General features: G+C 32.8%; 3 protein-coding genes across 6 annotated transcripts; all 3 read left to right on the top strand.

The window, feature by feature from the left end:
* Nucleotides 1-36,641: 36,641 nt before the first annotated feature.
* LOC139896952 (F-box/FBD/LRR-repeat protein At1g13570-like) lies at nucleotides 36,642-39,139 on the top strand. The gene is made up of 4 exons (XM_071879586.1): nucleotides 36,642-36,797; nucleotides 37,900-38,499; nucleotides 38,580-38,638; nucleotides 38,721-39,139. Exons 2-4 carry the CDS (start codon nucleotides 37,915-37,917, stop codon nucleotides 38,761-38,763), a joined length of 687 nt encoding a protein of 228 aa, XP_071735687.1. The 5' UTR covers nucleotides 36,642-36,797; nucleotides 37,900-37,914; the 3' UTR covers nucleotides 38,764-39,139.
* Nucleotides 39,140-44,842: 5,703 nt separating this feature from the next.
* Nucleotides 44,843-99,452, top strand: LOC139900547 (uncharacterized). Its single transcript, XM_071883313.1, has 2 exons — nucleotides 44,843-44,909; nucleotides 99,055-99,452. Exons 1-2 carry the CDS (start codon nucleotides 44,843-44,845, stop codon nucleotides 99,450-99,452), a joined length of 465 nt encoding a protein of 154 aa, XP_071739414.1.
* Nucleotides 99,453-100,229: 777 nt separating this feature from the next.
* On the top strand, nucleotides 100,230-102,749 carry LOC139896951 (F-box/FBD/LRR-repeat protein At1g13570-like). Of its 4 annotated transcripts, none has more exons than XM_071879584.1 (5): nucleotides 100,230-100,331; nucleotides 100,873-101,469; nucleotides 101,545-101,652; nucleotides 101,735-101,887; nucleotides 101,996-102,749. In XM_071879584.1, the coding sequence occupies exons 2-5, from the start codon at nucleotides 100,888-100,890 to the stop codon at nucleotides 102,281-102,283; spliced, it is 1,131 nt and encodes a 376-aa protein (XP_071735685.1). In that variant the 5' UTR covers nucleotides 100,230-100,331; nucleotides 100,873-100,887; the 3' UTR covers nucleotides 102,284-102,749. The 4 variants fall into 4 exon arrangements, with proteins under 4 accessions (XP_071735685.1, XP_071735683.1, XP_071735686.1 ...); XM_071879582.1 differs by having other exon boundaries at nucleotides 101,966-102,745; XM_071879585.1 differs by having other exon boundaries at nucleotides 100,263-100,331; nucleotides 100,911-101,469; nucleotides 101,966-102,744.
* The last annotated feature ends 41,430 nt before the right edge of the window (nucleotides 102,750-144,179 follow it).

Below are 144,179 nucleotides of genomic sequence, written 5' to 3'. Positions count from 1 at the left end.
ATGGGCTAAACTTTTTGAATTTTTTTTGAAATATTAACTTCTTAAGGAATCCATATTCACTTTAAACAGAGTTGTAATGAATATTTGGCGAGCAAAACAAAATCTGCTAAAATTAACGTTGTATGGACGAAATTTATATTGTAAAAACTATATTAACCATATCCTTGCTAACTTTTCCTATATCCTATATATATATTTGGACATGTTATCATTAGTATAACAAAATATTATAATCTTAGTTAATTCCGAGATTGTATATATATATATATATATATATATATATATATATATATATATATATATATAATAATCTTGGTACATTTCATGACAATAAGTATACAATACGTTTTGATAAATCCTAAGACAATAAGTATACAATACGTTTTGATAAATTCTAAGACAATACGTATACAATACGTCTCTGGGTTGATATAAAGACAATACGTATACAATATGTCATGGGTAATTCTAAGATTATATATATACCGATTATTGGACTGTTGGACTTTTCGGACTATTTTGGACTACTAACAATGGATTACTAACATAAAATGTTAAAAAATTTTATATAAGTATTCTATGAACTTGCTTTATTTTATTCATATGTCGTATTATTATCTGAATCGTTATTATTGTTATAGGTTCGTGAATCCAAGGACGACGGTCATATTTTTAATAAGTTGAAAACTTATTATTAATATACTTTTACTACTGTGAGTATATAGTCCCATTTTTAAACTCTACAAATATTTTGGGATGAGAATACATGCATTTTATATTTTACGCCATAGACACAAGTACTTAAAATATATTCTACGTTGAGTTGTACCACTTTACGTATCTTCCCAAATAGCTTGGTAACTAATATTTACATGTTGTAAGAACATGTATACGCGAATCCTATTGATAGATCTATCAGGTTTGACAACCCCAACCGGGCTAGTCGCTCTAGTATCGTAAACGGTTGCATAGTACTTCGTTTTTACTACACTTGGTACAGTGTAGGGAGATTTCATAATAAAGGAAATATGCCACATTAATGGTTAAGTATGGTTACCGAAGCGCTCAAAAACTTATAGAATACTTTTATACACTTGCGAGTGTACATATATTTATAACTATGAAATCTTGTGGTCTATATTTATATCGATGATAAACCTATATATCTCACCAACCTTTGTGTTGACTGTTTACGCATGTTTATTCTCAGGTCCTTAAGAAAGTCTTCCGCTGTTGCATTATCTGAGCAAGCTGTGTGATGATGTAGCGTGAGGGTACGAAATAGTATTATTTTTACTAGGAAATACTACAAAATATTACACAAGTTTTAATTAATTTACGGATGGGATATACCTAAACCTTGCTACAACACTATAGGCAGTGTACCTAATCGTAGAGTAGTGTAGTTTTTAGTAAGTCCGGTTCGTTCCACAGGGAGCTGGTGATACTTACTATATTTTTAACTATATTTATACAATATATATAATTATATAAGTAGTAATATTATTATAAAAGGGGGGTTTTACCGTTTAATGACCGGTTTGTCGATTCTATATTTTAAGCGTAAAGATAAATGACGATAATTAAAGTGCGTAAAATAATGACAATAAATAAAATGAAAGTAAATAAAATTGCGAGTAATAAAATGACAGTAAATAAAGATACGATGAGAAATATAATAAAAGAATTATGCTTATTTAAACTTCCGTAATCATGATGTTTGACGTGTTGATTTTAATTAATTGTTACTCGGGTTAATTGTCCTTTGTCATGGTTTATTTGATACCTATCTGGTTTTTATCCATAATAGTCCATCGGTCATAAATATAAAGTGCGAGTGTCCTCGTCAAATTACCCTTATACCCGAAGTCAAATATTCCAACTAATTAAGGATTTAAACTGTGACGCAGTTATCACTTCTGTCAACAATTACACCAGTTATCACTGTATGTAATCTACCCCTGTTTTGATTAGATATGAATATTAATTTACCCACTTGATCAGTTTGAATAATCAATTACCCAACCCAAATAATTAGTTAAATGATTATAATAGATTCCATATGAACGTCACTAAATAGGACAACCATAATCATTATTAATTATTAGGATAATTAATTTGAAGATAGGTTCGACAGACTCCAATGAGTTGTCACTCAATTAGACAATACCCCCCATCTATTAATAGTCAATAGTCCAATTTCCACAAGTGTCGGTCTTTTGCCCAAACCTTAATTATGGTACAAAGCCCAATTACCCAATTTTAGTAATTAGCCCAACATCACGATTACTTCGGCTCAAATAAGCATAATAATAACTTAGTTACGAGACATTAATATAAAAAGGTTGAACATAACTTACAATGATTAAAAATAGCGTAGCGTTACACGGACAGAATTTCGACTTACATACTCAAACGATCTCTATCATAAATCTTATTATTATCATAATTTAAACTTAAAATTAAGATTATTGTTATATCTTATTACATTAACATTATGATAGAGAATTATAGATATTGATATTAGATATAGAAAAGGGATTTAGGATAGAAAAGGGTGTATTTTTTTTCTATCGAATACACTGCCTTTTATAGGCGAATTCTGAATTTGATTTTTCACTTACGACCCCTGAACTATGCTCAATTAACAACTTTTTATTATTTAATATTATTCTTATTATGAATTATTTAAATATTATATTTTATTCTTGTGCATAGTTGACTTGTAATTTTTACACCGTTGCGTCGAGCGTTGAAAGTTGACTTAGGTCCCAGTTCCGGATTTTCGAACGTCCTTTCGTACAATTTTATATTGTGTACTTTGCGTTTTGTAACTTGTACTCTTGTCATTTTTAGACGTTCTTCATCAATAATTTGAACCTTTTTGATTGTATCTTGTACTTTTGAGCTTTTTGGACCTTTGCGTCTTCAAATCTTCGTTTTCGCCTTTTGTCTTCGCACTTATTTAAAATAAACGAATATTACTCGAAAATGGAACAATTGCAACTAAAATCTTGTCTTTCTTGGGGGATTTTTCTATGAAATATATGTTCCTTTTTAGCCTTATCAATATCCCCACACTTGAGCGTTGCTTGTCCTCAAGCAATACAGTCTTGAAATAATATAATACATCACACGAATCACTTCTTTATTCTTCACACTTTGTACATCAGTGATTTTGATAGAGCGGTATAAACAATGATATTAACAATAGAACCATGGTTAAAGGTGGGTGTGTCATCCACAGTTGCCTTGGGTTTAGGTCAACGACACTTGCAATCAAATAGCCGATTTACTTTCGGTTTCCAAAGCAAAATGCACATTTGAAAGGCGGTTTACAGTCCCACATGACTATAAAAATGTAGATCCTTTAGGAAATTGGATCTTTATGAAAACATTTGATCTTTTAAAAATTCAAGCTAGATTTTACCCTAGACAAGTTTTCTGATTTGACCCACCATCGGTGTTGCAAAATATATTTGTGGATCAATATTTTGGCTAAAAACATTTAGGTTCGTGTAATCCACTGCTATCCCGGTATCGGAAAGCACACATCCAGTTTACTTGTTCCGTATATTACCGTTCGGTAAACTACCGTCCGGTTGTAAAGGAAAGCGATGAACAAGAAACTGTTAGGGCAATGTCCCGTGACATGCAGATGATTTTGGTCTTATTAACGTGTCGGATGCTAGAACTATCCTTGGTAGGAGCAATAGTAAAGATCATCCTATAATTTTTTCGGTCTGGCACAAGGTCCTGTCTCCGACCATGCTATGCAACCACCGTTCTTACGGTTGACACCCGATTTGGTTCAGGTGACCTAATGAATTCCAGGTGAATTCCTAGGATTTTACGTTCAATGGTAATGAACGCATTGAAAATGGGTTTTCAGAAAACAAATTGGTTTGTATTTTTGATCAAAATATTTTCTCGTTCAAGCTCGAGTTTAGATATCATTGAATTCCATGAGTTTGAATTCTCAATCTTTAAGGTCAATCTCAAGGATTGAGTAATATCAGTCTTAAAAGCTGATTTTTAATCTTTTAAGGAGATTATCCTTTCTGGGGATCTGATTCATTAGTCTTATCAAGCTAATTTGCACGGTGCCTCCCCATTGTACGAGATAAATCCTTCTCATGGTTAGGATAAATCTGACCACTTGGCGACCCTGTTTGATGCTGAGGTCCGTGGATTTCCTGCTGATTTTAGAGATGACTTTTCTAGATTTTTCGTCAACCTACAGCTGGTCTGGACGACAACTTCATGACCTAAATCAAGAAGCGCGTGTCTTTTTCGGAAGACTTTACTTCCTTTTAATGATGGAATTGATTCATCGTGTAGATCCATCTCTTCTTTTAAATATATTACAGTAAATTGGGTAAAACTGATTAGTATCGTCCAAAGCAAAAGTACCTGCAATATCTTTACAGAACATGTGATAGATAGTTTTCAATTGAATAACTTGGTACATTCTCCCCACACTTAATTTCTTTCTTTGCCTTTTTATTTTCTTCTATTCCATTTTAAATGAATTCAAGCATTTTAGGTTGTTTCTCAATTTATGTCCTTTCCGAGGTAACGATAATTTCGGTATTATCACCTAGTTTTCACCGTTCATAAATATGTATAAACATGATTTTGACTTCATTTAATTGAAAATTTTTCAAATTTTCACAAAATTTGGCAAATAAACTAAGTGTAAACCCGAGAGAATTTATAACCCTTCCCCACACTTGAGATCATGCAATGCCCTCATTTGCATGAAATCGGACTATAATTATAAATTCATGAGGGTGATTAGTGTAGAAAAGTGATTAAAAATACCCAGTTTGTAAGCATATTATTTTACATCACATTTGATATTTTGCGCCTTGTCATCAAAATTAGTAGCTTTTTATTGAACTTAATGACAGTCTTTGAAAGTGCGCTGTTTTACCCTGTTGTGTACATAAGATAAAATACAAACATATATATATATATATATATATATATATATATATATATATATATATATATATATATATATATATATATATACCCCACTTTTCAAAAATTTATAAAGTATAATATTTTTGGCATACTTTAAATCAATAAAATTAAAAATAATGATAACAAAATTTGTCGCCCCGCCCTCGGGTAAAGCAATTTCGGCTCAACGACCTAGTCTTTAACTCACGACGAATTTTAGAAATCATTTTTTAAACTTAATGAATTAAAGTAAATTTTGTTTTTAAAAAACTTAAATTAAAATGCATATTAATTTCATAAAAAAACCTACAAAACAAAAATTCAGAATGGAGGGAGAAAACTAGTTCTTTAGTGTCTGCTAGCGGAAAAGACCAATCGGGTTCCATTCTCGGAACTACACGAGAACAGAACAACTAACTCTAGATAGCATTTTCTTTTTAGAACATTTGAATCTCCCCACACTTAGGTAGCCGTGGTGTCAAAATTGTGATTAACTTCATCGTTAATTTCTCTTGGTCCATAATCAACTTGCATATCCGTGACTTTTTCTTTAAGCCATTGGTCGGATTCCTGTGTAATATCCACAATTTCAACTAGTTTCTCCTTTTCTTTAGGTGATAGATTGGATACTAACCGGTTACATAACTTAAAGTTCCCCTTGGTTCTAGCATCGCGAATCCGTTTAATAAGTTTCTTCATTGAACTATTAATAACGGGATCATTTAATTTCGTATCAACAATGGGGTTCTTTGTTATCATGTCATCATTAGGTGTTACTTCATTTTCCCCACACTTAGGCGTTTCATTATTGCTAAGTATTACCGTTGGAGTTGGTAAAAGCACATGGTTCTTACCAATCGTTTTTTCTGGTTCAACGGTCTTGGTTGGTGGAGATTTAGACTTTCGAATCATAAAGGTGATAGATTTGTCACCACTTTTAAGTGTCATTCTTCCATTTCCTACATCAAATAACGCCCCGGTGGACGCAAAGAATGGTCGACCTAAAATTAGAGGAATGTTTGGGTCCTCTTCTATGTCAATGACAATGAATTCGACTAGAAAGGTTAAATTACCTACTTGAATGGGTAGGTTGTCAGCAATTCCAACTGGGTGCTTAATGGTTTGATCAAAGAGTCGAACACTCATATCCGTTGGACTTAACTCACCTACCCCTAATCTCTTATATAATGAAAGAGACATAACACTCACACTTGCACCTAAATCTGCTAGTGCATCATACATGACACAATCACTAAGTAGACAAGGAACAATAAATTCACCCGGATCACCTACTCTTGGTGGAGGTTTTGGTGGAACTGTCTTCACCGGGTTTACTTCTACGGTTTTTGTTTCTTGCACTTTCTTATACTTCTTCTTCTTCTTCTTTCCAATAGTATCACCAACTTTATTACCTATTACTTGCTCATACTCAACTCCTTTTCTTGGAAACGGGATGGGTGGTTTATATGGTGCCACCACTGGCTTTACATACTCTGGTGGTGGTGGTGTAACTTCTTCATTGTTACTCTCATCTAAAACCTTCCCATCTTCTGGTGCTGGTTTTTCAGAATTCGTTGAAACCATATTAACATTCTCATTCCGAGGATTTACTTCAGTATTACTCGGTAGCTTTCCTTGTTCCCTCTCACTCATCATGCTAGCAAGAGTACCTACGTGTTTTTCTAGATCAAAATGGAAGCTTGTTGAGTTCTTAAAGACTGATCAAATCTCTCGTTCGTTTGGGTTTGAGTTTCAATAAATTGTGTTTGAGATTCAACTAGCTTGAATACCACGTCTTCCATATTTGACTTTTTCTCTTCGGTTTGTTGTTGTGGTTTATATAAGCCAGGTCTTTGTTGATTGAAAGTGTTGTTTTGAGTTGGTTGGTTATTCGGACCTTGTTGGTTATACCAGTTATTTTCGGGTCCTTTTGGATTGTAAAGAATGTTTTGATTTCGATTGAAGTTTAGCTTTGGCGGTTGATAATTATTTTGATAATTATTTCCAGGCCTTTGGTTCATATAGGAAACATTCTCTCGTTGTTTCATGGTTGGTTCAACATTACAATCTTTCATTAAGTGTGGTCCACCGCATAGCTCACAACTGATTCGTATTGCGTGAATATCTTTATTCATCTTTTCCATTCGTCTTTCGAAAGCATCTATTTTTGCGGAAACGGAATCAAAGTCATGGCTAGAATCGGCTCTAGCCACTTTAGATGAACGAAAAATATCTTTTTCTTGGTGCCACTCATGAGAGTGGGAGGCTGTATTATCAATAATTTTGTAAGCTTCAGTTGCGGTTTTCTTCATGATGGAACCACCAGCTGTTATGTCGATGTCTTTTCTTGTAGCGATGTCTAAGCCTTTATAGAAGATTTGCACTATTTGAAAAGTATCTAGACCGTGTTGAGGACATCCTCTCAACATCCTTCCGAATCTTGTCCACGCCTCATATAATGTTTCATTTGGCTTTTGCGCGAATGTAACAATTTCTCCTTGAAGTCTCACGGCTTTGGATGCCGGAAAGAATTGTTTAAGAAATTTTTCTACTAAAACATCCCATGTATCAATCGCCCCTTCAGGTAACGATTCTAACCAATCTTTGGCTTCTCCCTTTAAAGTCCAGGGAAACAACATGAGATAGATCTGCTCATCTTCCACTTCTCGGATTTTGAATAGTGTACAAATTCTTTTAAACGTACGAAGGTGTTCGTTAGGATCTTCATTCGGTGCACCACTGAATTGGCATTGGTTAGTTACCATGTGTAGAATTTGTCCTTTGATTTCATAATCTGGCGCATTAACTTCTGGCTTAATAATGGCGTGACCTTGGCCCGTGCGTGTGGCTCTCATTCGATCTTCCATACTTAGAGGTTCCGTTACTTCCATAATTGAATTTGTTGAATACGAATCACTAGAGGATTCGTATTTAATGGTTTGTGGCTCAGGAGGAATAATTAGTGGTTCAAGATCTTGGAATTGTCCTTGAATATGCTCCGGGTTCTTAATTGTGAAGTCGGGTTCAAAAGATGGATTATCGGAAATTTGAGTTGGAGTTCTTGTTCGACTAGATGACGATTCTAAAGAAAAATCAACGGCGACAATATTTGCTAGATGTCTTGATCGAGTTACAGGTGGTGAACGTATGAAAGGTGGTGAACGTCTTGCTCGGTGCATTCACTGAATATCCTATTAGTTTTAAAAAGGAAAGAAAAATTATAATAAGTTATCCAATCAATAGACTTTTCTGATTTTGCCCACGTTTCGAATAGCCAAAAGATGCAGCAGAGGGGCAGGATTCGTTTGGTCTCAATATAATTGAGGACTGTTTGGCTCCAATAACCCGGTCCACGTACAAATCCAACTATTACTACGAACCAGAAAATTTTGATGTCTATCAATTTAACCACTTAAAATAAATTTTCGTAATTTTAAAAAATTTAGAGAAGAAGTAGAAAAAATTCTAAGTCCTAAAAACTTGAATGGCGAGAAATAAGAAAGAAATAGATTGCGCGTCGAAAAAGGTCGAAAAATAAAAAGGTCGAAAAATAGGCGTCGAAAAATAAAAATAAGAAAGTAGTGCGAAATACGGCGTCGTAAAATTCTAAAGTAAAAATAACTATGGCAAAACTAAACTTAATACTAAAAATTGTAACTATAGTCTAAAAATATAAAGGTAATAAAACTTAAAAAAAAAATTATAATTTATTATATTTTTAAAAAAAAAAAAAATTTTTTAAAATTTTTTTTTAAAACTTTTTTTTTTTTTAAAAACGAATTTTTTTTTTCTTAAAAAAAAAACGTTTTTTTTTTACAATTTTTTTTTTTTTTTTAAATTTTTTTTTTTTTTTTTTTTAAAACGAATTTTTTTTTTCTTAAAAAAAAAAACGTTTTTTTTACAATTTTTTTTTTTTTTTAAAAAAAACGAATTTTTTTTTTACAAATTAATACTTTTTTTATAATTATTATTTTTTTTTCAAAACTTTTTTTTTTAATTCATTTACTATTCATGAATAGTAAATGAAAAGAAATTAATTAATTTACTATTCACATGAAAGCGACATAATAGAAATTATTAATTACAAGTTACATAATATACCCCTGAAGTATTTAATAAATACGACTTTTTAAAACTTTTACGATTCAAAATATATTCTAAAATATTATTATATTATTATATTCTATTTCAATATTATTATATTATTATATTCTATTTCAATATTATTATATAATTATATTTTATTTCAATATTATTATATTATTATATTTATTAAATTATTATTATAATTAAAAATATAGCGTTTTAGCGCTCTCCGGCAGCGGCGCCAAAAACTTGATGATGTAGCGTGAGGGTACGAAATAGTATTATTTTTACTAGGAAATACTACAAAATATTACACAAGTTTTAATTAATTTACGGATGGGATATACCTAAACCTTGCTACAACACTATAGGCAGTGTACCTAATCGTAGAGTAGTGTAGTTTTTAGTAAGTCCGGTTCGTTCCACAGGGAGCTGGTGATACTTACTATATTTTTAACTATATTTATACAATATATATAATTATATAAGTAGTAATATTATTATAAAAGGGGGGTTTTACCGTTTAATGACCGGTTTGTCGATTCTATATTTTAAGCGTAAAGATAAATGACGATAATTAAAGTGCGTAAAATAATGACAATAAATAAAATGAAAGTAAATAAAATTGCGAGTAATAAAATGACAGTAAATAAAGATACGATGAGAAATATAATAAAAGAATTATGCTTATTTAAACTTCCGTAATCATGATGTTTGACGTGTTGATTTTAATTAATTGTTACTCGGGTTAATTGTCCTTTGTCATGGTTTATTTGATACCTATCTGGTTTTTATCCATAATAGTCCATCGGTCATAAATATAAAGTGCGAGTGTCCTCGTCAAATTACCCTTATACCCGAAGTCAAATATTCCAACTAATTAAGGATTTAAACTGTGACGCAGTTATCACTTCTGTCAACAATTACACCAGTTATCACTGTATGTAATCTACCCCTATTTTGATTAGATATGAATATTAATTTACCCACTTGATCAGTTTGAATAATCAATTACCCAACCCGAATAATTAATTAAATGATTATAATAGATTCCATATGAACGTCACTAAATAGGACAACCATAATCATTATTAATTATTAGGATAATTAATTTGAAGATAGGTTCGACAGACTCCAATGAGTTGTCACTCAATTAGACAATACCCCCCATCTATTAATAGTCAATAGTCCAATTTCCACAAGTGTCGGTCTTTTGTCCAAACCTTAATTATGGTACAAAGCCCAATTACCCAATTTTAGTAATTAGCCCAACATCACGATTACTTCGGCTCAAATAAGCATAATAATAACTTAGTTACGAGACATTAATATAAAAAGGTTGAACATAACTTACAATGATTAAAAATAGCGTAGCGTTACACGGACAGAATTTCGACTTACATACTCAAACGATCTCTATCATAAATCTTATTATTATCATAATTTAAACTTAAAATTAAGATTATTGTTATATCTTATTACATTAACATTATGATAGAGAATTATAGATATTGATATTAGATATAGAAAAGGGATTTAGGATAGAAAAGGGTGTATTTTTTTTCTATCGAATACACTGCCTTTTATAGGCGAATTCTGAATTTGATTTTTCACTTACGACCCCTGAACTATGCTCAATTAACAACTTTTTATTATTTAATATTATTCTTATTATGAATTATTTAAATATTATATTTTATTCTTGTGCATAGTTGACTTGTAATTTTTACACCGTTGCGTCGAGCGTTGAAAGTTGACTTAGGTCCCAGTTCCGAATTTTCGAACGTCCTTTCGTACAATTTTATATTGTGTACTTTGCGTTTTGTAACTTGTACTCTTGTCATTTTTAGACGTTCTTCATCAATAATTTGAACCTTTTTGATTGTATCTTGTACTTTTGAGCTTTTTGGACCTTTGCGTCTTCAAATCTTCGTTTTCGCCTTTTGTCTTCGCACTTATTTAAAATAAACGAATATTACTCGAAAATGGAACAATTGCAACTAAAATCTTGTCTTTCTTGGGGGATTTTGCTATGAAATATATGTTCCTTTTTAGCCTTATCACTGTGCATGGAGTCTCATACTTTTATTTAAATAAAGTGTTTCATTCAATAAAACCTTTGTCATGTATTATATTCGACTGTTACGTCACGTGTGTAGTATTTGGAAACCGATGTATTTTGGGGATTATTTCTTAAATAATCACCCACTTATTTAAAACATGCATTATGTATAATAATGATGTGCTTTTTATGAAACGAATGCAATATTTTCTAAAATGTATCATATAGAGGTCAAATACCTCGCTATGGGACCAATGAGAACGTACTGCATTTATAGTAATATGGACAGGTCGTTTCAGTTGGCATCAGAGCAGGGGTCTTAGCGAACCAGGTCTTGCATTAGTGTGTCTAACTGATAGATGTTCGGATGCATTAGTGAGTCTGGACTTCGACATTGTCTGCATGTCAAAAGTTTTGCTTATCATTTCTTGTCAGAAATTACCTGCTTATCATCTTAAGTCTAGGCGCGTCTTATTACATTTATTGCATAGATAGTGTATAGACAAATTTCATATCTTAAGCATATCTATTACAGTAAACTCTGCTTTACACCTTCCGTAAAATCCTCCGTAACTTATGGAATTCTGGTATTATAAATACATATGTAAATTATGTATTAAGGAATACCAAACTAGTCCTATAATTTATTTCATTTCAAAAATCTTTTCCCTACTCTGTATGAGATGGATCCTTTAACTGGTTCAAGTTCATCGGATTCCGACAGCTATTCCGATATGGATATCCACTTGAGCTCCGAAAGCAGTATAACCAGAATGGATCGAACGATTAGCCATCATCTATTCTGGATGGATTGGGGATGGGTTCGTAGCCGACTCATTCAATGGAGACGAGAAGAAGGTGATCCTTTCCACCCACCAAATTTCCCTCTCGGCGAAGAACCTGAAGCACTTACCGGCGAACCAGTCCGAAACACCATTTTCACCCTCATTTCCAGAGTATCCCGCCACGATTATATATTATCTAAAATTCTAGATCTTATTCAATCGCTCATTCCAACCGCCAATCATCCCAGTATACTAGAAGAAGTCAACGAGCTTCGCGCTAGAGTGGTGGCTTTGGAGAATATAATGCAGAACCTACAAGCATCAGAAGCCCCACAAGCACCAACTGCACCACCCGCGTCCACACCAACAGTACCATTACTACCACCAACAACATCCGCATCGCAAGCCCCAACATCACAATCTGTCCCACGAGCATCAACGTCATACACCCTGTAGATATCAAGTAATACCAACAACATCAAACGATGAGGTATTGATTCATAACTTCATCGGGGAAATATTCTACGGTGATTATGTAATCTCTAAAGTTTTAGAGATTATTTATTCTAATCATAACCGTAAATCAAGATGAGTGGATGGATAGAGATGATAGAGGGGAGAATAGAAACCCTGACAAGAATGGTGCGTACGTTACAAAATACACTTGTTATACAAGCAGCACCATCAGTACCGACATCATCACCAGTACCAGCATCACCTACAACATCACAAGCTCCGCCAGTTTCAAAATCACCAACATCAATCACCGAGGAAATATCAATAAAAATGAATAATGAAGTGTTGATTCATAATTTCATTTACGTTGAAGAAATACTTCGCAAAAATTATGTAATCTAAAGTTTTAGGGGTTATTCATTCTAGCTCCAGCAAAAATCAAATGAGTTTAATAGTATATTAACTCATTAAATCTATATTACATCTGCATAAAATATAAAAACATATATTTTCATAAAGACTGTAATAAAAATTCTCTTGTACAAAATATTACTTGTGAAACTTTAACGGACAGGTAATACCCGTGAATTATACAAATTCACAATTAATATGTTATACTGTACATTCTTCAATTCTGATTCAATAATCATTAACCATACTCACTACTTTCACAACAATATACATTCTTTCATAGAAACCAGAACAACCATTCTCATTCAAATTCAATTACATATTCTGGTTTTGACAGATCAGAATCCAAGTCAAAATTAAGCAGATAACATCACTCTTAGATTCCTATATCCTTCAAAATTATACTTTAAATTCAAACTATACTAGAACATCACTTTCATTCACAAAACTCATAAAGATATTCGTATCATTCATGATTCACGACGAATTCATTATACGGATATTGACGATGACAACCTGCGTCTAAGCCCTTCAAAATTCTTGAAAACACCTCAACTAAGGAACAATCGAGAGAATGAACCAATCACACGATACATACGAAGAATATATGCCTATAGATATGCATCTGGATGACACTTGAACCTAAGCAAAGGTTCAACACGTATCTGTGTCAGATCCTTTAGCATTATTATTACCCAAAATAACTTTACAATCCCTTTTCAAAATAGTGAATTTTGTCACAGCTCCAACAAGACAACTTCGACTTTTCATCCGGAGTAGCCTTATTATAACCTTGATATATACGTTGTCTTTTCGCCATCGTTACCGGGGAACCTTTTATATTCCACCACATTAGTAGTAAGCTTACCAGCAACTTTATTGCTCTTTGACTTAAATCTCTCTGAAAGATCACTATAAAACCTTTTCATGTACCCATCTACATCTTGTAACAATAATTGCCGTACCAAACCCCAGGAAGCATCAATAATTATTCTGTTGTTGTTGCTGTCTTTGCAGTTACTGTCTTTGTCTTTCTTGCTTGTTGCTGTTGGTATGAAGCAATGATTAGAACATGCAGGGGTTGTCTTGTCTTCTTGTCTTACTGTCTTCCTGTCTTTGCTCGGTTTGTCTTGTCTTCCTACCTTCCTGTCTTACTGCCTTCCTGTCTTGTTCGGGTTTGTCTTCCTGTCTTGGCCGGCTTTGTCTTCCTGTCTTACTGCACATATAACGTTATCTCCTGAAATTATAATTCTGAAATCTGGAATAGCACTTTAGCCTACGAATCAGTATTATGAAGTTTTGAAAAAGCTGAAAGAAGCAGCAGAAACTGTAGACAACCGTAACAGTCAAAAGTTTGATGATAAAGAGTAGTGTATTGGCAAAGCTCAGAAAAAGAGAAGGTTTGGAACTGGAAAACGGATTTAGCAAAGTATGAAGGAAGCTGTGGACAAGTCACAAAGACTAAATCTTCCTACAAAGGATCCAAATGATTCAGTGCCTGCCGAAGTCATTAACGAATACCTTACTCCTGACTCTAAACCCTTGCGAACAATATTCTTCATCATCCTCTGATGACAAATAAATGTGATGTAACAACAGACGAAATGAACAAATGATATGCACCATTTATCATCCAGCAAACAAACGCCAATATGTTTGGAAACTTTGGTAAAATTTAATCATTTCTACGCTAATCACCCTCAATAATTTAAATTGTACTGATTTCTTGCAAATGAGGGCATTGCAAGATCTTAAGTGTGGGAAGGGGTTAAATTCTTTCGGATTTTTAAAATTTTTATCTTTATACACTTGGTTACCATTAAAAATACTAGTAACGTAGTAGTTGTGTTAGAATCTAGTGCTCTCTGATAATAAAGAACAACCCTAGTCTTATATACTGACTACCCAATTCTAGTAAAATTTTTCAAAATTTTCAATTAAATGAACTCAAATTCATGTTTATACATATTTATGAACGATAAAGCTAGGTGTTAACACCGAAATTATTGTTACCTCAGAAAGGACATAAATTGAGAAACAAACCAAAATGTTAAAATTCATTTAAAATGGAATAGAGGGCAATAAAAAGGAAAATAAAAGCCAAGTGTGGGAAAAATTACCAAGTTATCTTAAACATATGTCACATATTTCTGTAACAAATAACTGAAAATACTTTTGCTTTGGACTAAACTAAACTATTTTACCCGATGAAAGAAAAGAAGAGATGGATCTACACGATGAATCAATTCCATCATTAAAAGGAAGTAAAGTCTTCTGAAAAAGACACGCACTTCTTGATTTAGGTCAAGAAGTTGTCGTCCAGACCAGCTGTAGGTTGACGAAAAATCTAGAAAAGTCATCACTAAAATCTGCAGAAAATCCACGGACCTCAGCATCAAACAGGGTCGCCAAGTGGTCAGATTTATCCTAACCATGAGAAGGATTTATCTCATAAAATGGGGGGCACCGTGCAAATTAGCTGGATAAGACTAATGAATCAGATCCCCAGAAAGGATAATCTCCTTAAAGATTAAAAATCAGCTTTTAAGCCTGATATTACTCAATCCTAGAGATTGACCTTAAAGATTGAGAATTCAAACTCATGGAATTCAATGATATCTAAACTCGAGCTTGAACGAGAAAATATTTTGATCAAAATTACAAACCGAGTTGTTTTCTGAAAACCCTATTTTCAATGCGTTCATTACCATTGAACGTAAAATCCTAGGAATTCACCTGGAATTCATTAGGTCACCTGAACCAAATCGGGTTTCAACCGTAAGAACGGTGGTTGCATAGTGGTCAAAGACAGGACCTTGTGCCAGACCGAAAAATTATAAGGGTGAGCTTTACTATTGCTCCTACCAAGGATAGTAATTGCGTCCGACACGTTATAGACCATAATTAAAAGCATGTCAGGGGACATTGCCTTAACAGTTGCTTGTTCAACGCTTTCCTTTACAAACGGACGGTAGTTTATCGAAAGGTAATATACGGGACAAGTAAACTGAACGTGTTGCTTTCCTAATACAAGGTTAGCAAGTGGGTGACACAAAATCACAAGTTTTGAGCTAAAATTTTCAAATCTGAAACCCATCAAGCCCACAAAAATATTTTGCAAACACCGGTGAAGGGTTAATCCGGAAAACTTATCTAGGGTAAAAACTAGATTTAATTTTCAAAAGATCAAATGTTTTCATAAAGATCCAATTTCCTTAATGGATCTAAATTTTTATAGTCATGTGGGACTGTAAACCTTATCGTTACTACCATTGTTTATACCGCCGTATAGAAATCACTGATGTACAAAGTGTGAAGAATAAAGAAGTGATTCTAGTATTTCAAGACGATATTGCTTGAGGACAATCAATGCTCAAGTGTGGGAATATTTGATAATGCTAAAAACGAACATATATTTCATAGCATTATTCCTCAAGAAAGACAAGCTTTTAGTTGCAATTGTTCTATTTACAAGTGATATTCGTTTAAATAATAAAAGGTGAAGACAAAAGACAGATTCGATGAATTGAAGACGCAAACGACCAAAAAGCTCAAAAGTACAAAATACAATCCAAGAGGTTCCAATTATTGATAAGAAACGTCTCGAAATTACAAGAGTACAAGATTCAAAACGCAAAGTACAAGATATTAAATTGTACGCAAGGACGTTCGAAAATCCGGAACTGGGACCAGAGTCAACTCTCAACGCTCGACGCAATGGACTAAAAATTACAAGTCAACTATGCTCATAAATATAATATAATATTTAAATAATTCTTATAATTATTTAATATATTATATTTATTTATAAAACCGTCGGCAGAAGAAAACAACCAAATATGAGCCTCCCCAGCTGGCCATGCGATCGCATGGCCTGGAAGGCATAAATCCATGCGATCGCATGAGCCCCAGTTCCAGCCCACATGCCTATAAAAATCGAGCTTTGGTGCACCACAAAATCGATCTATCTTTCTCTTCTCCATTCATACGTAATATTTATATTTATAATTTATATTTTAATTTTAATTATAATTATAATTCTAATAATAAGGGTATGTTAGCGAATGTTGTAAGGGTGTAAGTCGAAATTCTGTCCGTGTAACGCTACGCTATTTTTAATCATTGTAAGTTATGTTCAACCTTTTTAATTTAATGTCTCGTAGCTAAGTTATTATTATGCTTATTTAATCCGAAGTAATCATGATGTTGGGCTAATTACTAAAAATGGGTAATTGGGCTTTGTACCATAATTGGGGTTTGGACAAAAGAACGACACTTGTGGAAATTAGACTATGGGCTATTAATGGGCTTTATATTTGTTTAATTAAATGATAGTTTGTTAATGTTAATATAAAGATTTACAATTGGGAGTCCCTATAAATTACCATATACACTCGATCGGACACGACGGGCGGGGTATTTATATGTACGAATAATCGTTCATTTAACCGGACACGGGAATGGATTAATAGCCACTAGAATAATTAAAACAGGGGTGAAATTATGTACAAGGACACTTGGTATAATTGATAACAAAATATTAAAACCTTGGGTTACACTCAGTCGACATCCTGGTGTAATTATTAAACAAAGTATTAAAATCTTGTTACAGTTTAAGTCCCCAATTAGTTGGAATATTTAACTTCGGGTATAAGGATAATTTGACGAGGATACTCGCACTTTATATTTATGACTGATGGACTGTTATGGACAAAAACCAGACAGACATATTAAATAATCCAGGACAAAGGACAATTAACCCATGGGCATAAAACTAAAATCAACACGTCAAACATCATGATTACGGAAGTTTAAATAAGCATAATTCTTTTATTTCATATTTAATTTCCTTTATTTTATATTTAATTGCACTTCTAATTATCGCATTTTTATTGTTATTGTATTTAATTGCACTTTTAATTATCGTACTTTTTAATTATCGAAAGTTTATTTTATCGCATTTTTATTATTCGCAATTTCATTATCGTTATTTACTTTATGCTTTAATTTAAGTCTTGTATTTATTTTTAATATTTTACATTTGGTTTTAACTGCGACTAAAGTTTTAAAATCGAAAAACCGGTCATTAAACGGTAAAAAACCCCCTTTATAATAATAATATTACTTATATATATATTTGTATTTTTATAAAAGTAAACTAATATAGCGTTAAGCTTTGTTTAAAGATTTCCCTGTGGAACGAACCGGACTTACTAAAAACTACACTACTGTACGATTAGGTACACTGCCTATAAGTGTTGTAGCAAGGTTTAAGTATATCCATTCAATAAATAAATAAATATCTTGTGTAAAATTGTATCGTATTTAATAGTATTTACTGCTAAAATTAATAGCTATTTTATATACACCTCGCGAAACATCAAGTTATTTTTGGCGCCGCTGCCGGGGAAACGCTTAAAAGCTGGAAGCGCAACGCTAATATAAAAAAATAAAAAAAAATAAAAAAGATTTTTAGTTTACTTTTATTAAAATTCGTTTTTATAAAAATACGTTTTAAATATTAGAAAATATAAAAAGAAAAACAAAAATATAAATATTTTTTTTAGAGTTTGGTAAATATTTAAGTTTTATAAAGTTTCTTTATTTCTATTTTTTTTATTTTGTAAAAATATAAGTTTTATTTAATTAATAAATATATTTTATATTTTACAGCAAAAACAGAAGAAAAAAAAATTAATAATTCGGCCTGTACTGTAGCAGCCCACTCTGTGGCCCGAAACCCTAGCCCATGCGATCGCATGGCTGGGCAACTTAGGACTCATGCGATCACATGAGCCCATCTGACACGCCAGACTGCAGCCTGCATTAATTACGGATCATAATTATTATTATTATATTTAAACCCTAATTAGGGTTATATATTATATATATTAATTTAGTTTTTATTATTAATTTGTATTTTTTAGTTTAATTAGTTTATTTAAATTGTAAAATTAATAGTGTTAATAAATAAATAATATAAAAATAATATTTTTATAAAAATTGTACTTTTTACAACTTTTTATATATTTTTATATTTTTTCCCTTTTTAATCGTTTTAGCGTAACTTTTATATTTTTCGCTCATATTTAGTTTTAATTCATAGTTTTTGCCATAGTTATTTTTACTTCTAGATTTTTAGGCTTTGCCGTAGAATTCCTTAAGTGCTTTTTCTTTAGACTAAGATTTAAGTGCTTTAGAATTTTGCGACGCAGTTTTTAAGTTTTAGTTTCTTTTTAAGTTATTTCCATTTGGGATTTAGTTTTTCCTATAAGCTTTAATATTTTTAGACGACTTTTACCTATGTATCAATTATCATTCCAATTAGTAATCTCAATTTGCGATTATAATTTTAAGTTAGTTGTAGTAATAAGGTTAGGATAGTCAAGTATTTTTAAGTTTTATAAGTTTCTTTTATTTTTCCGTCACCTTTTATTTTTCAACCATTTTTCTTTTTCGACCTTTTTCGACGAACTTCTTTTTCTTTCTTATTTCTCGCCATTCTAGTTTTTAGGAGATAGATTTTTATTCTACTTCTTATCTAAATTTCTTAAAATTACGAAAATTTATTTTAAGTGGTTAAATTGATAGACATCAAAATTTTCTGGTTCGTAGTAATAGTTGGATTTGTACGTGGACCGGGTTATTGGAGCCAAACAGTCCTCAATTATATTAAGACCAAACGAATCCTGCCCCTCTGCTGCATGTTTTGGCTATTCGAAACGTGGGCAAAATCAGAAAAGTCTATTGATTGGATAACTTATTATAATTTTTCTTTCCTTTTTAAAACTAATAGGATATTCAGTGAATGCACCGAGCAAGACGTTCACCACCTTTTGTACGTTCACCACCTGTAACTAGATCAAGACATTTAGCAAATATTACCGCCGTTGATTTTTCTTTAGAATCGTCATCCAGTCAACCAAGTACTTCAGTTCAAATTTCCGATAATCCATTTTTTGAACCCGACCTCACAATTGAGAATCCGGAGAATATTCAGGAACGATTCATAGATCCTGAACCACTAAACTTTCCTCCGGAACCACCAATTATTCAAACAGAGATTGTTGAGGAACGAACCATTAAATCAGAATCCTCTAGTGATTCCGATTCAACAAATTCAATTATGGAGAATCTGGAACCTTTAAGTATGGAAGACCGAATGAGAGCTAAACGCACTGGCCAAGGTCACGCAATTACTCATCCAGACATTAATGCGCCAGATTATGAAATCAAAGGACAAATTCTACACATGGTGACTAATCAATGCCAATTTAGTGGTGCGACGAAGGAAGATCCAAATGAACATTTACGTACCTTTAATAGGATCTGCACACTATTTAAAATCCGAGAAGTGGAGGATGAACAGATATATCTCATGTTATTTCCCTGGACTTTAAAGGGAGAAGCCAAAGATTGGTTGGAATCGTTACCTGAAGGGGCGATCGATACATGGGATGTTTTAGTTGAAAAATTTCTTAAACAATTCTTTCCTGCATCTAAAGCCGTAAGACTTCAAGCAGAAATTGTTACGTTCACACAGAAACCAAATGAAACTCTATATGAGGCGTGGACTAGATATGGAAAGTTATTAAGAGGATGTCCGCAACATGGTTTAGACACCTGTCAAATAGTACAAATATTCTACCAAGGATGCGACATCACTACAAGAAAAGACATAGATATAGCAGCTGGTGGTTCTATTATGAAGAAAACCGAAACTGATGCTTACAAAATTATTGATAACACTGCTTCCCACTCACATGAGTGGCACCAAGAAAAAGATATCGTTAGATCATCTAAAGCAGCTAGAGCCGATTCTAGCCATGACTTAGATTCCATTTCCGCAAAGATAGATGCTGTCGAGAGACGAATGGAAAAGATGACTAAGGATATATACTCAATACGAATTAGTTGTGAGCAGTGTGGAGGACCACATTTGACAAAAGATTGTCTCAGTATTGAATTAACAATGGAACAAAGAGAGAATATTTCATACATAAACCAAAGGTCTGGAAATAATTATCAGAATAATTATCAACCGCCAAGACCGATTTACAATCAAAACCAGAATTATAACAGAAATATTCCATACAACAACCAACAAGGTCCTAGCAATCAACAAGTATCCAATAATACTTACAACCAGCAAAGACCTAATTTTCAAAACAAACCACCACAACAAACCGATGATAAAAAGCCGAATTTAGAAGATATGATGACGAAGCTAGTTGAAACTCAAACACAGTTTTTCACATCCCAGAAACAAACTAATGAACAAAATGCTCAAGCATTTAGAAATCAACAAGCTTCTATTCAAAATCTGGAACAAGAAGTAAGTAACCTAGCAAGGTTAATAGGTGAAAGAAAACCGGGAAGTCTACCTAGTGATACAAATGCTAACCCCCGAAATGAAACAGCTAAAGCCATTACCACAAGAAGTGGTACAACACTTAAACCACCGGAAATACCTGTAACTTCTGATGAAGCTATTCCTACTCCACAAATACCACAACCTGATCAAGATAAGGAAAAAGAACCGGTAGTTGAAAAGGTTAATGAAGATAACACAGTTAAGGCTAAACCTTATGTTAAACCATACCAACCACCACTTCCTTACCCGAGTAAAATGAAGAAAGAGAAACTTGAAGCCGAGCAATCCAAATTCTTGGATATGTTTAAACAGATAAATGTAAATCTTCCTTTCATTGATGTGATTTCAGGAATGCCTAGATATGCTAAATTCTTGAAAGATCTAATCTCAAATAGAAAGAAAATGGAAGAACTCTCGGCTGTTACTATGAATGCTAATTGTTCAGCAGTACTGTTGAATAAGATACCAGAAAAACTATCCGATCCAGGAAGTTTCACAATTCCATGTTTTCTGGGTAGTCTTAGTTCAATAGAAGCATTGGCAGACTTAGGTGCTAGTATAAATCTAATGCCGTATTCACTATACGCTAAACTAGACCTTGGAGAATTGAAACCAACCAGAATAAGCATACAACTAGCCGATAGATCAATAAAATATCCTAGAGGGATAATGGAGAACATGCTAGTTAAAGTTGGTACTCTAGTATTTCCAGTAGATTTTGTTGTTCTGGATATGGAAGAAGATTCTCAAGTTCCTCTCATATTAGGAAGACCATTCTTAAACACGGCTAAAGCAATGATAGACGTGTTCGGTAAGAAATTGACCCTAAGTATAGAGGATGAGAGTGTTACCTTTTCAGTTGATAGAGCAATGCAACAACCACAATCTGCAGATGATACATGTTATTATATTCAAACTATAGATGCACATGCAGAATTATTAGAAGAATTTCCAGAATTACAAGGAACAGGAGAATGTTCTTTAGGAGAAGGTAATGAACCAATTGATGAAGTTGAAATGTTAGCTACACTTATAGCTAATGGATATGAACCAATAACAGAAGAAATTCAAATGCTAAAAGAAGAAGACAGATATCAATACAAATCATCGATAGAAGAACCTCCCAAATTAGAGTTAAAGCCACTTCCAAACCATTTGGAATACGCTTATTTACATGGTGAATCTGAATTACTTGTAATAATATCGTCTTCTCTTACTGAAAATGAAAAATCACAGCTCATTTCTGTGTTGAAAGCTCATAAACCAGCCATTGCATGGAAGATTCATGATATTAAAGGAATAAGTCCTTCGTATTGCACACATAAAATTCTTATGGAAGAAGGTCATAAAACGTATGTGCAACGCCAATGAAGACTAAATCCTAATATGCAAGATGTAGTTAAGAAAGAGATTATTAAACTGCTAGATGCAGGTCTAATTTATCCAATTTCTGATAGTCCATGGGTAAGCCCAGTTCAATGCGTACCTAAGAAGGGTGGCATGACTGTCATTACAAATGAGAAAAATGAGCTTATTCCTACTAGGACTGTAACAGGATGGCGTGTATGTATTGATTATAGAAAATTAAATGACGCCACCAGAAAATATCACTTTCCCTTACCTTTCATTGATCAAATGTTGGAAAGATTAGCCGGAAATAGTTACTATTGTTTTCTAGATGGATTTTCCGGATATTTTCAAATTCCAATAGCACCCGAAGACCAAGAGAAAACCACATTCACGTGCCCTTATGGTACTTTTGCTTACAAATGCATGCCATTTGGACTTTGTAACGCCCCTGCAACCTTTCAAAGGTGCATGATGGCAATTTTTCACGACATGATAGAAGAATGCATGGAAGTTTTCATGGATGACTTTTCAGTCTTCGGTGATACATTTGAATCATATCTAGTTAATCTTGAACGAATGCTTATTAGATGCGAACAATCAAATCTAGTACTTAATTGGGAGAAATGCCATTTTATGGTTAAAGAAGGCATCGTTCTTGGACATAAAATTTCAAAAGAAGGAATTGAAGTGGATAGAGCTAAAGTAGATGTAATTGCTAAACTTCCACATCCCACCAATGTTAGAGTAGTTAGGAGTTTTCTAGGGCATGTCGGTTTTTACCGACGTTTCATAAAAGATTTTTCTAAAATTGCCACTCCTATGAATAAACTCCTAGAAAAGGATGCTTCATTCATCTTTTTAGATGAGTGTATCAAATCTTTTAATATTCTTAAAGAGAAACTCACTAATGCGCCGATCATGATAACACCAAATTGAAATCTACCATTTGAACTAATGTGCGATGCAAGTGATTTTGCAATGGGAGCCGTTTTAGGACAAAGGATTGAAAAACGATTTCAACCTATATATTATGCTAGTAAGACGTTACAAGGAGCACAAATGAACTATACAACTACTGAAAAAGCTGGAATAGCACTTTAGCCTACGAATCAGTATTATGAAGTTTTGAAAAAGCTGAAAGAAGCAGCAGAAACTGTAGACAACCGTAACAGTCAAAAGTTTGATGATAAAGAGTAGTGTATTGGCAAAGCTCAGAAAAAGAGAAGGTTTGGAACTGGAAAACGGATTTAGCAAAGTATGAAGGAAGCTGTGGACAAGTCACAAAGACTAAATCTTCCTACAAAGGATCCAAATGATTCAGTGCCTGCCGAAGTCATTAACGAATACCTTACTCCTGACTCTAAACCCTTGCGAACAATATTCTTCATCATCCTCTGATGACAAATAAATGTGATGTAACAACAGACGAAATGAACAAATGATATGCACCATTTATCATTCAGCAAACAAACACCAATATGTTTGGAAACTTTGGTAAAATTTAATCATTTCTACGCTAATCACCCTCAATAATTTAAATTGTACTGATTTCTTGCAAATGAGGGCATTGCAAGATCTTAAGTGTGGGAAGGGGTTAAATTCTTTCGGATTTTTAAAATTTTTATCTTTATACACTTGGTTACCATTAAAAATACTAGTAACATAGTAGTTGTGTTAGAATCTAGTGCTCTCTGATAATAAAGAACAGCCCTAGTCTTATATACTGACTACCCAATTCTAGTAAAATTTTTCAAAATTTTCAATTAAATGAACTCAAATTCATGTTTATACATATTTATGAACGATAAAGCTAGGTGTTAACACCGAAATTATTGTTACCTCAGAAAGGACATAAATTGAGAAACAAACCAAAATGTTAAAATTCATTTAAAATGGAATAGAGGGCAATAAAAAGGAAAATAAAAGCCAAGTGTGGGAAAAATTACCAAGTTATCTTAAACATATGTCACATATTTCTGTAACAAATAACTGAAAATACTTTTGCTTTGGACTAAACTAAACTATTTTACCCGATGAAAGAAAAGAAGAGATGGATCTACACGATGAATCAATTCCATCATTAAAAGGAAGTAAAGTCTTCTGAAAAAGACACGCACTTCTTGATTTAGGTCAAGAAGTTGTCGTCCAGACCAGCTGTAGGTTGACGAAAAATCTAGAAAAGTTATCACTAAAATCTGCAGAAAATCCACGGACCTCAGCATCAAACAGGGTCGCCAAGTGGTCAGATTTATCCTAACCATGAGAAGGATTTATCTCGTAAAATGGGGGGGCACCGTGCAAATTAGCTGGATAAGACTAATGAATCAGATCCCCAGAAAGGATAATCTCCTTAAAGATTAAAAATCAGCTTTTAAGCCTGATATTACTCAATCCTAGAGATTGACCTTAAAGATTGAGAATTCAAACTCATGGAATTCAATGATATCTAAACTCGAGCTTAAACGAGAAAATATTTTGATCAAAATTACAAACCGATTTGTTTTCTGAAAACCCTATTTTCAATGCGTTCATTACCATTGAACGTAAAATCCTAGGAATTCACCTGGAATTCATTAGGTCACCTGAACCAAATCGGGTGTCAACCGTAAGAACGGTGGTTGCATAGTGGTCAAAGACAGGACCTTGTGCCAGACCGAAAAATTATAAGGGTGAGCTTTACTATTGCTCCTACCAAGGATAGTAATTGCGTCTGACACGTTATAGACCATAATTAAAAGCATGTCAGGGGACATTGCCTTAACAGTTGCTTGTTCAACGCTTTCCTTTACAACTGGACGGTAGTTTATCGAAAGGTAATATACGGGACAAGTAAACTGAACGTGTTGCTTTCCTAATACAAGGTTAGCAAGTGGGTGACACAAAATCGCAAGTTTTGAGCTAAAATTTTCAAATCTGAAACCCATCAAGCCCACAAAAATATTTTGCAAACACCGGTGAAGGGTTAATCCGGAAAACTTATCTAGGGTAAAAACTAGATTTAATTTTAAAAAGATCAAATGTTTTCATAAAGATCCAATTTCCTTAATGGATCTAAATTTTTATAGTCATGTGGGACTGTAAACCTTATCGTTACTACCATTGTTTATACCGCCGTATAGAAATCACTGATGTACAAAGTGTGAAGAATAAAGAAGTGATTCTAGTATTTCAAGACGATATTGCTTGAGGACAATCAACGCTCAAGTGTGGGAATATTTGATAATGCTAAAAACGAACATATATTTCATAGCATTATTCCTCAAGAAAGACAAGCTTTTAGTTGCAATTGTTCTATTTACAAGTGATATTCGTTTAAATAATAAAAGGTGAAGACAAAAGACAGATTCGACGAATTGAAGACGCAAACGACCAAAAAGCTCAAAAGTACAAAATACAATCCAAGAGGTTCCAATTATTGATAAGAAACGTCTCGAAATTACAAGAGTACAAGATTCAAAACGCAAAGTACAAGATATTAAATTGTACGCAAGGACGTTCGAAAATCCGGAACCGGGACCAGAGTCAACTGTCAACGCTCGACGCAACGGACTAAAAATTACAAGTCAACTATGCACATAAATATAATATAATATTTAAATAATTCTTATAATTATTTAATATATTATATTTATTTATAAAACCGTCGGCAGAAGAAAACAACCAAATATGAGCCTCCCCAGCTGGCCATGCGATCGCATGGCCTGGAAGGCATAAATCCATGCGATCGCAAGAGCCCCAGTTCCAGCCCACATGCCTATAAAAATCGAGCTTTGGTGCACCACAAAATCGATCTATCTTTCTCTTCTCCATTCATACGTAATATTTATATTTATAATTTATATTTTAATTTTAATTATAATTATAATTCTAATAATAAGGGTATGTTAGCGAATGTTGTAAGGGTGTAAGTCGAAATTCTGTCCGTGTAACGCTACGCTATTTTTAATCATTGTAAGTTAGGTTCAACCTTTTTAATTTAATGTCTCGTAGCTAAGTTATTATTATGCTTATTTAATCCGAAGTAATCATGATGTTAGGCTAATTACTAAAATTGGGTAATTGAGCTTTGTACCATAATTGGGGTTTGGACAAAAGAACGACACTTGTGGAAATTAGACTATGGGCTATTAATGGGCTTTATATTTGTTTAATTAAATGATAGTTTGTTAATGTTAATATAAAGATTTACAATTGGGCGTCCCTATAAATTACCATATACACTCGATCGGACACGATGGGCGGGGTATTTATATGTACGAATAATCGTTCATTTAACCGGACACGGGAATGGATTAATAGCCACTAGAATAATTAAAACAGGGGTGAAATTATGTACAAAGACACTTGGTATAATTGATAACAAAATATTAAAACCTTGGGTTACACTCAGTCGACATCCTGGTGTAATTATTAAACAAAGTATTAAAATCTTGTTACAGTTTAAGTCCCCAATTAGTTGGAATATTTAACTTCGGGTATAAGGATAATTTGACGAGGATACTCGCACTTTATATTTATGACTGATGGACTGTTATGGACAAAAACCAGACGGACATATTAAATAATCCAGGACAAAGGACAATTAACCCATGGGCATAAAACTAAAATCAACACGTCAAACATCATGATTACGGAAGTTTAAATAAGCATAATTCTTTTATTTCATATTTAATTTCCTTTATTTTATATTTAATTGCACTTCTAATTATCGCATTATTATTGTTATTGTATTTAATTGCACTTTTAATTATCGTACTTTTTAATTATCGCAAGTTTATTTTATCGCATTTTTATTATTCGCAATTTCATTATCGTTATTTACTTTACGCTTTAATTTAAGTCTTGTATTTATTTTTAATATTTTACATTTGGTTTTAACTGCGACTAAAGTTTTAAAATCGACAAACCGGTCATTAAACGGTAAAAACCCCCCTTTATAATAATAATATTACTTATATATATATTTGTATTTTTATAAAAGTAAACTAATATAGCGTTAAGCTTTGTTTAAAGATTTCCCTGTGGAACGAACCGGACTTACTAAAAACTACACTACTGTATGATTAGGTACACTGCCTATAAGTATTGTAGCAAGGTTTAAGTATATCCATTCAATAAATAAATAAATATCTTGTGTAAAATTGTATCGTATTTAATAGTATTTACTGCTAAAATTAATAGCTATTTTATATACACCTCGCGAAACATCAATTTTCTTCTAAAATTCCTTGAATTCCAAAAATCAACCGTGGCTACGTCACCGGATAAGACGAACATGTATTTACTCATTTTCATTCTTTTGCGATAGCTTCACTCATACTATTCACTAAATCAAATTGATTTATCTATATTACCCAATGATGATAAAACTCTAATTTTCAGCTCTTATGCGTCATGAAAACATACTTATTACCAGCCATGATGATCCCAATCAAATTTCGGGATGAAATTTCTTTAACGGGTAGGTACTGTGACGACCCAGAAATTTCTGACCAAAATGTAAACTTAATCTTTATATGATAACATTATTCCGACATGATAAGCGATAAATTTTGACAAGTTTTAAAACTTTTGAAATAAGTTTCATACAAACAATTGACCAACTATTTGTTCGACGATTCACGAACGTCATAACTTGATTTAATTGTTTAATTATTGTGTATATATATGAATTTATATATATTTAAATTGAAAATATGATAATTAAATATCTCATTAAGTATATTAACAAATATTATATATATATATTTTTATACTACTAATTTAAAGAGTTTTTTGAACAATATATATGTTACTATTTAAATGACGTAATTAACTTATGTTGAAATGTATTTACATATAATGTATTACGAGTGTAAATACATCCTTACAAGTATTGAATACACTTTATAATATACCAATGCATATGAAGGATAGCTATACTCATATTTCCGTTCAATTTCCTCAAGAATTCTACTCGCATTCATACGGTATTTTTACTCGTATTATACACAGCTTCTAGAAGTACTTACAATTGGTATATACCAATAGAAATTTTCAATAATGGAATAATATGTCATGCATTACCTAATGGTTTTTAACTTATACTAGATATTTTTTACAAAATGACAAATTACAACTAGTATATAAAGACACCATATTTGATCAAATTTTTACCATTTCATTTTCTAATTTTTACTTCATGTTTACTTACACACACATACTCTTTCTATTTCTAGTATCCCTTTCTTTATTCTTCATCTATTTCTAGCAAGTTCAAGCTTCAAAATCAAGGTATTAACCTTACCTAAATTCTTGTTCACTTCATATGTTTATAGCTATCTATATAAGAATTTATAAACTAGAACATAGTTTAGTTGATTCTAAACTTATTTGAAAAACTAATCTAATCTTTCTAACATAACTCTAATAACACTTCTTTAAATGTATTATGATGTTATATTAAGTTAATATAAGAACTTATAATTTGTACATATGAAGAACACCTTGAAACTTAACATATATCGTTTAATCTCCATTCGGTAAAAAGCGGGCTGTTTTGGGTTGGGAATTTAAAACATATCTTAGACTTTGAGTTCGAGGCTAAGACTTTAGAAATATGTTAATATATGTAAATAAGACTTCCAGTATTTTTTCATGATTTTAGACAAAGTGGAAGTATTTTATCAAAAATCATATATTGGGTGGGTGCCGGGATTCTTCCAAATCTGTCCACCGGCATAAAAAGAGGGTAAAACTCTGAATATTAATACATGGGCTGAACTTTTTGAATTGTTTTTGAAATATTAACTTCTTAAGGAATCCATAGCAATTTTATTCACTTTAAACGGAGTTGTAATGAATATTTGACGAGCAAAACAAAATCTGCTAAAATTAACGTTGTATGGACGAAATTTATATTGTAAAAACTATATTAACCATATCCTTGCTAACTTTTCCTATATCCTATATATATATATTTGGACATGTTATCATTAGTATAACAAAATATTATAATCTTAGTTAATTCCGAGATTGTATATATATATATATATATATATATATATATATATATATATATATATATATATATAATAATCTTGGTACATTCCATGACAATAAGTATACAATACGTTTTGATAAATCCTAAGACAATAAGTATACAATACGTTTTGATAAATTCTAAGACAATACGTCTCTGGGTTGATGCAAAGACAATACGTATACAATACGTCATGGGTAATTCTAAGATTATATATATACCGATTATTGGACTGTTGGACTTTTCGGACTATCTTGGACTACTAACAATGGACTACTAACATAAAATGTTAAAAATTATTATATAATTATTCTATGAACTTACTTTATTTTATTCATATGTCGTATTATTATCTGAATCGTTATTATTGTTATAGGTTCGTGAATTCAAGGACGACGGTCATATTTTTAATAAGTTGAAAACTTATTATTAATATACTTTTACTAATGTGAGTATATAGTCCCATTTTTAAACTCTACAAATATTTTGGGATGAGAATACATGCATTTTATGTTTTACGCCATAGACACAAGTACTTAAAATATATTCTACGTTGAGTTGTACCACTTTGCATATCTTCCCTAATAGCTTGGTAACTAATATTTACATGTTGTAAGAACATGTATACGCGAATCCTATTGATAGATCTATCGGGTTTGACAACCCCAACCGGGCTAGTCGCTCTAGTATCGTAAACGGTTGCATAGTACTTCGTTTTTACTACACTTGGTATAGTGTAGGGAGATTTCATAATAAAGGGAATATGCCACATTAATGGTTAAGTATGGTTACCGAAGCGCTCAACAACTTATAGAATACTTTTATACACTTCCGAGTGTACATATATTTATAACTATGAAATCTTGTGGTCTATATTTATATCGATGATAAACCTATATATCTCACCAACCTTTGTGTTGACTGTTTACGCATGTTTATTCTCAGGTCCTTAAGAAAGTCTTTCGCTATTGCATTATCTGAGCAAGCTGTGCATGGAGTCTCATACTTTTATTTAAATAAAGTGTTGCATTCAATAAAACTTTTGTCATGTATTATATTCGACTGTTACGTCACGTGTGTAGTATTTGGAAACCAATGTATTTTGGGGATTATTTCTTAAATAATCGCCCACTTGTTTAAAACACGCATTATGTATAATAATGATGTGCTTTTTATGAAACGAATGCAATATTTTCTAAAAAATATCATATAGATGTCAAATACCTCGCTATGGGACCAATGAGAATGTACTGCGTTTATAGTAATATGGACGGGTCGTTTCAGTTAAGAAATCGAACTTTTTGAAAAATCAACCCAAGAACAGGGCAGTACCTGTTGTTCATCGCCTTTTCTGATTAATTCGATTGATTTAGGAGTGGTTAATGAGTTCTGTGATTTGTAAGTGATATTGTGAAGTAGTGTGGCATCAATTATCAACTGATATGAATTAACTTATAGCAAATTGGTCGACAATGTAATTGACAGAAAAATAAAAAAAATTCATATGAAACAATGGCTAACAAATTCTTGGATGTTAGTGTGATTTAACTAATCGTGATTGGTACTGGATTAGAGATAGAATTCAATCTAGATACAGTAAGATAGTTACATTAAACGGATTCTGATTCCAAAAATTTGGTACGTACGATATTATATATTATTAATTAATAATTATAATTATATTAATAATAAATTTAAAATTCTAATAATATTAGTAATAATAATAATATTATTGTTATCAAATAATACTAAAAATGATATTGATAATATTATTAATGATAATACTAATAATAGTAATAATAGTGTTAATAATGATCATAATATAATAAATCAAATGTATATAAGGTATTTATATATTTATATATATATATCTGTATATCTGTTTATTTGATTATATCTGTATTTTTTTATATATAGTTATATATCGACTATATCTATATCTGTATTTAAATATGTAAAGAAAATATAATAATATTAATTATACAACCTTAATATTTAATATTTATTTTAATAATAATAATGGAACTAATAATAATAAATAAATTAATAATAATGATAATATCAATATATCTAATAAACATATCAATAATAATAATAAATAATAATGGTACTAATAATCATAAAAACGATAATTTTAATATGTTTATTAATAATAATTAATAAAAAATGATAACAATAATATTATTAATAATGCTAATAATAATACCACTTATAATAATATTAATATTATTAATGATAATAATAATGAAGGTAATGATCATAATACTAATATAACATTTATACTTTATCTTATAATTACATATAATATATTAATCTTACCTCTCATTAATTATGTAATATTTATTTTATATAATAACATATTTGAATATTTAACATTTATATATTTTATGTATATTACAATATACATATAATATTAATTATGTATAGAAGTCATATATATATTCGATATTCATAAACACGTTTTAAATACATATTGAGAGTTATTTATATATTTAATTCTAATAATTAATATCATATTGTTTATTTTCAAATTATGTTATTTAAACAAAAACATTTTAATAATCCCATTCTATTGAATTGAAAAACATTTTCCGCACGTTTGAAAATAGATCAATCGAATATTATGAAATTTAGTTCTCCACTAATTTTGTCTAGCTCTCGTTAATTGATACTTTGTTCTCACTAGAAGATCACTTTATCATTTCTTCCGAATATTGTTAAAAAGAATAGATTTCTTAAATCACAGTGGACCTCACAACAGAGACCCGTAATCATATCACAATGTATCTGATAATTCAATCATTTGATATTATCTTTTAATTCCATCGATAAATATATGAAAACAAATATGTTCACGTAAAGTATTATACATTTAATACTTTGTTAACGTTTTTAATTAATATAACTATATATTATATACATAACTATATACACATAAATGTTCGTGAATCGTTGAGCACAGTCAAAGGGTAATTGATTACATGAATACAGATTTCAAAACTTTCAAGACTCAACATTACAGATTTTGCTTATCTTGTCGGAAACATATAAAGATTAAAGTTTAAATTTGATCGAAAATTTTCGGGTCATCACAGAAAATCTCCTGAAAAAAATTTAAACTATATGGTTGTAAAACCGTAGCTACGCCACTAGTTGCCAATGAAAAGATGAGAAAAAAGATGGATCGGAGAAAGCGGACGCTTCAAGATTCAGAAGTCTCATTGGAAGTCTACTATATCTAACAGCAACAAGACCAAACATCATGTACGCAACGAGTCTGCTATCCGGGTACATGCAAAACCCTACTCAAATACATTACGGAGCTTCTAAAAGAATACTAAGATACTTGCAAGGTACCATAGACTATGGAATATGGTACAAGCCCACTATAGACTCGAAGCTTCATGGATACACAGATAGTGATTGGGTTGGATCGGTGGATGACATGAAAAGTACATCAGGATACACATTCACACTTGGATCTGGTGTCTTCTCATGGGCTACAAAGAAACAAGAAGCGGTGGCACAATCGTCAGCTGAAGTCGAGTACGTCGTTGTCGCTAACTCAGCTAATCAAGCGATTTGGCTAAGAAGAATTCTAGAAGACATGGGCGAAAAATAAGACGGCGCTACAAAAATATTCTGCGACAACAAGTCTGCAATTGTAATGGCAAAGAATTCGGTGTTCCATGGTAGAACAAAATATATTGACATTAAATATCACTTTCTACGAGAAGTCTCAGCCAAGAAAGACATTGAATTAAAATATTGCAAAACTGAAGAGCAGATCGCATACATTTTTACAAAAGCACTATCTAGATCAAAGTTCGAGTTTCTACGCAATATGCTTGGAGTAACCTCAAAAAACATTAAGGAGGAGTGTTAAAATATTACTAATGTTTTTCAAGAAATAATCTAGATTAGTCTAAAATTAATTAGTAAATAATAGATATTTATGTACTTTGTACTAGAAGTGAGTAGAAGGCTTGAAGATATTTTAGCTAGTCAAAAAATATAGAGAATGCTAGCAGCATTACAACCGACATATGTACAGGGGTGTTCAAAACCGAATATCCAAAAATTCGGATATCCGAAAATCGGATATCCGAAAATTCGGATAGTGAATTTAGTCATCCGAAATCCGAATCCAAAATTTCGGATATCCGAAATTTCGAATTCGGATATCGGATTATCCGATATCCGAAATTTCAAATAACTCAATTCTAAATCATATTGTGTATCGATTATTAACAACCACAATAATGCAATATTTACATAAGGGATTAGCATTAGCATACAGTTAATTTAAAAGGAATACTTATACCAGCTTCTCGTTGAATGAAAATTGTGAAACATAAATATAAAACAAGATGAAGAAAATGAAGCACCAGATCTAGTAGTAGGTGCTAAAAGAGACAACAATAATATCCTCTGATGTGATTCATGTTTAATTAAATCGTTATAAGAGGCAACAATAATAGTAGGTGCCTTTTGGTGTTTATTATCTCTTGTATTTTTGTACGTTGTTTGCTACTGTATGTAATTTAGGGGTGTTCATATGAAGACTGGAGATGAGATGAGATGAGATGGTGAAGTGATGAGATGTTGAGATGAAGATGAGATGAAATATAAAGAAGATGGCAGAACTTATCTTTAGATCTGGGTTTCTTCATTCTTTGTGTTTTTGTATCGTAACACTCATCAGCTCAACCCACCCTAACTCTTTGAGTTTTATAAAATATTAATAATTTATAAATGTATATTTTCGGATATTCGGATATTCGAATATCCGAAAATTTTGAAAAGTGCTATCCGAAATCCGAATCCGAAAAATTAAATATCCGATTTTCGGATATCCGAAAATCCGGATATCCGATTTTTCGGATATTTTCGGATAATTCGAATTACGAATTCGGATTCGGATATTATGAACACCCCTACATATGTACCCTATAAATAGGCAAGTATGATGCCAACATGGATGTACAACAAAATCCCAAAAGCAATAAAATGCATTTCATTTGAACACAAGTCTTTCTTCCTTATTTCCCATATCAACAAAAACATCCCCTCATATATTAACACCCATCATTATTTTAAACATCTAAACTAAAACTAATCATCACATTTTATTAATTTAAATAAATAAAAATTCTAACATAGCTTTACTTAAATTAGCAAAAAAAGTATAATTAATATATGTTTTCTCATTTTATTATACCATAAACATGGGTATATGATTGAATGAGTAACATATACTCTGTAGTTTTTTGTTGGGATCGGACCCGCACACATATCACTTTCGAGATCGATCCCAATCACATTAAGAACCACGCAACCATGTATAAGTCAATAATAAACGACAAAACATAAAAAGTAATACTCACACAACATTTTACGTGAAAAACCTCTCAAGGGAGAGTAAAAATCACGGGACCAGCGGCCACTTAAATTTCACTATATACGAACAATATTACAAGAATGAACGCTCCTTACAACACTCTTGAATACTATCACGTATCTCTCAACACATCTCACAATGGTAGATTACAATAACGGAATTCGCTACCATCGTTATTGAATCACCGAGACCACCTTATGAGACGGAGTATAACGACTCTCATAAGCTCTCTATTTTTCTTCCTACCTCCTCCACTTTTCTTCTTACACAATGACTACATATTTATAGTCAAACATTCTCACCAAAATTCCCTCCACAAAACTCCCTCTAAAATAATTCCCACATAAACTCCCACCAAAAACTTCCCACAAAAAACTCCTACAATATTTAAATAATTTAATTCAATAAATAACATATCCTCCCTTGAACCAATTCTTTAAATTTCGATCTCGAACATGGATTTTTAATCTTCATGTTGTTGCCGCCGACTTTATCTCAACCGGGAAACGCCGCCAAACAATCTCATTGTTAGGAAAACTTTCGACACAATGAACTCTCCATGATCACATCTCCACCGAGCCTCTTTATCTTGAACATCTCTTCAATAACTTCTTCATTTCGTAAGATTTCAGCAGCAACTTCTGACACATGTATCTCCCAATCTACTCTTCTGATCACCACAAAATCGGTCACAATATAAATCGAAGTGTTTTGAACTCGCTGTCCAAAAATCACGACGATACAACGGTTAACGAATCTGCAGCACCCTTTTCTTCTCAACTGTGCTGAAATCGACGAACTTTCTGCAGCTGACTTCAGAACCATATATCTATCGAACGGCGACTCTAATCAAAGATCCCAACGGTCAGATCGTGTATCTACCTCTTATGAACATACAGTCCAAAATTTACACCGATCCAACGGTTAACGAACCCATACCGTCAATTCTCTTGTCTCTGCGCAGAATATGACAAACCGAGCGTTTTTTTCTTCACAAATTGACTTCTTCCTGGTTATGCGATTCTTCTCCACGAACCCCGAACTCCGCTTTGATACCAGTTTGTTGGGATCGGACCCGCACACATATCACTTTCGAGATCGATCCCGATCACATTAAGAACCACACAACCATGTATAAGTCAATAATAAACGACAAAACATAAAAAGTAATACTCACACAACATTTTACGTGGAAAACCTCTCAAGGGAGAGTAAAAACTACGGGACCAGCGGCCACTTAAATTTCACTATATACGAACAATATTACAAGAATGAACGGTCCTTACAACACTCTTGAATACAACCACGTATCTCTCAACTCATCTCTTACAATAACGGAATTTGCTCCCATCGTTATTTAATCACCGAGACCACTTTACGGGACGGAGTAGAACGACTCTCATAAGCTTTCTATTTTTCTTCCTACCTCCTTCACTTTTCTTCTTATACAATGACTACATATTTATAGTCAAACATTTCCATCAAAATTCCCTCCATAAAACTCCCTCTAAAATAATTCTCACCAAAAACTCCCACCGAAAAACTTTCTACAAAAAACTCTTACAATATTTAAATAATTTAATTCAATAAATAACATTTTTTAAGGGGACAATTATTTAGCGACAATCATTTCGCGCGCAATAACGCGAGGAAAAACCTTATGACTGTTTTTGTATATCTACACAAAATGGTGGTAACGTTTTACTAAAATTAAATTGAACCTTATGACTGTTTTTGTATATCTACACGTTTTACAAAAATTTGCCCTAATTTAACTGGTTTATCACTTCCGCGTTTGGTTGCGCACTCTTCGCACTTTCAGTCCCAAATTGTAGCTGGATGATGATGATAATGGAGCCCTAAATCCATCAAAAAGCGCAGAGGTAATTCATAGTCTCTTCTTTCTTGTAGAAAAGCGAACATGTATTATTCTATTCCTTAGCTCAACAACTCATTGTACTGCCGATTAAATATAATTTTTGTTCAAGTTCTATTTATTTTTCCATTTATAAATTCGATTGAGTAGCAGCACAGCTACACATCACTTTAATCTGAATTGAAAATTATTTTTACTCGAAACTCCTAATTTTCTAGCCCTAGATCTGATAAAAATAATATTTTTGATCCATCTTGAAAGAACAGTGCGTTTGATTTCAGGAAATTACTTTGATTTCTCACTTTTATACTTCCGAAAGTTAAAAGAAATGTCCTTTTATTTATCTTTAAAACTACCGAAAGTCTGATAATGCGTCCCTGTTTATGTGAATATATAGTTTGTAAAAGTTCAGTTATAATTTATAAAGTAAGGTTTTTGTTTCTATAAATGTTTTTTTTTTTTTTTTTCTTTTCTTAAAAAATATATCTGTCACTGATCTTCTGGATAATACTTTATCTTTTATATAACCATACAGGTGAAATGACCCGTGAAACCACGAGTTTGTTTAAACGAAACAGTTTAATGATATGTTTTAGGTATTAAGTTAACGTAAATGCTAAAGTCATTTAGTTTAATGACCCGTGGAACCATGGAGTCCGACTAAGAAACTCGTCCGCTGAACATTTCATCAAACACCTAAAGTGCATATCAAACAATTCACATCCAATCATAAGAGATAATATTAGTTGTCATTTATTTTAAAAGTGTAAATCAAAATATAAATTTAGAATTGGTTTCCTTCTGCCTAACTTTTATACGTTCTCGTACTCAATTCAAAATAATTAATTAAAACAATTCAAAATTATTTAATTTTAATAATTAAAATAATTATTAATAAGATTTAATAATAATAATTAATTAATAAGATTTAATTTTAATTCAAAATTATTTAGATTAATGACATCACCCACCATGCTTAGATTTTTTTCTTTTTCTTTTTGATTTTTTCTTAATAAATGAATTAGCCTAATAATGACATCATCATTATAGGATTTTAATATTAACTATAGATAGATTCCCTTGTCAATACTTTCGGTTTTATATTGCAGACTTGTGGACCGTATATGATGAAAACTCAACGTCTAAGTTTAGATATAATCAGCTCCCTTCCTCAAAACATAATCGAAACAATTTTAACTCTTATGCCAATCCGAGATGCATTAAGAACGAGCATCTTGTCAAAGAAATGGAGGTATTCTTGGATGACCATGCCCAAACTTGTATTTGATAACAACTTGGTTCGAGCGATATCTGGTACTGGAATTTTGTTGAAATATAAACTAGTCAATGCGATCTTCCATGTTTTGTTACTACACAGTGGTCCGACGATACTAAAGTTCGAGCTTTCTGTCAACAAATTGGGCATGGAAACCGAGTTTGACCAGATCATACTTTTTCTTTCAAGGAGAATTAATGTGAAATGTTTGATCATTGAAAATAATTCAGACCCCTGCTACAAATTACCTACATCGTTCTTTTTGATAAAAGGGTTAGAATCTTTAGAGCTATTCTGTTGTGATTTTGAACCTCCATTGACATTTAATGGATTTAATAAGTTGAGGGACGTGTACTTTGAAGACGTTCGGGTTACTGCTGAAGTGCTTCAAAATTTCCTCTCGAGTTGCCCACTACTTGAAGAAGTCTTTTTGGTAACGTGCATATAACCTTTTATGAAGCTTCTTCACTTGAAGAAATCATTTTAAATGTATGTTTATGTTTATTGATGCAGATTGCTGATGAAAAAGAATATGTCGATGAAAAATTCATTAATTTTGAAACGTTTTTCAGGTATATAATTGTATTGCTTAAGATAATCTAATCTTCCTGTAGATACAGTTTTAATGACCTTTAACCACGTTCTCTGAATTAGATGTATGATAATGAGAAGTTTGTTGATCTCCAATACGACTTGAGTTTGACCTTGGATCATCTTACATATTTTGGAATAATAAGTTTTAGTAACAATGTGTTTGAGAGAGAATGTGTGAAACTCATCATGGCTAAGTCGCCTGTACTAACGTTAGCACGAATTGAGCTTGAAGACAAAGTTTCTGTTGATGAAGAATTGAAGATTCTTAGAGATATGATTTACCGGCCATTTTCCCGTGCATCGCCTTCAGCAAAATTACTTATTGAACGCCCAAAAACCTCTTCATAAAGGCTAAGATTTTGGTGATGTTAGGTAATTGTCTTTGTTAGTATTAAGGATTGTCAAAGCAAAGTGTTGTGCTTTTATGTGTACTATTTTTGTGGAGTACATGTTTAGATTATGTTATTATGTTGCATGAAGTGCTACCTTCTTTTTTGTAATGCTTGTTTTAGAAGTAATTATTGTGTGCGGAACCCAGTTAAGTTAATTATTTTGTACGTACTGTTTGATCTTGTTATGGGTGCTTATGTATGTTGATTCTAAGATAGGCCTAGAAGGAACCTCGAATCATCCAAGTTCATTACTTGGAGTACGTACAAAAGGCTCACATTTAGTTAGCAGTAGCTCGGTCGTTTTGTTTAGTGTCTTCGAGCCTTGCCGGTTTGCTTGTATCCTTGTTAGTCTCTTTCATCTTCCGATGAAAAGGTTTTGTTATATAGTTTACCTACAAAAGGCTCACGTTTAGTTATTAGACTTTCGTTACCTTTTTTGAACTAGAAGATTCTATAAACCCTTCAGTAAATGAGGTGTGTTTTGCTATTCAGCTAGGTTTACCCGAAATAAATATAGTACTCGCCCTTGTGACCTAGTGGTACACTCAACACCTTGTTTGTTGGATGGGAGTGGGAGGTCTGAAATTCGAGGAAAAAATCTGCTATTCAGCATAGATCTAATGTTAACTCAAGGAAAAAATTTGCTGTGGAAAGAGTAGATGCAATTGAGAAACTTATAGAAGATAACCATGTTACTGACAATGAATTAATTGAACGCACTAATTTGTTGCAGGCGCTAGAAACGATTCAAAAAGCGGAAGACGATGACATTGCCCAAAAATCAAAGGTTAAATGTGGAACGACCCGACTTTTTCGACTTTTTATCTTACTTATTATTTTCACGAAACTGCGTATTTGTGCGTACTGATTTAGATTATATTCTGGGATCATTAATTATGTTAATTACTTTCGTTAATGCCTTACAACGTGTTATTAAGTGCTTAATCACTTAACATGATCCTTGAATGCATTTACGACCGTTAGTGTCACTTATCGTTTAAAACGAGCTACGTACTTGGTACACGTTAAACTTGTGTCATAATTGGAACATTACGACTACGTAAGCATAGTTGTTATTATTTATGACAATTACTTGGCTTGATGGTTCCTTAATTACGCTTAAGTGTTACTAATGCTTACTAGTTGCCTAAATGGACTTAACACCTTAATGAACTTCTATGGCCCAACCTACTCAACTTAGTGGACTACTTAATGGATTAATTAGCCCATATAATTAATAATTAGCTCATGTAATTAATAAGACAAGATTACATGCATGCTTGTGTACAATACTTGCACCATGTTGCATGCCACCCAACAAACCAACACAACTTGTACCACTACCATGGACCACACCATGCCACCACCACATGAGGCCAAATTGGTCCCCCCCACCCTTGCCTCCCCAACCGTCGGCCACCATCACCACCTCACCACCACTTTATTTTTTTTTAAGCTCATTTCATTAGCTCATTTCATTTCATTCAAACACACACACTTCTCTCTACTTTCTCACTCTAATGTTTTCTCTCTAAATTACTTGAAGAACTTGTAAGTTCTTGATTTCTTTTTCTTTCTTTTCTTACTTTAATTCATGAATCATCACCATCATGAACAAAGATTCAAGTTTTGTAACTTGAATCTTCATAATTCTTGTAAGATTCAACTTTATTTTGAAGAATCTTCAAGAACATGAAGGATTTAAGCCTTTTAGCTTTGAATCTTCATAATCTTGTTAGATCTAAGTTACTAACTTAAGATCTCTTTCATTGTGTTAAAAGATCAAAACTCATGTTTATGATCTTCATGAAATTTGTAGATCCAACACTTTACTTTATGGATCTTCAAGAAAGTTTGAAATACAAGCTTACTAGCTTGATGTTTGTAAAAAAAAGTTAGTTAAGATCAAAGTTTACCAACTTATGATCTTCTTTAATTTGTTGCACTTTAGATTTGTGACTTGTGTTTTCTTGAAACAAAAGATACAAGCTTACTAGCTTGAGATCTCATAAGTGTTGTTAGGAATCCAAGCTCTCTAGCTTAGGGTTTCATTTTTGTGTTTGATCTAAGTTGTGTAACTTATGGTCTTCTACTTTGTTTAAACAAAAGTTCATTAGCTTGTGTTCATATTACTTTACAAGATCTAAGTTTCATAACTTATGGTTGTGTAAAAGTTGAAAGTCTAAGTGTTATGACTTAGGGTTTCACTAAGAACATGAGATCTAGACATTGTAGTCTAAGGTCTTTAATATTTAGCTAAGATCTAAGTTCTATAGCTTAAGGTCTTGCTTATTTAGTTTGATTCAAAGTTTATAGCTTAATAGAACTTGTACTTGTGTTGAAACTAAGAAATTGATGTAACTTTGGTTCATCATCTTGCTCAAACTCTTAGATGAGTTGTATATTGTTTCTTAGTCTTGACTTGTGTGTTGATGGTTAAACCTTGGTTAAAGTAATGCTAAAACATCAAGAGTTGTACACTTGAAGCTTACACGCATCAAGGATGAGAACCGTGATGAGCATCAAACACCAAGAATCCCACCGGAGCACTTGTTTTCTGTTTTTCAAGGTCTGATCAGGCCCCTGGGCTCCTGGAAAAGTTGATTTCCAGATAGTAGTAGATGACTTTTCGTTTAAGACTCTCCTAAATCCGATATACGGCTTAGGATTTATAGCCTCCCGAAAGTCACTACGCCCTTGAAATGACGTGCTGAAAAATTCTGACCTACTCGCGCTTGGATCGTCGCCACGGCCAAACGACATCGAATTCGGATCTGAAAATCGGACAGCGGTAAAAGGACTCACATACGGAGCCTTGGCCACTGACCGCGCGTCATTTCAGTTTGTATAGAGGTCGTAGCAGCTGAACGAAGTCAACCTTTGTTTTGATCTCTACTCTTGATTGAAAACTTACTTTACTTTTTACGTACGATGATGATGATGATACTTAAGATTTGACTTACGTACTTTTAAACCCTTTGGGGCGATTTACTGACTTAGTAACTTTTGACTTAGGTTGACGACCTTTTGGACCAACTTACTTGCTTACTTATCCCGTATCGACATTTACTGCACTATCACTTTGAGTTATAGCTCCCTTTTTACTTCAACTATTTTTGGGACTGAGAATACATGCGCTTTTTATGTTTTACTTACTAGGCACGATTACTTAAACTTTATATATGTGTGGGTTATATAACGGCATAAACTTTCCCCTTAGCTCGGTAACGTTTAGTCATTGGTTTTTGAACCGGTGAACGCGAATCTTAGATATGGATCCATAGGGTTTGACATCCCCACTCCGGCTAGTCGCGCTAGCATTTAACGGGTGTTTAATACTTCGTAAACTTACGCACTCGCCAAGTGTACTTTTAGGGGGTGATATTTATGTTAAGTTAGTTACCAAGTGCCCACGGTTAAGCATATACTTTTCATACTGCTTTGAATACGAAATCTCGTGGCCTACATTACGTTATTGTTACAATTAAACTATAGCTCACCAACATTCATGTTGACTTTTTAAGCATGTTATTTCTCAAGTGCTTAGACGTTTGTTGCTTCCGCTGTATTAGACTCTTGGTGTTAGATTTCCGCTGCATTGCCTAGAGATGTCTCAATTATGGAACTTTTTACTTTGCATTCAAAACTTATGTTACATTTGAACAATGGCTTGTAATGACCTTTGTGTCACATACTTGTGTTAATGCTTTCTATTCGTAGAAGCACGCTATCTTTCGTAAAACGTTATCTTTTCATGAATGCAAACTTGTTTCCAAACAGTATATAGTGTTGTAACCTTGTAATGGACATGTTGTTGATGATCCGTATACATTGATTTTGTACGGGGTGTCACAAAATGGGACGCCGAAGGAGATGAGAACTCTAAGTTCTTTCATTGTCTATTAAAACAAAGAAGAAACTCCCCAATGGTTATAGGTCTTTCGATTAATGGGGAATGGGTGACTAACCCGAGACTTATTGAGGAGGAGTTTTTTGGTTTCTACCAAAATAAATTTTCTTGGGACTCGCATGTTTTTGTTTTACAGGTTATTAACCCTGATGACGTACTTCAGGAGGAGGAGAAAAATTTGATTTCTACCATTGTTATGGAAAAGGAGATCCGCGAGGCGGTGTGGGACTGCGGGAATAATAAAGCTCCCGGTCCAGACGGGTTCAATTTTGCATTCTTAAAAAATTCTGGGATATCTTTAAAGTTGATATGGTTCGTACGGTTTCTCAAGCTCTTTCGACAGGTAGAATGCCTTAGAGCGCGGGATCGGCTTTTATAACATTAATTTCGAAAGTTTTTTCTCCTTCATGTATCTTTGATTTTCAGCCAATATCGTTAATTGGAGTCATTTATAAGATTATCACCAAGACTTTGTCAAATCGTTTGGCGAAAGTTATTGATAATATTATTTGTAAAGAACAATCGGCTTTCATTAGTGGGAGACAATTTCTTGACGGCCCTTTAATTTTAAATGAGACGATGGATTGGTATAAGAGAAATAAACGAAAATTGTTGATATTCAAGTTGGATTTTGAGAAGGCTTATGATACCGTCAATTGGGATTATCTAGATTATATGTTGGACAGAATGGGGTTTGGGCATGTACGGAGAGGGTGGAATCGAATGATTCTGAATTCGTCTAGCACCTCGCTTTTAGTTAACGGGAGTCCAACTAATGAGTTTTCTATCAGACGTGGACTTCGTCAGAGAGACCAGTTGAGTCGTTTTCTATTTCTGATCGTTATGGAAGGTCTAAATTCGCTCATTAAAGAAGGTGTGCAACATGGTTTGATCAGCGCTGCTAAGTTCGATGGCCAAGGTGTCAAAGTGTCACACCTTTTCTATGCAGATGATGTTGTGTTTGTTTCGGAGTGGTGTCAACAAAGTTTGGACGGCATCATAGATATTCTAAATCGATTTTTTTGGTGTTCGGGCCTCAAGATTAATATATCTAAATCCCACATCTATGGAGTTGGGGTTTCACAAGCTGAAGTGGAAAATCTTCTAAATCATGTTGGCTGTTCTATTGGCGCGCTCCCTTTCACTTATTTAGGTCTTCCGGTTGGAGTTAAAATGAATCGAATTTCTAGTTGGAAGCCGCTTTGTGATAGATTCCACAAAAGATTATCCGAGTGGAAGTTCAATCTTCTTTCTATCGAGGGGCGTCTTACTTTAGTCAAGTCCGTTCTCGGTAGCCTGGGTATATATTACCTTTCGATTTATAAATGTCCCGAAACGGTGTTGAACGATTTGGAAGGTATTCGTGCAGTAGTTCAGAGGGCATTAAAAAGATTCATTGGGTTAGATGGGATCAAGTGTTGGCGCCTTTAGATTATGGTGGTCTTGGCATCGACAGTTTACGCACTATTAATCAAGCTTTAATCATTAAATGGGTGTGGTGTTTCGTTACTCAACCCAAATCTAAATGGGTCGAATTAATCAGGATGATGTACGGTCCAAAAGGTGGTTTAGATGGGAACAAATTCCGCGGGTCCAGCGTATGGGGATCCATTGTTAATCTTTTTTCTACATCAAAGAATGAAGGCGTTCTTCCAAGTGATGTCTTACGAGTTAAGTTGGGTAACGGTCGAAATACTCGATTTTGGTTAGACAATTGGAAAGGCAATGGTTCTTTGAAGGAGAAGTTTAATCGATTATTTCACTTAGAAACGAACAAAGAATGTTTCATTGCAGATCGTTTAGTTAATGGGGTGTGGAATTGGGAATAGATTTGGACTCATATTGGATCTAGAAACCTGAGCAGCCTTTCGACTTTAGCAATGGAACTAAGTGGCACCATTTGTAATGAAAATGATGATGCATGGGAATGGACAGTTGGCGACCAAGGTATTTTCAAAGTGAACAATACTTGCTCATATATTGACAAATTGTATGTTCATGATGCCGAGGTTAGAACAAGATGGTGCAAACTTGTGCCTCGAAAAGCTAATATTTTTGTGTGGAGAGTTATGCTCGATCGGTTGCTGATGCTCATTTCACAAACATATATTTATCTTCAAATTTTATACTTAAACATGGACTCAACTATGTGACAAGCATACGAGAAGCAATTACTCGGTAGTTGCAATTAGTAAGTTTTCCGTTTAAGGTTCGTCCCAAGAGAGCGATGAATGTTAGTTGAATCAATGAAAACTCATAATCATCCTAAGGTTTGTTTAATTGGGGGTTTGAATTTTAGATATTAAGAAAACTATTGTAATTTAAACAAAGAACTAAGAGTGATTAAGTAAATATCAATATTAAAGGCACGTACACTTGCTTAATCCACTTGAAGCATTCGGGTTGTTCTTTTGTTCACTTAAGGTCTAATTATGCTCAAACTTTGGACTAGTATCCCTACTAGATGTTATTGTGATCAAATCAATACTTGCAAATTCCCATAAGCTTATATCAATTGATCTTATTTGAATCATGCAATTATCACAAGTACTTAGCCTAGGTTAAAGTCCCCTAAAACCCTTTGGTAATCGAAATCCTTAAGAAAACCAAACTTCACTATGTTGACTAAGGACCAATTGAAAATCAATTCAAATCAAGACCCCAATCCCTTGAAAGCCCAAATTTGATTGTCTAGATCACCTAAGTGTTGAAGTACAAATTGCTTCATTAATCAAATTCCTTTGAAAGCTACACAACTCATATAATCAAAGTAAAGTCCAAAACAATCATAGCAAAGGATCTTTTGACTAATTCTAATGACAAATCACAATCATCAAGCTAATAGATTCATCTAAACATAATCATCAACATCAAAATGAACAACTCTTAGCTATCAAGATTCATAAACAAGTGTACATAATAAAATATAGCCAATCATGGCTAGAACTAGATAAATCAAGGTTGTAAAAGTCGCGAGTCGGGGACGCATCGGTCGAGACCTAAAAAGGACGCGTCGGCCGAGTCGGGGGACGCGTCGGGGACGCATCGGTCATTGACCAACGTTGACTTTATTAATAATTTCTTAAATATATATTTATATATATGTAAACTAGTTGATTATGTACCATAAATTTCTTAAATAAGAACTTGAATTTAAAAACAATCAAACTTCAAACTCAATTAATGTTATCGAGTACATAATCAGTAAGAACATAGAGAAAAGAGCGGTCAAAAATATGAAAACAAACCCTAAATTTAAAATATATCAATCTTGACGAAAATTTGACTGACTTTGACCGTCTTTGACAGACTTTGACCGAACTTTTAGCTCTGACCGTCATTTGAGTCGTTTTCAGAAAAACGGGACGGAGAACCCAAAAAAATGACGCATCGACCGACGCGTCGGTCAAGTCGGACGACTTTTACAATACTGAGATAAATACAAGCAAATAAAGTAAATCTAAACATGATTAAGCAATAAACAAGAGTAGATTGTACCAAACTTAAGAAATTACAAAAGTGCTAAATGAAGAAGATGAAGATGATGAAGAATAAGCCCTAGATCTTGATCCAATCTTCAAATCCTTGATGTAAAATGGAATGGATGATGAAAACTTGATGAAAACCTTAATAAAATAGCAATGAAACCCTAATTTTGATCAGCCACCACGAATTACTATTCAACTGAGTTATGATATATGTGAAAACCTCCATCTCTTTCTATTTATACTCTTCAAAAACTGCCCAGAATTTGTAGTGACCCGAACTTTTCCATGTTTATATATATTAAATGAAATTGATATTTACATGATTAAGTGTTTCCAACATGTTAAGCAATCAAACTTGTTAAGACTTGATTAATTGAAATAGGTTTCATATAGACAATTGACCACCCAAGTTGACCGGTGATTCACGAACGTTAAAACTTGTAAAAACTATATGATGTCATATATATGGATATATATATACATATATATATATATATATATATATATATATATATATATATATATATATATATATATATATATATATATATATATATATATATATATATATATATATATATATATATATATATAGTTAACATGATATTATGATAAGTAAACATATCATTAAGTATATTAACAATGAACTACATATGTAAAAACAAGACTACTAACTTAAGGTTTTCGAAACGAGGCATATATGTAACGATTATCGTTGTAACGACATTTAATGTATATATATCATATTAAGATATATTAATACATCATGATATCATGATAATGTAATGATTTAACATCTCATTAGATATAATAAACAATGGGTTAACAACATTTAACAAGATCGTTAACTTAAAGGTTTCAAAACAACACTTACATGTAACGACTAACGACGACTTAATGACTCAGTTAAAATGTATATACATGTAGTGTTTTAATATGTATTCATACACTTTTGAAAGACTTCAAGACACTTATCAAAGTATTTCTACTTAACAAAAATGCTTATAATTACATCCTCATTCATTTTCATCAACAATTCTACTCGTATGCACTCGTATTTGTACTCGTACAATACACAACTTGTAAATGTATTTACTATTGATATATACACTCCAATGATCAGCTATTAGCAGCCCATGTGAGTCACCTTACCATGTGGGAACCATCATTTAGCATCTAGCATGAAATATCTCACAAAATTACAAACTAATGGAGCCTATATGGAAGCCCTATATTCACGTGAATGAGAGGACTCACAAACACATTCATTTTTCAATTTTCTTGAATCAAATTACTCTCTCTCAAGTGTTATTCCATTGTTCTAAGTGTTCTTCATCATCTTCATCAAAATCTAGCTCAATCTAGTTCATAAATCCATACATAAACCAAGTTATAAAACAACTATTCAAGAACACACCAACAACACTTCCAAGTTTGCTAACTTACTTCCAATCTTGCAAATCCACTTTGAGTGATCATCCAACCTCAAGAAATCTTTCTTATTTATAGTAAGATATCTTTATAATATAAGGTAATACTCATATTCAAACTTTGATTCAATTTCTATAACTTTAAAAATCTTATTTCAAGTGGAAATCTTACTTGAACTTGTTTTCGTGTCATGATTTTGCTTCAAGAACTTTTAAGCCATCCAAGGATCCTTTGAAGCTAGATCTATTTTTCTCATTTCCAGTAGGTTTATCCACAAAACCTGAGGTAGTAATAATGTTCATAACATCATTCGATTCATATATATAAAACTACTTTATTCGAAGGTTTAAACTTGAAATCATTAGAACATAGTTTAGTTAATTCTAAACTTGTTCGCAAACAAAAGTTAATCCTTCTAACTTGACTTTTAAAATCAACTATACACATGTTCTATATCTATATGATATGCTAACTTAATGATTTAAAACCTGAAAACACGAAAAACACCGTAAAACCGGATATACGCCGTCGTAGTAACACCGCGGGCTGTTTTGGGTTAGTTAATTAAAAACTATGATAAACTTTGATTTAAAAGCTATTATTCTGGGAAAATGATTTTTCTTATGTACATGAAACTATATCCAAAAATCATGGTTAAACTCAAAGTGGAAGTATGTTTTCCAAAATGGTCATCTAGACGTCGTTCTTTCGACTGAAATGACTATCTTTACAAAAATGACTTGTAGCTTGTATTTCTGACTATAAACTTATACTTTTTCTGTTTAGATTCATAAACTTAAGTTAAATATGAAATCATAGCAACTTGAATCACTCAAAACGGATTTAAAACGAAGAAGTTATGGGTAAAACAAGATTGGATAATTTTGCTTCTTGTATCCACGTGAAAATTGGTAACAAATCTATATTAATCATATCCTAGCTAACTTATATTGTATTATACATGTATTCTAATATATTATGTAATCTTGGGATACCATAGACACGTATGCAAATGTTTTGACATATCATATCGACCCATCTATATATATTATTTGGAACAACCATAGACACTCTATATGCAGTAATGTTTGAGTTAGCTATACAGGATTGACGTTGATTCCAAAAATATATATACTTTGAGTTGTGATCTAGCCTGAGACGTGTATACACTGGGTCGTGGATTGATTCAAGATAATATATATCGATTTATTTCTGTACATCTAACTGTAGACAACTAGTTGTAGGTTACTAATGAGGACAGCTGACTTAATAAACTTATAACACTAAAACATATTAAAAATGTTGTAAATATATTTTGAACATACTTTGATATATATGTACATATTTGTTATAGGTTCGTGAATCGACCAGTGGCCAAGTCTTACTTCCCGACGAAGTAAAAATATGTGAAAGTGAGTTATAGTCCCACTTTTAAAATCTAATATTTTGGGATGAGAATACATGCAATTTTATAAATGTTTTACGAAATAGACACAAGTAAATGAAACTACATTATATGGGTGAATGATCGAAGCCGAATATGCCCCTTTTTAGCTTGGTAGCATAAGAATTTGGGAACAGACCCCCAAATTGACGCGAATCCTAAAGATAGATCTATCGAGCCCAACAAGCCCCATTCTGGAATTTGGAATGCTTTAGTACTTCGAAATTATCATGTCTGATGGGTGTCCTGGAATGATGGGGATATTCTATATGCATCTTATTAATGTCGGTTATCAGGTGTTCACCATATGAATGATTTTTATCTCTATGTATGGGATGTATATTGAAATATGAAATCTTGTGGTCTATTATTATGATTTGATAATATATAGGTTAAACCTATAACTCACCAACATTTTTGTTAACGTTTTAAGCATGTTTATTCTCGGGTGATTATTAAGAGCTTCCGCTGTTGCATACTAAAATAAGGACAAGATTTGGAGTCCATGCTTGTATGATATTGTGTAAAAACTGCATTCAAGAAACTAATTTTTGATGTAATATATTTTTATTGTAAACCATTATGTAATGGTCGTGTGTAAACGGTATATTTTAGATTATCATTATTTGATAATCTACGTAATGTTTTTTAAACCTTTATCGATAAAATAAAGGTTATGATTGTTTTAAAAATGAATGCAGTCTTTGAAAAACGTCTCATATAGAGGTCAAAACCACGCGATGTTTATAATCAATATGAACGGGACATTTTAGTTGGTATCCGAGCATTGGTTTTAGAGAACCAGAAATTTGCATTAGTGTGTCTTATCGAGTTTGTTAGGATACATTAGTGAGTCTGGACTTCGACCGTGTTTTCTTTAAAAACGATTGCTTAACACTTTTGTTGGAAATTATATATTATTAACATGTAAATATTGTGTGATATATTAACCTCTTAATGTGTTTGATATTGTGTGATAGATGTCTACCACTAGTACAAATCCCATCGACTCACCTAAGAATAATGAAGTGTCGAATATAATTTGGGAAGATTCACAAATTCCCGAAGAAGAACTGGAAGAGGAGGAACCGAATGAGGAGGAACCGGATGAGGAGGAACCGGATGAGGAAGAGGTTCCGGAGGAAGAAATATTGATACCTGTAGTTAATCATTTAAATAAAAGAAAATCCTCAACCAACGGACCAAAGTTAAAAATGGTCAATGGTGTTTCTGCCGAAGAAGCAAAATATTGGGAAGATTACCAATTTTCCGATGAATCGGATCCCGATGAGGATTCCGATGATGTTTTAGAAATTAGCTCGACCCAATTTAATATAGCAAAAGAAAGTAATAAGGGAAAAGGTGTAAAAATAGAGAAACCTGATTCCAACCCCGATGAACTTTATATGTATTGGCAACATATGTATCTCCCAAATTGTAACAATAACCCGGGAACCTCTAAACCACCAGGTTTTTCTAAACCATTGTGGAAAACGACAGCTCGTATTAGAGGAGCACCATATATCCCTAGAAAATTAGGAAAATGAACCAAGTCCGAAGAAGAAGAAACCAGTGATTCAGATTAGAGGGTTGTAATCATGTTGTGTATTGTAGTGTACTTGTACTTTTATGTTCTATGTAAAAATTGCTTGTATTGTTTGTTAATTATCTTTTACGAATCTAATCCTTGTCTATTTTACAGTATAAAAACATAAAATTGACGTTAAGGATAGACAACCAAAAATTTTAGAAGACCTACCAGGAGATATGTGATGTTAAAGCAGAGGGGTACGAAATAGTTATATTTTTATTACGAAATACTATTAAATACGATACAATTTTACACAAGTTATTTATTTATTATTAGAGTGGATATACCTAAACCTTGCTACTACACTATAAGCAGTGTACCTAATCGTACAGTAGTGTAGTTTTTAGTAAGTCCGGTTCGTCCACAGGGAACTAGCCAAGTTTAACGCTATATTTTTAAAACTATATTTGTGTGTGTGTGTGTGTGTGTGTGTGTGTATATATATATATATATATATATATATATATATATATATATATATATATATATATATATATGTAGTATTATTATTATTATTAATTATAAAAGGGGGGGTTTTTACCGTTTAATGACCGGTTTGTCGATTTTAAAACTTAAGTTACAATTAAAACCTAATGTAAAATATTAAAAATAAATATAACTTAATTTAAAGCATAAAGTAAATAACGATAATAAAATTGCGATAATTAAAAGTGCAATAAATAAAATGACAGTAATTAAAAGTTGCGATAATTAAAAAGTACATTAATTAAAAGTGCGATAAATAAAATGACAGTAAATAAAAGTGCGATAAGATATAAAATAAAGAATTATGCTTAATTAAACTTCCGTAATCATGATGTTTGACGTGTTGATTTTAATTTATTACCAATGGTTAATTGTCCTTTGTCATGGATTATTCGATATGTCCATCTGGTTTTTGTCCATAACAGTCCATCAGTCATAAATATAAAGTGCGAGTGTTCTCGTCAAATTATCCTTATACCCGAAGTCAAATATTCCAACTAATTGGGAACTTAAACTGTAGCAAGGTCTTAATACTTTGTTTAATAATTACACCAGGATATCGACTGCATGTAACCCAAGGTTTTAATACTTTGTTAACAATTACGCCAAGTGTCCTTGTACATAATTCACCCCTGTTTTAATGAGTCCATTGACTATTAATCCATTCCCGTGTCTGGTTAATTGAACGATTATTAGTATTTATAAATATCCCGCCCATCGTATCCGATCGAGTGTATATGGTTATTTATAGATACGTCAAATTGTAAATCTCTATATTAAATTAACGAACTATTATTCAGTTAAACAAATATAAAGCCCATTAATAGTCCATAGTCCAATTATCACAAGTGTCGGTCTTTTGTCCAAACCCCAATTATGGTACAAAGCCCAATTACCTCGTCTTTAATATTTAGTCCAACATCACGATTACTTCGATTTAAATAAGCATAATAATAACTTAGCTACGAGACATTAATTAAAAAAGGTTGAACATAACTTACAATGATTAATAATAGCGTAGCATTACACGGACAGAATTTTGACTTACAAACATAAAACATTCGCCACTATAACCTTATTATTATTAATCTTAAATTAAAATTAAAATTAAAATATAAATATATATATATATATATCAGAGAGTGAGAGATTGAAATTTTTGTGTATATTTTTCGTCGAGCAAACTGGCTATTTATAGGTCCTGACCCAACTTTCTGGCTCATGCGATCGCATGAGATTACTTCTTCCAGGCCATGCGATCGCATGGCCCCCTGGGACAGCTCACAAACTTTTATTTTCTTATTTGCCGACGGTTTTTAATATATAATATAATATATATATAATTTTAAGAATTAATTATATATTATATTATATTCATGTGCATAGTTGACTTGTAATTTTTAGTCCGTTGCGTCGCACGTTGAGAGTTGACTCTGGTCTCGGTTCTGGATTTTTGAACGTCCTTGCGTACAATTTAATATCTTGTACTTTGCGTTTTGCGGCTTGTACTCTTGTAACTTTTAGACGTTTCTCATCTATAAATTGAACCTCGTGGATTGTACTTTGTACTTTTTAGCGTTTTGGTCATTTGCGTCTTCAAATCATCGAATCTGTCTTTTGTCTTCACCTTTTATTATTTAAACGAATATCACTTGTAAATAGAACAATTGCAACCAAAAGCTTGTCTTTCTTGAAGGATAATGCTATGAAATATATGTTCGTTTTTAGCATTATCAAATATTCTCACACTTGAGCGTTGCTTATCCTCAAGAAATATAGAACTTGAATAAAACTTTACTAGAATCACTTCTTTATTCTTCACACTTTGTACATCAGTGATTTCTATACGGCGGTATGAACAATGATAGTAACATTGTGGTTTACAGTCCCACATGACTATGAAAATTTAGATCCTTTAGGAAATTGGATCTTTATGAAAACATTTGATCTTTTGAAAATTCAATCTAGCTTTTACCCTAGATAAGTTTTCCGGAATAACCCTTCACCGGTGTTTGCAAAATGTTTTTGTGCGTTTTATGGGTTTCAGATTTGAAAATTTTAGCTCAAAACTTTTTGTTTTGTATCACCCACTTGCTAACCTTGTATTGGGAAAGCAACACGTCCAGTATACTTGCTCCGTATATTACCTTTCGGTAAACTACCATCTGGTTTGTAAAAGAAAGCGTTGAACAAGCAACTGTTAAGGCAATGTCCCGTGACATGCTTTTGAGTATGGTCTATGTCATGTCGGATGCAATTACTATCCTTTGTAGGAGCAATAGTAAAGATCACCCTATAGTTTTTCGGTCTGGCACAAGGTCCTGTCTTCGACCATGCTATTCTACCACCATTTTTACGGTTGACACCCGATTTAGTTCAAGTGACCTAATGAATTACGGTGAATTCCTAGGATTTTACGTTCAATGGTAATGAACGCATTGAAAATAGGGTTTTCAGAAAACAAATCGGTTTGTAATTTGATCAAAATATTTTCTCGTTCAAGCTCGAGTTTAGATATCATTGAATTCCATGAGTTTGTAATTTTCAATCTTTAAAAGTCAATCTCAAGGATTGAGTAATATCAGGCTTAAAAGCTGATTTTTGATCTTTAAGGAGATTATCCTTTATGGAGATCTGATTCATTAGTCTTATAAGCTAATTTGCACGGTGCCCCCATTGTATGAGACAGATCCTCTCATGGTTAGGATAAGTCTGACCACTTGGCGACCATGTTTGATGCTGAGGTCCGTGGATTTCCAGCTGATTTTCGAGAAAACTTTTCAAGGTTTTTCGTAGACTCTACAACTGGTCTGGACGACAACTTCCTGACCTAAATCAAGAAGCGCGTGTCTTTTTCTCGGAAGACTTTACTTCCTTTTAAATTCTATTTATATTACAATAAACTGGGTAAAACTGATTAATATCGTCCAAAACAAAAGCATCTTCAATTAATTGTACAAAAATATGTAACATATGTTCTAAATAACTTGGTAAATTTTTCCCACACTTGGCTTTTATTTTCCTTTCTTTGCCTTTTTATTTTCCTCTATTCCATTTTAAATGAATTCAAGCGTTTTGAGTTGTTTCTCAATTTATGTCCTTTCCGAGGTAACAATAATTTCGGTGTTAACACCTAGTTTTATCGTTCATAAATATGCATCAACATGATTTTGAGTTAATTTAGTTGAAAATTTTGAAATTTTTTTACTAGAATTGGGTAGTCAGTATATAAGACTAGGACTGTTCTTTATTATCACAGAGCACTAGATACTAGTATTTTTAATGGTAACCAAGTGTTTTAAATTTAAAATTTCAAAAATCCGAAAGAATTTAACCCTTTCCCACACTTAAGATCTTGCAATGCCCTCATTTGCAAGAAATCAGTAAAAATTTAAATTATTGAGGGTGATTAGCGTAGAAAAATGATTAAATTTTACCTAAGTTTCCAAACATATTGTTGTTTATGTTGAATGATAAATGGGGCACATCATTTGTTCATTCCGTCTGTTGTTTCATCACACTTGTTTTTCGTGTTGTCGTCAAAATTAATAGCTTTTGCTGAACTTAATGCCACTCTTTGAAAGTTCGCTGTTTTACCCTGTTGCGTACAATTGACAATATACATACATACAAATAATAACATGCATGGTAATTTGAAATGTGACTTAACATCTCACTTTCAAATTATAAATACGAAATATTAGTAACAAAATAAGAAAAATGTTAAAAATTACATAAAAGTATCACAATATTATATGTTTTAAACATAAGTAAATAAAAATAATAAAAGATAAAAATCACCAACGGGAACTGTATCAATCTGGATAGGGGTTCCAGTTCATGTCGTCGGTCGGGTTCCACGGTTGGTTATAGGTGTACCGATAGGCTTGGTTGGGGTCGTAGAGAGTAAATGGTGCTCGCATATCGGGCTGGTGTGGCGGATAGTAAGCAGGTCGGGTCGGTACGTAGTTATTTGGTACCTGAGGTGATAGCTGGCTCATGATCTGATGCTGATGATAGTACCATCTATCATGCTGTCATTGCCTGGAATGCTCGTACACATTCTCGGCGTGCCACTGCTCGTACTGACTATGTCTAGCCTCGTTTGTCATTTCTACCTCATCTATACGCTGGTAAACGTCAGTAACAGTGTAGTGACCCGAACTTTTCCGAACCTTTCTATGATTATATGTTTAATGAAAACTATATTTACATGATTAAATGTTTCCAACATGTTAAGCAATCAAACTTGTTAAGACTTGGTTAATTGAAACGGAAATTTTGTAAACGTCTGATTACCCAGTTTGACCAATGATTCACGAACGCTATAAGTTGTATATGACATGATGATACATAAATGAATAATTATATGTTTAACATGATATAATAATCATCAAGTATCTCATTAAAAATAGTAACAATAAGTTATATACTTAAAAAGGAGACTATTGACGTATGAAACTCGAAACGATACATATAACGATTATCGTTATAACCACGTCTTACTAAATATATATGAAGCATATTAATACATTGTTATATTATATATAACATGATAATATGATAATTAAATATATCATTAAGTGTATTAACAATGAACTACATAAGTAAAAACAAGACTACTAACTTAAGGATTTCGAAACGAGACATATATGTAACGATTATCGTTGTAACGATATTTAAATGTATATATCATATTAAGATATATTAATATATCATAATATCATGATAATATAATAATTTAAAATCTCATTTGATATTATAAACTATGGGTTAACAACATTTAATAAGATCGTTAACCTAAAGGTCTCAAAACAACACTTACATGTAACGACTAACGATGACTTAACGACTCAGTTAAAATGTATATACATGTAGTGTTTTAATATGTATTCATACACTTTTTAAAGACTTCAAGACACTTATCAAAATACTTCTACTTAACAAAAATGCTTACAATTACATCCTCGTTCAGTTTCATCAACAATTCTACTCGTATGCACCCGTATTCGTACTCGTACAATACACAGCTTTTAGATGTATGTACTATTGGTATATACACTCCAATGATCAGCCCTTAGCAGCCCATGTGAGTCACCTAACACATGTGGGAACCATCATTTGGCAACTAGCATGAAATATCTCATAAAATTACAAAAATATGAGTAATCATTCATGACTTATTTACATGAAAACAAAATTACATATCCTTTATATCTAATCCATACACCAACGACCAAAAACACCTACAAACACTTTCATTCTTCAATTTTCTTCATCTAATTGATCTCTCTCAAGTTCTAACTTCAAGTTCTAAGTGTTCTTCATAAATTCTACAAGTTCTAGTTACATAAAATCAAGAATACTTCTAAGTTTGCTAGCTTACTTCCAATCTTGTAAGGTGATCATCCAACCTCAAGAAATCTTTGTTTCTTACAGTAGCATATCATTCTAATACAAGGTAATAATCATATTCAAACTTTGGTTCAATTTCTATAACTATAACAATCTTATTTCAAGTGATGATCTTACTTGAACTTGTTTTCGTGTCATGATTCTGCTTCAAGAACTTCGAGCCATCCAAGGATCCGCTGAAGCTAGATCCATTTTTTTCTTTTCCAGTAGGTTTATCCAAGGAACTTAAGGTAGTAATGATGTTCATAACATCATTCGATTTATACATAAAAAGCTATCATATTCGAAGTGGTAAACTTGTAATCACTAGAACATAGTTTAGTTAATTCTAAACTTGTTCGCAAATAAAGTTAATCCTTCTAACTACACTTTTAAAATCAACTATACACATGATATATATCTATATGATATGCTAACTTAATGATTTAAAACCCGGAAACACGATAAACACCATAAAACCAAATTTACGCCGTCGTAGTTACAACCGGGGGCTGTTTTGGTTTGGATAATTAAAAACTATGAAAAACTTTGATTTAAAAGCTATACTTCTAGGAAAATAATTTTTCTTATGAACATGAAACCATATCCAAAAATCATGGTTAAACTCAAAGTGAAAGTATATTTTTCAAAACAGTCATCAAGATGTCGTTCTTTCGACGGAAATGACTACCTCTTTCAAAAACGACTTGTAACTTGTATTTCTGACTATAAACCTATACCTTTTCTGTTTAGTTTCATAAAGTCAAGTTCAATACGAAACCGTGGCCGCTTAAATAACTTAAAACGGATTAGAAACGAAGAAATGGCGAGCAAAACAAAATTGGTAAAAACTACTCATTTTAGCTACGTGAAAATTGGTAACAAATCTATTTCAACCATAACTTAATCAACTTGTATTGTATATTATGTAATCTTGAGATGCCATAGACACGTATACAATGTTTCGATCTATCATGTCATCACATCTATATATATTTCGGAACAACCATAGACACTCTATATGTGAATGTTGGAGTTACCTATACAGGGTTGAGGTTGATTCCAAAATATATATAGTTTGAGTTGTGATCAATACTGAGATATGCATATTGATTTATTTTCTGTACATCTAACTGTGGACAACTAGTTGTAGGTTACTAACGAGGACAGCTGACTTAATAAACTTAAAACATCAAAATGTATTAAAAGTGTTGTAAATATATTTTGAACATACTTTGATATATATGTACATATTTGTTATAGGTTCGTGAATCGACCAGTGGCCAAGTCTTACTTCCCGACGAAGTAAAAAATCTGTGAAAGTGAGTTATAGTCTCACTTTTAAAATCTAATATTTTTGGGATGAGAATACATGCAGGTTTTATAAATGATTTACAAAATAGACACAAGTACGTGAAACTACATTCTATGGTTGAATTATCGAAATCGAATATGCCCCTTTTTATTAAGTCTGGTAATCTAAGAATTAGGGAACAGACACCCTAATTGACGTGAATCCTAAAGATAGATCTATTGGGCCTAACAAACCCCATCCAAAATACCGGATGCTTTAGTACTTCGAAATTTATATCATATTCGAAGGGTGTCCCGGAATGATGGGAATATTCTTATATATGCATCTTGTTAATGTCGGTTACCAGGTATTCACCATATGAATGATTTTTATCTCTATGTATGGGATGTGTATTGAAATATGAAATCTTGTGGTCTATTATTATGATTTGATAATATATAGGTTAAACCTATAACTCACCAACATTTTTGTTGAAGTTTTAAGCATGTTTATTCTCAGGTGATTATTAAGAGCTTCCGCTGTCGCATACTTAAATAAGGACGAGATTTGGAGTCCATGCTTATATGATATTGTGTAAAAACTGCATTCAAGAAACTTATTTCGTTGTAACATATTTGTATTGTAAACCATTATGTAATGGTCGTGTGTAAACAGGATATTTTAGATTATCATTATTTGATAATCTACGTAAAGCTTTTTAAACCTTTATTGATGAAATAAAGGTTATGGTTTGTTTAAAAATGAATGCAGTCTTTGAAAAACGTCTCATATAGAGGTCAAAACCTCGCAACGAAATCAATTAATATGGAACGTTTTTAATCAATAAGAACGGGACATTTCAGTTGGTATCCGAGCGTTGGTCTTAGAGAACCAGAATTTTGCATTAGTGTGTCTTATCGAGTTTGTTAGGATGCATTAGTGAGTCTGGACTTCGACCGTGTTTACTTGAAAAATGATTGCTTAACAAATTTTGTTGGAAACTATATATTTTTAACATGTGAATATTATGTGATATATTAATCTCTTAACGTGTTTGATATTATGTGATAGATGTCTACCTCTAGAACAAGTCCCATTGACTCACCTAATAATAATGAAGAGTCAAATGTAAATTGGAATGATTCGTGGACTGATTCACAAGTTCCCGAAGAGGAACCGGAAGAAGAGTCGAAACCGGAAGAAGAATCGGAACCAGAAGAAGAAATAGAATCAGTGGAGGAAATAATAAAACGGTTAAGTAGAAGAAAATCCTCAACCAACCGACCAAAGTTAATTATGGTCAATGGTGTTTCCGCCAAGGAAGCAAAGTATTGGGAGGATTACCAATTCTCCGATGAATCGGATCCCGACAAGGATTCCGATGATGTTATAGAAATTACCCCAACACAATTTAATAAGGCAAAAGAGAACAATAAGGGAAAGGGCATAAAAATAGAGAAATTTGATTCCAAACCTGATGAACTTTATATGTATCGTCAACACCCGTATTTCTTAAGTTGTGACAATAACCCGGGAACCTCTAAACCACCAGGTTTTTCTAAACCAATGTGGAAAACGACGGGTCGTATTAGGGGAACATCATATATCCCTAGAAACTTGGCAAAACGAACCAAAATCGAAGAAGAAGAAACGAGCGAGTCGGAATAAGATAGTTGTATTCGTGTGGTGTAATATATGTAATATAGTGTGCTTATGCTTTATGATATATGTAAAAATTTCTTGTATTAATAAGTAATTTTTTTTTATAAATCTAACTCTTGTCTATTTTACAGTATAAAAACACAAAATGGATAGACAACCCAATATTTTAAGAGACCTACCCGGAGACATGATTGATGAAATCTTGTCTAGAGTCGGTCAGAATTCCTCGGTCACATAGTGAACAAAGAAGGTATCCAGGTGGACCCGGCAAAGATCGAAATCGTTGAAAAGTGGGAAATCCTAAAAACTCCGAAGCATATACGTCAATTTTTAGGATTGGCTGGTTACTACAGAAGATTCATCCAAGATTTCTCCAAAATAGCAAAACCCTTGACTGCATTAACGCATAAAGGGAAGAAATTTTAATGGAAGGATGAACAAGAGAAGGCGTTTCAGTTATTGAAGAAAAAGCTAACTACGGCACCTATATTATCATTGTCTGAAGGGAATGATGATTTTGTGATTTATTGTGACGCATCAAAGCAAGGTCTCGGTTGTGTATTAATGCAACGAACGAAGGTGATTGCTTATGCGTCTAGACAATTGAAGATTCACGAGCAAAATTAGACGACTCACGATTTGGAATTGGTGCTGTTGTTTTTGCATTAAAGACTTAGAGGCATTATTTATATGGGGTCAAAAGTATTATATATACTGACCACAAAAGTGTCCAACATATATTTAATCAGAAGCAACTGAATATGAGGCAGCGTAGGTGGATTGAATTGTTGAATGATTACGACTTTGAGATTCGTTACCACCCGGGGAAGGCAAATGTGGTAGCCGACGCCTTGAGCAGGAAGGACAGAGAACCCATTCGAGTAAAATCTATGAATATAATGATTCACAATAACCTTACTACTCAAATAAAGGAGGCACAACAAGGAGTTTTAAAAGAGGGAAATTTAAAGGAGGAAATACCCAAAGGATCGGAGAAGCATCTTAATATTCGAGAAGTCGGAACCCGGTATAGGGACCCCCTTGATCCCTGTTCCCTACACACCATCAGTGGACCTCCTTGATCCCTATCTACGCCTAAATACTCTCCAATGAGAGTAACAAAAATACCCCCTCCTATTATTCCCACGTCCTGTATTCCTTCCACCATTTTGGACAGATAAAAACCAACACAGTAGGGAATATTAACAAAGCTTCTAGTGTTTCGAATACATTTAAGGTAAAATAAATCGTGTAGAGTCATTTTCTCCTTGTTGTTACCTCTTTGTGTAATCGAATGAGCTAAAAATATATCTATAATACGAAGCTCTGCTTTGTTAATATCTAAATAGGAGTGTCTTCCTCCCCGCGTAAAAATATTATAATTTGACATACGCCTCCAGACGGAGTCCGCGTCAAAATTCCTATCTACCCTTTCACCATGATAAATCAAATTTATACAATCAGGTAGTAGTAATTCAGAAGGAGTGTAAATCTATAAAGCCCTGACCATGTCCATCATGGACATCCTATACATCCTATGGCCAAGTAAAAATCTAAGAAAATTTCTATCGTCTAACCTAACTACATCCGTATCAAGTGATATAGTACTCATAAGCTCAACACACCATTCCTTATATACAGGCCTACGAATGGTGAATAAACGTTCCCAATCGGGAAAAGAAGAGTTCCCATGCCTTTGGATCAGATGCTGCCTAACTGAGTTAGCTAGCTGGACCCTTTCCAAAGGCTCCTAATCAATTACCCTCGGTACTTCCACATTTTTCGTTACCAGTTTATATTTGTTACTTTGGTACGTCGGGTAATCTCTCCAACTTCAATCAAATCTCAAATTGGGATGCAAAAGCTCTTCATGAATCGTTGGGTGTTCTATTATTGGATGAATCGAAAATTGTACGTAGGCATTAGCATATTCTTATTGCGGATCATAATATGGTATGTGTTGATCATTATGATATTGTTGTTCTTGTTGTTGTTCCTGTTCAGGTTCTGGTTCATATTGTGGCTCATATTGCATTTCTGGCTGTGGTTCGTTTTCAGGTTGTCTGGATGATGATGCACCGCCAGATTCGGTATATTTCTGCAAAACACATTAAACACAAAATTTGTGCATCCAAATATGCATTAGTGTTAGCAAAATAACAAATTAAAATAATTACAATAACATGTTTAATCCATATTAAACTTATACTCATTTTCATATTTTTATCAATTCTACACATTTTCAAATAAGCATATATGAAAATGTTTACAAAGTTCATAAGCATTCAACTCAAATAACATGTTAAAATAACCATTACTAGCAATTAAACAAGTTTCAAATGGCATTTACATCAATTTAATCAAGTTCATGAATTTTAGACTTAAAAAGTCCACTTTAATTCTCAAAAATCATGTTTAAGATCAAAGTTTGGATCATTTAGCTACCTAAACATGCTACACTACTTAATTTAGCAATAATTCATGACAAAAATCGGTCATAACTTGTTTATATCAAAAAGTCCCAAATTGCTCAAGAACACAAACCCTAGATTTCTAAAAATTTTGAAGTTTTTGGCTTCAAATTATGTTAAATAGCATCAATCTAGGTTATACATTTATAATATACTAAAAATTTAACTCTAATTACACTAGAAATTAACAAAATTAAATTAGGTAAAATTTAGCTCAAGAACACTAAAATTTGAATTTAAAGAGTTTTAGGGGTAAAATCTTTACCTTCTTGCTTCCCCATCTGAAGAAAGGCATAATTATAGCGGATTATTGTGAGAAATTTGGTGAATTTTGGTGAAAAATTGATGATTTTAGGGGTGATTTTGGAGTGTGTTCGTGTATGTGTATGTGTGTGAAGTGAGAGGCAGAACTGCTCGTGGCCTTTATGTTTCTGACCAGTTTTATGGTTCCATGCGATCGCATGGCTGGACAGTTCAAACCCCATGCGATCGCATGGGCTTATTTATTTTTTTCTTTTTTTTTTATAAAAACCTTTAACTAATAAAACATAAATTAATAATTTTTAAAAATTTGTTTCTTTTAAGAATGAGGGCGTTTCGGATAGTTTTCCTAGTCCGTCTGTCGACAAAATTTTAAAATTTGTCACTTTTTAAGCGTCGTTTTAAAAGCAAAGATTTTTTGGTTTTTTTTTTTGAACATACTTTAAATCAATAAGATTAAAAATAATGATAATAAAAGTTCTCGTCCCGCTCTCGAGTACAACAATTTCGGTTCAACGACCTAGTCTTCAACTCACGACGAATTTTAAATATCAAATTTTTAATTTAATGAAATAAAGTAAATTTTTGTTTTAAAATTCACACCAAACTTAAATTTAAAATGCATAAAATTAAAAATTCATATAAATATCATTAATATTTTTATACATTAATTTTACAAACTTATATTAAAAATATTAATTTTTAAAATATTTAAAAACTTAAATATATTGATTTTAAAAATTTACATTAATAATTTAATATTTATATATTAATTTTAAAAAACAAGGTAAAAATTAAAATGAAAAAATCTTTTTGGTCTTTTATTCCACTTTAATCAATCAAATATTATCAAAGATATACGCCCCTCTTTTGGGTAAAGTAATTTCGGCTATTTTACCTAGTTTTACTCTTGACGAATTTTTGAAATATTTTGGGTTGATTGATTAAAGATATTTATACCTTATGAATAAACGGTAAATTTTGCAGTGATGTAATAAATTTTTGTATGATATCAATAATTTCGGTTTCGCATACCTAATTTTATTGAATACCAATTTAGTACTTTATAGCGAACGATTCAGCGTTTATTATCAAAAGGTTAAAAGCAATAAAAATAAAAATAAATAAAAACTGTACATACTTACCTGTGAGATAAAATTCTCAGAGACCTGCTTTAGCTGACTCATAGGTGAGTCGTGTGATTTGATTTTCCATAGCTACATAAGCGTAACCTCGATTCTTCAATAACTTTTCTTCTAAACATATGAACGGTCCTTCTCTGCATAGAGTAACAAATTTGGTATTTGAATATGTTTGATTGTTTGAACATTTACCTTCGTGTGACCATTTTCCGCATTTATGACATCTTTCAAGGTGTCGTGCTCTTCTTTTTATTGCAGATTTTGATTTTCCTTTACCAAAATGTATCTTATGATAATCTTTCCTGAGTTCTTTCCTCACTTCGTCCATTTTGCTTCTTATGAATGATACCAGTTCACTTGGAAAGATGTTATTATTACGTTTAGTAATCATAGCGTGTAGTAGTAGACCATGGTTCAGATCACAGGAATTCTTTATCTCGTAAAATCTAAAAAAAATAAAAATTCAGAATGGAGGGAGAAGACTAGTTCTTTAGGGTCTGCTAGGGAAAGACCATTCGGATTCCATTCTCGAGAACTACACGAAAACAGAAAATCTAACTCTAACATAAATATATATTATCCTTAAAAAGACTTGATTCTCCCCACACTTAGTTAGCTGTGGTGTTGAAATTGTGATTAACTTCATTGTCAACTTCCATTGGACCATGTATGTAATGTTTAACTCTGTGACCATTAACTTTAAATTCAATCCCATTTAAATTTATTAACTCTATTATTCCATATGGGAAAACTCTTTTGACTATGAATGGTCCAGACCATTTTGATTTCAATTTTCCTGGAAATAGCTTGAATCGTGAATTGAAAAGAAGAACTCTGTCTCCTTCTTTAAATTCTTTTGAACTTCTGATTCTTTTATCATGCCATTTCTTCGTTCTTTCTTTATAGATTAACGAATTTTCATATGCTTCATGTCTCAATTCTTCTAATTCATTTAATTAACTTAACCGTAGATGTCCGGCTTCATGTAAATCAAGATTACATGTCTTCAAAGCCCAAAATGCTTTGTACTCAATTTCTACTGGAAGGTGACATGCTTTTCCATAAATGAATCTAAAAGGTGTGGTACCAATTGGAGTTTTGTAGGCTGTTCTAAAAGCCCAGAGTGCATCCTTCAATTTCATGAACCATTCCTTTGGATTTGATCCTACGGTTTTCACTAGAATACGTTTTAATGCTCGGTTGGTATTTTCAACTTGTCCACTTGTTTGTGGATGATAAGCGGTTGAAATTTTATGAGTTACACCATATCTTTTGAGAACTTTCTCAAGTTGATTATTACAAAAATGAGTACCCCGATCACTTATTAAAGCTTTCGGTGTTCCGAACCTAGCAAAAAGACATTTTAAGAAGTTGACTACAACTCCTGCATCGTTAGTTAGGAGAGCTTGTGCTTCCGCCCATTTAGATACATAATTAATGGCAACGAGAATGTAGAGATTATTATGAGATTTTGGAAATGGACCCATAAAGTCAATACCACAAACATCAAATACTTCACATACTTGAATGACATTTTGTGGCATTTCATCACGTTGACTTATTTTTCCGGCCCTTTGACAAGCATCACAGGATTTACAAATAAGGTGTGCGTCTTTGAAAATTGTAGGCCAATAGAATCCAGCGTCGTAGGCTTTTCTTGCTGTGCGTTGAGGCCCATAATGCCCTCCTGTTGGTCCTGTGTGACAGTGATTTAAGATTTGACTGGTTTCATCCCCGAATACACATCGGCGTATTATTCCATCGGGACAACTTTTAAACAAATGTGGATCTTCCCAGAAATAGTGTTTTATATCACTAAAGAATTTCTTTCGCTTTTTGGTACGACAACCCTTTTTCAAGGAATCCACATACTAAGTAGTTTGCATAGTCTGCAAATCTTGGAATTTTATTATAATCAATCTTCAAAAGATATTCATCAGGAAAGTTATCTTGTATGGCCGATTCATTTAGAACTTCTAATTCAGGATTTTCAAGACGAGAAAGATGATCAGCGGCGACATTTTCTGCTCCCTTTTTGTTTCGGATTTCAATATCGAACTCTTGTAAGAGTAAGATCCAATGGATTAATCGTGGTTTGGCATCTTGTTTCAAAAATAGGTATCTAAGAGCAGAATGGTCGGTATAGACCACCGTTTTAGCTAGAATGAGATATGAACGAAATTTGTCAAAAGCAAAGACAATAGAAAGGAGTTATTTTTCAGTAGTTGTGTAATTCGTTTGTGCTCCTTGTAACGTCTTACTTGCGTAATAAATAGGTTGAAATTGTTTTTCAATCCTTTGTCCTAAAACGGCTCCCATTGTAAAATCACTTGCATCGCACATAAGTTCAAATGGTAGATTCCAATTTGGAGTTATCATGATCGGTGCATTAATGAGTTTTTCTTTAAGAATATTAAAAGATTTGATGCATTCATCCGAAAAGATGAATGGAGCATCCTTTTCTAGGAGTTTATTCATAGGAGTGACAAATTTAGAAAAATCTTTTATGAAACGTCGGTAAAAACCGGCATGCCCTAGAAAACTCCTAACTCCTCTAACATTGGTGGGATGTGGAAGTTTAGCAATTATATCTACTTTAGCTCTATCCACTTCAATTCCTTCCTTTGAAATTTTATGACCAAGAACGATGCCTTCTCTAACCATGAAATGGCATTTCTTCCAATTAAGAACTAGATTTGATTGCTCACATCTAATAAGCATTCGTTCAAGATTAACTAGACATGATTCAAATGTATCACCGAAGACTGAAAAGTCATCCATGAAAACTTTCATGCATTCTTCTATCATGTCGTGAAAAATTGCCATCATGCACCTTTAAAAGGTTGCAGGGGCGTTGCAAAGTCCAAATGGCATGCGTTTGTAAGCAAAAGTATCATAAGGGCACGTGAACGTGGTTTTCTCTTGATCCTCGGGTGCTATTGGAATTTGAAAGTATCCGGAAAAACCGTCAAGAAAATAATAGTAACTATTCCCGGCTAATCTTTCCAACATTTGATCAATGAAAGGTAAGGGAAAGTGATCTTTTCTGGTGGCATCATTTAATTTTCTATAATCAATACAAACACGCCATCCTGTTACAGTCCTAGTAGGAATAAGCTCATTTTTTTCATTTGTGATGACAGTCATGCCACCCTTCTTAGGTACGCATTGAACTGGGCTTATCCATGAACTATCAGAGATTGGATAAATTAAACCTGCATCTAGCAGTTTAATAATTTCTTTGTTAACAACATCTTGCATATTAGGATTTAGTCTTCGTTGGCGTTGCACATATGTTTTATGACCTTCTTTCATAGGGATTTTATGTGTGCAATACGAAGGACTTATGCCTTTAATATCATGAATCTTCCATGCAATAGCTGGTTTATGAGCTTTTAGCACAGAAATGAGTTGAGATTTTTCATTTTCCATAAGAGAAGACGATATTATTACAGGTAATTCAGATTCACCATGTAAATAAGGGTATTCCAAATGGTTTGGAAGTGGCTTTAACTCTAATGTCGGTGGTTCTTCTATCGATGATTTGTATCGATATCTGTATTCTTCTTTTAGCATTTGAATTTCTTCTGTTGTTGGTTCATATCCATTAGCCATGAGTGCGGCTAACATTTCAGCTTCATCAATTGGTTCAGTTCCTTCTCCTAAAGAACATTCTCCTGTTCCTTGTAATTCTGGAAATTCTTTTAACAATTCTGCATGTGAATCTATAGTTTGCATATAATAACATGTATCATCTGCAGATTGCGGTTGTTGCATGGCTCTATCCACAGAAAAGGTAACACTCTCGTCCTCTATACTTAGGGTCAGTTTCTTATCGAACACGTCTATTATTGGTTTAGCCGTGTTTAAGAATGGTCTTCCTAATATGAGAGGAACTTGAGAATCTTCTTCCATGTCCAGAATAACAAAATCTACTGGAAATACTAAAGTACCAACTTTAACTAGCATGTTTTCCATTATTCCTCTAGGATATTTTACTGATCGATCGGCTAGTTGTATGCTTATTCGTGTTGGTTTTAATTCTCCGAGGTCTAGTTTAGCGTATAGTGAATACGGCATTAAATTTGTACTAGCACCTAAATCTGTCAATGCTTCTATTGAACTAAGACTACCTAGAAAACATGGAATTGTGAAACTTCGTAGATCTGAGAGTTTTTCTGGTATCTTTCAACAATACTGCAGAACAATTAGCATTTATAGTAACAGCCGAAAGTTCTTCCATTTTCTTTCTATTTGTGATTAGATCTTTCAAGAATTTAGCATATCTTGGCATTCCTGAAATCACATCAATGAAAGGAAGATTGACATTTATTTGTTTAAACATATCCAAGAATTTGGATTGCTCGACTTCAAGTCTTTCTTTTCTCATTTTACTCGGGTAAGGAAGTGGTGGTTGGTATGGTTTAACATAAGGCTTTGCCTTAACTGTGTTATCTTCATTAACCTTTTCAACTACCGGTTCTGTTTCCTTATCTTGCTCAGGATGTGGTGCCTGTGGAGTAGGAATACAGTCATCAGAAATTACAGGTATTTCAGGTGGTTTAAGTGTAATACCACTTCTTGTGGTAATGGCTTTAGCTGTTTCATTCCGAGGGTTAGCATTTGTATTGCTAGGTAGACTCCCTGGTTTTCTTTCAGCTATTAACCTTGCTAGGTTACTCACTTCTTATTCCAGATTTTGAATAGAAGCTTGTTGATTTCTAAATGCTTGAGCATTTTGTTCATTGGTTTGTTTCTGAGATGTGAAAAACTGCGTTTGAGATTCAACTAGTTTCGACATCATGTCTTCTAAATTTGGCTTTTTATCATCTGTTTGTGGTGGTTTATTTTGAAAAATAGGTCTTTGCTGATTGTAAGTATTATTGGATACTTGTTGATTGCTAGGACCTTATTGGTTGTTGTATGGAACATTTCGGTTATAATTCTGATTTTGATTGTAGTTTGGTCTTGGCGGTTGATAATTATTCTGATAATTATTTCCAGGCCTTTGGTTCATATATGAAACATTCTCTCTTTGTTCCATTGTTTATTCAATACTGAGATAATCTTTTGTCAAATGTGGTCCTCCACACTGCTCACAACTAATTCATATTGAGTGAATATCTTTGGTCATCTTTTCCATTCGTCTCTCGACAGCATCTATCTTTGCGGAAATGGAATCAAAGTCATGGCTAGAATCGGCTCTAGCTGCTTTAGATGATCTAACGATGTCTTTTTCTTGGTGCCACTCATGTGAGTGCGAAGCAGTGTTATCAATAATTTTGTAAGCTTCAGTTGCGGTTTTCTTCATAATGGAACCACCAGCTGCTATATCGATGTCTTTGCGTGTAGTGATGTCGCATCCTTGGTAGAATATTTGTACTATTTGATAATTGTCTAAACCATGTTGCGGACATCCTCTTAACAACTTTCCAAATCTTGTCCACGCCTCATATAGAGTTACATTTGGCTTTTGCGTGAACGTAACAATTTCTCCTTGAAGTCTCACGGCTTTAGATGCCGGAAAGAATTGTTTAAGAAATTTTTCAACTAAAACATCCCATTTATCAATTGCCCCTTCAGGTAACGATTCTAACCAATCTTTGGCTTCTCCCTTTAAAGTCCAGGAAAATAACATGAGATAGATCTGTTCATCCTCCACTTCTCGGATTTTAAATAGAGTACAAATCCTATTAAAGGTACGAAGATGTTCGTTTGGATCTTCCTTCGGCGCACCACTAAATTGGCATTGATTAGTTACCATGTGTAGGATTTGTCCTTTGATTTCATAATCTGGAGTATTAATGTCTGGTTGAGTAATTGCGTGACCTTGGCCAGTGCGTTTAGCTCTCATTCGGTCTTCCATACTTAGAGGTTCCAGATTTTCCTTGATTGAGTTTGTTGAATCTGAATCGCTAGAGGATTCTGATTTAATGGTTTCTTCCTCGACAATCTCTGGATGAGTTATTTGTAGTTCAGGATCTCTGAATTGTCCCTGAATATCCTCCGGATTCTCAATTGTGAGGTCGGGTTCAAAAAATGGATTATCGGAAATTTGAATTGGAGTACTTGGTCGACTGGATGACGATTCTAAAGAAAAATCAACGGCGACAATATTGGCTAGATGTCTTGATCTGGTTACAGGTGGTGAACGTATGAAAGGTGGTGAACGTTTTGCTCGGTGCATTCACTGAATATCCTATTAGTTAAAAAAGATAAAAATTATATAAGTTATCAAATTAATAGACTTTTCTGATTTTGCGCACGTTTCGAATAGCCAATAGATGCAGCAGGTAGCCAGGACCCTTTAAATCGGAAGCCCACAACTCGCCACTAACAAATCCAACTATTACTACGAACCAGAAAATTTTGGATGTCTATCAATTTAACCACTTAAAATAATTTTTCGTCAAAGTTTAAATAAAATAAAGAAAATTCGATGTCCTAAAAACTAGAGCGTCGAGAAATAAGAAAGAAAAAGAGCGCGTCTAAAAACGTCGAAAAATAAAAGGTCGAAAAACAAATATCGAAAAACAAACAGTCGAAAAATAAAAATAAGAAAATAAAGCGTCGAAACTTAGAATTCTAAAAACTAAAAATTAAAACTTACGTCTAAAGGTATTAAAGCTTAAAAGGAATTCTATATCTAAAACGGCAATAACTTAAAAAGTACTAAAATCTTAAAACGGCGTCGCAAAATTATAAAGCACCTAAATCTTAGTCTAAAGAAAAAGTACTTAAGGGATTTTACGGCAAAGTTTTAAAATTTAGAAATAAAAATAATTACGGCAAAAATACTAAACTTAAAACTAATTACGAACGATAGATATATAAATTACAAATTAAACTAATAAAAAAATACAAAGTATAAAAATAAAACTTAAATTATAAAAATACAATTTTTATAAAAATATTATTTTTATATTATTTATTTTATAAAAGTATTAATTTTTATATATTAATAAAACTAATTAAACTTAAAAATACAAATTAAATAAAACTAAAACTAATTAATAAATAACTAAACCCTAATTAGGGTTTAATAATAATAATAATTAATAATAATAACCTACTGCGTAATTATGATTTAAGGATTCAGACCTGTCCAGTCAACCCATGCGGTCGCATGGGTTTGCTGCCTTGTGCTCATGCGATCGCATGGCTTCGAATACAGGCTGAATGTTTGGGCCGCTACAGTACTTGGCCCGATTTCTATTTTATTAATTTTTTTTTAATTTATAATTTTTTTTTTAAGTTTACAAAATAATAATATAAGTTATAATTTTAAGAACTAAACAAAAAAAAATATTTTTATACTTTTTTTATATAAAAGATATTTTTTATTTATAACACTTAAATATTTATATATATTTTTTTATATTTTTGTATTTCAATATTTATATGAAAAATATTTTTACAAAAATAACTTAAATTTTTTTTATATAGCGTTTCGCTTTCGGGTCCCCGGCAGCGGCGCCAAAAATACTTGATGTTAAAGTAGAGGGGTACGAAATAGTTATATTTTTATTGCGAAATACTATTAAATACGATACAATTTTACACAAGTTATTTATTTATTATTAGAGTGGATATACCTAAACCTTGCTACAACACTATAGGCAGTGTACCTAATCGTACAGTAGTGTAGTTTTTAATAAGTCCGGTTCGTCCACAGGGAACTAGACAAGTTTAAAGCTATATTTTTAAAACTATATTTGTGTATATATATATATATGTATATATGTATATATATATATATATATATATATATATATATATATATATATATATATATATATATATATATATATATATATATATATATAAGTAGTATTATTATTATTATTATAAAAGGGGAGTTTTTACCGTTTAATGACGGGTTTGTCGATTTTAAAACTTAAGTTACAATTAAAACCTAATGTAAAATATTAAAAATAAATATAACTTAATTTAAAGCGTAAAGTAAATAACGATAATAAAATTGCGATAATTAAAAGTGCGATAAATAAAATGACAGTAATTAAAAGTTGCAATAATTAAAAAGTACATTAATTAAAAGTGCAATAAATAAAATGACAGTAAATAAAAGTGCGATAAGATATAAAATAAAGGAATTATGCTTATTTAAACTTCCGTAATCATTATGTTTGACGTGTTGATTTTAATTTATTACCAATGGTTAATTGTCCTTTGTCATGGATTATTCGATATGTCCATCTGGTTTTTGTCCATAACAGTCCATCAGTCATAAATATAAAGTGCGAGTGTCCTCGTCAAATTATCCTTATACCCGAAGTCAAATATTCAAACTAATTGGGGACTTAAACTGTAACAAGGTCTTAATACTTTGTTTAATAATTACACCAGGATATCGACTACGTGTAACCCAAGGTTTTAATACTTTGTTAACAATTACGCCAAGTGTCCTTGTACATAATTCACCCCTGTTTTAATGAGTCCATTGCCTATTAATCCATTCCCGTGTCCGGTTAATTGAACGATTATTAGTATTTATAAATATCCCGCCCATCGTATCCGATCGAGTGTATATGGTTATTTATAGATACATCAAATTGTAAATCTCTATATTAAATTAACGAACTATCATTCAGTTAAACAAATATAAAGCCCATTAATAGTCCATAGTCCAATTTTCACAAGTGTCGGTCTTTTGTCCAAACCCCAATTATGGTACAAAGCCAGTTACCCCGTCTTTAATATTTAGTCCAACATCACAATTACTTCGATTTAAATAAGCATAATAATAACTTAGCTACGAGACATTAATTTAAAAAGGTTGAACATAACTTACAATGATTAATAATAGCGTAGCGTTACACGGACAGAATTTTGACTTACAAACTTAAAACATTCGCCACTATAACCTTATTATTATTAATCTTAAATTAAAATTAATATATATATATATATATATATATATATATATATATATATATATATATATATATATATATATATATATGAGAGTGAGAGATTGAATTTTTGTGTATATTTTTCGTCGAGCACACTGGCTATTTATAGGACCTGACCCAACTTTCTGGCTCATGCGATCGCATGAGATTGCTTCTTCCAGGCCATGCGATCGCATGGCCCCCTGGGACAGCTCACAAACTTTTGTTTTCTTGTTTGCCGACGGTTTTTAATATATAATATAATATATAATTTTAAGAATTAATTATATATTATATTATATTCATATGCAAAGTTGACTTGTAATTTTTAGTCCGTTGCGTCACGCGTTGAGAGTTGACTCTGGTCCCGGTTCTGGATTTTTGAACGTCCTTGCGTACAATTTAATATCTTGTACTTTGCGTTTTGCGGCTTGTACTCTTGTAACTTTTAGACGTTTCTCATCTATAAATTGAACCTCGTGGATTGTACTTTGTACTTTTTAGCATTTTGGTCATTTGCGTCTTCAAATCTTCGAATATGTCTTTTGTCTTCACCTTTTATTATTTAAACGAATATCACTTGTAAATAGAACAATTGCAACCAAAAGCTTGTCTTTCTTGAAGGATAATGCTATGAAATATATGTTTGTTTTTAGCATTATCAATATGATTGATGAAATCTTGTCTACAGTCGGGCAGAATTCATCAGCACAATTAGTTACGGCAAAATTAGTTTGTCAAACGTTTGAAAGACATTCTAGGCATGCCTTAGTATATAAAAGGCTTTCCTTTGAAATATGGGGTATATCACATTGGGGAAACTTTAAGTTACGTCAAGTTTTCTTTAAGGCATTTAGTGCGGGAAACCCAAATGCAATTTTACGCTACGGGTTACGAACCTATTTTGACTCAACATATCCCAACATAGGACTCCGTTCTTTAGAAAGAGCTTCTAACATGCAACATAAAGAAGCATGTTATGTTTACGGGTTAATAATGTTCGCTTCTCATCAAATTGAGAAAAAGAACATTGGGTTGCAACTTTTAAATAAAACATTCTCACAAGTGACGAACTCAGTAGTTGGGGTAAGAAACAAGGTTTTTAGATTGCTACGAGGCTGTTGGGCATTACGAAACCCTCGTCCTTTTGACGACATTACAACATGCTGCCTAGCCAATGGTCATAACGGTTACTTTCCACAAGACCAAGGATGGGAAGTCGTCTTAGTAAAACCAGAATGCATGACTTGTTTCTGGACTTATGAATTACGTGTCTTTATTTCTTTTACTGAACAACTTGCGTATTAACTAGAATTTCCTTTATAGCTGCCGAGTAGCGAAGTTATTATGTGTTATATTTCACCCTATAAGTATAATAGTGGTATTGTAAGTTTGTAAAATTTTGTATAAAGTTTGAACGCGAAATATTATTGTAATATTTTTCATATAGAAGCGTAGTAGTTAAGTTGTATAGTAGCTAGTAAGTATGAACTTAACGGGTAGGTAATACCCGAATTAAAACTATAAATTGCTAATACGAAGAAAAAGCTTTTATAAATAAGTTCATATAATGCTACGAAATACTATTGACTACTCTTAAATTCTATATGATTAACTCAATTCTTTTGGCTATTTTTGAAGGAAATGGCACCGACGACTCGTCAGAACTTGAACATGAGTGAGGAAGATTTCCGTGTTTTCCTTGCTACGAACATAGCCGCAGTACAGGCTGCAATGCAAAATAACAATAACTCTGGATCTAGCAGTGGAACTAATTCCACAAGAAATCGTGTAGGATGCTCCTACAAAGAATTCACTGCCTGCAAACCTTTGGAATTTGATGGAACCGAAGGACCAATTGGATTGAAACGGTGGACCGAGAAAGTCAAATCGGTGTTTGCCATAAGTAAGTGTACTAAAGAGGACAAAGTTAAGTACGCTACGCATACCTTCACAGGTACTGCATTAACGTGGTGGAACACCTATCTTGAACAGGTAGGACAAAATGCTGCTTACGCACTACCGTGGTCGGCATTCAAGCAATTGATGAACGAGCAGTACCGTCCTAGAAACAAAGTCAATAAGCTCAAGGTAGAACTTAGGGAGTCACGAACACAAGGGTTCGACATTACCACATATGAATGACAATTCACAGAGTTGTGCCTATTGTGTCCGGGTGCGTTCGAAGATGAAGAAGAGAAGATTGACTCGTTTGTAAAAGGGTTACCAGTAAGGATTCAAGAAGATGTGAGTTCACACAAGCCCGCTTCCATACAAAAGGCAAGTCGAATGGCTCATAAACTCATAAATCAGATTGAGGGAAGAATTAAAGAGCAGGCGGCCGAAGAAGCCAACACGAAACAACTCAAGAGAAAGTGGGAAGAAACCAGTGACAAGGGTCACCAATACAACAACAACAACAATCACAACCATAATCACAATAACAATCATAACAACCACAACAACAATCGCAACAATAACCGCAATCCTAACAATAACTACAACAAACGTCCCAACAACAACAACAACAACTACAACAATCGTTTCAACAACAATAAAAATCCCAACAATAATCTCAATAACAACAATGGCAACAAAAACCAAAAATGCCAAAGGTGTGAAGAGTACCACCAGAATGAGTTCTGCACGACATTTTGCACCAAGTGTAAAAGAACTGGCCATGGTGCGAAAAAGTGTGAGGTCTACGAACCAAAGTTTAACAGAACTAAAGGAACAAATAGTGGCGAAACAAGTAATGCCGCCTTTGTTTGTTATGAATGTGGAAAACTGGGTCACATTAGTAGTAATTGCCCGAATCAAGGGAATACTAATGGGCAGGGCCGCGGAAGAGTTTTCAATATTAATACGGCAGAAGCGCAGGAAGACCCGGAGCTTGTTACGGGTACGTTTCTTATTGACAATAAATCTGCTTATGTTTTATTTGATTCGGGTACGGATAGAAGCTATATGAGTAGAGATTTTTGTGCTAAATTAAGTTGCCCATTGATGCCTTTGGATAGTAAATTTTTACTCGAATTAGCAAACGGTAAATTAATTTCAGCAGATAATATATGTCGGGATAGAGAAATTAAACAAGGGGATGAAACATTTAAAATTGATTTAATACCAGTCGAGTTAGGGAGTTTTGATGTAATAATTGGCATGGACTGGTTGAAAAAGGTGAGAGCAGAGGTCGTTTGTTGCAAAAATGCGATTCGCATTATGCGTGAAAAAGGAAAACCTTTAATGGTGTACGGAGAAAAGAACAACGCGAATTTAAATCTTATTAGTAACATGAAGGCGCAAAAACTAATAAGAAAAGGTTATTACATCATTCAAGCACACATCAAGGAAGTTAAACCTGAAGAAAAGAACATCAGTGATGTTCCCGTCGCAAATGAATTTCCTGATGTATTTCCGAAAGAACTACCGGGATTACCCCCACATCGATCCGTTGAATTTCAAATAGACCTTGTACCATGAGCTGCACCAATAGCTCGTGCTCCATACAGACTCGCACCCAGCGAAATAAAAGAATTACAAAGTCAGTTACAGGAACTTTTAGAGCGTGGTTTCATTCGACCAAGCACATCACCGTGGGGAGCTCCTGTCTTGTTTGTCAAGAAGAAGGATGGTACATTTAGGTTATGTATCGACTACCGAGAGTTGAACAAACTTACCATCAAGAACCGCTACACACTACCGAGAATTGACGACTTATTTGATCAACTACAAGGCTCGTCAGTTTATTCGAAGATTGATTTACGTTCTGGGTATCATCACATGTGGGTAAAGGAGGATGATATTCCAAAGACTGCTTTTAGGACGCGTTACAGTCATTACGAGTTTATGGTTATGCCGTTTGGGTTGACTAAAGCACCAGCTGTGTTCATGGACCTCATGAACTGAGTGTGTGGACCATACCTTGATAAGTTTGTCATTGTTTTCATCGATGACATACTTATTTACTCAAAGAATGATCAAGAGCACGAAGAACATTTGAGAAAAGTGCTAGAGTTGTTAAAGAAAGAAAAACTGTACGCTAAGTTTTCAAAGTGTGCATTTTGGTTAGAAGAAGTTCAATTCCTCGGTCATATAGTGAACAAAGAAGGTATTCAGGTGGATCCAGAAAAGATTGAAACAGTTGAAAAGTGGGAAACCCCGAAAACTCCGAAACATATACGCCAATTTTTAGGACTAGCTGGTTACTACAGAAGATTCATCCAAGTTTTTTTTAAAATAACAAAACCCTTGACTGCATTAATGCATAAAGGGAAGAAATTTGAATGGAAAGATGAACAAGAGAAAGCGTTTCAATTGTTAAAGAAAAAGTTAACTACGGCACCTATATTATCATTACCTGAAGGGAATGATGATTTTGTGATATATTGTGACGCCTCAAAGCAAGGTCTCGGTTGTGTATTAATGCAACGAATGAAAGTAATTGCTTATGCATCTAGACAATTGAAGATTCACTAGCAGAATTATACGACGCATGATTTGAAATTAGGCGCTGTTATTTTTGCATTAAAGATTTGGAGGCACGACTTATATGGGGTCAAAAGTATTATATATACCAACCACAAAAGTCTTCAACACATATTTAATCAGAAACAACTGAACATGAGACAGCGTAGGTGGATTGAATTGTTGAATGATTACGACTTAGAGATTCGTTACCACCTGGGGAAGGCAAAGGTGGTAGCCGACGCCTTGAGCAGAAAGGACAAAGAACCCATTCGAGTAAAAGCTATGAATATAATGATTCACACTAACCTTACTACTCAAATAAAGGAGGCGCAACAAGGAGTTTTAAAAGAGGGAAACTTAGGGGATGAAATACCCAAAGGATCGGAGAAGCATCTTAATATTCGGGAAGACGGAACCCGATATAGGGCTGAAAGAATTTGGGTACCAAAATTTGGAGATATGAGAGAAATGGTATTTAGAGAAGCTCATAAAACCAGATACTTAATACATCCTGGAACGGGAAAGATGTACAAGGATCTTAAGAAACATTTTTGGTGGCCGGGTATGAAAGCCGATGTTGCTAAAAACGTAGGAGAATGTTTGACGTGTTCTAAGGTCAAAGCTGAGCATCAGAAACCATCAGGTCTACTTCAACAACCCGAAATCCCGGAATAGAAATGGGAAAACATTACCATGGATTTCATTACTAAATTGCCAAGGACTACAAGTGGTTTTGATACTATTTGGGTAATAGTTGATCGTCTCACCAAATCAGCACACTTCCTGCCAATAAGAGAAGATGACAAGATGGAGAAGTTAGCACGAATGTATTTGAAGGAAGTCGTCTCCAGATATGGAATACCAATCTCTATTATCTCTGATAGGGATGGCAGATTTATTTCAAGATTTTGGCAGACATTACAGCAAGCATTAGGAACTCGTCTAGACATGAGTACTGCCTATTATCCACAAAATGATGGGCAAAGCGAAAGGATGATACAAACACTTGAAGACATGCTACGAGCATGTGTTATTGATTTTGGAAACAGTTGGGATCGACACCTTCCTTTAGCAGAATTTTCCTACAACAACAGCTACCATCCAAGCATTGAGATGGCACCGTATGAAGCACTTTATGGTAGAAAGTGCAGGTCTCCGATTTGTTGGAGTGAAGTGGGGGATAGACAGATTATGGGTCAGAAGATAATACAAGAAACTACCGAGAAGATCATCCAAATTCAACAACGGTTGAAAACCGCCCAAAGTCGACAAAAGAGCTACGCTGACATTAAAAGAAAAGATATAGAATTTGAAATTGAAATTGGAGAGATGGTCATGCTTAAAGTTTCACCTTGGAAAGGCGTTGTTCGATTTGGTAAACGGGGGAAATTAAATTCAAGGTATATTGGACCATTCAAGATTATTGATCGTGTCGGACTAGTTGCTTACCGACTTGAATTGAAATGTCCCGTTCTTATTGATTAAAAACGTTCCATATTAATTGATTTCGTTGCGAGGTTTTGACCTCTATATGAGACGTTTTTCAAAGACTGCATTCATTTTTAAAACAAACCATAACCTTTATTTCATAGATAAAGGTTTTAAAAAGCTTTACGTAGATTATCAAATAATGATAATCTAAAATATCCTGTTTACACACGACCATTACATAATAGTTTACAATACAAATATGTTACAACAAAATAAGTTTCTTGAATGCAGTTTTTACACAATATCATACAAGCATGGACTCCAAATCTCGTCCTTATTTAAGTATGCGATAGCGGAAGCTCTTAATAATCACCTGAGAATAAACATGCTTAAAACGTCAACAAAAATGTTGGTGAGTTATAGGTTTAACCTATATATATCAAATCATAATAATAGACCACAAGATTTCATATTTCAATGCACATCCCATACATAGAGATAAAAATCATTCATATGGTGAACACCTGGTAACCGACATTAACAAGATGCATATATAAGAATATCCCCATCATTCCGGGACACCCTTCGGATATGATATAAATTTCGAAGTACTAAAGCATCTGGTACTTTGGATGGGGTTTGTTAGGCCCAATAGATCTATCTTTAGGATTCGCGTCAATTAGGGTGTCTGTTCCCTAATTCTTAGATTACCAGACTTAATAAAAAGGAGCATATTCGATTTCGATAATTCAACCATAGAATGTAGTTTCACGTACTTGTGTCTATTTTGTAAATCATTTATAAAACCTGCATTTATTCTCATCCCAAAAATATTAGATTTTAAAAGTGGGACTATAACTCACTTTCACAGATTTTTACTTCGTCGGGAAGTAAGACTTGGCCGCTGGTTGATTCACGAACCTATAACAATATATACATATATATCAAAGTATGTTCAAAATATATTTACAACACTTTTAATATATTTTGATGTTTTAAGTTTATTAAGTCAGCTGTCCTCGTTAGTAACCTACAACTAGTTGTCCACAGTTAGATGTATAGAAATAAATCGATAAATATTATCTTGAATCAATCCACGACTCAGTGTATACGTATCTCAGTATTGATCACAACTCAAACTATATATATTTTGGAATCAACCTCAACCCTGTATAGCTAACTCCAACATTCACATATAGAGTGTCTATAGTTGTTCCGAAATATATATAGATGTGTCGACATGATAGGTCGAAACATTGTATACGTGTCTATGGTATCTCAAGATTACATAATATACAATACAAGTTGATTAAGTTATGGTTGGAATAGATTTGTTACCAATTTTCACGTAGCTAAAATGAGAAAAATTATCCAATCTTGTTTTACCCATAACTTCTTCATTTTAAATCCGTTTTGAGTGAATCAAATTGTTATGGTTTCATATTGAACTCTATTTTATGAATCTAAACAGAAAAAGTATAGGTTTATAGTCAGAAAAATAAGTTACAAGTCGTTTTTGTAAAGGTAGTCATTTCAGTCGAAAGAACGACGTCTAGATGACCATTTTAGAAAACATACTTCCACTTTGAGTTTAACCATAATTTTTGGATATAGTTTCATGTTCATAATAAAAATTATTTTCTCAGAATAACAACTTTTAAATCAAAGTTTATCATAGTTTTTAATTAACTAACCCAAAACAGCCCGCGGTGTTACTACGACGGCGTAAATTCGGTTTTACGGTGTTTTTCGTGTTTCCAGGTTTTAAATCATTAAGTTAGCATATCATATAGATATAGAACATGTGTTTAGTTGATTTTAAAAGTCAAGTTAGAAGGATTAACTTTTGTTTGCGAACAAGTTTAGAATTAACTAAACTATGTTCTAGTGATTACAAGTTTAAACCTTCGAATAAGATAGCTTTATATGTATGAATCGAATGATGTTATGAACATCATTACTACCTTAAGTTCCTTGGATAAACCTACTGGAAAAGAGAAAAATAGATCTAGCTTCAACGGATCCTTGGATGGCTCGAAGTTCTTGAAGCAGAATCATGACACGAAAACAAGTTCAAGTAAGATCATCACTTGAAATAAGATTGTTATAGTTATAGAAATTTAACCAAAGTTTGAATATGATTATTACCTTGTATTAGAATGATAACCTACTGTAAGAAACAAAGATTTCTTGAGGTTGGATGATCACCTTACAAGATTGGAAGTGAGCTAGCAAACTTGAAAGTATTCTTGATTTTATGTAACTAGAACTTGTAGAATATATGAAGAACACTTAGAACTTGAAGATAGAACTTGAGAGAGATCAATTAGATGAAGAAAATTGAAGAATGAAAGTGTTTGTAGGTGTTTTTGGTCGTTGGTGTATGGATTAGATATAAAGGATATGTAATTTTGTTTTCATGTAAATAAGTCATGAATGATTACTCATATTTTTGTAATTTTATGAGATATTTCATGCTAGTTGCCAAATGATGGTTCCCACATGTGTTAGGTGACTCACATGGGCTGCTAAGAGCTGATCATTGGAGTGTATATACCAATAGTACATACATCTAAAAGCTGTGTATTGTACGAGTACGAATACGGGTGCATACGAGTAGAATTGTTGATGAAACTGAACGAGGATGTAATTGTAAGCATTTTTGTTAAGTAGAAGTATTTTGATAAGTGTATTTAAGTCTTTCAAAAGTGTATGAATACATATTAAAACACTACATGTATATACATTTTAACTGAGTCGTTAAGTCATCGTTAGTCGTTACTTGTAAGTGTTGTTTTGAAACCTTTAGGTTGACGACCTTGTTAAATGTTGTTAACCCAATGTTTATAATATCAAATGAGATTTTAAATTATTATATTATCATGATATTATCATGTATGAATATCTCTTAATATGATATATATACATTAAATGTCTTTACAACGATAATCGTTACATATATGTCTCGTTTAAAAATCATTAAGTTAGTAGTCTTGTTTTTACATATGTAGTTCATTGTTAATATACTTAATGATATGTTTACTTATCATAGTATCATGTTAACTATATATATATCCATATATATGTCATCATATAGTTTTTACAAGTTTTAACGTTCGTGAATCACCGGTCAACTTGGGTGGTCAATTGTCTATATGAAACATATTTCAATTAATCAGGTCTTAACAAGTTTGATTGCTTAACATGTTGGAAATATTTAATCATGTAAATATCAATCTCAATTAATATATATAAACATGGAAAAGTTCGGGTCACTACAGTACCTACCCGTTAAATAAATTTCGTCCCGAAATTTTAAGCTGTTGAAGGTGTTGACGAATCTTCTGGAAATAGATGCGGGTATTTCTTCTTCATCTGATCTTCATGCTCCCAGGTGAACTCGGGTCCTCTACAAGCATTCCATCGAACCTTAACAATTGGTATCTTGTTTTGCTTAAGTCTTTTAACCTCACGATCCATTATTTCGACGGGTTCTTCGATGAATTGGAGTTTTTCGTTGATTTGGATTTCATCTAACGGAATAGTGAGATCTTCTTTAGCAAAACATTTCTTCAAATTTGAGACGTGGAAAGTGTTATATACAGCCGCGAGTTGTTGAGGTAACTCAAGTCGGTAAGCTACTGGTCTGACACGATCAATAATCTTGAATGGTCCAATATATCTTGGATTTAATTTCCCTCGTTTACCAAATCGAACAACGCCTTTCCAAGGTGCAACTTTAAGCATGACCATCTCTCCAATTTCAAATTCTATATCTTTTCTTTTAATGTCAGCGTAGCTCTTTTTTCGACTTTGGGCAGTTTTCAACCGTTGTTGAATTTGGATGATCTTCTCGGTAGTTTCTTGTATAATCTCCGGACTCGTAATCTGTCTATCCCCCACTTCACTCCAACAAATCGGAGACCTGCACTTTCTACCATAAAGTGCTTCAAACGGCGCCATCTCAATGCTTGAATGGTAGCTGATGTTGTAGGAAAATTTTGCTAACGGTAGATGTCGATCCCAACTGTTTCCGAAATCAATAACACATGCTCGTAGCATGTCTTCAAGCGTTTGTATCGTCCTTTCGCTCTACCCATCAGTTTGTGGATGATAGGCAGTACTCATGTCTAGACGAGTTCCTAATGCTTGCTGTAATGTCTGCCAGAATCTTGAAATAAATCTGCCATCCCTATCAGAGATAATAGAGATTGGTATTCCATGTCTGGAGACGACTTCCTTCAAATACAGTCGTGCTAACTTCTCCATCTTGTCATCTTCTCTTATTGGCAGGAAGTGTGCTGATTTGGTGAGACGATCAACTATTACCCAAATAGTATCAAAACCACTTGCAGTCCTTGGCAATTTAGTGATGAAATCCATGGTAATGTTTTCCCATTTCCATTCCAGAATTTCGGGTTGTTGAAGTAGACTTGATGGTTTCTGATGCTCAGCTTTGACCTTAGAACACGTCAAACATTCTCCTATGTATTTAGCAACATCGGCTTTCATACCCGGCCACCAAAAATGTTTCTTGAGATCCTTGTACATCTTCTCCGTTCCAGGATGTATTGAGTATCTGGTTTTATGAGCTTCTCTAAGTACCATTTCTCTCATATCTCCAAATTTTGGTACCCAAATCCTTTCAGCCCTATACCGGGTTCCGTCTTCCCGAATATTAAGATGCTTCTCCGATCCTTTGGGTATTTCATCCTTTAAATTTCCCTCTTTTAAAACTCCTTGTTGCGCCTCCTTTATTTGAGTAGTAAGGTTATTATGAATCATTATATTCATAGATTTTACTCGAATGGGTTCTCTGTCCTTCCTGCTCAAGGCATCGGCTACCACATTTGCCTTCCCCGGGTGGTAATGAATCTCAAAGTCGTAATCATTCAACAATTCAATCCACCTACGCTGCCTCATATTCAGTTGTTTCTGATTAAATATGTGTTGAAGACTTTTGTGGTCGGTATATATAATACTTTTGACCCCATATAAGTAGTGCCTCCAAGTCTTTAATGCAAAAACAACCGCGCCTAATTCCAAATCATGCGTCGTATAATTTTGTTCGTGAATCTTCAATTGTCTAGACGCATAAGCAATCACCTTCGTTCATTGCATTAATACACAACCGAGACCTTGCTTTGATGCGTCACAATAAATCACAAAATCATCATTCCCTTCAGGCAATGACAATATAGATGCCGTAGTTAGCTTTTTCTTCAATAACTGAAACGCTTTCTCTTGTTCATCATTCCATTCAAATTTCTTCCCTTTATGCGTTAATGCAGTCAAGGGTTTTGCTATTCTGGAAAAGTCTTGGATGAACCTTCTGTAGTAACCAGCTAGTCCTAAAAACTGGCGTATGTGTTTCGGAGTTCTTGGGGTTTCCCACTTTTCAACAGTTTCTATCTTTGCCGGATCCACCTTAATACCTTCTTTGTTCACTATGTGACCGAGGAATTGAACTTCTTCCAACCAAAATGCACACTTTGAAAACTTAGCATACAATTCTTCCTTCCTCAATAATTCTAACACCTTTCTCAAATGTTCACCGTGTTCTTGGTCATTCTTTGAGTAAATAAGTATGTCATCAATGAAAACAATGACAAACTTGTCAAGGTATGGTCCACACACTCAGTTCATAAGGTCCATGAACACAGCTGGTGCATTAGTTAAACCAAACGGCATGACCATAAACTCGTAATGACCGTAACGTGTTCTGAAAGCAGTCTTTGGAATATCATCTTCTTTCACCCGTATTTGATGATACCCGGAACGTAAGTCAATCTTTGAATAAATAGACAAGCCTTGTAGTTGATCAAATAAGTCTTCGATTCTCGGTAGTGGGTAGCGGTTCTTGATGGTAAGTTTGTTCAACTCTCGGTAGTCGATACACAACCTGAATGTACCATCTTTCTTCTTGACAAACAAAACAGGAGCTCCCCACGGTGATGTGCTTGGTCGAATGAAACCACGCTCTAAAATTTCTTGTAATTAGCTTTGTAATTCTTTCATCTGGCTGGGTGCGAGTCTGTAAGGAGCACGAGCTATTGGTGCAGCTCCTGGTACAAGATCTATTTGAAATTCAACGGATCGATGTGGGGGTAATCCCGGTAATTCTTTCGGAAATACATCGGGAAATTCTTTTGCAATGGGAACATCATTGATGCTCTTTTCTTCAATTTGTACTTTCTCGACGTGTGCTAGAACAGCATAGCAACCTTTTCTTATTAGTTTTTGTGCCTTCAAATTACTAATAAGATGTAGCTTCGTGTTGCCCTTTTCTCCGTACACCATTAAGGGTTTTCCTTTTTCTCGTATAATGCGAATTGCATTTTTGTAACAAACGATCTCTGCTTTCACTTCATTCAACCAGTCCATACCGATTATTACATCAAAACTCCCTAACTCTACTGGTATCAAATCAATCTTAAATGTTTCGCTAACCAGTTTAATTTCTCGATTCCGACATATATTATCTGCTGAAATTAATTTACCATTTGCTAATTCGAGTAAAAATTTACTATCCAAAGGTGTCAATGGACAACTTAATTTAGCATAAAAATCTCTACTCATACAGCTTCTATCCGCACCCGAATCAAATAAAACGTAAGCAGATTTATTGTCAATAAGAAACGTACCCGTAACAAGCTCCGGGTCTTCCTGTGCCTCTGCCGCATTAATATTGAAAACTCTTCCGCGGCCTTGTCCATTCGTGTTCTCCTGGTTCGGGCAATTTCTAATAATGTGGCCCGGTTTTCCACATTTATAACAAACTACATTGGCATAACTTGCTCCGACACTACTTGCTCCGCCATTACTCATTCCGACACCATTTGTTCCTTTCGTTCTATTAACCCCTGGTCCGTAGACCTCACACTTCGCCGTGCTATGACCATTTCTTTTACACTTGTTGCAAAATTTGGTGCAGAACCCCGAGTGATACTTTTCACACCTTTGGCATAGCTGCTTCTGATTGTTGTTGTTGCGGTTATTATTGTTGTTGGGATGATTGTTGTAGTTGTTGTTGTTGTTGTTGTTGTTGTTGGGCCGTTTGTTGTAGTTGCGATTGTTGGGATAATTGTTGCGATTATTGTTGTAATTGCTGTTGTTGTTGTATTGGTGATTCTTATCACCGTTTTCCTCCCACTTTCTTTTGACTTGCTTCACATTGGCCTCTTCAGCAGTCTGTTCTTTAATTCTTTCTTCAATCTGGTTCGCTAGTTTGTGAGCCATTCTACATGCCTGTTGTATGGAGGCGGGCTCGTGTGAACTTATATCTTCTAGGATTCTTTCCGGTAATCCTTTCACAAACGCGTCGATCTTCTCTTCCTCATCTTCGAATGCTCCCGGACACAATAGGCACAATTCTGTGAATCGTATTTCGTACGTGGTAATATCAAATCCTTGGGTTCGTAACCCTCTAAGTTCTGTCTTGAGCTTATTGACCTCGGTTCTGGGACGGTACTTCTCGTTCATCAAGTGCTTGAATGCTGACCACGGTAGTGCGTACGCATCGTCTTGTCCCACTTGCTCTAGATAGGTATTCCACCATGTTAACGCAGAACCTGTGAAGGTATGCGTAGCGTACTTCACTTTGTCCTCTTCAGTACACTTACTTATGGCAAACACCGATTCGACCTTCTCGGTCCACCGTTTCAATCCGATCGGTCCTTCGGTTCCATCAAATTCCAAAGGTTTGCATGCAGTGAATTCTTTGTAGGTGCATCCTACACGATTTCCTGTACTGCTAGATCCAAGGTTATTGTTGGTATGTAGCGCAGCCTGTACTGCGGCTATGTTTGAAGCTAGAAAAGTACGGAATTCCTCTTCATTCATATTCACGGTGTGTCGAGTAGTCGGTGCCATTTCCTTCAAAATAGTCAAATGGAACAAGTTAATCATACAGAATATTAAGAGTAGTTAATAGTATTTCGTAGCATAATATGAACTCATTTATAAAAGCTTTTTCTTCATATTAGCGTTTTATAAGTTTAAATTCGGGTAGTACCTACCCGTTAAGTTCATACTTAGTAGCTAATATACAATTTAACTACTACAATTCTATATGAAAAACTGATTATAATAATATTTCACGTTCAAACTTTTACACAATATTTTACAAACTTACAATACCGCTTATTTTACATATAGCATGAAATATAGCACACAATAAATTTGATACAAGATGGTTGTGAAGATAATTCTAGCTAGTACACAAGTCGTTCAGCAAAGGCAATAAAGACACGTAATTCATACGTCCAGAAACAAGTCATGCATTCTGGTTTTACTAGGATTACTTCCCATCCTTGGTCTTGTGGAACATAACCATTATGGCCGTTGATAAGACAGCGTGTTGTAACGTCGTCAAAGGGACGAGGGTTACGTAATGTCCAACAGTCCCGTAATAATCTAAAAACCTCATTTCTTACCCCAATTACTGACTCCGTCACTTGTGGGAACGTTTTATTTAATAGTTGTAGCCCGATGTTCTTGTTCTCACTTTGGTGAGAAGCGAACATTACTAATCCGTAAGCATAACATGCTTCTTTATGTTGCATGTTAGCCGCTTTTTCTAAATCACGAAGTCCAATATTCGGATATATTGAGTCAAAATAATTTCTTAACCCATTGCGTAAAATAGCATTTGGGTTCGCCGCAATATATGCGTCAAAGTAAACACATCGTAACTTATGGATTTCCCAATATGATATCCCCCATCTTTCGAACGAAAGCCTTTTATAAACCAAGGCATTCTTGGAACGTTCGAATGTCTTACAAACTGATCTCGCATTAAATAGTTGTGCCGAAGAATTCTGACCGACTCTAGACAAGATTTCATCAATCATGTATCCGGATAGGTCTCTTAAAATATTGGGTTGTCTATCCATTTTGTGTTTTTATACTGTAAAATAGACAAGAGTTAGATTCATAAAAAAAAATACTTATTAATACAAGCAATTTTTACATATATCATAAAGCATAAGGACACTATATTACATATATTACACCACACGAATACAACTATCTTATTCCGACTCGCTTGTTTCTTCTTTTTCGGTTTTGGTTTGTTTTGCCAAGTTTCTAGGGATATATGATGTTCCCCTAATACGAGCCGTCGTTTTCCACATTGGTTTAGAAAAACCTGGTGGTTTAGAGGTTCCCGGGTCATTGTTACAACTTAAGGACTTCGGGGGTTGACGATACATATAAAGTTCATCGGGGTTGGAATTAGATTTCTCTATTTTTATGCCCTTTCCCTTATTATTTTATTTTGCCTTTTTAAATTCAGTTGGGGTAATTTCTATAACATCATCGGAATTCTCGTCGGAATCCGATTCATCAGAGAATTGGTAATCCTCCCAATATTTTGCTTCCTTGGCGGAAACACCATTGACCATAATTAACCTTGGTCGGTTGGTTGAGGATTTTCTTTTACTTAACCGTTTTATTATTTCCCCCACCGGTTCTATTTCTTCATCCGGTTCCGATTCTTCTTCTGGTTTCGATTCTTCTTCCGGTTCCGACTCTTCTTCCGGTTCCTCTTCGGGAACTTGTGAATCAGTCCACGAATCATTCCAATTTACAGTTGACTCTTCATTATTATTAGGTGAGTCAATGAGACTTGTTCTAGAGGTAGACATCTATCACATAATATCAAACGCGTTAAGAGATTAATATATCACATAATATTCACATGTTAAAAATATATAGTTTCCAACAAAATTTGTTAAGCAATCATTTTTCAAGTAAACACGGTCGAAGTCCAGACTCACTAATGCATCCTAACAAACTCGATAAGACACACTAATGCAAAATTCTGGTTCTCTAAGACCAACGCTCGGATACCAACTGAAATGTCCCGTTCTTATTGATTAAAAACGTTCCATATTAATTGATTTCGTTGTGAGGTTTTGACCTCTATATGAGACGTTTTTCAAAGACTGCATTCATTTTTAAAACAAACCATAACCTCTATTTCATAGATAAAGGTTTTAAAAAGCTTTACGTAGATTATCAAATAATGATAATCTAAAATATCCTGTTTACACACGACCATTACATAATAGTTTACAATACAAATATGTTACAACAAAATAAGTTTCTTGAATGCAGTTTTTACACAATATCATACAAGCATGGACTCCAAATCTCATCCTTATTTAAGTATGCGATAGCGGAAGCTCTTAATAATCACCTGAGAATAAACATGCTTAAAACGTCAACAAAAATGTTGGTGAGTTATAGGTTTAACCTATATATATCAAATCATAATAATAGACCACAAGATTTCATATTTCAATGCACATCCCATACATAGAGATAAAAATCATTCATATGGTGAACACCTGGTAACTGACATTAACAAGATGCATATATAAGAATATCCCCATCATTCCGGGACACCCTTCGGATATGATATAAATTTCGAAGTACTAAAGCATCCGGTACTTTGGATGGGGTTTGTTAGGCCCAATAGATCTATCTTTAGGATTCGCGTCAATTAGGGTGTCTGTTCCCTAATTCTTAGATTACCAGACTTAATAAAAAGGGGCATATTCAATTTCGATAATTCAACCATAGAATGTAGTTTCACGTACTTGTGTCTATTTTGTAAATCATTTATAAAACCTGCATGTATTCTCATCCTAAAAATATTAGATTTTAAAAGTGGGACTATAACTCACTTTCACAGATTTTTACTTCGTCGGGAAGTAAGACTTGGCCACTGGTTGATTCACGAACCTATAACAATATATACATATATATCAAAGTATGTTCAAAATATATTTACAACACTTTTAATATATTTTGATGTTTTAAGTTTATTAAGTCAGCTGTCCTCGTTAGTAACCTACAACTAGTTGTCCACAGTTAGATGTATAGAAATAAATTGATAAATATTATCTTGAATCAATCCACGACTCAGTGTATACGTATCTCAGTATTGATCACAACTCAAACTATATATATTTTGGAATCAACCTCAACCCTGTATAGCTAACTCCAACATTCACATATAGAGTGTCTATGGTTGTTCCGAAATATATATAGATGTGTCGACATGATAGGTCGAAACATTGTATACGTGTCTATGGTATCTCAAGATTACATAATATACAATACAAGTTGATTAAGTTATGGTTGGAATAGATTTGTTACCAATTTTCACGTAGCTAAAATGAGAAAAATTATCCAATCTTGTTTTACCCATAACTTCTTCATTTTAAATCCGTTTTGAGTGAATCAAATTGCTATGGTTTCATATTGAACTCTATTTTATGAATATAAACAGAAAAAGTATAGGTTTAGAGTCCGAAAAATAAGTTACGAGTCGTTTTTGTAAAGGTAGTCATTTCAGTCGAAAGAACGACGTCTAGATGACCATTTTAGAAAACATACTTCCACTTTGAGTTTAACCATAATTTTTGGATATAGTTACATGTTCATAATAAAAATCATTTTCTCAGAATAACAACTTTTAAATCAAAGTTTATCATAGTTTTTAATTAACTAACCCAAAACAGCCCGCGGTGTTACTACGACGGCGTAAATCCGGTTTTACGGTATTTTTCGTGTTTCCAGGTTTTAAATCATTAAGTTAGCATATCATATAGATATATAACATGTGTTTAGTTGATTTTAAAAGTCAAGTTAGAAGGATTAACTTTTGTTTGCGAACAAGTTTAGAATTAACTAAACTATGTTCTAGTGATTACAAGTTTAAACCTTCGAATAAGATAGCTTTATATGTATGAATCGAATGATGTTATGAACATCATTACTACCTTAAGTTCCTTGGATAAACCTACTGGAAAAGAGAAAAATAGATCTAGCTTCAACGGATCCTTGGATGGCTCGAAGTTCTTGAAGCAGAATCATGACACGAAAACAAGTTCAAGTAAGATCATCACTTGAAATAAGATTGTTATAGTTATAGAAATTGAACCAAAGTTTGAATATGATTATTACCTTGTATTAGAATGATAACCTACTGTAAGAAACAAAGATTTCTTGAGGTTGGATGATCACCTTACAAGATTAGAAGTGAGTTAGCAAACTTGAAAGTATTCTTGATTTTATGTAACTAGAACTTGTAGAATATATGAAGAACACTTAGAACTTGAAGATAGAACTTGAGAGAGATCAATTAGATGAAGAAAATTGAAGAATGAAAGTTTTTGTAGGTGTTTTTGGTCGTTGGTGTATGGATTAGATATAAAGGATATGTAATTTTATTTTCATGTAAATAAGTCATGAATGATTACTCATATTTTTGTAATTTTATGAGATATTTCATGCTAGTTGCCAAATGATGGTTCCCACATGTGTTAGGTGACTCACATGGGCTGCTAAGAGCTGATCATTGGAGTGTATATACCAATAGTACATACATCTAAAAGCTGTGTATTGTACGAGTACGAATACGGGTGCATACGAGTAGAATTGTTGATGAAACTGAACGAGGATGTAATTGTAAGCATTTTTGTTAAGTAGAAGTATTTTGATAAGTGTATTGAAGTCTTTCAAAAGTGTATAAATACATATTAAAACACTACATGTATATACATTTTAACTGAGTCGTTAAGTCATCGTTAGTCGTTACATGTAAGTGTTGTTTTGAAACCTTTAGGTTAACGATCTTGTTAAATGTTGTTAACCCAATGTTTATAATATCAAATGAGATTTTAAATTATTATATTATCATGATATTATCATGTATGAATATCTCTTAATATGATATATATATACATTAAATGTCTTTACAACGATAATCGTTACATATATGTCTCGTTTAAAAATCATTAAGTTAGTAGTCTTGTTTTTACATATGTAGTTCATTGTTAATATACTTAATGATATGTTTACTTATCATAGTATCATGTTAACTATATATATATCCATATATATGTCATCATATAGTTTTTACAAGTTTTAACGTTCGTGAATCACCGGTCAACTTGGGTGGTCAATTGTCTATATGAAACATATTTCAATTAATCAGGTCTTAACAAGTTTGATTGCTTAACATGTTGGAAATATTTAATCATGTAAATATCAATCTCAATTAATATATATAAACATGGAAAAGTTCGGGTCACTACATGAATTACCTCAACAACTCGCGGCTGTACATAACACTTTCCATGTCACAAATTTGAAGAAATATTTTGCTAAAGAAGATCTCACTATTCCATTAGACGAAATCCAAATCAACGAAAAACTTCAATTCATCGAAGAACCCGTCGAAATAATGGATCGTGAGGTTAAAAGACTTAAGCAAAACAAGATACCAATTGTTAAAGTTCGATGGAATTCTCGTAGAGGACCTGAGTTTACATGGGAATGAGAAAATCAGATGAAGAAGAAATACCCGCACTTATTTCCAGAAGATACGTCAACACCTCCAACTGCTTAAAATTTGGGGACGAAATTTATTTAACGGGTAGGTACTGTAGTGACCCGAACTTTTCCATATTTATATATATTAAATGAAATTGATATTTACATGATTAAGTGTTTCAACATGTTAAGCAATCAAACTTGTTAAGACTTGATTAATTGAAATAGGTTTCATATAGACAATTGACCACCCAAGTTGACCGGTGATTCACGAACGTTAAAACTTGTAAAAACTATATGATGTCATATATATGGATATATATATAGTTAACATGATATTATGATAAGTAAACATATCATTAAGTATAGTAACAATGAACTATATATGTAAAAACAAGACTACTTACTTAAGGTTTTCGAAACGAGGGATATATGTAACGATTATCGTTGTAATGACATTTAATGTATATATATCATATTAAGATATATTAATACATCATGACATCATGATAATGTAATAATTTAACATCTAATTAGATATAATAAACAATGGGTTAACAACATTTAACAAGATCGTTAACTTAAAGGTTTCAAAACAACACTTACATGTAACGACTAACGATGACTTAACGACTCAGTTAAAATGTATATACATGTAGTATTTTAATATGTATTCATACACTTTTGAAAGACTTCAAGACACTTATCAAAGTATTTCTACTTAACAAAAATTCTTACAATTATATCCTCATTCATTTTCATCAACAATTCTACTCGTATGCACTCGTATTTGTACTCGTACAATACACAGCTTCTAAATGTATTTACTATTGGTATATACACTCCAATGATCAGCTCTTAGCAGCCTATGCGAGTCACCTAACCATTTTGGAACCATATTTAACATCTAGCATGAAATATCTCACAAAATTACAAACTAATGGAGCCTATATGGAAGCCCTATATTCACGTGAATGAGAGGACTCACAAACACATTCATTTTTTAATTTTCTTGAATCAAATTACTCTCTCTCAAGTGTTCTTCCATTGTTCTAAGTGTTCTTCATCATCTTCATCAAAATCTAGCTCAATCTAGTACATAAATCCATACATAAACCAAGTTATAAAACAACTACTCAAGAACACACCAACAACACTTCCAAGTTTGCTAGCTTACTTCCAATCTTTCAAATCCACTTTGAGTGGTCATCTAACCTCAAGAAATCTTTCTTATTTACAGTAAGATATCTTTCTAATATAAGGTAATACTCATATTCAAACTTTGATTCAATTTCTATAACTTTAACAATCTTATTTCAAGTGGAAATCTTATTTGAACTTGTTTTCGTGTCATGATTTTGCTTCAAGAACTTTCAAGCCATCCAAGGATCCTTTAAAGCTAGATCTATTTTTCTCATTTTTAGTAGGTTTATCCACAAAAACTGAGGTAGTAATTATGTTCATAACATCATTCGATTCATATATATATATAAAACTACCTTATTCGAAGGTTTAAACTTGAAATCACTAGAACATAGTTTAGTTAATTTTAAACTTGTTCGCAAACAAAAGTTAATCCTTCTAACTTGACTTTTAAAATCAACTATACACATGTTCTATATCTATATGATATGCTAACTTAATGATTTAAAACCTGAAAACACGAAAAACACCGTAAAACCGGATATACGCCGTCGTAGTAACACCGCGGGCTGTTTTGGGTTAGTTAATTAAAAACTATGATAAACTTTGATTTAAAAGCTATTATTATGTGAAAATGATTTTTCTTATGAACATGAAACTATATCCAAAAATCATGGTTAAACTCAAAGTTGAAGTATGTTTTCCAAAATGGTCATCTAGACGTCGTTCTTTCGACTGAAATGACTACCTTTACAAAAACGACTTGTAGCTTATATTTCTGACTATAAACTTATACTTTTTCTGTTTAGATTCATAAACTTAAGTTAAATATGAAACCATAGCAACTTAAATCACTCAAAACGGATTTAAAACGAATAAGTTATGGGTAAAACAAGATTGGATAATTTTGCTTGTTGTAGCCACGTGAAAATTGGTAACAAATCTATATTAATCATATCCTAGCTAACTTATATTGTATTATACATGTATTCTAATATATTATGTAATCTTGGGATACCATAGACACGTATGCAAATGTTTTGACATATCATATCGACCCATCTATATATATTATTTGGAACAACCATAGACACTCTATATGCAGTAATGTTTGAGTTAGCTATACAGGGTTGAGGTTGATTCCAAAAATATATATACTTTGAGTTGTGATCTAGCCCGAGACGTGTATACACTGGGTCGTGGATTGATTCAAGATAATATATATCGATTTATTTCTGTACATCTAACTGTGGACAACTAGTTGTAGGTTACTAACGAGGACAGCTGACTTAATAAACTTATAACATTAAAACATACTCCCTCCGTCCCAAATATATTGTCCATTATTCTATTTTGGGATGTCCCAAATTAATTGTCCAAATTCTTTTTCAACCAATCAAAAGAGGTTATTCTGGAGAGAGAAGATATATTATTGGTGGAGAATGAAGTTAGTGGAATTTTCTAAAACTGCGTGTTTTTTATCTGAGGACAATAGATTTGGGACGGAGGGAGTATTAAAAATGTTGTAAATATATTTTGAACATACTTTGATATATATGTACATATTTGTTATAGGTTCGTGAATCGACCAGTGGCCAAGTCTTACTTCCCGATGAAGTAAAAATATGTGAAAGTGAGTTATAGTCCTACTTTTAAAATCTAATATTTTGGGATGAGAAAACATGCAATTTTATAAATGTTTTACGAAATAGACACAAGTAAATGAAACTACATTATATGGGTGAATGATCGAAGCCGAATATGCCCCTTTTTATCTTGGTAGCCTAAGAATTTGGGAACAGACCCCCAAATTGACGCGAATCCTAAAGATAGATCTATCGGGCCCAACAAGCCCCATTCTAGAATTTGGAATGCTTTAGTACTTTGAAATTATCATGTCCGATGGGCGTCCCGGAATGTGTGACAACCCGGAAATTTTTGACCAAAAAATAAACTTAATCTTTATATGTTTCCGACACGATAAGCAAAATCTGTAATATTGATTCTAAAAAATTTTGAACTAATGTTATATATTCAGTTAACCTTTGACTATTGACCGACGATTCACGAACATCTATTTGTAAATAGATATATATATATATATATATATATATATATATATATATATATATATATATATATATATATATATATATATATATATATATATATATATATATATATATATATATAAATTTTGAACTAATGTTATATATTCAGTTAACCTTTGACTATTGACCGACGATTCACGAACATCTATTTGTATATATATATATATATATATATTGGAATATTAATTATTCATAAATTACTTGCAATGTGAATTTAAAAACTGATTTATGTATATTAAATAAAGATATATACATATATATAATTTCAAGTTATTTAGTAAACGATAGTAACATTCGTTTATTTATTCGATTGATATTTAGATAAGTTAACTAAAGCGTTTAAGATGAACCAGTAAAACACTAATTTGCTACAGTATTTTCGAAGTGCTACAGTACCCGAAAAGCTACAATGTTTTCGAAAATCACTATTTGCTACAGTAAAACACTATTTCAAAATAAAAATGTATATATGTATATGTATATACTACGAGACGATAATTTATAGAAGCAAATAACCAAAACACTTAATTGATTAAAGCTACACTTCGAGTGACATAGTTTATCAATGATTAAGTTTAATTTTTGATAAAGGTACACGTCGCGTAACGAAAAGTACTAGTTTTCTAAGCGTACGAAAATGCGTTCGAGAAACCGGAACCGGGACATAAGTCGAGTGACAATGTACGAGTCATTGGAACAAAAATTACAAGTCAACTATGCACATGAATTTAATATAATATATAATTAATTATATAAATTAAATATATTATATTTATATTATAAAAATATGTCGACAAACTATAAAACAAAAATGGATGTGAGCTGTCAGCAAGAGCCATGCAATCGCATAGCTATAAGCTTGTGAACCCATGTGATCGCATGGGGGCAGGATTCAGCAAACATGTATAAAAGCTCGATCGTTTCGCAGTTTGAAGAACACACACATATTCACATCTATCTATCTCCGTATTATTATATTTATTATTTATATTAGAATTATTATTTATATATTATTATTATTAAGATTAATATTATTAATATTAATTTTTTTATTATTATTAATAGAATTATTATTATTAAGTATTTTACATAAAATACTACGACGAAGTCATGAGCGTGTTATTTTCAAAACAAGCTTTTCGAACGGGTTAAAGCTAAGAAAATTACGGGTTATAGCTATGGAGGTTATGGGTATTACTTGGGGGTTATGACCATGAGTCAAAGGTCAAACCTAGTGTTTATCATCTCTGTTGCATCTACGTACTTTTCTGCAATATTGAATCACAATATTGATATGTAAGCATTTATATTTTATCTTTTATATATTAATAGTGTATCCATGTCTAGTGCTCGAGTATATATGTTTATACATGCTTGTATGCTTTAATTTTGTCGTTAGATAGTTTATGATGAATCACGAATTAAATACATGTGTTATTGATAAAAGGTATATGATATGCATGTCGTTGGAAAGCTGTCAAAAAATTAATAACTTTTCATTTAGAAATCGTGTGTTTTCAAGGAACGGATTAAAAGTTATGGTCAACTGAATTATGATTAACATTAATCGGAATTGCTTTTGAATCTGTAATTGATATTTAAACAACTTGTTTATGAGATTGATAAATTGGATTTTCAAATATTACTAATCGAGTAAATGAATTTCTATATAAGGCACGTCTCGTCTTGTTGAACAATTGTCAAAGTTGACTGTCTTATCATGTTTTAAAGCTTTATAAACACTATAATCTGATTTTACAAGTATTGGAAAACTATATGAAATAATAAAACATGTTTGATTGCCATGATAATTCAAATATAATATAGCTCCTGAAATAAAGAAATATTTTGAGTTTGATAAACTATAATTTCGTTCAATTATCAAGACTTATACTATGTTAATAAACATGTATAGATTTAAAGATCATATTGGGTCAGTTTGACTTTTGAGATGACTTTTGTTAACTTTTGCGTGTCGGTCTCGAGCATTAGGATTGGGATACACTATGACCCAACCTAGCTTATTAGACATGTATTGACCAAAATATATTCTCTAGGTTGAGATCTACGATTAATTTTGCATTCTGAGTTTCGGTCACATTTCAGTGAATGACATTATGTGCTGCTAAGGTGAGTTTCATTTGCTCCCTTTTTAATTGCTTTTGCAATCTATATTTTTGGGCTGAGAATATATGCACTTTATTTTAAACAAAATGGACACAAGTACATACTAAATTCTATACTGAGTTTGAACCAAAAATCCCTTAGCTTTGGTAACTAGTAACTGCCGGTTATAAGAACTGGTGGGCGCGAGTAGTAGTATATGGATCCATAGGGCTTGATATCCCCGTCCGAGCTAGAGCACTAGCCTTTTAACGGACGTATGCTATTTGAGAAGCGTACACGTTGGTTTGCGTGTATTATTAAGATGATTATACAATGGGTATAAATTATATATACGTTAAGTTTAGTTACCAGGGTGCTCAATTTCATAGAATATTTTGATAAACGTTTCTGGATGAAACAACTGAAAACTTGTGATTCACCTTTATATACAGATTATGCGCAACATTAAAACTATGAACTCACCAACCTTTGTGTTGACACTTTTAAGCATGTTTATTCTCAGGTTTCTAGAAGTCTTCCGCTATTTGCTTATACGTTATACAAGCTATGTGCATGGAGTCATACATGCTTTATTCAAGAAAACTTTGCATTCACAAAATCATCACCATGTATCTTATTTTGACTGCATTATCAACGGATGTAGTATTGTAAACTATTATATACAGTGACTGTCTATACGTAGAAATCATCAGATGTCGAAAACCTTGGATTTATATATATTCATTTATGGTGTGCCTTTTCAAAAAAATGCAATGTTTACAAAACGTATCATATAGAGGTCAAAACCTCACTATGAAATCGATGAATGATGTATTCGTCCAAATGGATTTGGACGGGTCTTCACAGAATGATGGGGATATTCTATATGCATCTTGTTAATGTCGGTTACCAGGTGTTCACCATATGAATGATTTTTATCTCTATGTATGGGATGTATATTGAAATATGAAATCTTGTGGTCTATTATTATGATTTGATAATATATAGGTTAAACCTATAACTCACCAACATTTTTGTTGACGTTTTAAGCATGTTTATTCTCAGGTGATTATTAAGAGCTTCCGCTGTTGCATACTAAAATAAGGACAAGATTTGGAGTCCATTCTTGTATGATATTGTGTAAAAACTGCATTCAAGAAACTTATTTTTGATGTAATATATTTTTATTGCAAACCATTATGTAATGGTCGTGTGTAAACGGTATATTTTAGATTATCATTATTTGATAATCTACGTAATGCTTTTTAAACCTTTATCGATAAAATAATAGTTATGGTTGTTTTAAAAATGAATGCAGTCTTTGAAAAACGTCTCATATAGAGGTCAAAACCTCGCGACGAAATCAATTAATATGGAACGTTTATAATCAATATGAATGGGACATTTCAGAATTCGCAGTGGAACGTCGTTCCTCTTTTAAGAACGTCGTTCCTCGACTCTAGATGTAGAACGCCGTTCTGGATGTTGGAACATCGTTCTTGGCTTCATGTGGAACACCGTTCTTAATTAGGAACGTCGTTCTTGAATCGTGCTCTAAATGGCATCTTGTTATGTTTCCATTTCCTTTGTAAATTTCCCAGGTAGAACGTCGTTCTTGGCTTTAGAACGTCGTACTTGATGATGGAACGACGTTCCTTGATTTTGAAACGTCGTTCTTGTTGTCAGGATGAGCACTTTGCAGTTTTCTTGATACATTTGCACACTTTGGTCAATTTTACACCAAATTTACACTTAGAACTGCAATAGCATTCAGAACGCGATAAAAACCCCAGATCATAGCTTTTCGAGCACTTTGGAGACGAAAACCGAGTAAAACGGGGTAGATATTGCGTGAGAAACATAGCGTGGATGAGTAATATTAGTTGCCCTCTTGAATCAACATTTCAGCGAGAGGCTTGCAGCTAGAAAACGTGAGTTGTGCCTTATGTGGGATTGTTCTGAAATCCAGTAATCACGTTCTTTTTGGATGCAGCGTAGCTCTTGATTTATGGAGACTGATAAGGAGATGGGTGGATGTAGCTTTGCCGACTTTTAATAATTGGGACGAATGGGTGAATTGGCTGGACGCATGGCGTGCAAGTAAGGAGGTAAAAGACAAATTATACGTTATCATTGTGGTTACTTTATGGCACATTTGGAGATTCCGAAATTCTACGAATTTTGAGCCTAATTCGTTTATGAAGAGCACTCTATTTGACTCTATTCGTATAGTATCGTTTCGATGGATTACTAGTAGAAGTTCGGGCATTATAAATTGGAATTTATTGCTAGCTAAGCCTTTGTAAGGTGTTAAGGGGTTATGTTGGTAGGGTTCGGCTTTTTGCCATTGTTTGTTTCGTTTTGGGTTGTGGTTGTAAGTTTGTTCCTCTTCTAGCAATTCGTTAGAGAGGGTTGTTTATATTTATATATATTTTGGCCGTTCGAAAAAAATAAAAATAAAAATAGTAGGCTCCCAAAAGATTGTAGCTTCAGCTAGTAATCCAGTCACGGTGTATGGATCCATGTTTGATGTCGGTCGCCTATTTACCAATTAACCTACACCATGAAAACAAAAATATAAAATGAGAGCCATATCAATCTATTTATGAATTGATGGATTGGGGTCAAATGGGTCGAAAATTGTATGAAGATAGTATTGTGAACTGATGTGCTCTGTTAGTCAGTTGGTGAAGTTAAAGGATGATGAAATACAGAGATATAGGGGTCAAAAACAGGTTATACGTAGAAAGAATATCACATGAGCTGCACGTGTAATTAATTTAAGGGCAGTTATGCTTAGTTGGTTCTAGGGATGTAATTGGGATTAAAAAATTGTTTAAGGACTTTTTGGTTGATAATGATGAAAATGGCTAAAATGGGTTAACACACGGACCGTTTTAGTAATTTTTGTTTTTTTTTTATCTGCTTAAACTCAGTGCATATAAAATATTTTACAATGAGTAGCATATACTAGCATATAATTTTCTACGGTGTTTTTTGTATATCTACACGAAATGGTGGTAGCATTTTACTAAATTTATATAGAACACGATCCAGTCGCTGTAAAAAATATGCCCTAATTTAATTTACTCCTAGTTTATCACTTCCGCGTTTGACTTGCCCACTCTTTGCACTCCAGTTCCAAATTGTAGCTGGATGCCCTAAATCGATCAAAAAGCGCAGAGGTAAATCTTTGTCTCTTCTTTCTTGTAGAAAGGCTAACTTTGTATTGTTGTATTCATTAGCTCAACAACTCATTGTACTGCGGATTAAGTATAATTTTCGTTCAAGTTCTATTAATTTTTCCCTTTATAAATTCGATTGAGAAACAGCACAACTACACAATACTCTAATCTGAATTGAAAATTATCTTACTCGAAACTCCTAATTTTCTAGCCCTAGATCTGATATAAATACTATCCATCTTGAAAGAACAGTGCGTTTAATTTCAGGAAATTTCTTTGATTTCTAAAATTTTATACTTCCGAAAGTTGAAAGAAATGTCCTTTTTATCTTTAAAACTACTGAAATTCTGATAATGCGTTCCTTTTTCTGTGAATGTTAGTTTCAAAAAGTTAAGTTATAATTTACAGTATAAACAAGGTTTATGTTTCTATAAATCGGTTTTTTTCTCCTTTTCTTAATAATATACATGTCACCTATCTTCTGGATAACACTTTTCACTTTTATACTTTCGGTTTTATTGATTTACATTATATATTGCAGACTTGTGGAGTGTATATGATGAAAACTCGTCGTCGAAGTTCGGATAGAATCAGCTCCCTTCCTCAAAACATAATCGAAGCAATTTTAACTCTTATGCCAATCCGAGATGCAATTAGAACGAGCATTTTGTCAAAGAAATGGAGATATTATTGGACAACTATGCCCGAACTTGTATTTGATCACAATCTGGTTCAATCGATACTTGGTGGCGAAATTTGGTTGAAATATAAGCTTGTCAATGCGATCTTCCATGTTTTGTTAATACACCGTGGTCAGGCGACACTAAAGTTTGAGCTTGATGTCAACAAATTGGGCATGACAACCGAGTTAGACCAGATCATATTTTCTCTTTCAAGGAGAAGTAATGTGAAATGTTTGATCATTGATACTTCAGATTCCTTCTACAAACTACCCGCATCGTTCTTTTTGATACAAGGATTAGAATCTTTAAAGCTATTAAATTGTGATTTTGAACCTCCATTGACAATTAATGGATTTAAGAAGTTGAGGAACATGTCCTTCTATAATGTTCAAGTTTCTTCTGAAGTGCTGCAACATTTCCTCTCGAGTTGCCCACTACTTGAAAAAATCGTTTTGGTAATTTGCATATAACCTTTCATGAAACTCCTTCACTTGAAAGATATCATTTTTAATGTATGTTTACTGATGCAGGGTGGTTATGAAGAAGAATATGTAGAAGAAAACTCCTTTACATTTGTACAACTTTTTCAGTGTGTGCCTTTAGTTCATACTTTAGATATCTCAAAGTATTACATGAAGGTGATTTTGGTTAAAAGATTGTATGCATCTCATACAAGAATCTTGTGATTGCTAAACTTTGATTTTTTTCTTTTCCTTAAAGTATTTGGTTGCAGGTGGTATGCCAAATAAGCTTCCAACTTTGCTTCACCTTAAAGATGTTAGTTTGGATGTGTGCCTAAGGGAACAAGATATCATTTCATCCGTCCTTTGTATAATCAGGAGCTCCCCAAATCTAGAGGCACTTTTCTTTCTGGTATATAATTGTATTGCTCATCATAATAGGTTCTTTAAATACAGGTTTAATGACATTTAACAATGTTTTCTGAATTAGATGTATGATAATGAGAATTTGCCGACTCAGGAAAGTTCCATTAAGTTTGTTGATCTCCAAGACGACTTGAGTTTGACCTTGGATCATCTTACGTATTTTGAGATAGCAGATTTTAGTAACATTTCGTTTGAAATGGAATTTGTGAAACTGATCTTGGGTAAGGCGCCTTTACTGAAAATTGCACGAATTGTGCTTAAGGACAATGTTTCTGTTGACGAACAAGTGATAATTCTTACCGATATGATTCGTCTTCCATTTCCACGTGCATCACCTTCAGCACAATTAATTGTTGAACGCTCAAAAACTGAAGATTCTTAAGGATTGTCAAAGCAAACTGATGTGGTTTTACGTGGACTGTACTTGTCGAGTACATGTTTAATTATGTTCCCTTATGTTCTCTTATGTCATATGAACTATGAAGTGCTACTTTTTGCTTTATCTTAAATCAGAAGCTTGTTGTTGAAGGAAATTATCCCTCACATAACTCAGTTAAGTTCATTATTGTGTACATACTGCTTGATCTTATTGGTTTTTTAAATGCAGATTCCTAGTCAATTTTTTAAATTTACAATTGACTAGGAATCTATGCATCACCTCTTTGGTAAAAGTATAAAGTTGTAAGGCCTGTTCGGGTTACTCGGTAAGGGCGAGGAATCCGACTCCATATTCTGATGTACACAGTCCATCATGATTTTTTTGTATATTTGTCATTTTGTAGTTGTCTGTCATGTTTGTGATAATCACGTTATCACCTCCGTAAAGGCAACCTTTGAGACATTCATGTGCTTGCCTCTGCTGTTGTTAATAAGAAAGTCTGCAATGTTGCACTAACTATTGCATTTATTGCACTAACTATTGCATTTATCTACTATCATTTTAGATCTTTCACAAACAGATTTTCTATTCTGAGTAGCTGTTTGTATAGGTAATTTACTTTAGTGCATTTCGACTATCTTTATCCTTTGTGAATTGCTCTTTTAGCCCACTATAGCACTATGCATGCGATATCTTATATAGTACTATAGATTGTAGTATTTGTAATATCTTCTTACTACTTACCTTTTGCACGTAGCTTTTATACTGAATGTTACAACTATAACAAAAGATGTTAAATTTAGTACTTAATGAATAGCACATACAATATGTTGATCAAACCAAAATCGTATTTGTTAAATAGATTTCGGGTTTGAGTGCTTGATTTGGGGAAAAGAGTGGATCGAATGTTTTAACTCCAATAATTGTACGAACCCCGATTTGAAATTTGGATTTCAAGGGCGTAAAACAATCGATGAGATTAACCTTACTCGATTGGAGTTGAGTAAGTTAATATCTTAGAATGAAGATTAACTCCGATGGCAACCGAAATCTTAATCGGAGTCATATTATCAGCTGGAGAAATGTCACTGCAATTAATTTGGGCAGATTAACATTAATGCATCCAGTGTTAGTGGTTGAATGATCCCGATCATGTATTTATAGGTGTTATGAGGGAATGGTGACGTGACACATGTCCCTTTCATGGTTGTAACAAACTTTGCTAATCCCAAGGAGTGACGTGGCACCTGTCCCTTTCATGGGAATAACGAGCAGATCCTAACAAACTTTTCTAGATTTGTGGGCTGACGTAGTGTGCAGCTTGTTTGTGTGTTTGTTCCGGGATCAAGTACTCGTTCCAGGACAGTGCTCCTATTCCGGGACGAAGCGTTGGTTCCGGGAGTGTGGAAGATCCGCCTAGGATATGACGGATGGATGCCTTGTTTAACCAAGAAGGTTCTAACTGATGTTTTACTCCAAGTGTTTCTTCACGGTAGTGTTGTGGCCGGGCAAGATCGTAGCCAGTTTATGGGTAACCTTGTAGAGGTTACCGGGTGCCTGATATTCATGGTTCAACAGGCCTTTTTATGTGATGACATGGTTCCCGGCTTCTTAATGCTCTTGCATCCGACTAGTTGGTGTCGGTAACTTGCATTATTGTCCGAGCTGGAACTTCTTGTGGTGTCCCGGCCTCCTTCCTGCATGTGTTCATAAGTGACCTTCTGGTCCGACTACTAAGATGAGGCCGGGAAGATATTCTCTGCTCGTAATGACGTATGCCGGGTACATTATATCTGGGGTGCTACTAATAATGTGCCTTGTGGAGACGGATTATTACGCGTATCATCAAGTTCCCCCAGTTTGATAATGGTAGCCGGAACGGTTACCTTTGTCAAACTCAAAAATGAGCCTACGTTCCTGATTGGATGTGCATTAAATGCTTGACAGTTTTAAAAGACAGTTTCTGCAGACACGCCCCCTTTTGTGTTTTTTCCATTTTTCAACTTTTTGGAACGTTATTCGAGGAACATCTTTTTGCAATTTTAATCATTACCTTTATGGATCCGTCCTTTGATCTGGACAGTTAGATCAATTTCTTTGAAACCTATAAATAGCCACCTCTCTTCAATATTTTCACTTTTTACAACCTTCATATCTTCCATCGTTTTCTTCTTCAAAAACCAACAGTTTTTTCACGAAAAGAGGTACCTTTCTTCTTCTCTCTTCTCCTTACTTTTTCCTATCAATTTGTAGTTTTTTACCTTTACGCATTTATACATATGGAGGATCAGTCTTCCACGTCGACTAGCGTAGACATCGCTGAGTCCTCTCCTAGGGCTGCTGTAAATATCGATAGGATAATGAGTCGTGTGTGCGATGCTTACCTCAACGAACTAGTAGATAAATACACCTTTTTGACTAACTATATTCTGAGGGTCCCTGATGCCACCCACCGAGCACACAAACCACCGGCCGAGATGGTCACCATATATGGTGCAGCCATTACAGTGGGCAACTTTCGATTACCCTATTGTGAGTTCATGTACCAATTTCTTACACACTATGGGGTAGCTCCTGCCCAAATACATCCTCATTCGTACCAGAAGCTAGTGATGTGGGAGATGTATTTGAATTATTACCACATTCTTCCAACTGTTCGTATGTTCCGATATTGTTTTACCGTTTCGAGATCCGAGGTTGGTTGGTTCTCCATCAAGCGAAGAGGATTCTTCAAGTTTACCGGTGATATGGATTCCTCTCTAAAAGAATGGAGGGAATCATTCTTTTTTGTCAGTACCAGGGGATTACAATATAGATTTGTGCGCCTTTGCGAGTGGGCGAGCGAAGTGAAGAAAGGAGCCAACAAGGTTCCGAGACTGAATGCTGTGGAGAAGGCATGCATTGCAGCTATTCAAGGGTTTAAGTTTCCCCAATGGCCATACCCGGAGGCCATGCTTGTGTTGGGAGGGGTTAGCCACCAATGGCCGGATCCAACCACCAAACCCGTCATCCGTTATAGGAGCAGGTGGAGACTGATCCTAGCCAATTGTTATGTCATTTTAGTTAAGTTTTTGCATGCTAACCTTGTTTTATTTTTATGCAATAGTTATGGAATTCGCAACTGCAATGGCGTTTGGCGATCTTGAAGAGATCCAGTTCGAAGTTGTCCCGGTGATTCCGGGAGGTGACCCGGATGTTGTTCCACAAAACCTGGAACAGAATGCCGGTGATGGTTCCGACTTAGTCCTTCCTGCTCCGATTGTGACGGAGGAGCAGGCGGTTGGGAAGAGGAGGATCCATGAACTTTCTCAGCTCTGGTCAAAGAAGGCCAAAGGTAATCTTCTTGTTCCGGCAAGCTATTCTTATTCTTGTTATGATATTTGTTTTGTGTTTGACTTGTTTAATTCTTGCAGTTGTTGGCGAGCTTTCTGTCGGAGATGGGGCGACCGAGACGGAGCCCTTAGAGCTGGGTGGTGGTGAGGGTGAACATTTTTCCCTGGAGAGTTTTGATGACATTCACTTCAATGTCCCTGCGGGTGATGACCTCATCCGTGCTTTCTCTCAACTGGATATCGATTATCCTACCTGTATGAGTACCCTGGAGAAGGGGTCCTCCTCAGGCCTTCACCAGGCGTTTTCTGCTCTTCCTATGGGTGATGCCAAGGTAGTCCGTGCCCGGACAATCGTGGCGCTAAACACATTCCTGCATGACAGTTTTGACCGTGACGAACATATGGTGACGGATCTGGAGCGTCAGCTAAAGGCTGCCCCGGATGAGTTGACTCGGATGTCTAAGGCCAGGGAAGCTATTGACGAATTGGAGAGCCAGCTGAAGGCTACCAAGGAAGAGATTGCCCGGGTGGTGGTGGAGAAGGATAAGGAGGTTTCTTCTGCTGTTTCTGCGAGGGAGGCGGCCTTTGTAATGTCCCGTTCATATTGATTATAAACGTTCCATATTAATTGATTTCGTTGCGAGTTTTTGACCTCTATATGAGACGTTTTTCAAAGACTGCATTTGTTTTTAAAACAAACCATAACCTTTATTTTATCGACAAGGTTAAAAGGACACCACCTAGATTATCAGAAATGATAATCTAAAAATATCACACTTACACACTACCAATACATATTGGTTTACAATATTAATATGTTACAACAAAGTAAATTTCGAATGTAGTTTTAAACAATATTATACAAGCATGCTGACTCCAAATCTTGTCCATATATTAGCATGCAACAGCGGAAGTTCTTAATAATCACCTGAGAATAAACATGCTTTAAACGTCAATAAAAATGTTGGTGAGTTATAGGTTTAACCTATATATTTATCAAATCGTAATAATAGACCACAAGATTTCATATTTCAATATACATCCCATACATAGAGATAAAAATCATTCATATGGTGAACACCTGGTAACCGACATTAACAAGATGCATATAAGAATATCCCCATCATTCCGGGACATCCATCGGACATGATATAAAACTCAAAGTACTAAAGCATCTGGTACTTTGGATGGGGTTTGTTAGGCCCAATAGATATATCTTTAGGATTCGCGTCAATTAGGCGTGCACTAATTCTCAAAATTAGTGATGTTCCCTAATTCTTAAGCTACCAAGCAAAAAGGGGCATATTCGGCTTCGATCATTCAACCATAGAAAGTAGTTTCATGTACTTGTGTCTATTTTGTAAAACATTTATAAAGCTGCATGTATTCTCATTCCAAAAATATTAGATTTTAAAAGTGGGACTATAACTCACTTTCACAGATTTTTACTTCGTCGGAAAGTAAGACTTGGCCACTAGTCGATTCACGAACCTATAACAAATATGTACATATATATCAAAGTATGTTTAAAATATATTTACAACATTTTTAATACGTTTTAATGTTTTAAGTTTATTAAGTCAGCTGTCCTCATTAGTAACCTACAACTAGTTGTCCACAATTAGATGTAATAAAGCAATATATATTATCTCGAATCAATCCACGACCTCGTGTATACAAGCCTCAGGCTAGATCACAACTCAAAGTATATATAATATTTTGGAATCAACCTCAACCCTGTATAGCTAACTCCAACATTGCTGCATATAGAGTGTCTATGGATATTCCGAAATATATATATAGATGGGTCGATATGATATGTCAAAACATTGTATTCGTGTCTATGGTATCCCAAGATTACATAATATATTAGAATACATGTATAATACAATATGAGTTAGTTAGGATATGATTAATATAGATTTGTTACCAATTTTCATGTAGCTACAACAAGAAAAATTATCCAATCTTGTTTTACCCATAACTTCTTCGTTTTAAATCCGTTTCGAGTGATTCAAGTTGCTATGGTTTCATATTGAACTTAAGTTTATGAATCTAAACAGAAAATGTATAAGTTTATAGTCGTAAATACAGGTTACAAGTCATTTTTGTAAAGGTAGTCATTTCAGTCGAAAGAACGACGTCTAGATGACCATTTGGAAAACATACTTTCACTTTGAGTTTAACCATGATTTTTGGATATAGTTTCATGTTCATAAGAAAAATTATTTTCCCAGAAGAAAAACTTTTAAAACAAAGTTTATCATAGTTTTTAATTAACTAACCCAAAACAGCCCGCGGTGTTACTACGACGGCGTATATCCGGTTTTACGGTGTTTTTCGTGTTTTCAGGTTTTAAATCATTAAGTTAGCATATAATATAGATATAGAACATGTGTTTAGTTGATTTTAAAAGTCAAGTTAGAAGTATTAACTTTTGTTTGCGAACAAGTTTAGAATTAACTAAACTATATTCTAGTGATTACAAGTTTAAACCTTCGAATAAGGTAGTTTTATATATACGAATCGAATGATGTTATGAAAATCATTACTACCTCAGGTTTTGTGGATAAACCTACTGAAAATGAGAAAAATAGATCTAGCTTCAAAGGATCCTTGGATGGCTTGAGAGTTCTTGAAGCAAAAGCATGACACGAAAACAAGTTCAAGTAAGATTTCCATTCGAAACAAGATTGTTATCGTTATAGAAATTGAATCAAAGTTTGAGTATGAGTATTAACTTGAATTAGAAAGAAATCTTACTGTAAATAAGAAAGATTTCTTGAGATTAGATGATCACTTGAAATGGATTTGCAAGATTGAAAGTAAGCTAGCAAACTTGGAAGTGTTGTTGGTGTGTTCTTGAGTAGTTGTTTTATAACTTGGTTTATGTATGGATTTATGAACTAGATTGAGCTAGATTTTGTTGAAGATGATGAAGAACACTTAGAACAAAGGAATAACACTTGAGAGAGAGTAATTTGATTCAAGAAAATTGAAATGAAAATGTGTTTGTGAGTACCTTCATTCACGTGAATTAGGGGTGTCAAGATAGTCTTCATTAGTTTGTAATTTTGTGAGATATTTCATGCTAGATGTTAAATTATGGTTCCTACATGGTTAGGTGACTCACATGGGCTGCTAAGAGCTGATCATTAGAGTATATATACCAATAGTAAATACATTTAGAAGCTAGGTATTGTACGAGTACGAATACGGTGCATACGAGTAGAATTGTTGATGAAAATGAACGAGGATGTAATTGTAAGCATTTTTGTTAAGTAGAAGTACTTTGATAAGTGTCTTGAAGTCTTTAAAAAGTGTATGAATACATATTAAAACACTACATGTGTATACATTTTAACTGAGGCGTTAAGTCATCGTTAGTCGTTACATGTAAGTGTTGTTTTGAAACCTTTAAGTTAACGATCTTGTTAAATGTTGTTAACCCATTGATTTTTATATCTAATGAGATGTTAAATTATTAAATTATCATGATATTATGATGTATTAATATATCTTAAAATGATATATATACAATTAAATGTCGTTACAACGATAATCGTTACATATATGTCTCGTTTCGAAATCCTTAAGTTAGTAGTCTTGTTTTTACATATGTAGTTCATTGTTAATACAATTAATGATATGTTTACTTATCAAAATATCATGTTAACTATATATATATATATATATATATATCCATATATATGTCATCATATAGTTTTTACAAGTTTTAACGTTCGTGAATCACCGGTCAACTTGGGTGGTCAATTGTCTATATGAAACCTATTTCAATTAATCACGTCTTAACAAGTTTGATTGCTTAACATGTTGGAAACACTTAATCATGTAAATAATAATTTCATTATATATATATAAACATCGAAAAGTTCAGGTCACTACAGTACCTACCCGTTAAATAAATTTCGTCCCGATATTTTAAGCAGTTGGAGGTGTTGACGTATCTTCTGGAAATAAGTGCGGGTATTTCTTCTTCATCTGATCTTCTCATTCCCAGGTGAACTCGGGTCCTCTACGAGCATTCCATCGAACCTTAACAATTGGTATTTTGTTTTGCTTAAGTCTTTTAACCTCACGATCCATTATTTCGACGGGTTCTTCGATGAATTGAAGTTTTTCGTTGATTTGGATTTCGCCTAACGGAATAGTTAGATATTCTTTAGCAAAACATTTCTTTAAATTCGAGACGTGGAAAGTGTTATGTACAGCCGCGAGTTGTTGAGGTAAGCTGACATTATATATATATAAACATCGAAAAGTTCGGGTCTCTACAGTACCTTGGAAAGGCGTTGTTGAGGTAAGCTAATGGTCTGACACGATCAATAATTTTGAATGGTCCAATATACCTTGGATTTAATTTCCCTCATTTGCCAAATCGAACAACGCCTTTCCAAGGTGCAACTTTAAGCATGACTATCTCTCCAATTTCAAATTCTATATCTTTTCTTTTAATGTCAGCGTAGCTCTTTTGTCTACTTTGGGCGGTTTTCAACCGTTGTTGAATTTGGATGATCTTCTCAGTAGTTTCTTGTATTATCTCCGGACTCGTAATCTGTCTATCCCCCACTTCACTCCAACAAATCGGAGACCTGCACTTTCTACCATAAAGTGCTTCAAACGGTGCCATCTCAATGCTTGAATGGTAGCTGTTGTTGTAGGAAAATTCTGCTAACGGTAGATGTTGATCCCAACTGTTTCCGAAATCAATAACACATGCTCGTAGCATGTCTTCAAGCGTTTGTATCGTCCTTTCACTCTGCCCATCAGTTTGTGGATGATAGGCAGTACTCATGTCTAGACGAGTTCCTAATACTTGCTGTAATGCCTGCCAGAATCTTGAAATAAATCTACCATCCCTATCAGAGATAATAGAGATTGGTATTCCATGTCTGGAGACGACTTCCTTCAAATACAGTCGTGCTAACTTCTCCATCTTGTCATCTTCTCTTATTGGTAGGAAATGTGCTGATTTGGTGAGACGATCAACTATTACCCAAATAGTATCAAAACCACTTGCAGTCCTTGGCAATTTAGTGATGAAATCTATGGTAATGTTTTCCCATTTCCATTCCGGGATTTCGGGTTGTTGAAGTAGACGTGATGGTTTCTGATGCTCAGCTTTGACTTTAGAATACGTCAAACATTCTCATACATATTTAGCAACATCAGCTTTCATACCCGGCCACCAAAAATATTTCTTGAGATCCTTGTACATCTTCCCCGTTCCAGGATGTATTGAGTATATGGTTTTATGAGCTTCTCTAAGTACCATTTCTCTCATATCTCCAAATTCTGGTACCCAAATTCGTTCAGCCCTATACCGGGTTCCGTCTTCCCGAATATTAAGATGCTTCTCCGATCCTTTGGGTATTTCATCCTTTAAATTTCCTTCTTTTAAAACTCCTTGTTGCGGCTCCTTTATTTGAGTAGTAATGTTATTGTGAATCATTATATTCATAGCTTTTACTCGAATGGGTTCTCTGTCCTTTCTGCTCAAAGCTTCGGCTACCACATTCGCCTTCCCCGGGTGGTAACGAATCTCAAAGTCGTAATTATTCAACAATTCAATCCACCTGCGCTGCCTCATGTTCAGTTGTCTCTGATTAAATATGTGTTGAAGACTTTTGTGGTCGGTATATATAATACTTTTGACCCCATATAAGTAGTGCCTCCAAGTCTTTAATGCAAAAACAACCGCACCTAATTCCAAATCGTGCGTCGTATAATTCTGCTTGTGAATCTTCAATTGTCTAGACGCATAAGCAATTACCTTCGTTCGTTGCATTAATACACAATCGAGACCTTGCTTTGAAGCGTCACAATATATCACAAAATCATCATTCCCTTCAGGTAATGACAATATAGGTGCTGTAGTTAACTTTTTCTTTAACAATTGAAACGCTTTCTCTTGTTCATCCTTCCATTCAAATTTCCTCCCTTTATGCGTTAATGCAGTCAAGGGTTTTGCTAATCTGGAAAAATCTTGGATGAACCTTCTGTAGTAACCAGCTAGTCCTAAAAATTGGAATATATGCTTTGGAGTTTTCGGGGTTTCCCATTTTTCAACGATTTCAATCTTTGCTGGATCCACCTGAATACCTTCTTTGTTCACTATGTGACCGAGGAATTGAACTTCTCCCAACCAAAATGCACACTTTTAAAACTTAGCGTACAATTTTTCTTTTCTTAGCAACTCTAGCACTTTTCTCAAATATTCTTCGTGCTCTTGATCATTCTTTGAGTAAATAAGTATGTCATCGATGAAAACAATGACAAACTTGTCAAGATATGGCCCACACACTCGGTTCATGAGGTCCATGAACACAGCTGGTGCGTTAGTCAACCCAAACGGCATAACCATAAACTCGTAATGACCGTAACGCGTCCTAAAAGCAGTCTTTGGAATATGATCCTCCTTCACCCGCATTTGATGATACCCAGAACGTAAATCAATCTTCGAATAAACTGACGAGCCTTGAAGTTGATCAAATAAGTCATCGATTCTCGGTAGTGGGTAGCGGTTCTTGATGGTAAGTTTGTTCAACTCTCGGTAGTCGATGCACAACCTAAATGTACCATCCTTCTTCTTGACAAACAAAACAGGAGCTCCCCACGGTGATGTGTGTGATGACCCGAGAATTTCCGACCAAATTTAAACTTAATCTTATATGATTTCGATACGATAAGCAAAGTCTGTAATGTTGATGTTTCAAAAACTTTGAACTGTGTTCATATATTCACTTAACCTTTGACTATACCCGACGATTCACGAACAATTATCTGTAAATAAATATGTATACATAAAAGTATATGTAATAATCTGAAATTATAAAATATAATCTAAACGTTTGGATTAAATATATAAAATAAGATACAAAATAATTAAGTGAAATTTAAAATTAGTTTATATATATATATATAAATATGATTTCTATGTATAATTAGTAATTATATGTAATGTATATACAAGATATAAATATTACGTATTAATATTTATCGCTATGATGAAACAACATGCTATAGTAAATAAATAAATATATATGTATATATGTATAACCACATTAATATACTCATGACATAACTAAAATGTAAATACAATTATATAATAATAAATATGTAAAATGTATAAAGAATAAATATTCAGTACATGTTATTATATAATATATGTTTTAAAATTTATAAAATATAAGATTAATATGTTAAATTTAATTACAAGTTGAAATATAGTTGTTAAGTAGTTTATTACTTTCATTATCATGATTAATGTAAACATTCAATATTAATATTAATACGTTCATTATTATTATTAATACCATTTTCAATATTAGTATTACTAATATTGTTATAATTAAACTTTTAATGAGCTTCAAGGTTATGCTTACCAAAATAAATATTTTAAATATATATTAGGAATGATAAAATTTATAATTTAAATGTGAATGCAATATTATTAGTATGTTTATTATTATTAATAATAATATGAATATTATTATTATTAATGTATTATAATTATTTATTTATTAAAAAAAATTTAAGTTTTATATTTATATCAGTTATATCACGCGTAATATTTTTTTTTCTTTGTATATGACAAAAATCTGTTTTGGTTTTATCTTTTTATTTTTCTCTCCTATCTCTATTACGCTTGTGAGAGACCAGTCAATTTTGTCTTCAGTAATCCAATCAATCAGTTATATTATTAATAACAGCTACACGTGTTCAATTATCAGTATCCATAGTAAACCTTTTATCACTATCTAATTTTTTTTAAAACAGAAATAAACAGCTCATTCCTCTGTACACCTACTTTTTCCTCAAATCTTGATTTCGATTGATTTTGAAAAATCTAAGAATCTTTCAATCGAACTATCTGCAAAGTTTCATGATCAAATTCCCTTTATTAATTGTTAATTTTCGAGTCAAAGTTTTGAGAATAAAAAGTTAACAGATCGTTCTTCATCAAATTTGAAATCTCTGTTTCAATTTGAGTTAAGATGATAATTTTTATAAATTCTAGAGGTAATTTAAAACATATTTCGTGTTATCATAAATATCCAAAATGTTCTCCAATTCAAGAACATTTTTTTTTCTTCCTGTGTTGCGACGGCAGTCTGCTGCTGTCTTTACTTTATATTTTTTTTCCTATTAAATCTCAGATAACCTCAAACAAACGTTTCTGTATTAATAGGACGTCCTAAATTGAGTTCATAATTTCACTAACATGATTTTTGGGTAAAATTGGTCGATGGTATATGGAAGAAGAAGAAGTTATAGATCACATAAATTTTCTGTTAAATAAAATAGCCTACGGATTTAAAACAGATAAACAAGCCAGCCCAGCTGGTGTAGGCTTGTGTTGTATTTTGAGAGGTCTCGGGTTCGATTCCTACTTGGTGCATTTCTTTTTAAAGTGAACTCCTAAGGTAGCTTTACATATTAAAACTCATTATTATTATTATCATTATTATTGTTATTGTTATTATTATTATTGTTTTTATTATTATTATTGTTATTATTATTATTATTATTATTATTATTATTATTATTATTATTATTATTATTATTATTATTATTATTATTATCATTATTATTATAAATTATTATTGTTATTGTTATTATTATTAGTATTATTATTATTATTTGAATTATTAAGTATTAGATAATATTATTATTAAGATCATCATTATAATAAGTATCAATAATGTTATTATTAGTAATATAACTATTATTATTATTACTATTAAAATTATTATCATTAGTATTAAAATGATTGATAAAATTATTGTTATTATTATTACTTGCATTAGTATTGGAAATAACATTATTATTTTCATTAATACTAGTATTAATATCATTGTTATGTTTATTAAGATTATTATGATTATTACTAACATAGGTGTCATTATTAATAAAATCACTATTATTATTAATATTCATTATTAATAAAGTTATTATTACTATTTAGTAGAACAATAATATCAAAACTATCATTTCTAACAAATAAATATTTGGTACATAAAAACACCCTTATTATATATATCTATATATTATAATTGTATTGATAATCCATATAACTATATGAAAAACATATTATCATTATATATGGTTACGTATAACAAATTAGGTATTTTTAAAATAATACTAAATATATATATAAATACTAATATAACTATAATAATCATTTTTGATATAAATACAAAATAAACATATATAACATATAATTTAAGATATAATATAAATATATGATTTTAAATTAAATTTAGTATAAATTTTATATAACTACACTTACATAAATAACATATATTAACAAATGAAATTATGTGATTTCCAGTATACGTTTTAATATATAAATGAATGATATAGGTTTGTGAATCGAAGGCCAACCCTGCATTGTTCTGTTGTTCAATATCGTCATATGTATTTTTACTACAAAATACATTACTGTGAGTTTCATTAATCCCTTTTTAAATGCTTTTTATATATATTTTTGGGCTGAGAATACATGCAATGTTTTAATAACTATTTTACAATATTTATAAGCGTGAGTTTCATTTGCCCTTTTTACTCTTTACGTTTTTGGGCTGAGAATACATGCAAATGCTTTATTAACTGTTTTACAATATTTATATGCGTGAGTTTCATTAATCCCTTTTTAAATGCTTTTTATATATATTTTTGGGCTGAGAATACATGCAATGTTTTAATAACTATTTTACAACATTTATAAGCGTGAGTTTCATTTGCCCTTTTTACTCTTTACGTTTTTGGGCTGAGAATACATGCAAATGCTTTATTAACTATTTTACAATATTTATATGCGTGAGTTTCATTAATCCCTTTTTAAATGCTTTTGCAATATATGTTTTTGGGACTGAGAATACATGCGCTGTTTTTATAACTGTTTTACGAAATAGACACAAGTACGTGAAACTACATTCTATGGTTGAATTATCGAAATCAAATATGCCCCTTTTTATTAAGTCTGGTAATCTAAGAATTAGGGAACAGACACCCTAATTGACACGAACTCTAAAGATAGATCTATCGGGCCCAACAAGCCCCATCCAAAGTACCGGATGCTTTAGTACTTCGAAATTTATATCATGTCCGAAGGAGGATCCCGGAATGATGGGGATATTCTTATATGCATATTGTGAATGTCGGTTACCAGGTGTTCAATCCATATGAATGATATTTTTGTCTCTATGCATGGGACGTATGTTTATGAGAAATGGAAATATGAAATCTTGTGGTCTATTAAAATTATGAAATGATTATTTATGTTAAACTAATGAACTCACCAACCTTTTGGTTGACACTTGAAAGCATGTTTATTCTCAGGTATGAAAGAAGTCTTCCGCTGTGCAATTGCTCATTTTAAAGATATTACTTGGAGTCATTCATGACATATTTCAAAAGACGTTGCATTCGAGTCGTTGAGTTCATCAAGATTAATATTAAGTCAATTATAGTTTGATATATTATGAAATGGGTTGCATGCTTGTCAACTTTAGATGTAATGAAAGTTTGTCTTTTAAAAACGAATGCAATGTTTGTAAAATGTATCATATAGAGGTCAAGTACCTCGCGATGTAATCAACTATTGTGAATCGTTTATAATCGATATGGATTTCGTCCGGATGGATTAGGACGGGTCGCTTCAGTTGGTATCAGAGCGGTGGTCTTAGCGAACCAAGTCTGCATTAGTGTGTCTAACTGATAAGTCGTTAGGATGCATTAGTGAGTCTGGACTTCGACCGTGTATGCATGTCAAAAGTTTTGCTTATCATTTCGTGTCGAAAATTACCTGCTTATCATTCTTAGGAAATCACTTGCTTATCATTCTTAATCTAGACATATCTTACTGCCTAGATTGTATGAACAGTGTATGGATAAATTTATATCTTAGCGTATCTGTTATTGTTATCTTTGCCTGACAGCTTTCGTAGATTCCTCCGTAACTTATGAGATTTTAGTATTATATATGCATATGTAAATTATGTATTGCATGATACTAATCTACATCCTATAATCTATTTCTTATCGAAAATCCTTCATCTGATCGTACGAGATGAATCCTTCAACTAGTTCGAGTCCCTCGGATTCCGACAGCTATTCCGATAGTTATCCCGATAGTTATTCCGAATGGATAGTCATCTAAGCTCCGAAAGCAACGTCAGCAGAATGAATCAACCAATCATCCATCCCCAATTCATCTGATGGATTCGTAGTCGACTTAATCAATGGAGACGCGCAGAAGGCGATCCCTTCCACTAACCGAATTCACCTTTTGGCGAAGAACCTGAAGCACTCACCGGCGAACCTGTTTGTAACACCATTTTCACCCTCATTTCTTGAATATCTCGCCACGACTATATCATAACTCAGATTCTAAACCTTATTCATCCGCTCGTTCCGACCGACAATCATCCCGGAGTAATACAAGAAGTCAATGAACTTCGCGCTCTAGTAATCAATTTGGAGAATATGGTGCAAAACGTACCAGCTTCAGCAACATCACCAGCACCAACATCAATACCAGTACCACCAACAACTCAAGTTCACATCATACACCTCAACATCTAATTATGTAGCTCGAGCATAATCATCAATCTGCGAATTGTTCTACATCATTTATCTTCGTTCGACATGACGATTATGTAATCTTCAATGTTTTAGAGATTATATATTCTGGTTCTAACGGTAAATCAAATGAGATTAATATTATATTAACTCATTAAATCTATGATTACATCTAAAGAAAATATATCTGTAAGTATATTTTCATAAAGATTGTAATTAAAAATTCTTTCGTATAAACTGTTAATGGCGAAAATGTTTTAACGGGTAGGTAATACCCGAGGAATATTTAGATTTCACTTTAATAGGTTATACTGTACATTCTTCGAATCTGATCTAACATCCATTTACTATCCTACTTACATCTACAGAGATACAAATCCGTTCACCGCAGAATAACTATTTTTTTTTTCAATTTCATATTTGCATTTTGATTTATCACAATCCAACAATTGGCATAATGAAGAAAACATTGGACCAAATAAAAGTTGTTAGAAACAAACGAATTAACTAATTGAAATTTTGTTAAGAATCCACGCTAACTGTTCCTAGCTAACTGTTCCTAGCTAACTGATTACATTTTAGTTATCGCAATTTAATTATCGCAATTTTATTTATCGTTATTTCATTTATGTTATTTACTTTACGTAATTAATTTTATCGTCATTTAATTTCTGTTATTTATTTTACGCACTTTAAATATCGGGACACGTATACAAGGTTTTGACATATCATATCATATCGACGCATCTATATATATTATTTGGAATCACCATAGACACTCTATATGCAGTAATGATCGAGTTCTCTATACAGGGTTGAGGTTGATTCTCAAATAATATATATACTTTGAGTTGTGATCGAGTCTGAGACATGTACACGGGTCACGATACGTATTAATTAATTCAAATATTATATATTAAACTATATATGAATTATTGGACTGTAAACTGTGGACTATCGACTGTGGACTAATAATATTGGACAATTAAAGTGAATTAAAATACTGATTATAACATATGAAACTAAATAATTCTTCAAGTTTGCCACTTGATTTCATCTTAAACCTCATTTGTATCCTGATAATTATAATCCGCATTCAAACCTTTCATGATCCTTGAAAACACCTCAATCGAGAAGATGAATCAACCGCACTTCATCTACGGGAGAAAAGATTGATGCATTTAGTTATTCATCTGAAAAACTCTCAGAAACTGAGTAAACGTTTAACATGTAGTTGTGCTAAATCCTTTAGTGTTATTATTACCCAAAATAACTTTGCATTCCCTTTCCAAATTAGCAAATTTTGTCACAGCTCCAGCAAGTCAACTTTGACTTTTCGTTCGAAACAACCTTATTATAACCTTGATATATATATGTGCGCTCTTTTATTATTACCGGGGAACCTTTTATATTTCACCATAGTACCATCAGCGTTTAATCATCTAAAAATACAATTCTCCTGAAACCACCTCGGATTGATAACCGATGATTCAAATATCGTAGCATTAAATGCAGAGGAAACAGAAAAATGGTAGATGGTATAAACGGCCAAAAGTTTGATAATAAAGAAGGGAATGTTAGGAACGCTCGATAGAAAATTTGGTACTGAAAAACAGATTGAGCAAACTATGAAGGAGACCAAGGCCAAATACAAAGACCATACCCTATATTAAAAAAAATCCAGATAATTCTGGATCCGTTGAAATCTTTAGAGAATATCTTGCACCGAAGTCATGTTAAAATCTTGCGGAAAATCTTTCTCCATCAACCATCGAACTTAGAAATTCCAAAATATCATCATCAATATCTTCGATATTTCTGAGGATATTTTCAAAAATATTCTCGTCCAAAATTATATACCTCTTTGTGCTTCCTGTGTATCATTATATTAGAAACATTCAATAGAAAATTTTGTACCGAAAAGCAGATTATACAAAACTATGAAGGAAGCCATGGACAAATCACAAAGAATAAGTTTGACTTCAAAGAATCCAAATGATTCAATGCCTGCTAAAGTCTTTAGCGAATATCTTGCTCTTTACTCTAAACCCTTGCGGACAATAGTTTCCATCATCCTCTGATCTTAGATATTCAAAGATATTATCGTATCTTTTATTATAAATATCCTCCATATTTCTGAAGATATTTTCATAACTATTCTTATCTGAAATCATTAATCTCTTAGTGCTATCAGTGTTACATCATATAGAAACTGTTAGTTTCTATATTCTGTGAACTTTCGAGCTTAAAATATGAATGTTATTAAAGTAATGTTGGGAACTGATGCATGAGTTAGTATAATATAATGACAATTGATCAACGTGATTATATTACAGTAAGTCATGCTGAGCTTCTAAATGGAATATGATGATTCACAGATTATAATGTCATCATGTGACATGCTACATAACTCTTTCATTCTGATTAACTTCTGAACATATCAAGAAAATATATTCTTGATAGTTCAATTCTCAGTTATTCTGGTAATTTGACAAATCAAATCGTGCTATTACGTTCTTTCTTGTTTAGAACTTTAAACTCATTCGAAACTCCACACCTATGAATTCTGGACCGTTATTTGCGAAAATAAAACCAAAGCATGAAGCTCTGAAATAGAAATGGGGTATAAATCTCAGCAATTAAGAGGAAGCATTAACTGTGAATGACAATAATTATAGAAGACGGAAACAGGTACTCCAAAATATAAGAGAAAATATAAAACTCAATAACAACACGGAGGTTACAAACCATGAATATTAATACGAACAGCATTATAAAGACACGGTATAATTAAGAATAGTATCACCCCAAGGTAATAGTAGAAGTAAACAGATTCTTCTGATGGAAGATTAAAAAGAAGGATGATAGAAATGATAATTAGGAAAATATCAAGGATTAGAACTGGACCAAGCATTTTCACAATCTTTTGGATGTATGAACTAAGAAAGAAAGTATAGGAATGGTGAGAATAATGGAACGGAGGAGTTTAATTTATACTGGAAATATCAGACAGAGTGATCAAGGCAGATCCCTGTATTTAATTATAGAGATCTTAATTTCTTTATTCGCCGAAGAATCAAATCTTTTCGATTTCGAAGATTTTCTATAAATCCCTTGAATTCCGGAATTCAACCAAGACAACGTCAAAGGTTAAGACGCACCTCATTTTCTAAATTCAACTCTGACTACGTCAAAAGCTAAGGCGAATCTTATTTTTTTTTCTTTTTCTCATTTCAATTTTTTTGTGATAGCTTCATTCGTGCTCTTCGAATAATTGAATTATTTTATCTGTATTATTCAATAATGATAAAACTCTATTTATCAGCTCATACTCATCAGGGAAAAATATTTATTGTTAGCCATGACGACCTCACTCAAATTTCGGGACGAAATTTATTTAACGGGTAGGTACTGTGATGACCCGGGAATTTCCGACCAAATTTAAACTTTATCTTATATGATTTCGATACGATAAGCAAAGTCTGTAATGTTGATGTTTCAAAAACTTTGAACTGTGTTCATATATTCACTTAACCTTTGACTATACCCGACGATTCACGAGCAATTATCTGTAAATAAATATGTATACATAAAAGTATATGTAATAATCTGAAATTATAAAATATAATCTAAACGTTAGGATTAAATATATAAAATAAGATACAAAATAATTAATTGAAATTTAAAATTAGTTTATATATATATATATATATATATATATATATATATATATATATATATATATATATATATATATATATATATATATATATATATATATATATATGATTTCTATGTTTAATTAGTAATTATTTTAAATGTAATGTATATACAAGATATAAATATTATGTATTAATATTTATCGCTATGATGAAACAACATGCTATAGTAAATAAATAAATATATATGTATATATGTATAACCACATTAATATACTCATGACATAACTAAAATGTAAATACAATTATATACTAATAAATATGTAAAATGTATAATGAATAAATATTCAGTACATGTTATTATATAATATATGTTTTAAAATTTATAAAATATAAGATTAATATGTTAAATTTAATTATAAGTTGAAATATAGTTGTTAAGTAGTTTATTACTTTCATTATCATGATTAATGTAAACATTCAATATTAATATTAATACGTTCATTATTATTATTAATACCATTTTCAATATTAGTATTACTAATATTGTTATAATTAAACTTTTAATGAGCTTCAAGGTTATGCTTACCAAAATAAATATTTTAAATATATATTAGGAATGATAAAATTTATAATTTAAATGTGAATGCAATATTATTAGTATGTTTATTATTATTAATAATAATATCAATATTATTATTATTATTAATGTATTATAATTATTTATTTATTAAAAAAAAATAAGTTTTATATTTATATCAGTTATATCACGCGTAATATTTTTTTTCTTTGTATATGACAAAAATCTGTTTTGGTTTTATCTTTTTATTTTTCTCTCCTATCTCTATTACGCTTGTGAGAGACCAGTCGATTTTGTCTTCAGTAATCCAATCAATCAGTTATATTGTTAATAACAGCTACATGAATTCAATTATCAGTATCCATAGTAAACCTTTTATCACTATTTTTTTTTTAAAAACAGAAATAAACAGCTCATTCCTCTGTACGCCTACTTTTTCCTCAAATCTTGATTTCGATTGATTTTGAAAAATCTAAAAATGCAGAAGTGTTAAGAATCTTTCAATCGAACTATCTGCAAAGTTTCATGATCAAATTCCCTTTATTAATTGTTAATTTCCGAGTCAAAGTTTTGAGAATAAAAAGTGAACAGATAGTTCTTCATCAAATTTGAAATCACTGTTTCAATTTGAGTTAAGATGATAATTTTTATAGATTCTAGAGGTAATTTAAAACATATTTCATGTTATCATAAATATCCAAAACGTTCTCCAATTCAAGAACATTTTTTTTTCTTCCTGTGTTGCGACGGCAGTCTGCTGCTGTCTTTACTTTATATATATATATATTTTTTTTCTATTAAATCTCAGATAACCTCAAACAAACATTTCTGTATTAATAGGACGTCCAAAATTGAGTTCATAATTTCACTAACATGATTTTTGGGTGAAATTGGTCGATGGTATATGGAAGAAGAAGAAGTTATAGATCACATAAATTTTCGGTTAAATAAAATAGCCTGCGGATTTAAAACAGATAAACAAGCCAGCCCAGCTGGTGTAGGCGTGTGTTGGGTTTTGAGAGGTCTCGGGTTCGATTCCTACTTGGTGCATTTCTTTTTAAAGTGAACTCCTAAGGTAGCTTTACATATTAAAACTCATTATTATTATTATTATTATCATTATTATTGTTATTGTTATTATTATTATTGTTTTTATTATTATTATTGTTATTATTATTATTATTATTATTATTATTATTATTATCATTATTATTATAAATTATTATTGTTATTGTTATTATTATTAGTATTATTATTATTATTTGAATTATTAAGTATTAGGTAATATTATTATTAAGATCATCATTATAATAAGTATCAATAATGTTATTATTAGTAATATAACTAATATTATTATTATTATTATTACTATTAAAATTATTATCATTAGTATTAAAATGATTGATAAAATTATTGTTATTATTATTACTTGCATTAGTATTGGAAATAACATTATTATTTTCATTAATACTAGTATTAATATCATTGTTATGTTTATTAAGATTATTATGATTATTACTAATATAGGTATCATTATTAACAAAATCACTATTATTATTAATATTCATTATTAATAAAGTTATTATTACTATTTAGTAGAACAATAATATCAAAACTATCATTTCTAACAAATAAATATTTGGTACATAAAAACACCCTTATTATATATATCTATATATTATAATTGTATTGATAATCCATATAACTATATGAAAAACATATTATCATTATATATGGTTACGTATAACAAATTAGGTATTTTTAAAATAATACTAAATATATATAAATACTAGTATAACTATAATAATCATTTTTGATATAAATACAAAATAAACATATATAACATATAATTTAAGATATAATATAAATATATGATTTTAAATGAAATTTAGTATAAATTTTATATAACTACACTTACATAAATAACATATATTAACAAATGAAATTATGTGATTTCCAGTGTACGTTTTAATATATAAATGAATGATATAGGTTCATGAATCGAAGGCCAACCCTGCATTGTTCTGTTGTTCAATATCGTCATATGTATTTTTACTACAAAATACATTACTGTGAGTTTCATTAATCCCCCTTTAAATGCTTTTTATATATATTTTTGAGCTGAGAATACATGCAATGTTTTAATAACTATTTTATAATATTTATAAGCGTGAGTTTCATTTGCCCTTTTTACTCTTTACGTTTTTGGGCTGAGAATACATGCAAATGCTTTATTAACTGTTTTACAATATTTATATGCGTGAGTTTCATTAATCCCTTTTTAAATGCTTTTTATATATATTTTTGGGCTGAGAATACATGCAATGTTTTAATAACTATTTTACAATATTTATAAGCGTGAGTTTCATTTGCCCTTTTTACTCTTTACGTTTTTGGGCTGAGAATACATGCAAATGCTTTATTAACTGTTTTACAATATTTATATGCGTGAGTTTCATTAATCCCTTTTTAAATGCTTTTGCAATATATGTTTTTGGGACTGAGAATACATGCACTGTTTTTATAACTGTTTTACGAAATAGACACAAGCACGTGAAACTACATTCTATGGTTGAATTATCGAAATCGAATATGCCCCTTTTTATTAAGTCTGGTAATCTAAGAATTAGGGAACATACACCCTAATTGACGCGAACTCTAAAGATAGATCTATCGGGCAAAACAAGCCCCATCCAAAGTACCGGATGCTTTAGTACTTTGAAATTTATATCATGTCCGAAGGAGGATCCCGGAATGATGGGGATATTCTTATATGCATATTGTGAATGTCGGTTACCAGGTGTTCAATCCATATGAATGATATTTTTGTCTCTATACATGGGACGTATGTTTATGAGAAATGGAAATATGAAATCTTGTGGTCTATTAAAATTATGAAATGATTATTTATGTTAAACTAATGAACTCACCAACCTTTTGGTTGACACTTGAAAGCATGTTTATTCTCAGGTATGAAAGAAGTCTTCCGCTGTGCAATTGCTCATTTTAAAGATATTACTTGGAGTCATTCATGACATATTTCAAAAGACGTTGCATTCGAGTCGTTGAGTTCATCAAGATTAATATTAAGTCAATTATAGTTTGATATATTATGAAATGGGTTGCATGCTTGTCAACTTTAGATGTAATAAAAGTTTGTCTTTTAAAAACGAATGCAATGTTTGTAAAATGTATCATATAGAGGTCAAGTACCTCGCGATGTAATCAACTATTGTGAATTGTTTATAATCAATATGGACTTCGTCCGGATGGATTAGGACGGGTCGCTTCAATGTGCTTGGTCGAATGAAACTGATGTCAAAGCTAAGGGATACGAAATAGTTTATATTTTACTAGGAAATACTATTAAATACGATACAATTTTACACAAGATATTTATTTATTTATAGAATGGATATACTTAAACCTTGCTACAACACTTATAGGCAGTGTACCTAATCATACAGTAGTGTAGTTTTTAGTAAGTCCGGTTCGTTCCACAGGGAATCTTTTTTAAACAAAGCTCAACGCTATATTAATTTACTTTTATAAAAATACAAACATATATATAAGTAATATTATTATTATAAAGGGGGGTTTTTACCGTTTAATGACCGGTTTGTTGATTTTAAGACTTTAGTCGCAGTTAAAACCTAATGTAAAATATAAAATAAATACAAGACTTAAATTAAAGCGTAAAGTAAATAACGATAATGAAATTGCGAATAATAAAAGTGCGATAAAATAAACTTGCGATAATTAAAAAGTACGATAATTAAAAGTGCAATTAAATACAATAATAATAAAAATGCGATAATTAGAAGTGCAATTAAATATAAAATAAAGGAAATTAAATATGAAATAAAAGAATTATGCTTATTTAAACTTCCGTAATCATGATTTTTGACGTGTTGATTTTAGTTTTATGCCCATGGGTTAATTGTCCTTTGTCCTGGATTATTTAATATGTCCGTCTGGTTTTTGTCCATAACAGTCCATCAGTCGTAAATATAAAGTGCGAGTGTCCTCGTCAAATTATTCTTATACCCGAAGTTAAATATTCTAACTAATTGGGGATTCGAATTGTAACAAGGTTTTAATACTTTGTTTAATGAATACACCAGGTTATCGACTACGTGTAAACCAAGGTTTTACTACTTTGTTAACAATTACACCAATTACCCTTGAATGTAATTTCACCCCTGTTTTAATTATTCTAGTGGCTATTAATCCATTCCCGTGTCCGGTTAAATGAACGATTATTCGTACATATAAATACCCCGCCCATCGTGTCCGATCGAGTGTATATGGTAATTTATAAGGACGACCAATTGTAAATCTTTATATTAACATTAACAAACTATCATTTAGTTAAACAAATATAAAGCCCATTAATAGCCCATAGTCTAATTTCCACAAGTGTCGTTCTTTTGTCCAAACCCCAATTATGGTACAAAGCCCAATTACCCAATTTTAGTAATTAGCCCAACATCATGATTACTTCGTTTTAAATAAGCATAATAATAACTTAGCTATGAGACATTAATATAAAAAGTTCGAACATAACTTACAATGATTAAAAATAGCGTAGCGTTACACGGACAGAATTTCGACTTACACCCTTACAATATTCGCTAACATACCCTTATTATTAGAATTATAATTAAAATTAAAATATAAATTATAAATATATATATATATTTTACGTATGAGAAGAAGAAGAAAAATATTGATGAAAATGATCAGAATTCGGTTTGCTTTATAGGGAGTTTCAAAACTGGGGGCTCCGCGACTCGCGGTGAAATCCTCTTCAAACTCCGCGAGTCGTGGAGAATGAATTTACAGCTCAGTCCCTTTAGAGTCTTTCTCTGCCGACGGTTTTTATTTATAAATATAATATATATATAATTAATATAATTAATTATATATTATATTATATTTATATACATAGTTAACTTGTAATTTTTAGTCCGTTGCGTCGAGCGTTAAGAGTTGTCTCTGGTCCCGGTTCCGGATGAACGTCCTTGCGTACAATTTTATATTTTGTACTTTGCGTTTTGAATCTTGTACTCTTGTAATTTCGAGACGTTTCTTATCAATAATTGGAACCTCTTTGATTGTCTTTTGTTCTTTTGAGCTTTTTGGTTGTTTGCGTCTTCAATTCGTCGAATCTGTCTTTTGTCTTCACCTTTTATTATTTAAACGAATATCACTTGTAAATAGAACAATTGCAACTAAAAGCTTGTCTTTCTTGAGGAATAATGCTATGAAATATATGTTCGTTTTTAGCATTATCAAATATTCCCACACTTGAGCGTTGCTTGTCCTCAAGCAATATCGTCTTGAAATACTAGAATCACTTCTTTATTCTTCACACTTTGTACATCAGTGATTTCTATACGGTGGTATGAACAATGGTAGTAACGATATGGTTTACAGTCCCATATGACTATAAAAATTTAGATCCATTAAGAAAATTGGATCTTTATGAAAACATTTGATCTTTTGAAAATCTAGTTTTTACCCTAGATAAGTTTTCCGGAATAACCCTTTACCGGTGTTTGCAAAATATTTTTGTGGGTTTGGTGGGTTTCAGAATTAAAAATTTTAGCTCAAAACTTGCTGTTTTGTGTCACCCACTTGCTAACCTTGTATTTGGAAAGCAACACGTCCAGTTTACTTGTCCCGTATATTACCTTTCGATAAACTACCGTCCGGTTGTAAAGGAAAGCGTTGAACAAGCAACTGTTAAGGCAATGTCCCCTGACATGCTTTTAATTATGGTCTATAACGTGTCGGACGCAATTACTATCCTTGGTAGGAGCAATAGTAAAGCTCACCCTTATAATTTTTCGGTATGGCACAAGGTCCTGTCTTTGACCACTATGCAACCACCGTTCTTACGGTTGACACCCGATTTAGTTCAGGTGACCTAATGAATTCCAGGTGAATTCCTAGGATTTTACATTCAATGGTAATGAACGCATTGAAAATAGGGTTTTCAGAAAACAAACCGGTTTATAATTTTGATCAAAATATTTTCTCGTTCAAGCTCGAGTTTAGATATCATTGAATTCCATGAGTTTGAATTCTCAATCTTTAAGGTCAATCTCTAGGATTGAGTAATATCAGTCTTAAAAGCTGATTTTTAATCTTTAAGGAGATTATCCTTTCTGGGGATCTGATTCATTAGTCTTATCCAGCTAATTTGCATGGTGCTCCCCATTGTACAAGATAAATCCTTCTCATGGTTAGGATAAATCTGACCACTTGGCGACCCTGTTTTATGCTGAGGTCCGTGGATTTCCAACCGATTTTAGTGATGACTTTTCTAGATTTTTCGTCAACCTACAGCTGGTCTGGACGACAACTTCTTGACCTAAATCAAGAAGCGCGTGTCTTTTTCGGAAGACTTTACTTCCTTTTAATGATGGAATTGATTCATCGTGTAGATCCATCTCTTCTTTTCTTTCATCGGGTAAAACAGTTTAGTTTAGTCCAAAGCAAAAGTATTTTCAGTTATTTGTTACAGATATATGTGACATATGTTTAAGATAACTTGGTAAATTTTCCCACACTTGGCTTTTATTTTCCTTTTTATCGTCCTCTATTCCATTTTAAATGAATTTTAACATTTTAGTTTGTTTCTCAATTTATGTCCTTTCCGAGGTAACAATAATTTCGGTGTTAAAACCTAGTTTTATCGTTCATAAATATGTATAAACATGATTTTGAATTCATTTAATTGAAAATTTTGAAAATTTTTACTAGAATTGGGTAGTCAGTATATAAGACTAGGGCTGTTCTTTTTTATCAGAGAGCACTAGATTCTAATACAACTACTGCTTTACTAGTATTTTTAATGGTAACCAAGTGTTTAAGATAAAAATTTTAAAATCCGAAAGAATTTAACCCCTTCCCACACTTAAGATCTTGCAATGCCCTCATTTGCAAGAAATCAGTAACAATTTAAATTATTGAGGGTGATTTGTGTGAAAATGATTAAATTTTTACCAAAGTTTCCAAATATATTGGCGTTTGTTTGCTGAATGATAAATGGTGCACATCATTTGTTCATTCCGTCTTGTTGTTATTTCACATATATTTTGCATCTTGTCGTCAAAATTAGTTGCTTTTGCTGAACTTAATGCCAGTCTTTGAAAATGCGTTGTTTTACCCTGTTGTGTACATAAGATAAACTGCAAACATATATACATATTTTTGAAGTTTGGTATATTACCCCACATTCAAAAATTATTAAAATCTAAGAATAAAAGTTAGACAATTATAAAAATGATTACAATATTAACAAAAGTATTAAACGTATCAATCATTACAAATTACAAAAAAAAAAAAAAAATAATAAGTATACTAGGGATGATACTGGTACCAATAGGGGTTCCAGGCATAACCATAGGTGCTATAGAATGCTTCGGCAGGGTCATACGTAGGATATGGTGGCTGCATCTCTATAGACCAGGGAGGGAAGATGGGTTTCGGTGTAGGAATATAGTTTCTACCTATATGTTGGCAATGAGCTATGATTTGGTTCTGATGAACTTGCCAATCTTCAAATGCTCTCTGTCTAGCATTTTCGTATTCCTGAGAAGCTATAAACCTTTGCATTTCTTGCATCTCATTCCCCCCTCCTACATTACCTTGCTGTTGGTTTCTCTCCACCTGTGGATGTCTACCATGGTATCGTACTGCGGCGTTATTTCGCCTCTTCAAAACTTTCGCACCATGGTATACATTTAAACCTATAGTATCGCGGGGTTCTGGTTCTTCTACTAATAATCCCCCCGACTTATATCCACACCGAGATATTCACCAATCAAAGTAATAAAAATACCACCTCCTATTATGCTATGCGGTCGCATCCCCCGAACCATAGCTGATAAATAATAACCCACACAATATGGTATACTTACAGCGCTTTATGGGTCTCGAATACACATATGGTAAAACAAATCCTGTTCATTTAGTTTTTCCTTGTTCTTACCCCTTTGTGTAATCGAATTAGCTAAAAACCTATGTATCACTCTTAATTCGGCTCTATCTATATCCAAATAAGAGTAATTTCCCCCTTTGAAACGGTAATAGCTTGTCATTTGACTCCACACACCGTGTGTATCAAAATTTTCATCTATCTTTCTACCGTTTAGTATCAATCCTCTACAATCGGCAGACGCTAACTCCTCAGGCGTATATATACGTAAAGCCTGAGCCATGTCCAGTAAAGACATGTGGCGCATCGAACCGCCTAACAAAAATCTAATAAAAGAACGATCGGTTAAACTAGCTACCCGATCATTCAACTCTATACTACATAACAATTCTTCACACCATACTTTATATACAGGTCTACGCATGGTGAATAAATGTACCCAGTCATTAAAAGTAGAATTACCATACCTCTGTACAACTAATTCCCTAATTGGCCCGGCCAATTCTACAGCTTCTAAGGGTCCCCATTCTATGACCCTCGGTACCTCAACAACCTTAGAATGAAGAGTATGCAAACCCCTTTGATATTTTGGATAATCTATCCAAAGTCTGTCAAATCTCAGGTTCGGGTGCAACTCTTCCAAGTGCATATCAGAAAAGGTCATGACTGGATGAGGTATATCCTGCTTGTAGTAGTTATCCACCTCCTGTTGTTCCAAATTCTCAGCAGGAGCATTGCGGGCTTGGGATGAAGATTCACCCCTTTCATTCTGCAAAACACATCAAACACAATTTTTGTGCATCCAAATATGCATTAGTGTCAGCAAAATCATCAATCAAAATAATTACAATGACATTATCAATTTATATCAAACTTAAGCTCATTTTCACATTTTTATCAAATCTACACTTTTTCAAATAAGCATATACGAAAATGTTCGCCAAGTTCATAAACATTCAACTCAAATAACATGTCAAAATAATCATTACTAGCAATTAAACAAGTCTCAAATGGCATTATCTTTCAAAAATCAAGTTCATGAATTTTAGACTTGAAAAAGTCCACTTTAATTCTCAAAAATCATATTTAGGCTCAAAGTTTGGATCATTTAACTACCTAAACATGTTACACTACTTAATTTAGCAACAATTCATGACAAAAATCGGCCATAACCTGTTTATATCAAAAAGCCCCAAATTTGCTCAAGAACACAAACCCTAGATTATTCAAAATTTGAAGTTTAAGGCTTCTAATCATGTTAAACAGCATCAATCTAGGTTATACAAGCATAATACATAAACAATTTAAGCATAATTACACTAAAAAGCATCAAAATCAAATTGGGGAAAAAATTGCTCAAGAACACCAAATTTCGGATTAAATGGTGTTTAGTTGTAGAAATTTACCGTTTTTCTTGAGTAATTCTTAGATAGCATCCTTCTCAACATGATTTTAGCAAAAGATTTGGTGATTAACGGTTAAAAATTGTGATTTTGGGGGTTTTTTCTCGGGTATTTTCGGAGTGTTTTTCGCAGTTATTTTGCTGTTGGGGGTGTGGACTGATCAGTTTGCAGCTCTTTATTTTTTTTTTCTGATTTCCGACCCCTCTGCGAGTCGCGGAGATTTAAGCTCCAAACTCCGCGAGTCGCGAAGTTTGGTATTTTTTTATTTTTTTTTATAATCATTAACTTATTAAAACAATTAAGTAATTAATTTTAAAATTTTGTTTCCCTTGTTATTTAGGACGAGGTCGTTTCGGATCGATGTCCTAGTCCGTCCCTCGACAAAATTTAAAAATTTGTCTTTTTGTAGCGATTGTTTTAAAAGCTAAGATTTTTGGGTTTTTTTTTTTTTTTTATGTTTTTGGCATACTTTAATTCAATAAGATTTAAAAATAATGATAATAAAAGTTCTCGTCCCTCCCTCGGGTAAAGCAATTTCGGTTCAAAGACCTAGTCTTCAACTTACGATGAATTTTAAAAATCATATTTTTAACTTAATGAGATAGAGTAAATTTTTGTTTTTAAATTCACACAACTTAAATATAAAATTCAAAATTTATATTAAAAATTTACACCAAACTTAAAATTTGAAATGCATAAAATTAAAAATTTATATTTTAAAAATTAAAAGTTCACACCAATCTTAATTTAAAAATTTATAAATTCATACCAAACTTATATTAATTTTTCAAATATTTATAATTTTAAATATATTGTTTTTACAAAGTTTACAATATTAATTTAAGATTTAAATATTAATATTAAAAACATGGTAAGAATAAAATTAAAAATCTTTTTGTCTTTTATCCCACTTTAATCAATCAAATATTATCAAAAATATGCGCCCCTCTTTTCGATAAAGTAATTTCGGTTCCAAGACCTAATTTAACTCATGACGAATTTTTGAAATATTTTGTGTTGATTGATTAAAGATATTTATACCTTAAGAATAAACGTTAAATTTCGCAGTGATGTAATAAATTTTTGAATGATATCAATAATTTCGGTCGCCAAACCTAATTTTATTCAATACCAATTTAATACTTTTTAGCGAACAAATTAGCGTTTATTATCAAAAGGTTAAAAATAAAAATAAAAATAAAAACTGTACAGACATACCTGTGGAATAGATTTCTTAGTTATATGATCTATCCCATTCATAAGATAGTCGGTTTAATTGGTTTTCCATGGCTACATAGGCGTAACCTCGAGCATTCAGTGTCTTTTCTTCTAAACATATGAACGGTCCGTCTCTGCATAAAGTAACAAATTCGGTATTTGAATAGGTTTGATTATTTGAACATTTACCTCCATGTGACCATTTTCCGCATTTGTGACATCTTTCTAGGTGTCGTGCTCTTCTTTTCGCTGCGGATTTTGATTTTCCTTTACCAAATTGTAACTTATTATCTTCGCATCTGGATTCTTTTCTAACTCCGTCCATTCTTTCTCTGATTACTGATACTAGTTCACTCGGTAGTATGTCATTATTTCTTTTAGTGATCAAAGCGTGTAGCATTAGACCATGGTTTAGTTCACAGGCAGTATTCATTTCGTAAAAACCTAAAAAAAAATAAAAATTCAGAATGGGGGGAGAAGACTAGTTCTTTAGGGTCTGCTAGGGAAAGACCATTCGGGTTCCATTTTCGAGAACTACACGAAAACAGACAATCTAACTCTAACAGAAATACATATTATCCTTTAAAGACTTGATTCTCCCCACACTTAGTTAGCTGTGGTGTCAAAATTGTGATTAACTTCGTTGTCGACTTCCATCGGACCATGTATGTAATGTTTAACTCTGTGACCATTAACTTTAAATTCAATCCCATTTGAATTTATCAATTCTATCGTTCCGTATGGGAAAACTCTTTTGACTATGAATGGTCCAGACCATCTTGATTTCAATTTTCCAGGAAATAGCTTGAATCGTGAATTGAAAAGAAGAACTCTGTCTCCTTCTTTAAATTCTTTTGAACTTCTGATTCTTTTATCATGCCATTTCTTCGTTCTTTCTTTATAGATTAACGAATTTTCGTATGCTTCATGTCTTAATTCTTCTAATTCGTTTAGTTGACTTAATCGTAGACGTCCAGCTTCATGTAAATCAAGATTACATGTCTTCAAAGCCCAAAATGCTTTGTGTTCAATTTCTACTGGAAGATGACATGCTTTTCCATAAACAAGTCTAAAAGGTGTGGTTCCAATTGGAGTTTTGTAGGCTGTTCTAAAAGCCCAGAGTGCATCCTCCAATTTAATGGACCATTCCTTCGGATTTGATCCTACGGTTTTCTCTAGAATACGTTTTAAAGCTCGGTTGGTATTTTCAACTTGTCCACTTGTTTGTGGATGATATACGGTGGAGATTTTATGAGTTACTCCATATTTTTTAAGAACTTTCTCAAGTTGATTATTACAGAAATGAGTACCCCGATCACTTATTAAAGCTTTCGGTGTTCCAAACCTTGCAAAAAGACGTTTTAAAAAGTTGACTACAACTCGTGCATCGTTAGTTGGGAGAGCTTGTGCTTCCGCCCATTTAGATACATAATCAATGGCTACGAGTATATATAGATTATTATGAGATTTTGGAAATGGACCCATAAAGTCAATACCCCAAATGTCAAATACTTCACATACTTGGATGACATTTTGTGGCATTTCATCACGTTGACTTATTTTTCCGGCCCTTTGACATGCATCACAGGATTTACAAAGAAGGTGTGCGTCTTTGTAAATTGTAGGCCAATAGAATCCAGCATCATAAACTTTTCTTGCTGTTAGTTGAGGCCCATAATGCCCTCCTGTTGGTCCTGTGTGACAATGGTTTAATATTTTACTAGCTTCATCTCCAAATACACATCGGCGTATTATTCCATCGGGACAACTTTTAAACAGATGTGGGTCTTCCCAAAAATAGTGTTTTATATCACTGAAGAATTTCTTTCGTTTTTGGTACGATAATCCTTTTTCAAGGAATCCACATACTAAATAATTTGCATAGTCTGCAAACCATGGGATTTCTTTATAATCTATCTTCAATAGATATTCATCAGGAAAGTTGTCTTGTATGGCCGATTCATTTAGAACTTCTAATTCGGGATTTTCAAGACGAGAAAGATGATCAGCGGCGAGATTTTCTGCTCCTCTTTTATCTCGAATTTCAATATCAAACTCTTGTAAGAGTAAGATCCAACGGATTAATCTTGGTTTAGCATCTTGTTTTGAAAATAGGTATCTAAGAGCAGAATGGTCGGTATAGACCACCGTTTTTGCTAGAACGAGATATGATCGAAATTTGTCAAAAGCAAAGACAATAGCAAGGAGTTCTTTTTCAGTAGTTGTATAGTTCGTTTGTGCTCCTTGTAATGTCTTACTAGCATAATATATAGGTTGAAATCATTTTTCAATCCTTTGTCCTAAAACGGCTCCCATTGCAAAATCACTTGCATCGCACATTAGTTCAAATGGTAGATTCCAATTTGGTGTTATCATGATCGGTGCATTAGTGAGTTTCTCTTTAAGAATATTAAAAGATTTGATACACTCATCTGAAAAGATGAATGGAGTATCCTTTTCTAGGAGTTTATTCATAGGAGTGGCAATTTTAGAAAAATCTTTTATGAAACGTCGGTAAAAACCGGCATGCCCTAGAAAACTCCTAACTCCTCTAACATTTGTGGGATGTGGAAGTTTAGCAATTAGATCTACTTTAGCTCTATCCACTTCAATTCCTTCTTTTGAAATTTTATGTCTAAGAACGATGCCTTCTTTAACCATGAAATGGCATTTCTCCCAATTAAGTACTAGATTTGATTTTTCGCATCTAATTAGCATTCGTTCCAGATTAACTAGACATGATTTAAATGTATCACCGAAGACTGAAAAGTCATCCATGAATACTTCCATGCATTCTTCTATCATGTCGTGAAAAATCGCCATCATACACCTTTGAAAGGTTGCAGGGGCGTTGCAAAGTCCAAATGGCATGCGTTTGTAAGCAAAAGTACCATAAGGGCACGTGAATGTGGTTTTCTCTTGGTCCTCGGGTGCTATTGGAATTTGAAAATATCCGGAAAATCCATCTAGAAAACAATAGTAGCTATTTCCGGCTAATCTTTCCAACATTTGATCAATGAAAGGTAAGGGAAAGTGATCTTTTCTGGTGGCGTCATTTAATTTTATATAATCAATACATACACGCCATCCTGTTACAGTCCTAGTCGGAATAAGCTCATTTTTCTCATTTGTAATGACAGTCATGCCACCCTTCTTAGGTACACATTGAACTGGGCTTACCCATGGACTATCAGAAATTGGATATATCAAACCTGCATCTAGCAGTTTAATAATCTCCTTCTTAACTACATATTGCATATTAGGATTTAGTCTTCGTTGGCGTTGCACATATGTTTTATGACCTTCTTCCATAAGGATTTTATGTGTGCAATACGAAGGACTTATTCCTTTAATATCATGAATCTTCCATGCAATGGCTGGTTTATGATCTTTCAACACAGAAATGAGTTGTGATTTCTCATTTTCAGTAAGAGAAGACGATATTATTACAGGTAATTCAGATTCACCATGTAAATAAGCGTATTCCAAATGGTTTAGAAGTGGCTTTAACTCTAATTTCGGAGGTTCTTCTATCGATGATTTATATCGATATCTGTCTTCTTCTTTTAGCATTTGAATTTCTTCTGTTGTTGGTTCATATCCATTAGCTATAAGTGTAGCTAACATTTCAGCTTCATCAATTGGTTCATTACTTTCTCCTAAAGAACATTCTCCTGTTCCTTGTAATTCTGGAAATTCTTCTAATAATTCTGCATGTGCATCTATAGTTTGAATATAATAACATGTATCATCTGCAGATTGTGGTTGTTGCATTGCTCTATCAACTGAAAAGGTAACACTCTCATCCTCTATACTTAGGGTCAGTTTCTTACCGAACACGTCTATCATTGCTTTAGCCGTGTTTAAGAATGGTCTTCCTAATATGAGAGGAACTTGAGAATCTTCTTCCATGTCCAGAACAACAAAATCTACTGGAAATACTAAAGTACCAACTTTAACTAGCATGTTCTCCATTATCCCTCTAGGATATTTTATTGATCTATCGGCTAGTTGTATGCTTATTCTGGTTGGTTTCAATTCTCCAAGGTCTAGTTTAGCGTATAGTGAATACGGCATTAGATTTATACTAGCACCTAAGTCTGCCAATGCTTCTATTGAACTAAGACTACCCAGAAAACATGGAATTGTGAAACTTCCTGGATCAGATAATTTTTCTGGTATCTTATTCAACAGCACTGCTGAACAATTAGCATTCATAGTAACAGCCGAGAGTTCTTCCATTTTCTTTCTATTTGAGATTAGATCTTTCAAGAATTTAGCATATCTTGGCATTCCTGAAATCACATCAATGAAAGGAAGATTTACATTTATCTGTTTAAACATATCCAAAAATTTGGATTGCTCGGCTTCAAGTTTCTCTTTCTTCATTTTACTTGGGTAAGGAAGTGGTGGTTGGTATGGTTTAACATAAGGTTTATCCTTAACTCTGTTATCTTCATTAACCTTTTCAACTACCGGTTCTTTTTCCTTATCTTGATCAGGTTGTGGTTCTTGTGGAGTAGGAATGGCTTCATCAGAAGTTACAGGTATTTCAGGTGGTTTAAGTGTTGTGCCACTTCTTGTGGTAATGGCTTTAGCTGTTTCACTCCGGGGGTTAGCATTTGTATCACTAGGTAGACTTCCCGGTTTTCTTTCACCTATTAACCTTGCTAGGTTACTCACTTCTTGTTCCAGATTTTGAATAGAAGCTTGTTGATTTCTAAATACTTGAGCATTTTGTTCATTGGTTTGTTTCTGAGATGTGAAAAACTGTGTTTGAGTTTCAACTAGCTTTGTCATCATATCTTCTAAATTCGGCTTTTTATCATCGGTTTGTTGTGGTGGTTTGTTTTGAAAATTCGGTCTTTGCTGGTTGTAAGTATTATTGGATATTTGTTGATTGCTAGGACCTTGTTGGTTGTTGTATGGAATATTTTGGTTATAATTCTGGTTTTGATTGTAAATCGGTCTTGGCGGTTGATAATTATTCTGATAATTATTTCCAGGCCTTTGGTTTATGTATGAAATATTCTCCCTTTGTTCCATTGTTAATTCAATACTGAGACAATCTTTTGTCAAATGTGGTCCTCCACACTGCTCACAACTAATTCGTATTGAGTGAATATCTTTAGTCATCTTTTCCATTCGTCTCTCCACAGCATCTATCTTTGCAGAAATGGAATCTAAGTCATGGCTAGAATCGGCTCTAGCTGCTTTAGATGATCTAATGATATCTTTTTCTTGGTGCCACTCATGTGAGTGGGAAGCAGTGTTATCAATAATTTTGTAAGCATCAGTTTCGGTTTTCTTCATAATAGAACCACCAGCTGCTATATCTATGTCTTTTCTTGTAGTGATGTCGCATCCTTGGTAGAATATTTGTACTATTTGACACGTGTCTAAACCATGTTGCGGACATCCTCTTAATAACTTTCCATATCTTGTCCACGCCTCATATAGAGTTTCATTTGGCTTCTGTGTAAACGTAACAATTTCTGCTTGAAGTCTTACGGCTTTAGATGCAGGAAAGAATTGTTTAAGAAATTTGTCAACTAAAACATCCCATGTATCAATCGCCCCTTCAGGTAACGATTCTAACCAATCTTTGGCTTCTCCCTTTAAAGTCCAGGGAAATAACATGAGATATATCTGTTCATCCTCCACTTCTCGTATTTTAAATAGTGTGCAGATCCTATTAAAGGTACGTAGATGTTCATTTGGATCTTCCTTAGGCGCACCACTAAATTGGCATTGATTAGTCACCATGTGTAGAATTTGTCCTTTGATTTCATAATCTGGCGCATTAATGTCTGGATGAGTAATTGCGTGACCTTGGCCAGTGCGTTTAGCTCTCATTCGGTCTTCCATACTTAAAGGTTCCAGATTCTCCATAATTGAATTTGTTGAATCGGTATCACTAGATGATTCTGATTTAATGGTTCGTTCCTCAACAATCTCTGTTTGAATGATTGGTGGTTCCGGAGGAAAGTTTAGTGGTTCAGGATCTACGAACCGTTCCTGAATATTCTCTGGATTCTCAATTGTGAGGTCGGGTTCAAAAAATGGATTATCGGAAATTTGAACTGAAGTACTTGGTCGACTGGATGACGATTCTAAAGAAAAATCAACGGCGGTTATATTTGCTAAATGTCTTGATCGAGTTACAGGTGGTGAACGTACAAAAGGTGATGAACGTCTTGCTCGGTGCATTCACTGAATATCCTATTAGTTTTAAAAAGGAAAGAAAAATTATAATAAGTTATCCAACCAATAGACTTTTCTGATTTTGCCCACATTTTGAATAGCCAAAAGATGCAGCAGAGGGGCAGGATTCGTTTGGTCTCAATATAATTGAGGACTGTTTGGCTCCAATAACCCGGTCCACGTACAAATCCAACTATTACTACGAACCAGAAAATTTTGATGTCTATTAATTTAACCACTCAAAATAAATTTTCGTAATTTTAAGAAATTTAGATAAGAAGTAGAATAAAAATCTATGTCCTAAAACTAGAATAGCGAGAAATAAGAAAGAAAAAGAGTTCGTCGAAAAAGGTCGAAAAAGAAAAATGGTTGAAAAATAAAAGGTGACGAAAAAAAATAAAAGAAACTTATAAAACTTAAAAATACTTGACTAACCTAATCTTATTACTACAACTAACTTAAAATTATAATCGCAAATTGAAATTACTAATTGGAATGATAATTGATACATAGTAAAAGGTGTCTAAAAATATTAAAGCTTACAGGAAAAACTAAATCCCAAATAGAAATAACTTAAAAAGAAACTAAAACTTAAAAAGGCGTCGCAAAATTCTAGAGTACCTAAATCTTAGTCTAAAGAAAAAGCACTTAAGGAATTCTACGGCAAAGCCTAAAAATCTAGGAGTAAAAATAACTATAGCAAAAACTAAGTTTAAAATTAAATATGAGCTAAAAATACAAATATTACGCTAAAACGATTAAAAAGGGACAAAATATAAAAATATACAAAAAGTTGTAAAAAGTACAATTTTTATAAAAATATTATTTTTACATTATTTATTTATTAAAACTATTAATTTTACAATTTAATAAAACTTAATAAACTAAAATATAAATTAAATAAAACTTAAATTAAAATAAAACTTAATTATAATATTAATAATAATTAGGGTTAATAATAATTATAATTAATAATAATCCGTAATAAATGCAGTTTAGGGTTTCTGTCGGTGTCAGAGAAACTCCGCGAGTTGCGGTAATTTATAAAGAAAAATCCGCGAGTCGCGGGGTTCAGAAATTCAGATGACAGCTTATTAAATTCGACGCGTTTTTTCTTTATTTATTTATTTTTTTTTCTGTTTTTTATATAAATAAAAGATATTTAAATAAAACTTATATTTTTTATAAACTAAAATAAAAATAAAGAAACTTAATCAACTTAAATATTTAACAAAATCTTAAAAATACTTATATTTTTGTTTTTCTTTTTATATTTTCGAATATTTAAAACGTATTTTTACAAAAGCGACTTTTAATAGAAAAAAATCTCTTTTTTTTTATTAGCGTTGCGCTTCCGGCGTTTAGAAAGTTCCCCGACAGCGGCGCCAAAAATACTTGATGTCAAAGCTAAGGGATACGAAATAGTTTATATTTTACTAGGAAATACTATTAAATACGATACAATTTTACACAAGATATTTATTTATTTATAGAATGGATATACTTAAACCTTGCTACAACACTTATAGGCAGTGTACCTAATCGTACAGTAGTGTAGTTTTTAGTAAGTCCGGTTCGTTCCACAGGGAATCTTTTTTAAACAAAGCTCAACGCTATATTAATTTACTTTTATAAAAATACAAACATATATATAAGTAATATTATTATTATAAAGGGGGGTTTTTACCGTTTAATGACCGGTTTGTCGATTTTAAGACTTTAGTCGCAGTTAAAACCTAATGTAAAATATAAAATAAATACAAGACTTAAATTAAAGCGTAAAGTAAATAACGATAATGAAATTGCGAATAATAAAAGTGCGATAAAATAAACTTGCGATAATTAAAAAGTACGATAATTAAAAGTGCAATTAAATACAATAACAATAAAAATGCGATAATTAGAAGTGCAATTAAATATAAAATAAAGGAAATTAAATATGAAATAAAAGAATTATGCTTATTTAAACTTCCGTAATTATGATGTTTGACGTGTTGATTTTAGTTTTATGCCCATGGGTTAATTGTCCTTTGTTCTGGATTATTTAATATGTCCGTCTGGTTTTTGTCCATAACAGTCCATCAGTCGTAAATATAAAGTGCGAGTGTCCTCGTCAAATTATTCTTATACCCGAAGTTAAATATTCCAACTAATTGGGGATTCGAATTGTAACAAGGTTTTAATACTTTGTTTAATGAATACACCAGGTTATCGACTGCGTGTAAACCAAGGTTTTACTACTTTGTTAACAATTACACCAATTACCCTTGAATGTAATTTCACCCCTGTTTTAATTATTCTAGTGGCTATTAATCCATTCCCGTGTCCGGTTAAATGAACGATTATTCGTACATATAAATACCCCGCCCATCGTGTCCGATCGAGTGTATATGGTAATTTATAAGGACGACCAATTGTAAATCTTTATATTAACATTAACAAACTATCATTTAGTTAAACAAATATAAAGCCCATTAATAGCCCATAGTCTAATTTCCACAAGTGTCGTTCTTTTGTCCAAACCCCAATTATGGTACAAAGCCCAATTACCCAATTTTAGTAATTAGCCCAACATCATGATTACTTCATTTTAAATAAGCATAATAATAACTTAGCTACGAGACATTAATATAAAAAGGTCGAACATAACTTACAATGATTAAAAATAGCGTAGCGTTACACGGACAGAATTTCGACTTACACCCTTACAATATTCGCTAACATACCCTTATTATTAGAATTATAATTAAAATTAAAATATAAATTATAAATATATATATATATTTTACGTATGAGAAGAAGAAGAAAAAGATTGATGAAAATGATCAGAATTCGGTTTGCTTTATAGGGAGTTTCAAAACTGGGGGCTCCGCGACTCGCGGTGAAATCCTCTTCAAACTCCGCGAGTCGCGGAGAATGAATTTACAGCTCAGTCCCTTTGGAGTCTTTCTCTGCCGACGGTTTTTATTTATAAATATAATATATATATAATTAATATAATTAATTATATATTATATTATATTTATATACATAGTTAACTTGTAATTTTTAGTCCGTTGCGTCGAGCGTTAAGAGTTGTCTCTGGTCCCGGTTCCGGATTTTCGAACGTCCTTGCGTACAATTTTATATTTTGTACTTTGCGTTTTGAATCTTGTACTCTTGTAATTTTGAGACGTTTCTTATCAATAATTGGAACCTCTTTGATTGTCTTTTGTTCTTTTGAGCTTTTTGGTCGTTTGCGTCTTCAATTCGTCGAATCTGTCTTTTGTCTTCACCTTTTATTATTTAAAATAATATCATTTGTAAATAGAACAATTGCAACTAAAAGCTTGTCTTTCTTGAGGAATAATGCTATGAAATATATGTTCGTTTTTAGCATTATCAGAAACCATGCTCTAAAAGTTCCTGTAACTGACTTTGAAGTTCCTTCATTTCACTCGGTGCGAGTCTGTATGGAGCACGAGCTATTGGTACAGCTCCCGGTACAAGGTCTATTTGAAATTTAACAGATTGGTGTGGAGGAAGTCCCGGTAATTCTTTCGGAAATACATCGGGAAATTCTTTCGCTACAGGAACATCATTGATGTTCTTTTCTTCAGAATTGACTTTCTCGACGTGTGCTAGCACAGCATAGCAACCTTTTCTTATTAGTTTTTGCGCTTTCAGGTTACTAATAAGATTTAACTTCGCGTTGCTCTTTTCTCCGTACACCATTAAGGGTTTTCCTTTTTCTCGTATAATGCGAATTGCATTTTTGTAACAAACGATCTCTGCTTTCACTTCTTTCAACCAGTCCATACCGATTATCACATCAAAACTCCCTAACTCTACCAGTATCAAATCAATCTTAAATGTTTCGCTAACCAGTTTAATTTCTCGATTCCGACATATATTATCTGCCAAAATTAATTTGCCGTTTGCTAATTCAAGTAAAAATTTATTATCCAAAGGCGTCAATGGACAACTTAATTTAGCACAAAAATCTCTACTCATATAACTTCTATCCGCACCCGAATCAAATAGAACATAAGCGGATTTATTGTCAATAAGAAACGTACCCGTAACAAGCTCTGGGTCTTCCTGTGCTTCTGCCGTATTAATATTGAAGACTCTTTCGCGGCCCTGCCCATTAGTATTCCCCTGATTCGGGCAATTTTTAATAATGTGGCCCGGTTTTCCACATTTATAACAGACTACGTTGGCAGTACTTGCTCCGACACTACTTGTTCTGACATTACTCGTTCTGACATTATTTGTTCCTTTAGTTCTATTATACATTGGTCCGTAGACCTCACACTTTGTCGTGCTATGACCATTTCTTTTACACCTGTTGCAAAATGTTGTGCAGAACCCCGGGTGATTCTCTTTACACCTTTGGCATGGCTGTTTCTGATTATTGTTGTTGTTGCAGTTGTTATTGTTGTTGGGACGATTATTGTAATTGTTGTTGTTGGGACATTTGTTGTAGTTGTTATTGTTGGGATTGCGATTGTTGTTGTTGCGATTTATGTTGCGGTTGTTGGGATAGTTGTTGCGCTTATGGTTGTAATTGTTGTACTGGTGACTCTTGTCACTGTTTTCCTCCCACTTCCTCTTGAGTTGTTTCGTGTTGGCTTCTTCGGCCGCCTGCTCTTTAATTCTTCCTTCAATCTGATTTACGAGATTATGAGCCATTCGACTTGCCTTTTGTATGAAAGCGGGCTCGTGTGAACTCACATTTTCTTGAATCCTTTCTGGTAATCCTTTTACAAACGCGTCGATCTTCTCTTCTTCATCTTCGAACATTCTCGGACACAATAAGCACAACTCTGTGAATCATCGTTCATACGTGGTAATGTCGAACCCTTGTGTTCGTAACTCTATAAGCTCTGCTGATGTTATGCGAGGTGTATATGAAATAGCTTATATTTTACTAGGAAAAACTATTAAATACGATACAATTTTACACAAGATATTTATTTATTTATAGAATGGATATACTTAAACCTTGCTACAACACTTATAGGCAGTGTACCTAATCGTACAGTAGTGTAGTTTTTAGTAAGTCCGGTTCGTTACACAGGGAAAATCTTTAAATAAAGCTTAACACTATATTAGTTTTAATTTATAAAAATACAAATATATATAAGTAATATTATTATTATAAAAAGGGGGTTTTTACCATTTAATGACCCGTTTGTCGATTTTAAAACTTAGTCGCAGTTAAAACCTAATGTAAAATATTAAAAATAAATATAACTTAATTTAAAGCGTAAAGTAAATAACGATAATGAAATTGCGATAAATAAAAGTGCGATAAAATAAACTTGCGATAATTAAAAAGTACGATAATTAAAAGTGCAATTAAATACAATAACAATAAATAAAAATGCGATAATTAAAAGTGCAATTAAATATGAAAATAAAAGAATTATGCTTATTTAAACTTCCGTAATCATGATGTTTGACGCGTTGATTTTAGTTTTATGCCCATGGGTTAATTGTCCTTTGTCCTGGATTATTTAATATGTCCGTCTAGTTTTTGTCCATAACAGTCCATCAGTCATAAATATAAAGTGCGAGTATCCTCGTCAAATTATCCTTATACCCGAAGTCAAATATTCCAACTAATTGGGGACTTAAACTGTAACAAGATTTTAATGCTTTGTTTAATAATTACACCAGGATATCGACTGCGTGTAACCCAAGGTTTTAATACTTTGTTATCAATTATGCCAAGTGTCCTTGTACATAATTTCAAACCTGTTTTAATAATTTCATAGACTATTAATCCATTCCCGTGTCCGGTTAAATGAACGATTATTCGTACATATAAATACCCCGCCCTTCGTGTCCGATCGAGTGTATATGGTTATTTATAGGTACGTCCGATTGTAAATCTTTATATTAAAATTAACAAACTATCATTTAGTTAACCAAATATAAAGCCCATTAATAGCCCATAGTCT

The sequence above is a fragment of the Rutidosis leptorrhynchoides genome, chromosome 3 (genome assembly GCF_046630445.1).
Source record: "Rutidosis leptorrhynchoides isolate AG116_Rl617_1_P2 chromosome 3, CSIRO_AGI_Rlap_v1, whole genome shotgun sequence".
Classification (NCBI taxonomy): domain Eukaryota; kingdom Viridiplantae; phylum Streptophyta; class Magnoliopsida; order Asterales; family Asteraceae; genus Rutidosis; species Rutidosis leptorrhynchoides.
This window is presented reverse-complemented; position numbering and strand designations above follow the sequence as displayed.

Bases quoted from the DNA above. Each gene is read 5' to 3' on its own strand.
- LOC139900547 (XM_071883313.1), top strand. From the start codon at position 44,843: ATGGAACTAAGTGGCACCATTTGTAATGAAAATGATGATGCATGGGAA. The intron at 44,910-99,054 runs GTATTTTCAAAG...TCAACATTTCAG, and splicing joins ATGGACAGTTGGCGACCAAG to CGAGAGGCTTGCAGCTAGAA.
- LOC139896952 (XM_071879586.1), top strand. From the start codon at position 37,915: ATGATGAAAACTCAACGTCTAAGTTTAGATATAATCAGCTCCCTTCCT. The intron at 38,500-38,579 runs GTAACGTGCATA...TTATTGATGCAG, and splicing joins TACTTGAAGAAGTCTTTTTG to ATTGCTGATGAAAAAGAATA. The intron at 38,639-38,720 runs GTATATAATTGT...TCTCTGAATTAG, and splicing joins AATTTTGAAACGTTTTTCAG to ATGTATGATAATGAGAAGTT.
- LOC139896951 (XM_071879583.1), top strand. From the start codon at position 100,888: ATGATGAAAACTCGTCGTCGAAGTTCGGATAGAATCAGCTCCCTTCCT. The intron at 101,470-101,544 runs GTAATTTGCATA...TTACTGATGCAG, and splicing joins TACTTGAAAAAATCGTTTTG to GGTGGTTATGAAGAAGAATA. The intron at 101,888-101,965 runs GTATATAATTGT...TTTCTGAATTAG, and splicing joins TAGAGGCACTTTTCTTTCTG to ATGTATGATAATGAGAATTT.